Source organism: Pleuronectes platessa, chromosome 19 (assembly GCF_947347685.1).
Source record: "Pleuronectes platessa chromosome 19, fPlePla1.1, whole genome shotgun sequence".
NCBI lineage: Eukaryota > Metazoa > Chordata > Actinopteri > Pleuronectiformes > Pleuronectidae > Pleuronectes > Pleuronectes platessa.
This window is the reverse complement of record NC_070644.1, coordinates 552190-664662: the sequence shown is the minus strand read 5'-3', so window position 1 is coordinate 664662 and position 112473 is coordinate 552190. Positions and strand designations below refer to the sequence as shown.

Here is a 112473-nt window from a genome sequence, read left to right as displayed (position 1 = left end):
AACTGATTTAAGTGATGTCAAAAGCCCAACTCCAGCCTGAATTGCAGTGAGGGGTACTTGTTAATTGTTGCATTATCCTGTCTAACCAACATAGCAAAATTGTTTTGGAAAACACATATCAGTGGCTTTGAGTATGAATTTTCTCTGTATATAAATAAATAAGAATGTAATTGCATATTTACCTGTCTCTGGAGAGCCCCTCACACCAGCGCCATGTTAGCCTGCAGGTCAGCATCTCAAGCTGTGTTGAGCCCCACGTTGGGCGCCACTGTGGCAATTGTCAATGCCACCGGGGTTTTCCCACAACAGCCAGAGACAAACCATTTCCTGTTCAGCATCTTTTATTTCTTCATCGGAGCAAACATAAATCAAACAAACATAAACTTGCCAGCAGTTTCTGCCGACATCTAGGATTGGTAGCTCAGCTCTGTCCAGTCTCTCCCAGTGTTTTCTATCTAATCTAAATCGAATGTTGGACATAATCAGACCGCAGCAAAAGTATTTTACTCGCAGGCCGAGCTCACAGACTTTTTCCAGATCCACAGTCAGCTTCTCCACAGCTGTTTATTCCTGCAGAAGGATGAAGTTATTCGGTCAAAGGAGAACGAGAAGCATTCTCTCCATTTTCTGGCCCCAGCGCGACTCCCGCTGCCACCGCACGAAACCAGCTGATCGCTTGCTCTCGAGGCCATGAACACAATTCACTTGTCCTCCCAGAACACGCCGATCGCGCATGAATGAACCGTGGAACAGCAACAAGTAAGAGGCTTATGTCTGGGCAGAGACTAGTTTAATAATTAGCATGTCATTATTTGTGTATGATTATTATTTTGTGTATGACCACCGTGTCTACCGTGTTGAGTGCCATCGCGCCGTGACGAATCAATCAAATTTTATTTGTATAGCCCATATTCACAAATTACAATTAGTCTCATAGGGCTTTAACAGGGTGTGACATCCTCTGTCCTTAACCCTCAGCAAGAGTAAGGAAAAACTACTAAAAACCCTTTTAACAGGGTAAAAATACGTAGAAACCTCAGAGAGAGCCACATGTGAGGGATCCCTCTCCCAGGACGGACAGAAGTGCAATAGATGCCACGTGCAGGAAAACATCAAGATTAAAGTCTTCAAGATTAAAGTCTCTAGCAGCATTTGATGAGGGTAAGCATCCCGAAGGACAACCCCAACATGACATGCCAAGCAGTCCCGCTGCAATCACAGTCCATGGTCAGCAACCAGCAGAACCACCATCCACCATCCAGACCAGAACGCCACTCCAGTCACCGTCCACCGCCACCCACCACGACCCGCCGCGGTCCTGGTCCAATGCCCGTACCCGATGCCAACGCGACACAGGGTCCGCCATGAATCTACGTTTCCGGCCGCACTGTTATAGTCCGACCAAGTTTACGGAGGTTTTTACCTTTCAAAAGACCTGTACACAGCTGGACGTCATCTGCTTGGGTACCGAGTGGTAAAGCCACCGCAAAATTGTCTCTGGCGTGTTTTGAGATCTCCTCTGATCTTTTATTGCATGTTTCCTTTTCTTCCTCTCCCTCTCTTTTCCTAAACCCGCCTACAGACACATTCCAACCACACATTTCACGATATACAGTTGCAATCAGAAATATTCAACCCCCCAAAGATTTTAAGGATTTATCAATTAAAGTTGACAGAATCTTGCTCTTTGAGCAAGATGCTGCTTCGGATGACTTCTTTATGAGTTGAGTGATACAGAAAATCAACACGGAAAATGCATGATGTAGTATTTGTGTGTAGCAGTATATTTTGTTAAGATAGCCATGTCACAATTATTCAACCCCTATATAATATTGTTGTTTTTAAAGCTGTCTGACAGTTTTTTTGTCTTAAAGTGGAGTTGAAACATAATCAAGCCTTTGGGAACTCTATACTGATCCTTCATTTGCTTCAGCTGTGATGCATATATAAACCCCACCCATGAAGGTATTCAAGGTGAGTTGCAATCATGGGAAAGACAAAGGAGCTTCCACAAAAGCTGAGAGAGGAGATTATTTCATCACTGTCACGGATATGGTGAGGACCCAAAAGCAGCACAGGCAGACGAAATACCAGTCGGTAATGACCTTTATTGTTCACTGCAGTCTTTAACAGTTCAAACAGTGGCAGGGTGAAAAGTCTTTGCTCACAGTGATCATCTGCGAGATCTGAGCAGGAGCGAGCCTGGTGTCGCTGACTGAAGGTAAAGTCAACAGCTGATGGGTTACCTAGCTGGCAGACAGGTCCAGTGGTGAGCTGTGTAGCCACAGAGCCGAGCAGGAGCATAACCAGGAGGGAATAGGCGAAACTCGTGGTCGAAGACAGAAGGCTGAGGTAATATCCAGGGCAGAGACGAGGCAGGCAGGTCGGGGATCGAAGGGTTAGGCAACAGGTGATCAGTCCGGGGAAAACACGCTGGAAGTCAGGCATAACACAAGACAATCTGGCACTGAAGCAGAGACAGGAGCAGGCTTAAATGCAGCTAGGGCTGTCACAGGTGTGGAGAGTTGGCCTGATGAGGAGGTGTGGCTGACTGGCAGAGTGGAGCAGAGACAGGTGAGTGGAAAAATACCAGCAGACAGGAGATGAGCAGACTGTGACAATCACACCTGAAAGGCCTTGAGTAGAAGAAGATTTCCCCAGAAAATTATATTCCAAGAGACACAATTGGGAACATTATAAGGAAGTTTAAAACTGATGGAGCAGCTTCAAACCTGTCTGGTCGTGGAAGAAAGCCCAACATTTCATCAAGGACCCTCAGCAACTTAGTCAGAACAACTCAGATAAACCCCTGTGTGACTGCAAGACACCTACAGGATGACCTGATGAAGGCTGGTACAAGTGCGTTAGTGGCAACTATAAGACATGCACTGAATAAAAAAGGACTTCATGGCCGGCTTCAAGACACACTCAGCTCTTGACCACAAGGAACATCAAAAGTCGACTAGAATATGCCAAGAGGAATTTGGATAAGACTACTGAGTTTTGAGTGACAGTTCTATGGACTGATGAAACCAAACTGGAACTGTTTGGACGTATGGACCAGCGGTATGTCTGGCATGTGAAAGGGCAGGCTTAGGACCAGAAGAATACCATCCCCACAGTCCAGCATGGAGGTTGGTCAAAGATGATGTTGGGCTTTTTTTCTGCGGCAGGAACTAGCAATCTTTATTGTGTACATGGCATCATGGATTCACAGAAATACCATGCCATTTTAAAGAGGAATGTGATGTGTTGACAAATTAAACCTTGGTGATCATTGGACTTTCCAGCAAGACAATGATCCAAAGCAAAACCTCCAAGTCAAGCAAAGCTTGGTTGAGAAAAAGATCCTGGAACATCCTGGAGTGGCATTCACAGTCACCAGATTAAAATTTGATTGAAAATCTTTGGTGGGATTTAAAGAAGGCAGTTGCAGCATGGAAGCCATCAAACATCATTGATCTAGAGGCTTTTGCACTTGAAAAATGGGCAAAGATTCCAATCGAGAGGTGTAAGAAGCTTGTCTGCACTTACCGAAAACCTTTTTTAGAAGTTATAAAAGCTAGAGGATGCGCCACAAAGTACTGAAGCTGGGGGGTAGAATAATACTGCACATGCACATGTGTTGAGACAGTTAAATTTTTCATTTGAACTTCAAAGTTAACTCAACTTCTGTTGTCAAAATAACTAAATTACGCATCAATAAATATCCTTTGTTGTTTGATGAGTTTTTTTTGTCATTTATTGTCATTATCTGTCATCCACATCCCTATAATGACTATTGAGGTGAGGGGGTTGAATATTTCTGATTGCAACTATATATATATATATATATATATATATTCTGAGACCTAAAATAGCGCTGTCGCATCTCGACACCATTCGGCGCTTCAAACCACGATATGGATCAGAACACCCTTTTGCTCTCGATTCCCCTTTGTTAAAACCAAGCAGTTCTACCACCATTTTGATTTCGGCCAGACAACGTCACTAACGTAATTTCGTACACCATTATCACCCCACTCCTGGTAACCACGCGGTTCTACCGCCATCTTGAATTCGGCCATACGACATCACCAACGTGACTTCTGTCATATACGTAAGTTTAATGCGCTTACGCATATACTGTGGGTTATACGGTAGTTCGAGATACGCATTTGAGCGAGACACACGGTTATGCAATAAAGCGTGCTGAGCAATTAAGAAGCCTCTATAGCAGTGGTTCTCAAGTAGGGGGCGCGACCTGTCACTGGTTAGTGAAAGCTCCCTCAGTGGTGAAATGCTAGGGGCTGGACTGACACAAACAAATAAAATACTGTTTCGTTCCTGATCCCCCAATCAAAAGAGGAGTGTTATCATTTGAACGCGAGTTGCACGTACGCTTCCGAGTATAAAAGTAACTGCAGGCATGGTCAGCGCTCACCCTCACTGAGACGACACCCTGCAGAGTTTGTGCGATTGCTCTTGTTTCCTCTATAATTCAGATATTCATTGCTTTATAAACATTCTTTTTAAAGACTCACTCCTTCCTTAATAATACCTTCCTGCACTTGCAGCAGGCCTATTCGTAGCCTAATCTAAAGACCGGCGCATGCTTCTGCAACTGGGTCGGCGGCTTTTCACGCAGCTGTGTCGTAGGACTCTTTGTCATTCATGCGTCCCCAAGCGTTGCGCGTCTTACAAGGCAATTCCCCACCAGAACACTAGGCGGAGTAATTTTTTTTGTCGAAGACGACCGTAGATACGCCTTCTTTCTTCTTCGTCGATTGTTTATTTACATATCCACTGCGGCTCCTCGTAGCCTTTTTCTGGCGAACAAATACGCCAGTCAGTGACGGTATATACAAGTGATCATACTTTCGGATCTCTTCTGACAAACACTCTTCTATTTGGTCCATATTCGTTCTTCTAAATCTTCCGTTGTTTCTGCCGGTATAATGTGGCATTAAACCGGAAATGCGACTCCGGAAAGGATGTAGTTAGCAGACCAATCACATCCCTTGCGGGCTGCATAAGGCTCGTGGAGCTTTGCCGTATAGTTAGAAAAATGGGGCGACACAAGTAAGCACGTAAGAAGAGATACATAAGCACGTAAGGGGCCCGGAAGGGCTCTTGCGCTTGCGGGCCTGTGAAAACACAGAAGCATGCGCCGGCCTTAAGGAGTAATTTGCTCCAAAATCTTTTTTAGAAAGCTCATAGCCCCAAGAGCTAGCCTTCTAGCTAGCTAACTTCTTCCAACTGCAGCTAGCCCTTATCTCCTTAACACCTACCTTTACATCTTCAATCATCCACCGTGTTGCAACAAATACTATTATAGAATACTATTCTGTGCTGTCCCCGTCTACATTGTGTACTGTTCGTTTTGTTAGGAACCATTGCCTAGCACAGCCTTATTCATTATTCGTGTGCAAGTCGCTCACAGCCACACATACAAACACACTCACAAGACCATGACGTTGCAATTAGAACTTTATTAACATCACACATACTGTATCAGCAAACAAACACAACTATGGACAAGTTTCTGATTCGTAAGAGTCAGGCAACCAATGCGCCAGTTGCGAAGAAGCCAAAGCTTTGCATATATGATGAGAGCTATTTGCAGTTTGGTTTCACCGTCACTGGCACGACTGAGCAACGTCCTCAGTGTGTTTTGTGTGCCGAGTTGCTGGGAAATGACAGCATGAAGCCATGCAAATTAAAAAGGCACCTCGATACCAAACACCCCGACTTGAAAGAGAACCCTGTGGACTTCTTTAAAAGGTAAATGTGATGGCCTCCAGCAAAAACAATTCACCATCTCCAAGCATAGCACTGTCTCCAAGCTATCTATATATCTATATATTGTGGTGTAGTTGAGGGCGGTGGTGGCGGGCGGCGCGGGGGGGCTCAACTACCCCTAACCAGGTTTGGGGGGGCCCAGCTTGCAAAAGTTTGAGAACCCTTGCTCTATTGCATTGATTTACAACTTCGTACGCCATTTTTACTCCCCCTCTCACACAAAACACACACACACATTAATTTTGTTATCTTTAAATAAATAAACTCTGCGTTGTGTTGTGATTTGCGGTGAGTAAAACCAGTTATAAAACAACTCTAAAAAACTAAATTATTAACACAAATAAAATTTACATTGAAAAATAACAAAAGGGGTGCTCACGTACAAGGCTTTAAGTACAGCAATATCACATAGCCAGGTCTCCATGCATATCTTTAAAACATCTCTGTATCTTAGCTTTATATAGTTAACTAGCATGTTGCAAAAAGTGCTGTACACGGTATAATAAATACATACACCCACGGAAAATGAACATTGTGTCAACAATGAACAGTTCTATGCCCTTTACAAAGTAATATATGTGCCTCTTTTTACTTTTGTTGGTTTTTACCACATTTTAAAACACTATTGAAAGGAGCAACATTACGATCTTACCTCTTCTCAGCAGTGTGAACCATGGACTCAATCAGTCGATTGATCCTTTTACTGACCCTGCCTATCAGTTTCCTTACCACATGTTCTGTGTCTGCAGATGAGTGCAACTGTGTGTCTGTGTAATGTCCTTAGAGGCACCTGGGAACCCTTGTGAGTATGAACTGGGTCTGATAATTGCAACTGTGCCTATGCGTCACGATCTGTGTCAGCTGGATATGACTGGGTGTTTGGTTGCCCTGAGAGTACATCTGACATCATGAGTGTTGAGTCTGGGTCTGTAACTAAACTGTCCCAATCACTGTCTCTGTTTATGTGTCTCCGGTCACTTTGAGAGCATGGGATCTCGTCATCCACATACTGTTCGTCCGAGACCAACGCAGGAGCAAACCGGCTTGACTGATCCGACTCTGACACTCATCACTCCAGAACCTCCTGACTAGTGTCCACTGATCCATTTATTATCCATGCACTGGTTCTATCCTCTGTATCCTCCACCTCAAGAGAGTCCAAGGAGTCAGTTTCACACAATCCTTCCTCTGATCCAAAATAACACAATTCCTCTCAAGCTGTCACCATAGCTGATGATGTTTTCCTGCACTTGACATCTATTGCACGTCTGTCCGTCCTGGAGAGGGATCCCTCACATGTGGCTCTCTCTGAGGTTTCTATGTATTTTTACCCTGTTAAAAGGTTTTTTAAGTAGTTTTTCCTTACTCTTGCTGAGGGTTAAGGACAGAGGATGTCTCACCATGTTAAAGCCCTATGAGACGAATTGTAATTTGTGAAAATTGGGCTATACAAATCAAATTTGATTGATTGATTGATTGATTGATAGGCAGAAAGCTGTTAGTCGTAGGCTATAGCATGTGATTTGGAGACTCTTCACGTTTGAAAGGGGACATATCTCTGGGTGCATTGTTTTTTCCTTTGTAGTATTTAATGATTAACTGTTTTGCTGGCTATTTTGTATTGGCTAACATTGCCAAGGGATTTGAGTCATTGCACATCACATGGTCTATGGTGGCACAGTGGTTTGTATTGTGGACAGTAGCCATAGTATTTACATTGCATTTTAAACAAATTCGTTAAAGCAACTCTGCCTAATTGTACCCACATTATTGTTTGGCTCACACTCTTGAACTCTGGCAATAAAACAAAGTGAGATAAAGAATTGAGAAAGAGGGATGGTTAAGAAGCTCGACTGAGGACAACAGCAGTTCAATCAGGAAAGATTTGATTCCCAATTTACAATATTTTATTTCGGCAAACACACAGAAGAATGTGACTAATTTACAGTGTTTGGCATTTTAGATCCCTATGAGATGTCTTCAGGATTAGAAGGGGGTGGAACAGAGCATCGAACAGGAATACCCAGTTTTTGGTGTTAATTCAATCAAATATTCTCCTCTTTGTCTATAAAGGTTGTTATGGCTTTTAATATTTTTTCTCAATTGTTCATACATTCAATAGACAATGTAATGCCAGAGATGTAGTGATCCTGTTTCATCATGGTGGTGTGCAGAACAATATCTTAAAGTTAAGTGCTTTTTTTCTCAGCTTAGCACAAATGTGTTTTTACTTCTCTTTGGTCTGAAAAATTGCATTAATGCAGTTTTGTTTTTCATATGACAATTACTGCCATAACTGTGGCAATGTAGAGAAAGTAATGAGGACAACAGCAGTTCAAGTGAGGGGCCCAAATGAGGCTGGCAAGGAGAAGAACCAGGATCGTTAGTGAGGACAGAAGACAATCACTTCCATCTCAAGTGAAGAATCAGAATTCCAACAAAATGATTGAGGTGACACCTTAAACATTTCTGAAGACTAGTGTTTCATTAGCGTTGATCAGATGTTCTACTTGCCAAAGATATAGCATCAGCTACTTTTCTTTCACACACTAGATATCAAATTAACATGAAGGAGAATCTAGACTGACAATGCTATAGAGCAGCAGCAGTTTCAGGTAATGACAGCAGAAACAACACTGACTACCCAAGTGATGCCAACAGCAGCTCTTGGGAGGTTTTTGATTGTGCCTTTTCTTTTACAAAATTACAAAATAGATGAGACGGACGCAGAATCAATGATCAGCCAAATGGGTACAGCAGCAGCTTTAGTGAGGGACAAGAGGATCATCAGTGAGAACTCAAGTAACAACTGCAACTTTCGCAAGAACTCCAGAGAATAAGCAACATGTTTACTGAAGGGACGGTTAATTAGGGCCCGAGCACCGAATGGTGAGAGGCCCTATTGAAATTGAAATGATTATTATTATTAGGGCCCGAGCACCGAATGGTGAGAGGCCCTATTGAAATTGAAAGGATTATTATTATTAGGGCCCGAGCACCGAATGGTGAGAGGCCCTATTGAATCTGTAAGGATTTTTTAGGGCCCGAGCACCGAATGGTGAGAGGCCCTATTGAAATTGAAAGGATTATTATTATTAGGGCCCGAGCACCTCTGGTGAGAGGCCCTATTGAATCTGTAAGGATTTTTATTATTAGGGCCCGAGCACCTCTGGTGAGAGGCCCTATTGAAATTGAAAGGATTATTATTAGGGCCCGAGCACCGAAATCAGTGAGAGGACCTATTGAAATGATTATTATTTGGGCCCGAGCACCGAAATCGGTGAGAGGACCTATTGAAATTGAAATGATTATTATTATTAGGGCCCGAGCACCGAAATCTGTGAGAGGACCTATTGAAATTGAAATGATTATTATTAGGGCCCGAGCACCGAAATCGGTGAGAGGACCTATTGAAATTGAAATGATTCTTATTAGGGCCCGAGCACCGAATGGTGAGAGGCCCTATTGAAATTGAAATGATTCTTATTAGGGCCCGAGCACCGAAATCGGTGAGAGGCGCTATTGAAATTTAAATGATTATTATTATTATTATTATTAGGGCCCGAGCACCGAAATCGGTGGGAGGCCCTATTGAAATTGAAATGATTATTATTATTATTATTATTATTATTATTATGGGTGCCTAGTGGAATAATAGGCACTAGGATAGTAATATGTATACTTCTTATTATTCTTATTTCTTCTTCCTAAAAGTTCGGCGCGCTTCTCCTCCCACAAATTTTGTCGCACATTCACGAGACCCACAAATAAACCTGCGGAATTACGTCGAATGGTGTGCTATTACTTTTATAAGAATTTCGTCCAATAGATCGCACAAAAATCGCGATAACGTGGCCGAAAACGTACAATGGGAGTCAAGCTCGCTCTACCAAAAGAGCGACAGTGCGAAAAATAGGCGATTTCTGGTACCCCGGTTGCACTAAAACTGCTCTCAAATCCCAAAACGGAGGTCCTAAGACATGATTTTTAGATATTTGAGGTTGTGAGATTGTTTCCTTCGCAGACATGTCATTCTCAAATCTTTCGGACCTGTGCTTATATCCGCATCGAAAAATTGAGGAATTATTTCCGGATCCGTCTCCCATTGGAGCCCCATGTTAATTCTGAATATTTTTCTGAAAAGATTAAAACTGAAAAATAAAACGTAAATCGCTCCCACGGCTCTATTTCTCAGCTCTCACGAATAAAAAATATATCTAACTGTTGAATTCTTTAAATAATCAACTGTCAATGATATCTCCAGTCAATGTGATTGGATTAGTGGGTCTGCTGCTGACTCAGTGATCCGCTGGTTGTGAGTTCAAAACCAATAGAGGCCAAAAATTACTTCTGAATAAATATATTAATATATATATGTACTTGTTCGTCCAAGCCTTGTGTTTCTCACGGTGTTTTCATTTCATGGACTGGAATTATAGATTTTGAATTAGAATATTTTGTTCCGGACCTTCTCCTCAGGTCCTCTGTGTCACAGGTGCGTCGTTAGTGAAGATACACACGCTGAGGAGGGGGGCCAGAGGGGGAGATGGGGACAGGAAGATGTTTATAGTAGCCATTTCAAAGATGTTGGTCAACAGCATAGGTAGGCTAGTGGTTGCAGAAGAGGGTTAGTAAGTCAGAGATTGAGGGTTCAAGTCCAACTGATGGCAGAACTTCATGTCATTTTCTGTGTCTTTCAGAAGGGGAACTTTAAACTCTTTAAATGTACAATTGTCATTGATGTTTAAGGTCAATTCAATTGGATCAGTGGGTTGAGCTGCTGACTAAATGATCCACTGGTTGTGAGTTCAAAACCAATAGCAACCAAAAATTGCTTTTGAACAAAAATATTAATGTGTATGCAGTGATAGTGATAGCGCCACCTAGTGGTCGGTGGGAAAATGAAGTTTGAGCAATCGGACCCAAATCGCACACACCTCATCAGATTCCAGACCTGAACAGATATATTAGTGTGTATTCATTGATAGGGATAGCGCCACCTAGTGGTCAGGGTGAAAATTAAGTTTGTAAGAATCGACCCCAAAATTCTGTCACATGATCAGAGTCAACATCTGATCAAGGCAAGTCTATGACTGCATACACACTAATAGTGATAGTGCCACCTAGTGGTCAGTTTGAAAATGAACTATGAGCAATCGACCCCAAAATTCTGTCACATGATCAGAGCCCTGACCTGAAGAGACCTATGAGTGTATGCAGTGTTAGTGATAGCGCCCCCTACTGATCAAGTCGCTCTTTCTTTCTTAAACCAGTCGCTCTCTCTCTCTTTCTCTCTGGGTCTCTCTCTGAAACTGGTACATTTTCTCTCTCTCTCTCTTGGTCTGTCTCTCTCTCTTGGTCTGTCTCTCTCTCTTAAAGCAGCCAGTCTGTCTCTCTTCCCCAAAAAAACAAAAGTCTCTTTTCGACCCGGACGCAGAAGGCACCCATTCGAAATTTCTCGGCAGGAGGAATTTTCTAGTTATTCTTATTTCTTCTTCGTAAAAGTTTGGACCGCTTCTCCTCCAACAAATTTTGTCGCACATTTACGAGACCCACAAATAAACCTGCGGAATTACGTCGAATAGTGTGCTATTATTTTTATAAGAATTTCGTCCAACAGATCGCTCAAAGATCGCGATAACGCGACCAAAAACGACGAATGGGACTCAAGCTCGCTCTACCAAAAGAGCGAGAGGCTGAAAATCAGTGTTTTTAGACCCTTTTTTCGTCACTAAAACTGCTCTGACATGTCATTCTCAAATCTCTCGGACCAGTGCTTATATCCGCATCGAAAAATTGAGGAATTATTTCCGGATCCTTCTCCCATTGGAGCCCCATGTTAATTCTGAAGATTTTTCTGAAAAGATTAAAACTGAAAAATAAAACGTAAATCGCTCCCACTGCCCCATTTCTCAGCTCTCACGAATAAAAAATATATCTGGTTGTAGTGTAAACTCTTGTGATTCTCAAAATGTTATCATTTCCAGATAGGACTTATGGTTTTTGAGTCACAAGTATTTGTTTGATGAAGGTGCTAGAGTGTGAAAATAAATCTGCTCTATTTAAGTCAATGTACTTTTTCGGAGGAGATTTATGAAATGAGAAGTATGTTTCTAAACTGCTCGTACGGCCTCATTTTTTTACTTTAATCAGTAATATAGATATTTACATTTTCGTCCAAGCCCTGTGATTCTCACGGTGTTTTCATTTCACGGACAGGAGTTATAGATTTTCAATTAGAGCATTTTGTTCGGGACCTTCTCCTCAGGTCTGATGTCTGCCTCTCTCACGACACACCTGCTGTAATCAGGGAGTCACACACACAGAGGGAGGGGGGGCGAAAGGGCACTGTCAGATCTATTTTTAGACTTCACAGGTGCTAATCAGCACTGCAGGTGGTTCAGTCTGTAGAGCAGAGGGACAGTAACACAGAGGTGGAGGTTTCAAGTCCCAGTGGCGGTAAGACACAAACATTAAATTTTTTTCTTTGTCTTTCAGGGGGGAGCTGTTGAATTCTTTAAATAATCAACTGTCAATGATATCTAAAGTCAATGTGCTGGTTGTGAGTTCAAAACTAATAGAGGCCAAAAAATTCTTCTGAACAAATATATTAATATATATATATATATACTTGTTCGTCCAAGCCTTGCGATTCTCACGGTGTTTTCATTTCACGGACAGGAGTTATAAATTTTGAATTAGAGCATTTTGTTCGGGACCTTCTCCTGAGGTCTGATGTCTCCCTCTCATTCTCACACACCTGCGGTAATAAGCGAGTTACACACGCTGAGGAGGGGGGCCAAATGGGGAAAGGGGAGAGTGAGATGAAGAGATCTATGAGTGTGTATGCAGTGTTAGTGATAGCGCCACCTACTGATCAAGTCTGTTGCTCTCTCTTTTATACCAGCCAGTTTCTCTCTCTCTCTCTCTCTCTCTCTGGGTCTCTCTCTCTACTCTGGGTCTCTCTCTCTCAAATTGACACAGTCTGTCTCTCTTCCCCCCCCCCCAAAAAATATTTAGTCTGGAACCGGCAAATTCTAGGCACCCATTCGAAATTTCTCGGCAGGAGGAATTTTCTAGTTAGGGCCCGAGCACCAAAATCGGTGAGAGGACCTATTGAAATTGAAGACAGTTGTGTATCATCACCAGATGTACAAAAAAGCCTCTTTGAGCATTATGAAAAACGCAACAGGAAGCCCGCCATTTTCGATTTAGTGGCCATTTTGGTCATATTCCATAATTTTTTACTTTAATGCACTTGTCGTACAGCTTTCATCAGATCAACTTAAAATTTAGACAACTGTCATCACAACAAAATAAAGATCTAAAGTTATCAAAAAAATCAACTTTTCGTCACACCGTCTGACTGTGGCGGGGCGTCAAATCAGCTCGCCATGACACACGAAAACGCTTTAACTTCCGTGTTTATGGGTCCATCTCCCTCAAACTACATGTGTGTATCAACAGCCCCCGCCCCCCCCAAGATATTCAGATGGATTTAAGGAATGGGCGTGGCAAAATAACTGACTAGCGCCCCCTAATGGGCAGCCCCGGCACTACGATTGGTCTACATCTACAACAATACATAGGGACATGTGTCTTTTCATGACAAAGAAATAAGTCTCTTGAACAGATATGCTACACCACACAGGAAGCCCGCCATTTTGAATTTGGAGGCCATTTTGCCCATATTCCACACTTTTACTTTGATGCACTTGTGGTAGGGCTTTCATCACATCAACTTAAATTTGAGATGAGTGTCATCACAACAAGATGGAGATAAAAATGTATTAAAAGATACATTTCTACTCAGACGGTGTGACCATGGCGTGGCCTCAAAGTTTGATTAAACGCCATCAAAAGACGGGCTCCTGTATCTTGGACATATTTTGTCCAATCGAGTCCAAACTATACACATAAGACAAGAGTCGCAACCTGATGACATCTACAAAGACACCATGACTTAAAATCATAGCGCCACCTGCTGGCTACAGGAAGTGAAGCGTTTATCCTTACTGCAGAGCTTAAAACGCACGCAAGGCAGAGACGAGTGCTTGGTCATCTATCACGCTCTCTTCCCCGACCGCAACAGACTTGAAATCGCCTGTGTTCAGGCCTGTTAGTGCTACAACGTAGCCCTAGTTATTATTATTTTTCTTTTCCACAATGAATTGGCTTTTTGAGGGCTTTAACATGCTCAACAAGTTGTAAAAGTTTGCAGTAAATTAGAAAGTGGTTTAAATTTACGTATTCTGGAGTATTTGGAAATGGGCGTGGCAAAATGGCTCAACAGCGCCACCTACGGAAAAGCCCCTAATTTAGCATTCACTGATCCTCATGAAAATGAAGACAGTTGTGTATCATCACCAGATGCACAAAAAAGCCTCTTGGAGCATTATAAAAAACGCAACAAGAAGCCCGCCATTTTCGATTTAGTGGCCATTTTGGTCATATTCCATAATTTTTTACTTTAATGCACTTGTTGTAGAGCTTTCATCAGATTACCTTAAAATTTAGACGACTGTCATCCAACAAAATGAAGATCTAAAGTTATCAAAAAAATGAACTTTTCGTCACACCGTCTGACTGTGGCGGGGCGTCAAATCAGCTCGCCATGACACACGAAAACGCTTTAACTTCCGTGTTTATGGGTCCATCTCCCTCAAACTACATGTGTGTATGAACAGCCCCCGCCCCCCCCCCCCCCAAGATATTCAGATGGATTTAAGGAATGGGCGTGGCAAAATAACTGACTAGCGCCCCCTAAAGGGCAGCCCCGGCACTACGATTGGTCTACATCTACAAAAATACATAGGGACATGTGTCTTTTCATGACAAAGAAATAAGTCTCTTGAACAGATATGCTACACCACACAGGAAGCCCGCCATTTTGAATTTGGAGGCTATTTTGCCCATATTCCACACTTTTACTTTGATGCACTTTTGGTAGGGCTTTCATCACATCAACTTAAATTTGAGATGAGTGTCATCACAACAAGATGGAGATAAAAATGTATTAAAAGATACATTTCTACTCAGACGGTGTGACCGTGGCGTGGCCTCAAAGTTTGATTAAACGCCATCAAAACACAGGCTCCTGTATCTTGGACATATTTTGTCCAATCGAGTCCAAACTATACACATAAGACATGAGTCGCAACCTGATGACATCTACAAAGACACCATGACTTAAAATCATAGCGCCACCTGCTGGCTACAGGAAGTGAAGCGTTTATCCTTGCTGCAGAGCTTAAAACGCACGCAAGGCAGAGACTTGCGCTTGGTCATCGATCACGCTCTCTTCCCCGACCACAACAGACTTGAAATCGCCTGTGCTCGGGCCCGTTAGTGCTACAACGTAGCCCTAGTTATTATTATTTCTCCCGATAGTGAATTGGCTTTTTGAGGGCTTTACCATGCTCAAAAAGTTGTAAAAGTTTGCAGTAAATTAGAAAGTCGTGAAAATGTACGTATTCTGGGGTATTTGGAAATGGGCGTGGCAAAATTGCTCAACAGCACAACCAACGGAGAGCCCATCATTTACGGAGATGCACCTCATTTAGCATTCACTGATCCTCACGAAATTGAAGACAGTTGTGTATCATCACCAGAGATGCACAAAAAAGCCTCTTGGAGCATTATGAAAAACGCAACAGGAAGCCCGCCATTTTCGATTTAGTGGCCATTTTGGTCATATTCCATAATTTTTTACTTTAATGCACTTCTCGTACAGCTTTCATCAGATCAACTTAAAATTTAGACGACTGTCATCACAACAAAATAAAGATCTAAAGTTATCAAAAAAATCAACTTTTCGTCACACCGTCTGACTGTGGCGGGGCGTCAAATCAGCTCGCCATGACACACGAAAACGCTTTAACTTCCGTGTTTATGGGTCCATCTTCCTCAAACTACATGTGTGTATCAACAGCCCCCGCCCCCCCCAAGATATTCAGATGGATTTAAGGAATGGGCGTGGCAAAATAACTGACTAGCGCCCCCTAAAGAGCAGCCCCGGCACTACGATTGGTCTACATCTACAAAAATACATAGGGACATGTGTCTTTTCATGACAAAGAAATAAGTCTCTTGAACAGATATGCTACACCACACACGAAGCCCGCCATTTTGAATTTGGAGGCCATTTTGCCCATATTCCACACTTTTACTTTGATGCACTTGTGGTAGGGCTTTCATCACATCAACTTAAATTTGAGATGAGTGTCATCACAACAAGATGGAGATAAAAATGTATTAAAAGATACATTTCTACTCAGACGGTGTGACCATGGCGTGGCCTCAAAGTTTGATTAAACGCCATCAAAAGACGGGCTCCTGTATCTTGGACATATTTTGTCCAATCGAGTCCAAACTATACACATAAGACAAGAGTCGCACCCTGATGACATCTACAAAGACACCATGACTTAAAATCATAGCGCCACCTGCTGGCTACAGGAAGTGAAGCGTTTATCCTTGCTGCAGAGCTTAAAACGCACGCAAGGCAGAGACGAGCGCTTGGTCATCTATCACGCTCTCTTCCCCGACCGCAACAGACTTGAAATCGCCTGTGTTCAGGCCTGTTAGTGCTACAACGTAGCCCTAGTTATTATTATTTTTCTTTTCCACAATGAATTGGCTTTTTGAGGGCTTTAACATGCTCAAAAAGTTGTAAAAGTTTGCAGTAAATTAGAAAGTGGTTTAAATCTACGTATTCTGGAGTATTTGGAAATGGGCGTGGCAAAATGGCTCAACAGCGCCACCTACGGAAAAGCCCCTAATTTAGCATTCACTGATCCTCATGAAAATGAAGACAGTTGTGTATCATGGCCAGATGCACAAAAAAGCCTCTTGGAGCATTATGAAAAACGCAACAGGAAGCCCGCCATTTTCGATTTAGTGGCCATTTTGGTCATATTCCATAATTTTTAACTTTAATGCACTTGTCGTAGAGCTTTCATCAGATCAATTTAAAATTTAGACGACTGTCATCACAACAAAATGAAGATCTAAAGTTATCAAAAAAATCAACTTTTCGTCACACCGTCTGACTGTGGAGGGGCGTCAAATCAGCTCGCCATGACACACGAAAACGCTTTAACTTCCGTGTTTATGGGTCCAACTACGATTGGTCTACATCTACAAAAATACATAGGGACATGTCAATCAATCAATCAATCAATCAAATTTCATTTGTATAGCCCATATTCACAAATTACAATTCATCTCATAGGGCTTTAACAGGTTGTTACATCCTCTGTCCTTAACCCTCAGCAAGAGTAAGGAAAAACTACTAAAAACCCGTAAAAATATGTAGAAACCTCAGAGAGAGCCACATGTGAGGGATCCCTCTCCCAGGACGGACAGAAGTGCAATAGATGCCACGTGCAGGAAAACATCATCAATAATCAAAGTCTCTAGCAGCATTTGATGAGGGTAGACATCCCGAAGGACAACCCCAACATGACATGCCAAGCAGTCCCGCTGCAAGCACAGTCCATGCTCAGCAACCAGCAGGACCACGATCCACCATCCAGACCAGACGCCACTCCAGTCCTCAGTCACCGTCCACCGCCGCCCACCAGGACCCATCACGAGCCACCACCGCGGTCCTGGTCCACCGCCCGTGCCCAATGCCAACGCGACACAGGGTCCGCCACCAGCACCACGATCAGCCCACATGACTCAGAATCCGCCACACTGGATCCAACACCGCGACCCCCGGTGCGCGATCCACCATCTGCAATCCATGGTGCGGCCACAGAGGCCCTGGATCTGCGGGTGATAAAGCAAAGGGATTCCGGGGAAGGGGGATAGGGATGGAGAAGCGGAAGGAGAAGCTGGAAAGAGAAGCTCCGTGTGTCATGTGTCATAAAATAGAACAAGTAATGTTCTTCCGCACTAATTAGCTCTAACTATAAGCTTTATCAAAAAGGAAGGTTTTGAGCCTACTTTCAAACGAAAAGATGGTGACTGCCTCCCAAACTGAAAGTAGTAGATTATTCCACAGCCGAGGGGCTTGGTGGCTAAAAGCTCTGGCTCCTACTCTACTTTTAGAGAATTTAGGGACGACAAGTAGGCTTGAATTCTGGGAGCGGAGTGCTCTAGCGGGTTTATAAGGTACTAACAGCTCTTTAAGGTAAAAAGGCGCTATATTATTAAGGGCCTTGAAGGTGAGGAGGAGAATTTTAAATTCTATTCTAGATTTAACTGGAAGCCAGTGTAGCGATGCTAATACTGGAGAAATGTGCTCTCTTCTCTTTGTTCTCGTCAGGACACGTGCTGCGGCATTTTGGACAAGCTGTAGAGTCTTTAACGACTTACTGCTGGAGCCTGATAATAATGAATTACAATAGTCCAGTCTCGAGGTAACAAAGGCGTGGACTAGTTTTTCTGCATCTTTTTGGGAAAGGACATGTCTAATTTTTGAAATATTACGCAAGTGGAAAAAAGCGGTCCTAGAAATTTGTTTTAAGTGACTATTAAAGGATAAATCAGGATCGAAGATCACTCCCAAGTTCCTGACTGTTTCATTGGAAGCAAGGGCAATGTCGTCTAGCGCAGCTATATCATTAGATAATGCATCTCTAAGGTGTTTGGGGCCAAGTATTATAACCTCTGTTTTGTCTGAGTTTAGTAAGAGAAAATTGCGGGTCATCCAGGTTTTTATGTCCTTGAGACATGTTCGAAGTTTAGTTAATTGATTACTTTGTTCAGGTTTTATTGACAAATATAACTGGGTGTCATCCGCATAGCAGTGGAAATTTACCGAGTGTGTCCTGATAATGTTTCCTAGTGGAAGCATATATAATGAGAATAAAATTGGGCCGAGCACAGAGCCCTGTGGAACACCATGGTTAACTTTGGTGCGCACAGTTGACTCATCATTAATTTGCACAAATTGGGAGCGATCAGAAAAATACGATTTAAACCAGTTAAGGGCGGTTCCATTAATGTTAATTAACTGTTTGAGTCTTTGTAATAGAATTTGATGGTCAATCGTGTCGAATGCTGCACTGAGATCTAACAGAATGAGGACAGACACAAGTCCCTGATCTGAGGCCATTAAAAGGTCATTAGTGACTTTTGCCAAGGCTGTCTCTGTACTGTGATTGGCTCTAAACCCCGATTGAAAGTCTTCATATATATAATTTTCCCGGAGAAACTCACACAGCTGATTGGCAACAACTTTTTCTAAGATTTTAGAGATGAAGGGGAGATTAGATATTGGTCTGTAATTGGCTAAAACCTCTGGGTCTAGTGTGGGTTTTTTGAGTAGGGGTTTGATGACAGCTATTTTAAAAGACTGTGGTACATAACCTGATGATAATGACAGATTGATAATGTTAAGTAACGAACTATCAATTAGGGGCAGAAATTCTTTAAGTAATTTGGTAGGAATGGGATCTAAAATACAGGTTGTTGGTTTAGAACCTGAGATTAATTTGGTAAACTGATCACGGGTGATCAGAGAGAAGCTGTCTAAGTAGTGGGTAGGATTCTCAGCCGTTTCTGAGATCTCTGTTGTTGGGAGGGTATTAGTGCCAATTGAGGGCAGGAGATGGTTGATTTTATTTCTAATGGTTTGAATTTTATCATTAAAAAAGGTCATAAAGATATTGCTATTTAGGGATCGAGGAATACTGGGTTCGGTGGAGGTGTGACTCTCTGTCAGCCTGGCTACAGTGCTGAAGAGAAACCTGGGGTTGTTTTTATTCTCTTCTATTAGTTTTGAATAGTAGGTGGCTCTTGCTTTGTGGAGAGCCTTTTTATATTCTTTAACACTATTCTTCCAGTCTATTAGATTTTCAACATTGTTGCGGGAGCGCCACTTCCTTTCTAGTTTTCTTGATAATTGTTTTAACTCATTTGTCTGGGAATTATACCACGGAGCTAATTTACTATGTTTGACATTTTTCTTTTTTAGAGGCGCTATTGAGTCTAATGTTAATCGTAATGAGTCTGCAGAGCTATCGACGAGGTGGTCGATCTCAATGGAGCTCAGGGTTTTAAAGAATTTGTTGTTTATATCTACTGCTAATACGGGTTTAAATGTAATTGGGATTATTTCCTTAAATTTAGCTACAGCACTATCAGGTAGACATCTAGAAAATGAATTTTTTATTAGTGGCATATATTCAGTTATTGAAAAATCAAGGTTATTAAATTATGGTCTGATAGAACTGGATTGCGCGGAAGTACTGTTAAATTTTCAATTCCGACACCGTACAATAATACAAGGTCAAGTGTGTGGTTACCACAATGAGTAGGTTGGTGTACACACTGACTGAAAGCAATAGAGTCTAGTATTGAAATAAATGCTACGCTAAGGCAATCTTTATTATTATCAACATGAATATTAAAGTCACCAACAATAATAATTTTATCGGTCTTTAGGACTAAGTTTGATAAAAACTCAGGGAATTCCTTTAAAAATTCAGTATAAGCCCTGGGAGCACGGTAAACTACGGCAAATATGATTGGCTGTTGGTGGTTCCTGGATTGACGTGGAAGACTAAGAACCAGACATTCAAATGATTTGTAGCTGAGTTTAGGTTTAGGATTAATTGATAGACTGGAGTTAAAAATAGCAGCAACTCCACCTCCTCGCCCAATTTCTCTAGGAACCTGTGAATTGATATGACTGGGGGGAGTAGATTCATTTAGACTGACATATTCATCAGGATGCAGCCACGTCTCAGTGAGGGACAATAAATCTATGTTGTAATCTGAGACTATTTCATTAACTAAAAGAGCCTTTTTTTCCAGTGATCTAATGTTTAAAAGACCACATTTAAAAGTCTGGGTTTCCTGTATTGTTTCAGAGGTTGTTTTAATTTGTATTAAATTTTTGTGTGGAGTTCTCGCTCTGTTATTGTTTAATTTCAATAATTTAATCGGACGGTGAACAGACACAATCTCTAATGGGTTTTGTGACTGATCCAGAGGGAGCGCAGAGAAGTGTTTAGCACTGCAGCTCTGCTTCCTGGTCCCAACTATGGGTTGTCATGTTATAGACTTAGTAATATTCCTAGATAAGAGAGCTGCTCCATCCCAAGTGGGATGAACGCCGTCTCTCATAACAAGACCAGGTTTTCTCAAAAAAGTTAGCCAATTATCTACAAAGCCCAAGCCGTTTACAGGACACCACCTCAACAGCCAGCGGTTAAAAGACAACATGCGGCTAAACATGTCATCACCTGTTTTATTAGGGAGCGGGCCAGAGAAAACTACTGTGTCTGACATCTTTTTTGCGAAAGCACACAAAGACTCAACATTCACTTTAGTGACCTCCGACATGCAAAGCCGGGAGTCATTGCTGCCGACGTGAATTACGATTTTATTGTATTTACGTTTAGTTTTAGCCAGCAGCTTTAGATTAGATGCGATGTCGCCGGCTCTGGCCCCTGGGATACAATTAACTATGGTCGCTGGTGTCGCTAACCTGACGTTTCTCAGAACCGAGTCGCCAATAATCAGAGTTTGTTTATCAGCGGGTGCCTCGCTGAGTGTAGAGAATCTATTTGAAACGTGAGCTGGTGGCTCTTTAATCGTGGGCTTTTTAAGACTAGCACTATGCCCCCTCTGGACCGTCACCCAGCTGCCCTGGGCTCCCTGCTGCACGGATCTTTGAAAATAAAAACTATGACTAAATCTATTTTAACTTTCGTTGACGAGAGACGAAACCATGGTGGTTGACTAAGTCACAATAATTGTTTTAAACATAATCGTATCAGGACTTCATGAAGTATCAGGAGCGGGCGAGTGAGTGTTTGTGTCTGTGTGTGTGTGTCTGTCTGTGTGTGCCCCAGATAGCGCACCAGTCCCGAGGCTCCGCCCCCCGCCCTGCTCACTCGCTCAGAGACACTAGATCATAGCTCGTTCACGTGAAGCAGCCGCTCAGTGACTGACTGTTTCTTAACTATGGAAACAGTGAAAACAGAGTTTCTCTGGTCTCAGCTGCTCAGAGATCAGCGCAGCAGCTTCTTGATCAGAGCAGAAGCTGCAGTTGGTTTGTACCGAGCTTCAGTTTCTGTGTCCGCCTCCAGCCTAACCTGCTCTCACTTTTTGTTTTCACATTTAAAACTAAATATATATTTTAAGCTATTAGGCTGCAGCTATATGTTTTTATTTATTTCAAAATAGGGTACTTCTTATTTCATACATTTCCCACAAATATTGGGAGGACTCAAATAGCCCTACAAAGTTCTGTGTTACATTTATTTCAAAGTAGGCCTACACTTGCCTGTGTATTTTCTTCTCTTCAAGTGTTCGGTGTTTTCCTTGTTGTAACAGGTACAAATAGCAAAAAAATTTCAAGAGTTTTCTTTATTGTCGTTCTATAATTTCGTAAATGCAACAAACTATAGTTTAGTATAACTTTATATTAAACTTTATTAGCTTTGTTATCAAACATGTTTTGCGGCTCCAGACAAATTTTATTTGGGGGAAGAGGGGGCAAAATTACTCTTTTGAAAGTAAAGGTTGCCGACCCCTGCTATAGACTTATGCTGGTAGGGATATCTAATGGACAACTTAAGTACTGCAAGCTAGACTATTATGCAGTTTTAGACACAACACAGGGTCCCTGGGCCTGAGAACGGAAGAAAAGTAGTTTAATGTGGCTACTAAATGTGACTAAAGCTACACTAAAGTGTAATTTGTTTTTGTCGACTAAAACTAGACTAAAACTAAGAAGGATAAAAATGACTAAATTTGACTAAAACTAATATGCATTTTCGTCAAAAGACTAAGACTAAGACTAAATCAAAAATAGCTGCCAAAATTAAAAAAATTAACACTGGTGGAAACATAGTGCAGAGTTTTCCAAGAAAAATGGACCACATCCTATTTCTTTACAAAAGTAACTGGAAAACCTGTGTGTTTGTTGTGTTCACAGCAAATTTCTGTGCTCAAAGTATATAATATTCTGCGCCAGTATGAGACTCACCATGGCGAAAAATACGGCCGCTTACAAGGACAACTGAGAAAAGAGAAGATAAATGACCTGCTAGCAAGTTTATAGGAACAATAGTCCGTTTTTACCCAGAGCCGAGAGATAAGTGATGCAGCAGTGAAAGCTAGCCACCTTATTGCTAACGAAATAGCATCAGCCTCAAAGTCATACTGTGAGGGTGAGTTTGAGAAAACATGCATGCTGAAGGCTGCAGAAATCGTGTGCCCCGAGAAGCGACAGGCTTTTGCCAACATAAGCCTAACGAGGAATACTGTGCCGGAAAGGATTGCCGATCTTTCAGGAGATTTGGATAGCCAAAATAATATTTTATATACGACCCAGTAATTGCTTCAAAAACAGCATAAATGTGATGTCTGCTCCGGAGGCAGAAGCGCTCATTGCCACAGGCAGCAGAGCTCGCTGCTTGATGTGTGGTTTGGCGTCAAATGCGTCACAAAGCGAGGGAATCTGCAGAAGAGAGCCCAGGCAGATAAACAGTGGGCTGATGTCTAAAGTTTTGGTCTTTATGTTTCTAGTTTATCCTTAATATAGGGTTTATCATCCAAAAACCTTCCCAAATGATTTAAACAGAAATATTGTCGTTATGTATGCATTATTATGCTATGATTTTACTGGTCTGGCCCACATGAGATCAAAGTGGGCAGTATGTGGCCCCTTAACTAAAATGAGTTTGACATCCCTGTATTAAAGTCTTCCTTTAAAACAATATTATGAGGTCTCGCTCAAACTGACTTATGTAAAACAGCTAAAATGTAAACAGTGAATTAGTAGACACAGCTTGCTCTCCAAAAATCTGTGCTTTGGTAAATGCTGGTGTAACACTTACTACTAGTTGCAGTGAAGTAGGTAAACAGGACCAGAGTCTAGGTTCGTAGGAGCAGAAAAATTGTTAAACAATGGAAATATACATATAGTGAACACACCACAGACCATAGAATTAGTTGAAATGCCGGCTTCTTTTATATAAGAACAGAAAAAGTGAGTTGTTTTGGATAGAATAACAAATAGGTACCATATGACACATGTTACATACAAGTCTTCAAATGAATAAAATTAATTTCAATCTTTTCATTTTAGTTAAGAAAAGATTTACCATTTCCTATTTTTTGGTTTCGTCAATTCTTTTTTGACTTCTGTTTAAATTGGTTTTTAAACTGTAAACTTAATACTAGAAAATTCCTCCTGCCGAGAAATTTCGAATGGGTGCCTAGAATTTGACGGTTCCAGACTAATATTTTTGTTTTTGGGGAAGAGAGACAGTATGTGTCAATTTGAGAGACAGAGAGAGAGACCCAGAGGGAGAGAGAGGGAGAGAGAGGGAGAAAGGGAGAGAGAGAGAGAGACACACAGAGAGAGAGACACAGACTGGCTGCTTTAAGAGAGAGAGACAGACCCAGAGAGAGAGAGAGAGAGCGAGACTGGTTGAAGAGAGAGAGAGACTTGATCAGCAGGTGGCGCTATCGCTTACACTGCATACACACTCATAGATCTCTTCAGGACAGAGCACTGATCATGTGACAGGATTTTGGCGGCGATTGCTAAAACTTAATTTTCACACTGACCGCTAGGTGGCGCTATCACTATCACTGCAAATGCACTAATATATATGTTCAGGTCTGGAAACTGATGAAGTGTGTTCAATTTGGGGCGATGCACAAACTTCATTTTCACACCGACCACTAGGTGGCGCTATCACTATTAGTGTGTATGCAGTAATAGTCTTGACCTGATCAGGTCAGGGGTCTGATCATGTGACAGGATTTTGGGGGTGATTGCTTAAACATAATTTTCACAACGACCACCAGGTGGCGCTATAACTATCACTTCATACACACTAATACAGGAATCTGATGTAGAGCCAATCACATTGTAGTTCAACAGTTCCCCCCTGAAAGACAAAGAAAAAATCTATGTTCAAGTTCCGCCCACACTGGGACTTGAACCAACAATTTCTGGGTCTCTATCCCTCTGCCCTACTGACTGCACCACCTATAGCATTGATTAACACCTGTGCAGAAGTTTATTTATAGATCTCACTCTCCCCTTTCCCCATTTGGCCCCCCTCCTCAGCGTATGTAACTCGCTAATTACCGCAGGTGTGCGAGAATGAGAAGGTGACATCAGACCTCAGGAGAAGGTCCCGAACAAAATGCTCTAATTGAAAATCTATAACTCCTGTCCGTGAAATGAAAACACCGTGAGAATCACAAGGCTTGGACGAAAAAGTACATATCTATATTACTGAATAAAGTAAAAAAATGAGGCCGTACGAGCAGTTTAGAAACGTACTTCTCATTTCATAAATTCTCCTAAGATTTTCATTAGTTTTAATGAGAGAGAAATTTTTTCACACTCTAGCACCGTCATCAAACAAATACTTGTTACTCAAAAACTATCAGACCTATCTGGAAAATTATAACATTTTGAGAATCACAAGAGTTTACACTACAACCAGATATATTTTTTATTCGTGAGAGCTGAGAAATGGAGCCGCGGGAGCGATTTACGTTTTATTTTTCAGTTTTAATCTTTTCAGAAAAATCTTCAGAATTAACATGGGGCTCCAATGGGAGAAGGATCCGGAAATAATTCCTCGATTTTTCGATGCGGATATAAGCACTGGTCCGAGAAATTTGAGAGTGACATGTCTGCGAAGGAAACAATCTCACAACCTCAAATATCTAAAAATCATGTCTGAGGACCACCGTTTGGGGATTTGAGAGCAGTTTTATTGCACCCGGGGAACCTGAAAACGCCTCTTTTTCGCACTGTCGCTCTTTAGGGCGAGAGACCTTGAGTCCCATTCGTCGTTTTTGGTCGCGTTATCGCGATCTTTGAGCGAACTGTTAGACGAATTTCTTATAAAAGTAATAGCACACTATTCGACGTAATTCCGCAGGTTTATTTATAGGTCTCGTGAATGTGCGACAACATTTGTGGGAGGAGAAGAGCGCCGAAATAAAGACGGAAGAAGATATAAGAACTAGAAAATTCCTCCTGCCGAGAAATTTCGAATGGGTGCCTTCTGCGTCCGGGTCGAAAAGAGACTTTTGTTTTTTTGGGGAAGAGAGACAGACTGGCTGCTTTAAGAGAGAGAGACAGACCAAGAGAGAGAGAGAGAAAATGTACCAGTTTCAGAGAGAGACCCAGAGAGAAAGAGAGAGAGAGCGACTGGTTTAAGAAAGAGAGAGCGACTTGATCAGTAGGGGGCGCTATCACTAACACTGCATACACTCATAGGTCTCTTCAGGTCAGGGCTCTGATCATGTGACAGAATTTTGGGGTTGATTGCTCATAGTTCATTTCAAACTGACCACTAGGTTGCACTATCACTATTAGTGTGTATGCAGTCAGAGTCTTGCCTTGATCAGATGTTGACTCTGATCATGTGACAGAATTTTGGGGTCGATTCTTAAAAACTTAATTTTCACCCTGACCACTAGGTGGCGCTATCCCTATCAATGAATACACACTAATATATCTGTTCAGGTCTGGAATCTGATGAGGTGTGTGCGATTTGGGTCCGATTGCTCAAACTTCATTTTCCCACCGACCACTAGGTGGCGCTATCACTATCACTGCATACACATTAATTTATTTGTTCAAAAGCAATTTTTGGTTGCTATTGGTTTTGAACTCACAACCAGTGGATAATTTAGTCAGCAGCTCAACCCACTGATACAATTGAATTAACCTTAAACATCAATGACAATTGTATATTTAAAGAGTTTAAAGTTCCCCTTCTGAAAGACACAGAAAATGACAATCTTAAAGTTCTGCCATCAGTTGGACTTGAACCCTAAATCTCTGACTTAATAACACTCTTCTGTAACCACTAGCCTACCTATGCTGTTGACCAACATCTTTGAAATGGCTATTATAAACATCTTCCTGTCCCCATCTCCCCCTCTGGCCCCCCTCCTCAGCGTGTGTATCTTCACTAACGACGCACCTGTGACACAGAGGACCTGAGGAGAAGGTCCGGAACAAAACGCTCTAATTCAAAATCTATAATTCCAGTCCATGAAATGAAAACACCGTGAGAAACACAAGGCTTGGACGAACAAGTACATATATATATTAATATATTTATTCAGAAGTAATTTTTGGCTTCTGTTGGTTTTGAAGTCACAACCAGTGGATCACTGAGTCAGCGGCAGACCCACTAATCCAATCACATTGACTTTAGATATCATTTGACAGTTGATTATTTAAAGAATTCAACAGTTCCCCCCTGGAAGACAAAGAAAAAATTCGATGTTTGTGTCTTACCCAAACTTGGACTTCAAAACGCCATTTTGGGTTACTGTCCCTCTGCTCTACTAACTGAACTACCTGCAGTGCTGATTACCACCTGTGAAGTCTAAAAATAGATCTGACTGTCCCCTTTGCCCCCCTCCCTCTGCGTGTGGTAGTCACTGATTATGACAGGTGCGCCATGCAAAGCATTGTGCCGCCTAGTGGCAGGCACCACTAGGCGGCACCCATAATTATTGTTTAGTTTCTATGAGTTATCTGTTATATCAGTACAACAAAAAGTTCTATTAAGTTCTCAATTTATCTTGAATTAAGCCAATTTAAACATCTAGTTTTACTTTCCTATGTTACACCTCAGCTAAACCAGTCGGTTGCTGGATAGCATTAGCACAGCACAACCATATGCTTCACCAACATACACAGGGGAAATAATATGCATGCAATGCGATCAATATCAAGTATAACATTAAAATGTCAAAATAACACATTCTAAACAAACTGTGAATGTAATGGTGTTAATCCAGTTCAGTGTAGGGTAACTGACTTGTTAACAAGTTCAGACGGATTATTTCTTACGACCACGTTGTGCAGTCCGTAAATTCCACTTGAGGTAGAAACAGTCTGTAGATCTGAGATGTTCACTCTTACCACGAAATCCTAAATTCACGCAAACTTCTAGTCAAAGTAATGAAGGTTCCTGTCAGTCCTACCATGCGCTGGCATGGATTGATGCTCGTGACAAAAAACAGGTGCTTTCTTCCATGGAACAGAATTCCGTTCAGTGTGGTTACTCGCTGGAAAGGGTGTGGTTACTCGCTGGTAGGCTCGCCATCTATTCCTCTGCAAGCATGGAGCTAGAATGTTAGCATGGCTGCAGCCGCATGGCTCCACGCGATCTCTCAGTAACTCTCAATCACTTTTAAAATGTCCAAAAAAAACACAGTCTACCGTCGTAGACAGAACACAACTCAAAACACTTTCAGAAAATAAAATAAAAGTTTACAACAACACAAATCCAGTATTTTCAGTTACTTTAGATACCTGGTTACAAACTAGAGTCTCTTTTCTTCTGTCTCCATGTCTTCAACCTGGCGTTCTACCGAACTACCTTATTTCTGATTGGCTCTTGCAACTGTGCTCTCTTAAAGCAACAGTGCACTTTAAATAACTTTCAAAACTTATAATATGCATCACTATTGTATTACTTTGATATTCATTTTAATCTTTGTTAAATATTTATCAAATTAAATCATGGATTTTATAACTAATATAAACTTAACTCAGGTAAATTTTAATACTATTTATTCAACTATTTATTCACTTATTCATGTTCTAAATCATGTTTCTTTAAGCTGGGTTACACTGGGCAGAGGCAAAGGAAAGTGTCCTAGGTCCAGGAATTCCTCGGCCAATATTCATCCCACAGCCTTCCACTTTTCCTCCTGCCATTTCGGTGACAGGGATGGCACCCTAATTTCCAACCCCTATGCCGCAGAATCTAAGAGTTCTGACCAAAAAGCAGCACAGGCATCCCTGGACATACCCGCTGCATCAGTAAAGACGGGCAGACAACACAAAAACATAATGGCTCCCTGGTTGTCAACAGCACGGAGGCAATGAAATGTGATATTATCTGTATCAGCCATAAGAAACAGGTAATATCTGTATAATTTTATGTCAAACTTGAAGTATGAAATTTAAATATCAAATGTCCACACAATGCCTAATCATGCTTTAAGGAGTGTTCATATGTGAACAAATACAAGCAAATTCGAATGGAACCTTTTCTGACCAAAGGATCCAACTAATGCTAAATAATTCATTGTATGGTGTTATGTAATTGGAAATATAATTGTAATTATATGGCAATGTTTTTAAGCACAGAAGACATCAACACAGCAAATGTTTTAAAGAGAGGGTAGACATTATCTTTTTTATTTTCTGTTAACACTTGCTATTATAACTGAAGTACATTTTTACTTTAGTATTTGGAGTTATTATCCATTAGATTATGCATATTTGTACCACACCCTTTTCTCTTTTCATTGATTCAACAACATGGAACATACAATAATATGTAGCAACATATGAATATGATCTTTTGAGCTTTAACATACAAACTTGACAACATGCAATATTCAACAATTTAAATTAATTTATTTCTTTGCTCATACTTGTCTCCCAATAGAACCCCAAATATGTCAAAATGTTAAAAGGTATTCCTTTGATATGAAATACCATGACTGGCATTGATGTCCACAAAGCCCCCATTGTTTTAGAGCACAATTGGCCATGTAAATGAACATAATATTGCTGCCTTCGCAATACTTTTTGGATATTAGACAAAATATTTCATTTCATTTCAGGCAAGAGCTGTTTAAGAAGATGACAAGCTTCTACAAGAAAATCTTTGATATCACTGACTGACAGAACTTTTATTCTTTGTATAAGCTCACCAGTGTGAAGGGCTAGCATGAAGATCAATATCATGGAAAGAATTAAATCTCTTTTCCATAGAGCACAACAAACAAGATCATAACAATATTAAACTTCATAAAGTGCAAGCCTACAATTTCTTAATGGTCATAACTATCAACATAGTAGAACTTGGAAGTACATATTACAATAGAATTGAAGGAAAAAGTAGAAATGTCTTACTTTCCCGGACAAATGGAAAAATTATATTTTGTGAAAAAAAAATTGCCAGGGAAAAATCTGGCCCCATCAGCATTTTGCTCCACCTTCATTTTAACACCATGAATCACTACACATTTAATAGAAATACTAAATTCTGAACAAACAAAAGAGTGGCAAAAAATTCTTTACACAATATTTTGATTACTCAACAATGTCACTAAATATAATAAATACTAAAGAATTTTGGTTTTCTCATCATGCATTTCAATTCAAACTCAACTTTAAAAGCTGATTATTTGAAAATGTTGGTGAAGGGCAGTTCATTGTGAGCTGCTTTCACTACCAGCATCACTAAAATGGTGGGTCTCAACCACCGCCACCCCTACTGGTGCCACAAATAAACTCCCTAGCAACATAATAAAATATAGAGCATAAATAAAATCATAGGAAATATTTCCTTTCTTGTGAATTGCTTTCTATAACCTAGTGAAAGTTTAGATTTCATCTATTCTAAAATGTGGGTCTAAATTGTGAAAATGTAATTTCTTTCAAGAATGAAGCAGGTGACACTGTTTTTTTTTTTTAATCCATACATTTCAATAAAGGACCTAACCAACAATATCTTTCTAGCAAATCTTGAGTATGTCCAACTCCATTCAGCTCAATTGATCCATCCACACTGATGAACTGGGTGACATGTTCCTTCGTCACCATGAACAAACAGTAGTTTTTTGATTCAATCCTAAACTGTAGTTTCCTTTAATTTAACCCCACACCATTTTTTTTAGATTCCTTGTCTTGAGCTAATTGTGAATGCAGGTATCTAAATCTTGAGGAATCAGCAATTTCCTGGCAATTTTGGCCCGTAGTTGTTGAAATGTCTGTGTAGGGGTCAAAGTTGGTTTTACACTTGCATTCTTGAAGGTATATAGTTTAAAAGTACAGTATTGTAGTTGACTTTTTTATATTATACTTCTTTTTATTTAAATAAAATCTTTGCTCTAATAATACTGCTGACCTCGCCTTTCCTTCTCATCTAACATTTTCATGTACTGCTGACCCTCCTTTAACATATGACCAACAAAGCTTGAAACTTGAACTTTAAAAATTGGAAATATTTGATGGATATTTGGTGATTGACACTGTTGTCTTTAAGCCCCTCAGCCTGTGAGTCAAAAAAGGTAGGGACAATGTGCCTATTGATGATAACTAGTCAGAAACCTGCATTCCCTTTAAACCAATGCAAAAGCACATAATTGCCAGATCTAAGCATTCTGGGTGATTTAACATTTTCTTTAGAATATATACAATTTAAAATACAATAGTAATATTGTAGTATTGTATTAATGTTAGTTGCATACAACTGATTCAGACATTGTTCCCATGACTACTTAACAAGTAAACTTGTTCATCAATAACCATTTGTTTTCTGATTTAGCCAAGAGTTTGAAAATAAATTATGAAATTGTGAAATTGCACGAGGAAATACAATTTTGGCCACCAGTGAGACAAAAGACTAATTCAATCTACCGAGATGCTATTTTCTACCTCAGGGTCATTAAAAAAGTACAGAGACTTCCAGATCTAGTGCTCTGTAAGTTCTAGCTGGGATAGTGCCATTTTTAAAAGTTACACTCAAATGTTTTTTAAAAAGCACTGACAACGAAACAGAGGAATGAAAATGATATGCTGTAGATTTTGGGTCATTTTAAAACCCAGGGTATTATGAGAAGACCCTTTCACCACTGACTGAATGCCATGACTCAACATATCTATGCTTTAGTCAAAAGCAAAATACCAAATATGGCCAATATTAAAAAATATTGCCATGATCTTTTTAGACAGTATTTGGCCAGCAAGACAATTGTATCTAACAATGACAGCAATTCTTTTTTTTTAAGCAATAAAGGAAAAATAACAAAATAGTAGACTAACATATCCTTCAGAGTGTAAGCTTGTCATGTCACAGTCAGGGTGAATGAAACACACTGTTACATGACATTACATGTTACATGACAAGCATCATTGTTACTGTCAAAAAACAAGATGCAAAAGTTGCACTCTTCTAGAGAAATGAAAAAGTATTATTTTTTGTTTGTTTTGCGGAACTGTTGCAGTGTTGATTCAAAAAACACTGTAGGACAACAGGTGACATCTCTCTCTGGTCTCTGATGCAGTGGTACATTTAGATATGGGCAAGATGGGAAGCTGCCCAGGGCGGCCCGGGTGCAAATAAAGGGTTTCATTTATGTAAAGGTTTTTTTGTTCTGCATGTGTCCAATCAATGATGTCACCATATGGCTCACCGTGTTAAACTGGATACCCTAGTTCTAGTTTTTTGAGCCAGGCAGACTTTTGCCTGCTGAGCAGATCTCACATTCAGAAGTAGGAAAGGGTGAGAGGTTCGGGGATAGGTTGACCTCAGGTCTCTCCACTGAAAGTCCAAGGTAGGGGGAGCGGGGGAATCTAGCGCACCTAAGGAAGGCAAGAAATTTGAAGATTTAGATTGCAGTTGTGAAAATTTGTTTGTGTTCAGCATGTAGAGCAGTGTAATAATAAGGTTCTCCTTACACTAAGTGTATTTTTCTATCTGTGTTACATAGCATCATAAATATATATATATATATATTTATTTATTAACAAAAATCTGCTCTGGAATCTGAATATGCTGGGGAGTTTACAAAACTCTTACAGGTATTTGGTGAGGGGTTAGGGTTTGGGCTAACTCTAACCCGCTGTACATATTTGTGAAGCCATTTTACATGGAACCAGCTAATGTGGTTGACAACCTCCAACACAATATCATTGCTCTATAAAGCAACAGTGAGCTTGTCGTTACAATAACCTCCATCTTAAGAGTTATCTCATCTTGGGATATCCTACTATAGTAATCATTTATTTTTACATCACTACAATCTGACGTCAGACACCTTGCCAAAAGCGAAGCAGTTCCAGCCATTGCATTAAGAGGTGAGTGTGATATATGTGCTTAGTAAATTGGTGCGACCATCAAAGATTCTAAAACTTCAAAGAGTCATTGGCTCCCCAACCCTGGTTTAGAAAATGTTTTCTTTCCTTTGATCCCTTCAGTTTTTGCAACCAGGAACCACTAGTACCTGTGATGAAGTACTGCAGAAGTGTTTTATGCTTCAAGTTATTTAAAACTATATCATGGCTTATAGGGCTGTACATTTTTAACTGAAAATAGACTTCAAATGCACTATTTTACATTACATTACATGTCATTTAGCTGACGCTTTTGTCCAAAGCGACTTACATTTTTACTACACTCAACATTTATGAGGGGCCACTTAGGGGTTCAGTATCTTGCCAAGGACACTTCGGCATGCAGATGGGGAAGAGTGGGGTTTGAATCGGCAACCTTCATGTTGGAGAACCCCCGCTCTACCCCCTTGGCAAAAGTATTTGGGACACATTCAAAAATACAAACAAAAAAAATAATTAAAAAGTGCAAATGACCACATAGAGATTCACACATCACCTACCTGCAGTGCTGCTGTGTACAACGTCATAAAGAAACAATAGGCCTACAAAGTGTCTTTACCAAGTCTCCCCCCCATTATATAATGAACAGAATTCAGTGGTTGCTGGTTATTCCTTCCTCAGCTTCCACTAGCCTTTGTCCTTTTTCGACACATTTGTTTATTGTCAGCAAAAAAATGTTGGCCGCATTTATGAGCTTAAGGCGGTCATTTCTGTGATAAATTAAATGGTACATGTATTCAGTGAATAAAAGTTGTTTGGCATACCACATTACTTTTGGACTAATTCTCCTCCTGTTGTCTCTATGTAGACTGTCTTTATTTTTTGACTCAACTATAAATGTTCAGGCCCATGCAACACACATGCATTTGCTCCACTTACCACCACCTTCATGCCATTTTAAACAGCCTGCAGGCTGATTTATATTCTTAAAAGTTAGAGACAATACTGTATCTTTATCTTTTTGCATGAAAATAAAACACAGTGCTCTAACAAATTAAAAAAGAACAGTTTTCCAAATGAAGTAAGCTGAGACTATGTATGATGGATTGATGGTAAATGACAAATTTGTTTTACAACTAATGTTTCCTACAACAATCAACCAAACACAACCACATGCACCCTGTAAAAAATACAGCTAGCACTGTAAATATAAAACTCCAAACTAATCACATTTTACATTTTTGGTGAGATATTTTACCTAGTGTGTGAATAATATCTCAACATCACACTTGTTATTAAAAATATCTGATGCACAAGTTTTTTATCTGTTCTTTTTATTTAATCATCAATGCGTTCTCTTTTCTCAACAGACTGTTATGGCATCATGCAGACTGATGAAATCACACTGAAAGCTTTTGCATGCTATGTCCTTCAGGTTTACATAACCTTCATTCAGGTAACCAATGATAAACGTTTCTTCAAAAACAAAAACACAACTAACCCTTAAACTTCTTTAAAATCTTCAGATGAGGAGTGAGTTTTAAACCTTGCATTTTGGGGGATTGTTGATTTCTTAAACATTGTTTACTCTCTTATTCATCTTTCAAGTATTTTTTTTTTAATTTATGAGGCAAGCCAATGAGACTCAAATTTTGGGAATTTACACTAGCAAACCCGTTGAATTTCTCTTTCAAGCATTTTAATGCTGCACTACATTTCTTTCATTGTTAACACTTGAATGCAGAACATTAACCTGTATGTGTTGAATCAATTATTTCATTACCTTTAAAAAAGAGGACAACTTTGAGGCCTCTGGCAGTTGAGTCTGTATGTACATATTTGCCATTTTGCCATTTGTGAAAATGTTAGTATGTCTCCAGTGGATCTTCCCAAAACAGACCCTGCACATCAAGCATGGTTGCCAGCTCCAAAACATGCTTTTGTAAGAGGCTGCTCTCCACTGTGTCCTGTTTGGGCAGCTCAGGATATGACTCAGGGAAGCTGCGAGACTCCTGTAAACACAAAATCAAACATCTCTGATCCCATCAAACATCCCAAGAAATAGGCTTTGAAGCAATATCATTAATTGATTGGAAGTTTTTTATCATAACTAGCTGCCATGACTTGTTGTGTGTTTACTGCAGACAGAGGTGTCTACTAAAACACCTTTGGATACATGTAAAAAAAAAAAAAATTCTATATATTTCAGCACTTCATTTAAACTGATAATTAAGCTAATGTCAAGATTACATTTGTATCTCTTTTATCTATTATCTCTAAGTAAATGATGTCTGATGATCCTTTATTGTTTCTTTTATTTTATCATCTTAATATTTGGTTTTGATGCTAGTTTTTAACTCGTTGGACAGATTATGTTCAAAGGGGGAAAAGCCCCCAACAGGAACACTGCTTATATAAAAAAAGCAATACTTTTTCACCTGTTTACCTTTAGTATGTTTTTAAAGAAAAGGAAGTTTACTTATTATTTAAGTATCTATACAAAATACAGATTGTATGTTTTAAGAAGTAATTTTTTCAATTAAATAAACTTTTATCCATATAGCCCCAAACTTATAATGTACATTATCTCAAGGAACTTTAAATAAGGTTGAGACCTTGAAAATTACAGAGAAACCTAACAGTTCCCTTAATGAGCAAACACTTTAGCGACTGAGAGAAAACTCTAGCAGAACCAGACATAGCCAGTTAACAAAGACATATTAATCTGATTTTAATATGGAACTTTCGATTAGAGCAAAAACGTCCCTAACAAGTCTAGTTGGTAAACGGTAAATGGTCTAGAGTTCAGTTTGCCATTCAAACACACATTCATCATATGCATTTATCTATCTATCGCACCAAACCTCCTTATTAGCATACATTAATGTGATTTAGGTGTGCAACACAAGACAGGTACATACCCTGGTCTTCACTATATTATGTGCATTTGGCATTCAAATAAACCAGATAACTTCTTTCAGATAACTCAAGCACCAGCGACTTACCCGAAACAGTTTATGCAGTCTTAGTGCAGCTGAGCAGAAGACAAAGCGGACCAGAAGCAGTCGAAGGAACTCATCACCAAAGAATTGCAGAAAGGCTTGATCTGTGGAGACAATATTAAAAACAATAGTGGTGAGCCAAGTAGTTAAATCATAGATTAAACTGATCATCAAAAATTACTGTAAAACAATTTTATTTATTCATTCAATCATTAATCAAAAGTCATTAATATATGAAGTCAAAATGCATAAACCTTGCAGTTTTCAGCCTCTTAAATGTGTCTCTTTTTATATAATGGTATATAATATCTTTGGTGTGGCATTGTTTGTCTGCCAAGAGAAGAAATTTGAAGACATCACCATGGGGTCTAGGAATCTGTGATAAGCTTTATGCACTTCATCATGATTAAAGACAAAATACTAACTTATTAACTGAACAGAAAAAAACTATTATTAATGTACAGATTCATTCAGATATTTTGGCAGGCTATTAGGGCACCCCACTGTAACTCTCTGTTATTTCAGTGAATTAAGTAACTAAATTAAATTACTATTTGCTGTTTGATAATGGATAAAGCTAAAAAATATTTTCACAGTCCACTACAATCTTGATAACATACTAGCAGACATGAAAGAATATCTGGCAGATGTGCTACCTATGGTCCGTGATCTACTTATCATCTGCCCAATGTCACGGTAGACTTTGCAAAGAAACTCTTGAGCTCTGTCCCAGAGGCTTCGTCGCACACTCTTTAAGCCACACATGGAGGAGAAAGCCAGGAGTGGACTGTAGAGGAACAGAGTGAAGAGACTCCCACGCTGAGACTGATCTGAAGAGGCAAGCAGAGACATGGTACGAGTTCAAAGTACAAATAAATATTTAGAAAAATTGAAATAAGAACAACTTCTTTTAAGTGATATTGTAAAAAAAACAACATTCAAGTTGTAATGTAAAAAGTGGTGGACTGTACTTATACAGAGCTTTCCCGTCTTATCGACCCCTCAAAGCTCTTAACAGTACAAGCCAAATTTACCCATTCAAAGACACATTCATTTCTACACCGTTCACACACTGCCGACACAGCTGTCCGGGACAATTTGGGGGATTTTCCAAAGCTTGTGTGATGGGGTAGCACGCCTCTAATGCTGTGCGCATTACAATGTGTAAGTGATGTCATCTGCTTTGTCTAGTGGCCACTGAAATTCTCTCATTCCTCAAAGGACGTTACCTCTGCCTGGCTTTCCTTAGTGAAAATTATAATTATAGCCCATCAGATTAAGGCCAAATTCGACACTGACTGGTCATTTCATCACTAAGAACAGTGAAGCTAGGTTGAATCTGACTCCTCACCAATCAAAATACTGTCGTCGTCATTCATCATCATTCAAAAACGTGGTATGGTGCATATAGCAAATTGAAAGAAGATGGACTTCTGCTTCCCATTACCACCAAATTAAAAAAAAATGATGTCATATAGGTTTTGCTACAGTTAATGTTAGTGTTCATAGTTTTCATTTATGTTAAGTTTTGCTGTGTTTTAAGGTGAGCTGTAATAATTATCCTATAATGGTTTAAATTTAAATTTATCCTCAGTTCAAGATCACAATAATTGACACCACCTTTTTTTGTGTGTCTGTGAACAAGGGCTGTAATGGGTGTATGTGTATTAGCATTACAGTGGCTAAATACAATTGTTGATAGTTTGTTAGAACACCCCGAATGTATTTTAAGTATTTTTCGGAGGAAAGGAATCAAATGGCTAAATCCAAACTAAATCACAAATCACAGATGTATACACAAATACTCCTCAGGTTGGAAATATTTTATGCTTAAATCAAGTTAAATTTCATTAAATTCATTATAAAGGTCTAAGTCTTTTAAATGGTCTTGAAAGACAGATGAACACATTGTTAGTCTTTTCGTTGAATTGTTTTCTAAGACAAATAGAAAAATAGGATATTATCAGATTTATTCTTTAATGAACTGTTAGTCTAGAGTAACACACCTTGTACACTTTTGGGATATACCGTAGGTGATAGCAGACACACCAGAGGCTGGCCAAACAGGTTTGTGAAATTCTATTGCGCAAGGGACAGAAAAGTTCATCTTAATTACAAAGTGTAAATTCATGTTGTGATCACATCATGCAAAACATTTTGCTCTAACTCAGCACATTCGACTTGAAAAAAATATTGGAGAAAACATTGAGTTAGTAAATGTTGTATAACTATAAAACTTTGTTAAGAGAAATTAGGCCATGGCAGGCAGTCAGAGTCTATGCATTAAGTGGAAATGTTGCATTGATCCCTATGAAAAAAAAATCCCTATGAAGTCAAAAGGATATGAGACATGATGAGCAGTTAAATTAGATTAACCAATCATTCATCATCATGTGGTATACATTATATTATACAGATTTGATCATTTAATATCATTATTGCACTATAAAAAAGTTGGCACTGGGAGAAATATCCACTGGCATTGTATGCATCACTCCTCCAATGCTTTTCATTTGATCGTTCGATTTTTGGGGTTATCAGCAGGACTATGCAAAAACGATTGAACAGATTTCTACAAATTTGCCATGCATGGATATTGATGTAAATATTCTGGGCTGATATCTGTAAGAAAACTGCTGGCACTTAGTTATGGCCTCTACTGTGTGCCAATCTAATTTCAAATTGGATGTGCTGTAGCTCAGAGAGTGAGAAACAAATGTAGGGATATCCAACTGTCTAAATATTTATAATCTAAACTGTAGGTGTTCTCCAAATTACTCCACCTATTTACGTACCTTGTAGGCTGTGCTATTTGAAGAATCCACAATGACAAAAAGTGGTTTCCGGGTAAAAGGGAATAAATCCCCTGGATGAAGGCTGCAACAATATAAACATTTTACGATGAGGAACATAGCTTTTTAACCAAACAAGTTAATGGTGAGCTTCTACAATGCAGAATTTCGATGAAAGAGTTTTAATCAGTTGTTTTCTACGTTGCTTATTGAGTACAGTTGGTTCAAGTTGCAAAGCTTTTAAAGAGTGGACAGCACTCAGAACATAAAATTAGAGTCAGATCGATAATATTTGGCATTAGTCAAAATATGCAACAGTAAAACATTGGTTGCGCATTGTGGGCGTTTTAGGATTTGTTGGGTGCACTTTCAAGCTTCAATAACCTCAGACAGCTTCCATTGCATTATATGAAACATTGCAAAATCTCAATCATTTGTTTTCCTACAAACCACCACAGATTTCATGACATGATAAAAGATTATCAGGCTGACAGACAATTGATCAACATTGTACAGGTATTATCTCACCAGTGCATTTCTTTCTGGAGCAGATTCCTCTTCTGCATGGTCTCTCCATTCACCACATCTCGGTTTGTATTTGTGAGAACTCCTCCAAAATCATATGGTCCTACAGGAAATGTTAGTTATTACCTTGAATATACATGATAGACTGTGTTATACTACTTGGTTAAAAAGTAAAGATACCTGTTGACTGGGCTGGAATGGGACAACAAATCGGCTCTGGTATTTTGGCCCAGACCGGACCCATCCATTCACCCCCCAAACACACCCTACACCTCTGGTCCTATAGATGGCTCTCACTCCACCTGTTTGTATGATTTCTTTTATGTCTTTGGTTATCCTACATTGGGTTAATAAATATACTTTAGTGGTGGTGTGACTACTGTTTGGTCATGGCCTTAAGAGCTGGGTTGTGACAAAACGATCAGAATTTTTTTAATGAAAAGCTGTATTTTTAATATAACCAAGCCTCCTGTAACATATATAAATATCTGACATTTGTAACAAACCAAACTGCAAGAAAATCTATTTAGTTATGACCATTTAATTGTGGACAAACCTCGTGCCTTACATGAGCTTCAGAAGAAACAGCAGCACATACCAAGGTGCAGAGGGTTAGATTCAAGTTTCAAAAAAGCAAACAAGATGCAGTCTGATTAAATGTAAATGTATTTTATTCTATCGAGTGATAGAATTAACACTCTAAATTCACTGTGGGATTTTCCACCGGCCGACACAAATTTAAATCACTTTATGTTGCATTTGTAATTAGGACAAGTGTTTTCAATGCATATTATTTCACCTTGGAAAACTGCATAGTTATCTTTACGATAATAATGAAGGGGATAACTGCCAGGATGGGGGTGTGACTTTTCTATTGCAATTTCTCCATGCCTCCCTTCCGATTCACCGGCACAGTGCCCAAAGGGGGAGGTGTTTAAAGATGACTGGGCAGGCCCAGTTTTAAATAGACAACTGCATCAGCCCAAAATGCACATCTGCAAACTCGGAAAGTGGTATGCCAAATGGCCAGTCAGCTTTGCCTGTTGAGATAACCTGTTGTGTTGCAAAAAACTTACTTTTATAAGGCTAACTCATATATTGTTTAATCTTGAGTATATTTGCAAAAGAGAAAAGTTCATTACTAACTCAATTTAAACTCTGGTAGGGCAGACATGAATAGAATTATGACTGAAAGCTTGACTTGAAATAAAAACATTATTTATAACTGAGCCTGCACCTGAAAATGAAGTGACCCATTTTAAGCATTTTTTGTACTGAATAAAAGGAAAATTACAGTCAAATGATTTATGTATGAAGAAATAAAATTGTTAAATCTATAAAGAATTAGCATCACAATGAATATAATTAAACATTTTACACCCTGCAATGTCAACATACAGTTGCAATCAGAAATAATCAACCCCCTCACCTCAAAAGACATTCTAGTGATATGGATGACAGATAATCTCAATAAATGACAAAAAACCTCATTAAACAAAAAAGATATGTATTGATACATATCTTTTGTTACAGAAGTTGTTACAGAAGTTGACTTAACTTTGAAGTTCAAATGAAAAATGTAACTCTTTTAACACATGTACATGTTCAGTATTATTCAACCCCCAGCTTCAGTACTTTGTGGCGCATCCTCTAGCTTTTATAAATTCTAACAAACGTTTTCGGTAAATGCGGACAAGCTTCTTACACCTCTCGGTCAGATCTTTGCCCATTTTTCACGTGCAAAAGCCTCAAAGCTCAGTGATGTTTTATGGCTTCCGTGCTACAATTGCCTTCTTTAAATCCAACCAAAGATTTTCAATCAGGTTTAAATCTGGTGAATGAGAAAGCCACTCCAGGATGTTCCAGGATCTTTTTCTCAACAAGGAGGAATGTGAAGGCATCACATTCCTCCTTAAAATGGCCTGGTATTTAAATCAAGATTGCCAGTTCCTGCCGCAGAAAAACAGCCCAACATCATCAATGACCCACCATCAGGCTTGACCTTGGGGATGGTATTCTTATGGTCATAAGCCTGGCCTTTCACATGCCAGCCATACCGCTGGTCCATATGTCCAAATAGTTTTTTCAGTACATAGAACTGTCACCCAAAACTCAGTCGTCTTATCCAAATTCCTCCTGGCATATTCTAGTTGGCTTTTGATGTTCCTTGTGGTCAAGAGCTGAGTGCGACTTGGAGTCCGGCCATGAACTCCTTTTTTATTCAGTGCACGTCTTATAGTTGCCACTGAAGCACTTGTACCAGTCTTCATCAAGTCATCCTGTAGGTGTCTTGCAGTCATACAGGGGTTTCTCTTAGTTGTTCTGACTAAGTTGCTGAGGGCCCTTGATGAAATGTTGAGCTTTCTTCCAAGGCCAGGCAGGTTTGAAGCTGCTCCATACGTTTTAAACTTCCTTATAATGCTCCCAATGGTGTCTCTTGGAATATACATTTTTGGGAAATCTTCTTATACCCAAGGCCCTTCAGGTTTGATGAAATAATCTCCTCTCTCAGCTTTTGTGGGAGCTCGTTTGTCTTTCCCATGGTTGCAACTCACCTTGAATACCCTTAATTGGTGGGGTTTATATATGCATCACAGCTGAAGCAATTGAAGGATCATTATAGAGTTCCCAAAGGCTTACTTATGTTTCAACTCCACTTTAGGCCATACAAATTGTCAGACAGCTTTAAAAACAACACTATTGTATAGGGGTTGAATAATGTGACATGGCTATCTTAACAAAATATACTGTTACACCAAAATACTACATCATGCATTTTCTGTGTTGATTTTATGTATCACTCAACTCATAAAGAAGTCATCCGAAGCAGAATCTTGCTCTTTGTAAAAACTGCAATTGATAAATCCTTAAAATCTTTGGGGGGGGGGGGGGGGGGGTTGAATATTTCTGATTGCAAATGTGCACACATGAATTCAGGTGTAAGTAGCATTTGCATTTTGTAGCTTGGACTTCTTCTGGCAGACTTGTTTTTTTCGAAACAAGGTGTCACCAAAACTCTACGTGTGACACATACGTACTTATTTAAAAACATTTTAATTTTCTTACCTTAAATATGCCTCACATTTTTTTGGACAGTGAATTTGTACATGAAGTCATATTTAGTGAATGCTTCTCATTTCTGAAGTGTGTGTACATGGGTATCGCCTTGCTTGTGGCATCCAGGGCTGTAGCCCCAGATAACCGACTAAACATTCGTTAAGTAGATGATGTCTAATAAACCAACGTCAACTCTCGGGTTTAAATGAAATAAAATCGAATCAGCAAAAATCAGTTTAGTTGCACTTATATTGCTTTTTTTAAGCAAATTGTACTTACTTGATTCTTGCTGTTCTGGGTTTACCCTCATAGTTTAATCTACTTATTGTAAGTCGCTTTGGATAAAAGTGTCAGCTAAATGAAATGTAATATAATGTAATATGTCTTAATGTGCACATTCAATCTCAAACAGCTTTTGCCCCATTTTATTATGGTATCTGGGCTAACATTTTATATTTATCTACACCTGATACCCTAAGACTTAGACGAGTAAAATCTAGTTAAAGCTTAAAGTAAAAGTACTTGTTTGACCAATTATTCTCTTTGATTTGTGGTAAAATACCCGGGTCATGATGAAGGTACTCTACAGCAGGGTGTATTTAGTTTTATCCAACTTAATTTGAACGGTGTACTGTTTCACCGTTCAACCATTTGATGTAGAAAGGAAGCCTTGATCCATTCCAGGTTAACAAAATGAGTCTGCATGCAAGAAAGATAAGATGTTTGTTTTAAATGACACCAAACACGGCAATAATGGACTGTGCATTGATAGTGATATCCTATGCTTCACTTAAGAAATCTAAACACTGCTTGTGGCAACAGGCCTACAACATGTGAAACAGAGTTGTTGGAGCTGCCCCACACCTCTCTCAAGCGGGTTAAATTTTAAGAAATATATTTACCAGCTTAGCTTTTGAAAAGTGGGCAAAAGGGCTGCCGAGGTCTAATTGCCTAAGGGTTCTAAATTAATCCAAAGTTTGAAATGTTCAAATAGTTTTTTAAATACAAAGTAGTGTAGCCTTTTCTCAAAAAGTCACTGATCAGTATACAAAGAAATAAGTTACAGGCCCTTAAAATAATTTTTTATCATGATTGATTAAACGAGGGAAACACTCCTAGGTATAAATCCTTGATGAAACAGATTCCATTTGAATGCAATGCTCGAAGGTCAGGTTAAGTTTGGAGTGAAAAGGTGCTTGATAGAATGGCTGCCATCGGAGATTGACCATGCGGGCCAAATTATTCTGAAACTATGACCTTTTTTTAATCTGAGTGATTATTGGTTTAACTTAAAGTGTTAGAGGATATGGGGCCAGTCCATCCTCACCCTCTAAACCCACTTTATCACCCTCTGAATATTACTGGACCAATAGTAGTGAAGTACATTGGGTAGGGCAGGTCTCCAATGGTGTTTAAGCCTAATGCTTTACGACTACATTATTTTACCATTATAAATTCAGTTAGAAAGACTATTTTTAGTTATGTCAATACACTCAATGAGATGAGAATTGGACTTTCACATAATTTTTATCAAGTTAAATATGACCAGTTCAAGATTTAGTTGGCATTTCTCAATTTAAGTGGTTAAGCTTAAGAAGGTGATGAAGAGAGTGTGAGAAAGTAAAGTATATTAAATAGGAACTGACCTAGAAGGGGAAAGATTTGGCCAGAATATTAAGAGTTGGGGGAAAAGTTTATTTTAATTGTAGACTGATCATTTTCCAAATCTTTCAAATATAGCTAGTAGAGGGTTAGATAGTTATAGTACAAGGCCATCCGCATAAAGCAAAACTTTATGGGTAATTCCCCCTCTCCTTATGTTGGGACATACTAAGAAAGTCATTCTTAATAAAAATAAATAGCTTGTTTTATAGTTTTGGGGATTTATAAATCTACTGAAGTGAGATTAATGTTTCATATAAAGCAAAGCCTCTGATACCACTAAGACAGTGAAACACAAGCTGCTTCATGGATAAATATTTGTCATATGGAGGGGTGGGTACAGTTTTTTATTTTCTTTTTATCGATTCTGATTCCGATTTTGCTTTTTGTTTACGGTTCTTATTGATTCCCTATTTCGATTCAAAATTGGTAATAAAGTAAAATGGTTATATAACAAAAATATCTTTATTGGACTGCACCGATGCACAGCAGCTGTGCTTCATGTTACACAGGGGCAGCAGTAGTAACGCCTTGTGGTAGAGAGGCAACATTACATAACAAAAACCCACACATCTCATCTCAGAGACTTATCAGACATACTCAATGTCTTTATCCCAGCTGTGTAAATTAGTAGTAACTGAGATAAAGGCAATGTTGCATTTTTTGCCTTGAAAATACTGGTTTAAATTAACCAAACAACATAGTCATAATTGTGGAGAATTAGCATAAGAAAATGTTCTCATTGTCACTGTAAACTAATGATACCTCAGTAATCGTCAACTTCAAGAACTGTCATGAATATTAATCTCATATATTACATAACAGTTGAAATGAGTGGCAGTTGAACCATTTGTGGATAATAAAATTTTGAGCTGCTAGTTGTACGTCTTATTTGACATATATCATACAATTCATGTTCTTCAAAATAGAAGTGCACAACTCCTATCTGTCTGCAACCCAAAAAACTAAGTCAATTTTTTCATAAATAATGCAGATTCGACAACGAGAACTGATGTAGCCCTTTCACTTCAAATGCTGTAAGCGCTCTGTGACACTTCTCAGATGTCCCTTTGATCAGTTTTCCCTTGATTGCCAGAGAGAACGGTATGTTGCTGCTGTGTGGCTAAATCTCCCTAGCTCTACTGGAGGTGTTAGTGAAGGGCTACTAGCTAGCTGAAGATGACACACCCGGGCTCAGAGACCGCAGGACATTAAACGCTTTACAGTCTATCAGATCAACGCTATGCCGCCTTGTGTTTCATGTTTGTTGAGATTGGATTGTTATTCCATCTTTCACAGTGCTGTGATGTTTGCCATGCATGCTAGGTCGACTCAAACGGACAGGCTGTTGGGTGGTGCGTGACATAGTCACGAATCCAGGTCCTGGAAAATAGCTACGTTGTCCTTGGAGACATGTAGCCTTTGTTTGCAATAATAAATGGTTATCGAGTTTAGGACCCGATAAGCAGATCCAAATTCAATTTTTTATATGGGTACTGGGTACTTGGCATTATGGATATGTTTCTAATTTGGAACCGAATTTGGGTCTCTCGGTTCACATCTCAGTCTCTGTATATATACACAAAATAAATACAAAAAATCTGGTTAATTCCTTTTTTATTATTGCTCTTTTCATTCCAGTGTAAACTCAACTGAACAAACATTTATGATGGGCATCAGGAATATATTCATTAGAAAATAAATAATTGCAAAGCAAATGTTTAAAAATAGTAATAAAAAAAACAATTAAAGTCAAACGGAAACAGAAACAAAATAATAACCGTAATTATATCCTTGATGATGTTGTAATGGAAAATAATATATTATCATACTATACTATGTTTTATCTCTACTCATGCATGCTTACGTAACCACACTATTATCTGTGTGGTACTGTATTATGGTTCCAGAGGAACAAGTTCCCTGCTTCTACTTATAGGTTGATAAGTAAAGGGCGGCTGTGGCTGAGGGGTAGGGTGGGTAGACCGGAAGGTCGATAGCTTGATCCCCAGTCTTTTTGGGCAAGATACTGAACCCTCATTTGACCCTCATAGAAACAAAAAGCTGCTAATAGATCTACTGTATGAACGCATGTGAATGGGTGAATAGCAAACTGTACTGTAAAGCATTTTGAGCATTATCAAGACTAGAAAAGCGCTATATAAATACAAAGATAAAGATAAGATACCGGCCCCTGTAAAATTTCAAGAAAGCAGTCCCTGTGGTACATTTCATAGACATGTACAAAAATCATAAGGTAATACAAATACGGTTCTGCCGGTCTAAAGAGCCATGTTGCCAGAAAATGTAATGCTGATATGCTGCACAATGGTACTCCCTGTTGTCATCCGCAGGCTCTCTTCTAAAAAAAATGTCAACCCAGTAATGGGAGAAGAGTGGTGGTAGATCCTCTCACGGTCTGAAAGGTGTATCCCTACAGTTACCACAAGTACATCATGTCACTCCAGCCAAAGGCGGTCACCATGCCTGTGCTGTCAGCTCCCTGTGCTCCTCCAGGCTCATCTCTTGAATAAGTGTCTGAAGACATAAACAAAGGAGAACCAGAGATAAGGCTTTATTATTAGCACTACACTATTTTAACTATATGACAATGTCAGTGATTAGGGGTTGTAGGCTGTAACCTTAGTTTTATCCCATCCGACAAGTGTTTTAAGATATTCTTGTAACATACTGTCCCTATATAGTCTTGGTTTAATTATGTTCATTGGTGTCTCTAATGTATTACAGTCAATGATTGACGTACAATGCACAGCTAACGTTACAGTAACATTACTCAGTGAGATATAAACAACTGCAGTATAAACACCAATGTGCATTGCATTAGTCTTGTTGATATCATGCAGATCACTGAAGAATAGTGTAAAAATAGTTTTATAAATACAAACCAGTGTACCTTAAGTTCGGTCCTTTTGCAGGGGTTCAATCTCTCCTCCTCACTGCTGCTGCTGCTACTCCAGGAGCTATCCCTCGTCTGTCCCTCACAGATGGTCTGCCCCTGCCTCTTCCTCATCTTTTCTCTTCACCTCAGTACAGCTCTCAGCTGTTTCAGTCTGTAAACGAAGAAAACATATGTCTCCTACTAACGCCGTCTCGCTGTTTTCACACTATACTAATTTGTTTGTAAATGTTAGCTTGCACTAGCATTCAGCTAATTTAGCTACCTAACATCAGTAATAAAGCACTGCCAGAGCGGTCACATATTTTCTACATGTAAACTATCTACTACAGTTTACACACGAAATACACATACAATTTGTAAATATATTGATCTAAAGACACCTCATCACCGTAGGGGACTAAGCAAAATATGGTCGTCGGCATTTTCACGCAGGAAAGCCACCGTAGCTCTCCTCCTGCTCAGGAAGGCAGTGGGTGAAGTAAGGAGTATTACTTTTGCTGCAATGTAAGCTTCACCACTAGAGGCTGCACACTCAACCTTTAAGTGGTCCTTTTTGGTGATTCACACACATCATACTTTAATGATCACCTCCTTGAGGATAAATCAGACTTCAAATTTGTTCAGGGCAATCTAAACATCTTTATGAAGGATAAGCTGTGCTCTAGTGAGTTTTTGTCAGAGGGTGTGTCCATGGTGTTGCATGAAATGTCAATGTTTTGCTGTGAAACAGGAAGTTGTAACATCTGCACCAAATTATGCTCTTCATGGGGTTTTGTTATATGGCATGTCCTTGGCATGGCATCAAAGTTTGACGTTTTGCGTTGAACAAAGGAACCTCTTCCAACTTATGATGAATATATATTGTCCAATCTGCACACAATTTTACAAGACCAGAACCAGCTGAAATTTAGTCCAAAGACACTTAAGATTGTGATGAACGTTTTGTTAATTACTGTTTGATTCATGAAACTTGGCAAACACATTGGAAATGCTAAACATTTTGTTCCAATATGGGTTTTGCATATGGTTGTGAAAAAATGGCTCGATAACGCCCCCTGTAAAATTCAACAAAGCAGTCCCGTTGTTACTTTTCATAGACATGAACAAAAATCAGTAGGTTCATGTATCAAAACAAAGAAGCCCAGGAAGCAATTTCACCTACTTATTCAAATCGGTAGGTATATTTATCATGGCCAGACTTACAAAAAGTGTCTTGGATGCATATCCTGTAAACCTCAAACTTCAAAAGAAACAACCTCAATAAAAAAAAGTGCAGGTGCTAATAGTAAGCAGTCTTTCAACAGCTTTTAGCTTTTATCTTCCAGCCGCTGGAACAGTCTGCCAGAGGACCTGAGAGCAATTGTTGCGATGTTAAAAATTTTAAAACCTAAATCTTCAGTCTTGCTTTTTACTTAATATAGAATGGTCTTGTAGACATTTTAAGATTTAATTATTTTCAGTTTAATATCTCTTATCATTATAACTACTTATTCTTACCATAAGCATTTTAATTTTATTTAACTCATTTAGATTATTTTGTACCAGCTCTTCCTATTTTCTTTTATATTTATATTTGATTGAATTCAGTTTTTATTCAACACTTTCATTGAATTTTTTCGATATACTCCTCATCATTTTACTTCATACATTAGTTTTGAATTGTTTTATATTGTTTAAATTGCTTCTTTTCTTTGCTCTTCATTTTTTTTATATCCGTCTTTGTTATCATATTGTCAATCATTTGTGAACCACTTCAAGCTGCACTAACCTGAATGAAATGTGCTATATAAACAAAGTTTGATTGATTGATTGATAAACCTTTTACATCTCTTCCTTAACAATGTAGATTATCTATTTGTACAATGTGCAGGAAGGTATCTTTTGTTCTTTTGACACAAATAGAATCAATTGAAACTGTTTGGTGGAAAAACATATCCCAAATTTTTTTGGATTATTAGAAGTGTGAGGTCTATCAAATGGCATTTTACCTTCATAATCTGAATGTCCCGCAGGAAATATTCCAGTTGCTGATAGGTAAACAAGCAGAACACTGTTGGCAGGCAATTCCTAGAAGTTCGAGCAACGGAAAAAAAGATTATATGAATGTAACAAGATCCAAAACAAAAACATTTCTGATGCGCTAGAATGTTAATATAATTAAGTCTAGAACCGGAGTTGGGCCATACGGAGGAAATCCCAGTTGGGTTGGGACGCTTAAGTTAATCTCCTTGGCCGTTCGTTTTGATTACCGCCTGTGAGAGGCGCAGGGAGAGAGCAGTCAAGCAGAGTCTCCCTCCTCCCTTTTCTGAGCCCAAGTACCCTCGTCTCCCTGGACCATCCACTCCTTCTCTCCCACCTCCATGGCCTTAGTCCTCGAGCGTCTCTCCGCAGGTACCCATGCAGCTGGGGAGGATGAGGCTGACCCCTTCAGAACGTCAATGTGTTTCCTCCAGAAGCTCTGCATCTATTGTTGACAGGACAGACATATTCTAGCCCAATGTCCGGTTCTGCCAAAAGAGCAGGCTCATCAGTCACAGGGGGGGCACTGGTGAGCCATTCATCTATAGTTTCATCCCCTCCACATCGTATTCAACTTATAGGTACTGTGTCCTGGTCCGAGTTTACTTTCCTCTTCAAGTCCTAGTAGACTCTGATGCAGATGACAATTTTATTGACTCTGACTTAATTTCGAAGTCTCAAGTACCCTATGAGTGCCTTCCTGAACCCAAGGACGTGTTTGCCCTAAACGGGAGGTTTCTTGCCTGTGTATTGTAATGTAAACTGGTAATCATCACGAGACTATTTCACTTTTCATCATTCAATCACCTACTTCACCGCTAGTGCTAGGTCTCCCTTGGTTTAAGCTCCACAACCCAGACATAGACTGGTCTACCTCTTCCATTAACTATCACTCCAGTTCCACCCAAACCCAAAATTTTCAACAAAGATTGTGCTTGTTCCCTTACACCTCACAATAGGTGATCGAAGGGTCTCTATGATTGTGCCCAGCAGAGAGCGATTATGATGTTGGGAACTGAGAGTTGCTGGCGGTGTGGTATGGACTGACCACAAAAACCTGTTTTACATCCGTTCCGCTCGCGGGCTCAACTCATGCCAGGTTTGGTGGGCTCTGTTCCTGGGCCGGTTCAACTTCACACTAACCTAACGGCCAGGCTCCAGGATCATCAAGCCTTACGCCCTTTCAGGTCAGTTGGCCCCTCCTGTTTAGTATTCGTTAGAGGAAACTATCTTGCCATCTTCCTGTGTGGTGGAAGCAGCCATGTGGGAGATTGAAAGAGTGGTCCAGGATGCCCATATGATTAAGGTTGTCCACCGGACCGGGTATTTGTGCCTGTGTCTGCCAGATCTCTGGTTCTCCAGTAGGGACAGGCTTCCAAGGCTGCATGCCATTCAGGTGTCCATTGGACTTTGGCTCTTCTACACCAACGCTTCTGGTGGCACTCCATGTCTGCTGACAATAAGCAGTATGTTTCTGCCTGTTCTGTCTGCACCTGCAGTAAGGCGTCCCAATGTTTACCTGCTGGCCTTCTTCGTCCCCTCCCATTCCTCGCTGTTGTTTCAGACAGGGGTCCTCAGTTCTCGTCCCAGGTATGGAAAGCTTTTTGCCAGGCTTTTGGGGCCTCGGCCAACCTGTCATAAGGTTACCACCCACAAACCAATGGCCAGACATAACAGGCTAATCAGGACCTGGGGACAGCCCTTCACAGTGTTACCTCTTGTCACCTGGCTTCCTGGTCCACCAACCTCCCCAGAGTGGAATATGCCCACAACAGACGCAGTCCCCTCTGTAAAGGGGCATCTCCGGCATGCCCGCCGAGACTGGCATGAAGCTGGCACTCCAGCCCAAGATTACCAGCCCAGCCAAAGGGTCTTGCTATCCTACCTTGAACTCCCACTTCAAACTGAATCCCAGAAACTGACACCCAGGTACATCGGCCCATATGATATTGAACGCATTATTAATCCCTTTGTGCTTAAGCTAAAGCTGCCCTCCTCTTTGAATGTCTACCCTGCTTGTCATGTTTTACTTCTTAAGCCAGTCTCCACCAGTCCTTTAAGATTTCCGGCTGAACCCCCTCCACCCCCCTGGCTCATAGACAATAACCTGCATTCACCGTCAGGCAGTTATTGGATTTATGGAGGTGAGGCCGGGGTCTCTGGTACTTGGTGGATGGGAGGGGAATGGTCCCGCTCCCTCACCTTGGACCCTAATTTCCTCAGAGACTGCTACCCCCAGTACACGACCAAGCCTGGTAGGCCGCCAGGAGGCGTCCCTTGAGGGGAGTTATTGTGATGATTCTGTGTTTGTTTTGGTTTTGTTTTTTGTGTTCTCTCTCCCTCTAACCTTTCTGTTCTGCTTCCTGCAGGGCATGTTTGTGGCAGGGGGCGGGGCTGGCTTCTCTTTCTCTGTAGCAGACTAGCCACACCTGCTACCACTCAACTTATCAACCTCACAGTAAAAGCCTGGTCTTGACTCCACTACTCTGCCAGATAATTCCATCTACTTCGGTAGTTGCTCTGCGTGTTTGTTCCTTGTGAATTCTTCGGTGTTGATCTTTTGTAGAACCTCACCATTGTTTTTTCTCCCTTTAACTCAGGTTATCCTGTGCCGTGTGGTTGCCTTCACTGTTTCTGCAGTGACTTGGTTTAACAATGCGAGACAGACCTTGTTTTCACCCATTTCCCTGAGAATATATGGATCTTGATGAAAAATCTGCCATGGTTTGGAGACTGGTATCTATCGGTGTATCCAATTTGGTATGGCTTGATTGAATAAAGCATACTGTTGGCCCTTGGCAAATACAGTATTTATACTGGTACTCTCCATTCAAAAGGAATATCTTTTGGGACTGAATCAATCAATATGCCATTGTGTAAACCTAAGATTGAGGAGAATTTTTTTTTCTTACATTCAAGCCAATAACGCTCTCCAGAGAGTTACAGAACTCTGAGCCTGTTCTCTATTCATTCAGTTTACATGCTTTGCAAAAATAATAAGACAGCCCAAGCCGAATTTAAGTCTTATTTGATGGTAACTGTCATAGCAATTAACCCATTTTATCCCTGAATGTTGCTTATATGCTGAAATAAAATAATTATTGCAGAAGTCCTGACAACGTCAAAGCGAAAGGAAAAGTGTATTGTTATTTTGTCATCGTCCATCACAATTTTGATTCTCGGTAGTGAAATCAAAGCTTGATCCCTCCTGCAGCTCTTCAAATAATGCTCTGATTCATTAATTTTAAGTAAAAACAAGCTGCATGTATGTATTAACTTATGTATTCATTTAAAACTATAGACGTAGGGGCGGCATTTCAGACAGCCTATTGCGAGTGTCTTATTGATAAATGGCTATTATGAGATTTAAGGTATTTATTATGATTATACTTTTAGAATAACCTTGATATGTCAGTGTCCTTTCTTATGTGTTTCTATAGATAAAGTCTCCAGTTAAAAAATGTTGCTCATCTAGGGATTTTTTTAACCTGTCAAAAAAACCTAAACAAAATTATCATAATTTCTACTTTGCATGAAGGAGTAATATAAAACCACTCTCGAGATCTACTTTCAGCTTGATTCTTAAGATACTTATATATACAGGGCCCAACAACAGTTATAAGGACTATAATCTTATCATAAATATTCTCTCAGTAAGACATACCTACTAAATACATACATATTATATATGTATATATGTATAGACATACATATTATCTTTGTCTGAAAATATATAATGTAATATAATCTAAATAGTATAATAGCAGTAGAAATATACGTATCAGAGTACTGACAATGTCACAAACCAACTTTTACATATATTGAGTAATTCACCTCTTAACAACCTTACATGTCTAACAATAAACAATTTAATTTAAGTGATATTATCAAAAAAAGGCTATGCTAAAAAGGAATACTGACCTTAAAAGAGGCAGACAAAAAGGTAAAAAGCTGGCTGAATGTTGGCTTGTACAGCAAATACTTGTGAGGGTTTTCTCGTTTAGCTGGCTTCTCATTGGGTTCCTGTGGAGAAATATGTTATATTATTACTGTTCATATTTCAGTTCAAGTATATGCATATTTAAGGGAAACTGAAATTGTAAACAACGTTCTATTATAGGCTACTGTAGCAGGCCTAACATGGGGACATACAGGTAGTTGCTACCCAATGTCCCTGTGAGACACTATCATTTATGAGACACATTTTTACTGTTACTTTGCTGGGAACGTCCTTCTCAGATTCATGGCATGAGATAGTTCATACTCAGAGTTCCTACAGGTTTTAACAATTTAAATTTAAGACTTTTTAAGACCTTTTTAAGACCACTTTGAATAGAGTTTAAGACCTATTTCACTGCCATACTGGCAGTATGAAGGAAAATTATTATGAAAGAAGACATAAGTCCCATAATTACTTGCAAAGTAAATGTATTCCCGTTCAACATAACAATGACTGAACATACCAGTACACAGAACTGTGTGTGTGAGTGTTTCTGTAGACCTGGTTGAAAAGGACTACAGGTGACAGCTAGCTGGCCCTGTACTGAGGCAAAGACTGTATCTCTGAACTTACAGCAGTTGGAAGTCCTAACAGGTCCAAAATAGTAACAAATATAACTGAGCCTTCTAGTCAATAAGGATGCTTTTGTTTGTCAAACAGTTACCAAGTATGAGTTCAATAAACGATTCTTTCAGCATAGAGAAAAAAGAATGTTTAAAAAAAAATGGCCAGAGAAGAAAATTAAACATCCCAACCCAACACTACATAAACCTCTATCTTCTCAGCCCTGCTGCCTAGGCCACAATCTCCTTTTCAATTGTCTCAAGCTCAGCCAACTTCTCTTTGCAGCCCCTACTCAGAATATTTAACTTGGAGATGACCTTGGCCATCTTGCTGCCAACCTTGCCCTCAGCCTCTCGAACACCGACGAGATGGCAGTAGTTTGTTGTTGGCTTTTCACTTCAATTGTATGCATGCGATTCTAAAGCCTTTACCCCCGATTTTCCTAGTTTTACTGTTTTCTTGCTAAAGGTGCAGTGTCCTTCAAAAACATTCCCCTCCACTGGTTTTAACCATGCACTAAACCTGTTTTTATTCAACCAAGCTTTGTTGAACTTGCACTTCCCCATTAAGTTACAAAAGATGTCGACACACTAGTAGAATTACTCATTTAGCTTGATTGCTGTTGTCTCCGCGCGTTTTCAATTGCTAGACACTATGTATAAAGGCTGTCTATCCGCAGCGCCGAGGTAAGCGCAGAGCACAGAAAGCGGAGCGCGCGCTGCAATCCTGCAGCGGGAGCGCGCATTAAGCGGGGGTATGTCAGAGTAGCGCAAGTGGAGTGTGGCGCAGTAGTAATCAAGTGTGTATCGTGAGACAGAGAGGAAGAAGACAGCTGTCCGTCGGACAGAGACTGCTGTCTGTTTTTGTATGTGCATCCGCAAGCAACGTGAGTGGGCACTGTATGTTATTAGTAGATTCAGAATTCTTTATTAGTTAACTTGCACTGCTGGGGCTGCACGGTCAGCGCAAGTGCAGCGTTATCGGTGGGTTCCTCGCTAATATGTTTATACGGGTAGATAAGGATGTGTATTGTTAATAGGGAGGTGTGGTGTCTGCACGCACCAATCTTTCCTTTTATAGAACCACACGAACCCACCCATATCTTGCCCTGCCGTTCATAGGAATATGTTGTACTGTGCTGTTAACAAATTAAAGAACATTAACAGAGAGAAGTTGTCTGAGCCGTGTTTTAGCCTGGAGACACCTGGAGCAGAGCTGGAAATCAGAACCGGCTAAAAAGAACAAGTTCCTAATATACAGTTCTTACATCAATCCTCACTAACACACTGGGTGTTCTCCGATAAGTTCTCTACGGGGGCTGCAAAGTTAGTTATGGTTCCATACTGATTTATTTCCATACGAATTGTTGGGGTGGAATTGATTGCCGTACTGCTTACTTTCCAGCGCGGACATTTCCTCAAGCACATTTACTGGAGAGCAAGTTATCGCGAAGTCGCTTCCTAATCCAATTCATTTTTAAGACCTAGCTAAATCAAATTTAAGACTTTTTAAGACTTTTTAAGGCCTGAAATTCTGATTATTCAATTTAAGACTTTTTAAGACCCCGCAGGAACCCTGCATACTATTGGTGAGCCTCCAAACCTACTCTGGGTCTTCCCCATGGTGTGCTTCCCGTTCACGGTGCATTGAAAACCTCCATAGGAAGCTACGCAGGGGTCATCCTGGTGAGATGCCCGAACTGTCCAACTGTTCTCTTTCGACTTGAAGAAATAGAAGTTTACTCCAAGCTCTCTCTGGATGTCCAAACTCATTACTCACTGGTCCATCTGGTGCTCCAGCTTCCCCTCACTCTTGAACAAGACTCTGAGACACTTTAACTCCCTCACTTGTGGCAGCAATCCATCATCAAACGTTTTCTTTTATGACTTTCTCAAACAACAACCTGAATTTGTCTATTCTTACATACTGGAGGATTAAGAAGCATAGATCAACCAAGCACAGCCTGTGCGCACCGATCCCATTTCACCCCTTGGCCGTACCCCTACTATAACAACATTTTTTTAACACAAATGTTGTCTTCATTAATGTTGCATAAAAGTGTGAATTTTGCCAACCTCTACATTGTCAAGAACTCCATATCCTTCAACTTGGCTAACTACTTATGTGGTAATTTTGGTTATAGTTATTAATTTAATTATAAATCAGAGTTCCAAATTTGTATTAATTGAATACCCAAAGGCACGCCATTTAATGATGTCACACTTAAGATATAACAATCACAACAGACTTAATGTGTGTGGCTATCTGCCTCAACCAGTTAGGGTGAACAGAGAAAACTTGGAAGGAGAGGAGAGGTGGGTGGAAAAGGGAAGAGAGAGGGGATAGGTAGGGGAGAGGGGAGAGAGAGGAGAGAGACACCAGGAACAACGTTGTTACTGTCATATTATGGCTGTGTCAGACTGGTTGTTACATTTAAAATAATAAAAGTGATGTAAGTAGAAGTGAAAATGTGATTCATTACACTGTCTGCTATTCCAGAGATAGGTTCCTGATTTCCATGCAGCATTGAAGAGGTGTGTCAGCCACGACAGCTGAAAACATCCAGAGTCATCTGCATCTCAGGGCAAATCTCATTCAGACATGGCACCTTGCCACTGGGGAGCTTCTTAACAACCTCAGCAACCTCTGCCAGAGATATTTGTGATGCTTCCCCCGAGTCTTCAGACTCTGCCTCATGCAAAGAAGATGTCTCCAGTCTAGGTCAGCAGTCCCCCAACTGTGCACACTCTGGGGCTGGCCCTGCTTTTCTTTTGTGAGCTGCTGAATTGCTTGCCGGAACTTCTTTGAGGCTAACCCCTAAAAACATTTTCCATGACCTCCCTGAACTCCTACTAAACTACAGTTTTTACTTCTGTGACCACAGAGGCTGCAACTCTTTTAGCCTCAATACATGTTGGCTACTCCAGAAAGGCCAGGTACTTTAAGCTGTTGTTTCTTGCATAAGTACTCACAACAGCCAGAGTCTTCCCCTTGGCAATCTGGATCCCCAAAGAGTCAACCCATTCACTGTCCGGGAAAACTCCAACATAGTTGTGCTTGACCAGTATCTTGTGAGTATCCCCTTTCCTGCCCGATCACCCTGGGCTTCTCCAGAGAAGGAGAGTTCAGCTCCTCTACTAGAGTTTGGTTCTGCAACCCACTCTGGTCATTGAGGTTGGTCTACCTTCGCATAAGCTCAGTTTCCCTCTATCCTGTGGTTTAGGTGTTAGAGTGGTTGATCTCAGTCTTCCCCATTCTCCTTTGGCAGGATACTGAACCCCAAATTACCCCAATCTCATTGAGATACATGCTTCACAAACAAAATTCATCGAGGACTGATTCCATCCCACATGAATAAACCATCCAACAGTATCCACCTCCAGCTATTCTGCAGAGTGCTTTTTAACGCGTGTCTGTGTTCTTTTGTGCATGGGATCTACAATCCATGGACTTTGCTGCTGTTATGAATGAAGCACAGTGTAAGTTCAGTCAGGAAGACTTAACCTGCTTATTGATCAGCTGATTGTGGGTGTTCCTAAATGGCAAATCAGATCTGCCACAGTCTCTTTCAGCTAATCATTCAGTAGCTGTCAAACTTTAAAACCCCTCTCCGCTCTTCCGCAGGCGGCTGTCATTCAGTGACGCGAATAACCCTCCTCCACCCTAATCTCCTCCAGGTCAGACGAATCATCATCACCTCATAAGGATGCCTGACCTCAACTGATCGTGATTGCATGTATAATCCTGTATCGTGTTGGCAGCCGATCATGAATCACGATGATGAATCCCGACAGTGTCAGTGGATCATGATGATGGATTGTGGATTATGGCGGCATCTGATCGTGGTGGCAGCTGATCCAGCACTAAATTAAACAAGACTGCCTGACACAATATACCTATAACACATGGCATCCCTCACATGTGACTCTTCCTGGGGTTTCTATGTTTTTTTTTAAATAGTTTTTCCTACTCTTGTTGCGTGTTGATAGCCTGGATGCCAGACGAACTTAGCCCCGCCCACAACATTTTCGGTCGGGAAGTTCGGTCTGGAGTTGCTCCATTGGGGAGAAATTATGATCCGAACAGAAGCTATTCGGACCAATCACATTGTCAGGGCGGGCTTTATACGATGATGGACAGATGATCAACCATAGATATGTGATCAGCAGTTACGTAATCAACTACGTCATCAAAGAGCGCTTGGGTTGACTTTGTTTTCCTCAAACATGCCTGCCGCTTGAGTAGATGCTGCCATTGAGTCTGTTTTAGAAGACATCGACACCGCATTCATTTTGAAAGAGGAACAGAGAACGCGGAGGCGATGTCAAAGCGCCGCGCTAATCCCTATCGCGCCGGCGCTTGGCTGTTCACACCGGACGCTGAACCGACACTGAACCGCCGGGCAGCGCTAATAATATCCGCCGTTGATCCAGTAGTATTCAAGCATATACTTACTTGTTGCTCCAACATTAAGCAACAGCATGTTCCGAGGATCATTCAACTCACTGTACATCTCCACTTCAATTATTAATTTAATGTCATCCATGTTGAAGAACTTCTCTGCTGTTTGCTCTGTTAAATGTCGGGTGTCGAGGGTAAATTACGTATTCTCCACTCAAGCCTATGTGGAGAATACGTAGCCCCCCCTCTCTCTCTTTTTATCTTTATCACTGCTTGTGTGGCTGTAGTGGATGGGCAGAGGGGGACATTTAATAATGTCATTGGTAAAATTAAAACTCCAGGACAACAGAAGGTGAATACAAAGTCATGTCATCAATATCGTTTAAAATAATTTTTCAGTGTGTTTCCTAGTGCGATACGCTCGCGTCAAGCGCAATAAATAGACCAAGGCAGCCTTGGTGCAGCGCGGCGCTTCAGCCTCCGGTGTGACCCGCACATAGGTTTAACATGGGAGTGGATGGGAGCCAGCTGTTATTTAAGGCTTGGCGCTGCGCTTAAGCGTCACTTTAAGCGTAGCCAAAAATTATATCATACATGTTGGTGAACTTCCAACATATAAAACCATGTGATCGATGCTAGCTGAAGATTAGCCTGAATTGCTAAGAGATGTTGTTTTTCTAAAATTGTGGCTTCGGGGTAAAGTGGGACAAATGCTGTGGGGTAAAGTGGGACAGTGTCTCACTTTACCCCACCATGAAGCACAAGTTAAGTTTAGTCTTAAACATATTTTAGTGTTATATTACATTATATATGTTTTATTTTTAATGTCTTAAACATTGTAGAAAAGCCATCATGCCAACAAACTACACCAGGAAGACAACCTGGGGCCAAACACCCCTCGCAGAGATGGAGAGTGCAGCCGCTGAGGTCATGCAAGGAAAGAAGTCCTTAAGAAAAGCTGGAAGGATAGAAATATTGATAATACAACCCTCAAAAGATTCATAAAGAAAAAAGAGAAAGGGAAAGTAAAGTCAGTAGCCTGGGGTGCAGTAGCTGAGGCAAAAAGAATATTCACAGATGAGATGGAGGAGGAGCTTGCCAAACACTTGAAACAACTAGCTGACCAGTTCCATGGCCTTGCTCCAGTTAAGTGTCGTGAACTGGCATTTGAATACGCAGAGAAAAACAATATCCCTGTCCCTGCCAATTGGACAGAGAAACAATGTGGAGGTAAGCTAGGGTGTGCAAGAGATCACATGAATCATAATAATCATAAATGTGCTTAATTGACCAATCCCCATGATTCTGTTACTAGTCCGATATTAGTGGTTGTCAATCTAGCTGTCAGGATTTGAACTATTACAACATGTGTTGTTATGGTAGTTTTAAAGTGGAAAAAGTAAGTGACCACTTTACCCCTTAGCTGGGGTAAAGTGGGACACAAGACCACTTTTTAAAAAACAATCATATTTTCACTGCCCTTCGTCCTGAAGACATTCTGATCATTTCCATTTCTAGAAAACATCCTGAATTAATGGGAAATGTGTAAATTTTACTGATAAATCATTTTAGCTTGCCAAGAGGGGAGCAAATGTAAAAAATTTCCCACATTACCCCGCTCTCCCCTACACCACACTCCCGGTCAAATTTAATTTAGCTGACGCTTTTATCCAAAGCGACTTACAATAAGTGCATTCAACCCTGAGGGTACAAACCCAGAACAACAAGAAGCAAGAAAGTACAATTTATTCAAAAATAAAACTACAAAGTGCTATAAGTAAGTGCCATTTAAGTGCTAATAAATTGTTAGTTTAAAATTTTTTTAAATATTTTTTAACTTTTATATTTGGACAAGTTCGGCGGGCCGGATTAAAAAGCCAAACAGGCCGTATACGGCCCGCGGGCTGTACATTGCCCATGTCTGGTCCAGACCCCAAGGGGGGGATTCCTGCTCTACGCTCAGCTTCACCCCCTTCTAATCCTGATGACGTAAAATGCCAAAGACTATAACATTCACATTACTTCTGTGACCATGTACAATAAGCATTGTTTAATCGTGAATCAAGTCTCTCATGATTGAAATATGTCTATGCCCCTCAGAATGGAGCTGTTGAATACTTGCTGTGAATAAATCTGACATTTTTCTTCTTAAAATAAATGGAGGATTGGAGGGTTGGATTCACCCTGACCCCCAAGGAACTGTTTTCAGAGTCAATCTGTGAGAAGTTTTTTTTACTTTTAAAATGCTAATAATTAGACTTCCATCATAAGCTAGGACAGAAATTATTTGGGGAATTTAATATTCATGCAGATTACTTTTCTTGAGAGCTCATAGCTGAAATATTTTTGGTTCTTTACTCAAAAGCAGTGCGGTCTTATTTTGCACACATTGATTGTATGGTTAAATCCTTTAACTCCCAGTATTTATCAGTTTTGCATAAGGTGACTTCAATAAAATGAAATTTAGCCACCATCTACTTATAGGTAATTTCATAGGTATTTTTTCATAGGATTTAGAAAGACATGACACTCACCAGTGTTCCTTGTTTGGAGGTCTGTGTAGCTAGGTTAATAGGTTCCCTCTCCAAAGCTTGTAGCATACGAAACATGTCAATGGTTAACTCACTGAACTTCACCTAAAAGAGGAGGAAAACAAAACTGACGTCAACTGACTGTTGAAAGATTTGTGGAGTATCAACATTTAAGGCATTGCTTTTTTAAATGATCAACATGCAATGAAGAAAAAGGATGTTCATTGCACAAAAAGTTTGAAGGAACACTCAAATGACATCAGATCAGAACGGATTTTTCAAGTTGAAAAACTTATATTATTATTATATACATTGGATAATTTGGTGAGAACAAATTGACCAAACAGCGATCAATGGGAACCAAAATCATCAATCCCTTGAAGGCTGGATTGAAAACTACACCTTAAATCTAAGTAAACAATCTAAATTACAATTTGATGCAACTTTCATGAATTTCCTCAAGACAACTCATAATGTGACTCAGTGTGTGTATGGTCTCTGTGTGCCTGTATGCAATCCCTAAAATGTCTGCGCATGCTACTGATGAGTCGGTGGATGGTTTCCTTTTTTCTTTTCATGACCTCAGACAGGCCTCTCTCTACTCATCATCCTGGATCTTGGTGTTGCATTATGACACCATTGATAGCAGGAATCTATTACAGAGATTGGATGTTATTGTGATAAAAGGAACAGCATTGGCTCATGTTAACAATGACTCTTCCATGCACCCAAAAGTTAGCCATGTAGATGTACAAGAATCTGTGCTAGGAATAATACTTCTGTCTTTGTATATGGTTGGTTGGTTTTGTATTTATATAGGGCTTTTCTAGTCTTTATGACCACTCAAAGCGCTTTACAGTACAGTTTTACATTCACCCATTCACACAAACATTCATACAGTGCATCTATTCGCAGCACTTTGTTATTCTATGGGGGGCCATTCGGGGTTCAGCATCTTGCCCAAGGACACTTCGGCATGCAGATGGGTCAGACTGGGGATCGAACCACCGGCCTTCAGGTTGGAGGACGACCACTCTACCCCCTCAGCCACAGCCGCCCATTTCTGCTAATGCTTCCTTTAGGGAATATTAGCAGAAAGCCCGATATGAATTTAAATCTTACGCAGACCCAACTATATTTAACGTTAACATGATGTAAATGATGCCGTTCGAGTCGAATTTGAATGTTGGGTATAACAGACACTTGAATGACACAACAGGAACAGTTAAAGGCATATTTTGCTTTCGATCTGTTTTGTGGACTCAACACTTCACCAACTCCTCTATCGAATAGTGGTGAGTCGATCATTTTTCGGCGAGGTATCTTCCATCTAGGTCTGGATGACCTTTTTTTCTTAAATTTTATTTTTTATTTCATTGCACTTAGCCCTCATACCCTCTGTGAAACATTATCTGACTAAATTGTTATTTTTGGAATTACGTTTACTTGGCCCTCAGCTCCATTTTACAGAGCTCATTGCATGTCATTTGAGTCTCTAAAACAGCATACTCGGTATTATGAAATCAAAGGGGTTCCTTAAAAGGATGCTGAGAAATTACTCCATGCATTTGTTACCTCTAGACTGGACGACTGTAATTCTTTATTATTTGAATGTCCCAAGAAGTTTCTTGAAAAGCCTTTGGTTTGATCCAAAATACTGCATCAAAAGTACTATCAGGAGCAAATTACTTTGTAAAGTTGTTTTCAGACATGACCTGCAGAACTCTGGAGAATTGGATATAGACTTTTCCCCGAATTGGCTTTTCACCCATGTACAACACAGCATGAGGTTCTCTACACAGATGCATTCTCAACAGCAACAAGTACTTCACACTATTCAGGCTAGAGCTGCAGCAGACAAAGGCAGTAGGTGTTATGTCCAGTCCCGATTATTAAGTTGAGTTGGCTTGATATTTATAACTTATTCTTCTGTTCTGTGTTGTTATTGTTTACTCACATCTCCTCTCGTTTCAGACTCCTCACTCCCTCCCTCGTGTGTGTGTTCCACCTTGGTGATTGTCAGCTCCTCCCCGATTGGTTGCACCTGGTCCTCATCACCTGGTGTATTTAGTCTGTATGTTCCTGTGTTCCTGTGTTGCGTTGCCAGTTCGTCTTTGTTCCCCCATGTTATCTAGATCTCAAGGAGGTCTTCAACAAGACACGGGCTACATCTTTACCACCTCATCGACCTTATGACTGCGCCATTGACCTGCTACCAGGTACTTCACCCCCTAGGGGGCGTCTTTATTCCTTGTCTTCCCCGGAGGTAAAAACTATGACAGAATATATTGACTCCTCCTTGGCGGCAGGACTTATTCGGCCGTCCTCCTCTCCTGCTGGAGCTGGGTTCTTCTTTGTGGCCAAGAAAGATAAGAAGCTCCGTCCATGTATTGATTATCGGGGATTAAATGAGATTACCATCAAGAATCGATATCCTCTTCCCCTCATCTCCTCTGCGTTTGAGCTATTAAGGAACACTAAGATCTTCACCAAGCTGGATCTGAGGAACGCCCATCATTTGGTGAGGATAAGAGAAGGGGATGAGTGGAAGACAGCCTTTAATACCCCAAGTGGTCACTATGAGTATCTAGTGATGCCATTTGGTTTATCTAATGCGCCAGCGGTATTCCAGGCGTTGGTTAACGACGTACTTCGTGATATGTCGAACCATTATGTCTTTGTTTATTTAGACGATATCCTCATCTTCTCCCCAGATGAGGACACTCATGTCCAGCATGTTCACCAGGTTCTCCAGCGTCTTCTCACCCACCAACTCTTTGTGAAGGCAGAGAAATGCGAATTTCATGTGTCCTCTGTCGCTTTCCTAGGGTTCATCGTCTCTCAACCAACATCCAGATGCATCCGGCGAAGGTTAGCGCGGTGACTGAGTGGGCTACTCCCACTTCTCGCAAACATCTCCAACGCTTTCTGGGTTTTGCAAATTTTTACACACGTTTCATTAGGAACTTTAGCACTATTTCATCTCCATTGCATAAACTGACCTCCTCGAACATGAAGTTTCAGTGGTCACTACCGGCTGAGAGAGCCTTTCAAAGATTAAAGGAGACATTTACTACTGCCCCGGTCCTCACGCTCCCGGACCCCAATCTTCAGTTCGTGGTTGAGGTTGAGGCCTCAGACGTAGGAGTAGGGGCCATACTCTCGCAAAGATCAGAAGTGGACAAGAAGCTCCATCCCTGCTTTTTTCTCTCTCGGAAACTCTCGCCCGCTGAGCGAAATTATGATGTGGGGAATAGGGAGTTGCTAGCTATTAAAGTGGCTCTGGAAGAATGGTGTCATTGGTTGGAGGGAGCAGAACAGACGTTCTTGGTTTTCACTGATCATAAAAATCTCGAATACATCCGATCCGCCAAACGACTCAATTCCAGACAGGCCAGGTGGGTTTTGTTTTTTAATCGATTTAATTTCTCCCCATCATATCGTCCTGGTTCAAAGAATACGAAAGCAGATGCACTGTCTCGTTTGTTTGACCCTGGTTCTGCCCCGAGATCTCCCTCTTATATCTTGCCTCCATCCTGTGTGGTAGGGGCCGTTACCTGGGATATTGAACAAAGGGTCAGACAGGCAAATGTTAATTGTCAGGTGCCGGACGGATGTCCCCCGAACCGGTTGTTTGTGTCGATTCCACTTCGTTCTCAGGTCATCCATTGGGCTCATACCTCTGGGGTTTCTTGTCACCCTGGGATACGGCGGACTCTCTTTGTGGTAAGACAACGCTTCTGGTGACCATCCATGGAGAGAGAGGTCAGGGAATATGTGACTGCCTGTCAGGTTTGTGCTCGGAACAAGAGTTTGCGACGTCCACCCTCTGGTCTTCTGCAGCCACTTCCTGTGCCTCATTGCCCCTGGTCTGACATCTCTCTGGATTTTGTTACCGGGTTGCCTCCTTCGAAAGGTAACACCACTATTTAAACAGTTCTTGATAGATTCTCGAAGATGGTTCATTTTATTCCCTTGCCCAAGCTGCCTTCGGCCAAAGAAACTGCAGAGGCTGTTCTGTTGCATGTTTTTTGCATTCATGGGTTTTCCGAAGGATGTGGTGTCAGACCGGGGTCCACAGTTTATTTCACAGTTCTGGAAGGCGTACTGTTCCCTCCTCGGTGCCACAGTCAGTCTCTCCTCTGGATACCATCCTCAGTCAAACGGTCAGGCGGAGCGGATGAACCAGGAGTTGGAGACCGGACTACGATGCCTGGTCTCCCAAAACCCGGCCACCTGGAGCAATCATCTCATCTGGGTAGAGTATGCACACAATACATTACCCAGTGCATCTACCGGCCTTTCTCCATTTCAGTGTGCCTATGGCCTATCCTTTTTTTTTCTTCACATGTCCTGACGTCATTACGGTAAGCGTGCTGCGTCATTTCCTGTTTTCTTGCTACTGGTGGTGGTCGCTCTGCGAATTAGCTCCGCTACTAAAACACAACTGTTTCTTTGTAGCACTACGGCTAAAATCACTGGTCTGTAGTTAAACACTCGCACATACCAACCCTTACTCTATCGTGCTTAGTGATTCTGTGTTCTATCTGAGCTCACCCTCGCAGCTCTATAGCAGCGATGTCTTCTCTCTCTCCCTATTGCTCCACTGCTATCTCTTGCTCCGAGTGTCTTATGTTTACTTACTCCTCTGCCTCCCTTAACAGTAGTGGTACATGTAATAAATGTAGTGTGTTGGAGGCGAGGCTTAGCGACTTAGAAGCTCGGCTCAGCAGCTTAGAAACTCCGTTAGCTGTAGTTAGCCGGCTCCCGCTAGCCGCGGAGCCATCTAGCTTATCACGTGGCTTAGCCTTAACTAGCAGTCCCCAGACTAGTCCCGTGCAGCCGGGAGCCCAGGGCAGCTGGGTGACAACCCGGAGGGGGCATAGTGCTAGACTTAAAAAGCCCACGATTAAAGAGCCACCAGCTCACGTTTCAAATAGATTCGCTCCACTCAGCGAGGCACCCGCTGATAAACAAACTCTGATTATTGGCGACTCGGTTCTGAGAAACGTCAGGTTAGCGACACCAGCGACTATAGTTAATTGTATCCCAGGGGCCAGAGCCGGCGACATCGAATCTAAACTTAAGTTAATGGCTAAAACTAAAAAAGGTAAATACAATAAAATCGTAATTCACGTCGGCAGCAACGACTCCCGGCTTCGTATGTCGGAGGTCACTAAATTGAATGTTGAGTCCGTGTGTGCTTTTGCTAAAACGATGTCGGACAAAGTAGTTTTCTCTGGCCCGCTCCCTAATACAACAGGTGACGACATGTTTAGCCGCATGTTATCTTTTAACTGCTGGCTGTCGAGGTGGTGTTCTGTAAACGGCGTGGGCTTTATAGATAATTGGCTAACTTTTTTTAGAAAACCTGGTCTTGTTAGGAGAGACGGCGTTCATCCCACTTGGGATGGAGCAGCTCTCTTATCTAGGAATATTACTCAGTCTATTACATGACAACCCATAGTTGGGACCAGGAAGCAGAGCTGCAGTGCTAAACACTTCTCTGCGCTCCCTCTGGATCAGTCACACAACCCCATAGAGATTGTGTCTGTTCACCGTCAGATGAAATTATTGAAATTAAACAATAACAGAGCGAGAACTCCACACAAAAATTTAATACAAATTAAAACAACCTCTGAAATAATACAGGAAACCCAGACTATTAAATGTGGTCTTTTAAACATTAGATCACTGGAAAAAAAGGCTCTTTTAGTTAATGAAATAGTCTCCGATTACAACATAGATTTATTGTCCCTCACTTAGACGTGGCTGCATCCTGATGAATATGTCAGTCTAAATGAATCTACTCCCCCCAGTCATATCAATTCACAGGTTCCTAGAGAAATTGGGCGAGGAGGTGGAGTTGCTGCTATTTTTAACTCCAGTCTATCAATTAATCCTAAACCTAAACTCAGCTACAAATCATTTGAATGTCTGGTTCTTAGTCTTCCACGCCAATCCAGGAACCACCAACAGCCAATCATATTTGCCGTAGTTTACCGTGCTCCCAGGGCTTATACTGAATTTTTAAAGGAATTCCCTGAGTTTTTATCAAACTTAGTCCTAAAGACCGATAAAATTATTATTGTTGGTGACTTTAATATTCATGTTGATAATAATAAAGATTACCTTAGCGTAGCATTTATTTCAATACTAGACTCTATTGGTTTCAGTCAGTGTGTGCACAAACCTACTCATTGTGGTAACGAAACACTTGACCTTGTATTATCGTACGGTGTCGGAATTGAAAATTTAACAGTACTTCCGCGCAATCCAGTTCTATCAGACCATAATTTAATAACCTTTGATTTTTCAATAACTGAATATATGCCACTAATACAAAATTAATTTTCTAGATGTCTACCTGATAGTGCTGTAGCTAAATTTAAGGAAATAATCCCAATTACATTTAAACCCGTATTAGCAGTAGATATAAACAACAAATTCTTTAAAACCCTGAGCTCCATTGAGATCGACCACCTCGTCGATAGCTCTGCAGACTCATTACGATTAACATTAGACTCAATAGCCCCTCTAAAAAAGAAAAATGTCAAACATAGTAAACTAGCTCCGTGGTATAATTCCCAGACAAATGAGTTAAAACAATTATCAAGAAAACTAGAAAGGAAGTGGCGCTCCAGCAACAATGTTGAAAATCTAATAGACTGGAAGAATAGTGTTAAAGAATAGAAAAAGGCTCTCCACAAAGCCCCTACTATTCAAAACTAATAGAAGAGAATAAAAACAACCCCAGGTTTCTCTTCAGCACTGTAGCCAGGCTGACAGAGAGTCACACCTCCACTGAACCCAGTATTCCTCGATCCCTAAATAGCAATATCTTTATGACCTTTTTTAATGATAAAATTCAAACTATTAGAAATAAAATCAACCATCTCCTGCCCTCAATTGGCACTAATACCCTCCCAACAACAGAGATCTCAGAAATGGCTGAGAATCCTACCCATTACTTAGACAGCTTCTCTCTGATCACCCGTGATCAGTTTACCAAATTAATCTCAGGTTCTAAACCAACAACCTGTAGCTTAGATCCCATTCCTACCAAATTACTTAAAGAAATTCTGCCCCTAATTGATAGTTCGTTACTTAACATTATCAATCTGTCATTATCATCAGGTTATGTACCACAGTCTTTTAAAATAGCTGTCATCAAACCCCTACTCAAAAAACCCACCCTAGACCCAGAGGTTTTAGCCAATTACAGACCAATATCTAATCTCCCCTTCATCTCTAAAATCTTAGAAAAAGTTGTTGCCAATCAGCTGTGTGAGTTTCTCCGGGAAAATAATATATATGAAGACTTTCAATCGGGGTTTAGAGCCAATCACAGTACAGAGACAGCCTTGGCAAAAGTCACTAATGACCTTTTAATAGCCTCAGATCAGGGACTTGTGTCTGTCCTCGTTCTGTTAGATCTCAGTGCAGCATTCAACACAATTGACCATCAAATTTTATTACAAAGACTCAAACAGTTAATTAACATTAATGGAACCGCCCTTAACTGGTTTAAATCGTATTTTTCTGATCGCTCCCAATTTGTGCAAATTAATGATGAGTCATCTGTGCGCACCAAAGTTAACCATAGTGTTCCACAGGGCTCTGTGCTCGGCCCAATTTTATTCTCATTATATATGCTTCCACTAGGAAACATTATCAGGACACACTCGGTAAATTTCCACTGCTATGCGGATGACACCCAGTTATATTTGTCAATAAAACCTGAACAAAGTAATCAATTAACTAAACTTCGAACATGTCTCAAGGACATAAAAACCTGGATGACCCGCAATTTTCTCTTATTAAACTCAGACAAAACAGAGGTTATAATACTTGGCCCCAAACACCTTAGAGATGCATTATCTAATGATATAGCTGCGCTAGGCGACATTGCCCTTGCTTCCAATGAAACAGTCAGGAACTTGGGAGTGATCTTCGATCCTGATTTATCCTTTAATAGTCACTTAAAACAAATTTCTAGGACCGCTTTTTTCCACTTGCGTAATATTAAAAAAATTAGACATGTACTTTCCCAAAAAGATGCAGAAAAACTAGTCCACGCCTTTGTTACATCGAGACTGGACTATTGTAATTCATTATTATCTGGCTCCAGCAGTAAGTCGTTAAAGACTCTACAGCTTGTCCAAAATGCCGCAGCACGTGTCCTGACGAGAACAAAGAGAAGAGAGCACATTTCTCCAGTATTAGCGTCGCTACACTGGCTTCCAGTTAAATCTAGAATAGAATTTTAAATTCTCCTCCTCACCTTCAAGGCCCTTAATAATATAGCGTCTTTTTACCTTAAAGAGCCGTTAGTACCTTATAAACCCGCTAGAGCACTCCGCTCCCAGAATTCAAGCCTACTTGTCGTCCCTAAATTCTCTAAAAGTAGAGTAGGAGCCAGAGCTTTTAGCCATCAAGCCCCTCGGCTGTGGAATAATCTACCACTTTCAGTTCGGGAGGCAGTCACCATCTTTTCGTTTAAAAGTAGGCTCAAAACCTTCCTTTTTGATAAAGCTTATAGTTAGAGCTAATTAGTGCGCCAGTACGTTACTTGTTCTAATTTATGACACATGACACACCGAGCTTCTCTTTCCAGCTTCTCCTTCCTCTTCTCCATCCCTATCCCCCTTCCCTGGAATCCCTTTGCTTTATCACCCGCAGATCCAGGGCCTCTGTGGCCGCACCATGGATTGCGGTTTGTGGATCGTGCACCGGGGGTCGCGGTGGTGGATCCATTGTGGCGGATTCTGAGTCATGTGTGCTGATCGTGGTGCTGGTGGCGGACCCTGTGTCGCGTTGGCATTGGGCACGGGCGGTGGACCAGGACCGCGGTGGTGGCTTGTGATGGGTCCTGGTGGTCGGCGGTGGACGGTGACTGAGGACTGGAGTGGCGTCTGGTCGGGATGGTGGATCGTGGTCTAGATGGTTGCTGAGCATGGACTGTGCTTGCAGCGGGACTGCTTGGCATGTCATGTTGGGGTTGTCCTTCGGGATGTCTACCCTCATCAAATGCTGCTAGAGACTTTGATTATTGATGATGTTCTCCTGCACGTGGCATCTATTGCACTTCTGTCCGTCCTGGGAGAGGGATCCCTCACATGTGGCTCTCTCTGAGGTTTCTACATATTTTTACCCTGTTAAAAGGGTTTTTAGTAGTTTTTCCTTACTCTTGCTGAGGGTTAAGGACAGAGGATGTCACACCCTGTTAAAGCCCTATGAGATAAATTGTAATTTGTGAATATGGGCTATACAAATAAAATTTGATTGATTGATGGCTACCAACCGCCACTGTTCCCCGACTTAGAGGAGGAGGTCAATGTCCCCTCTGCTCAGAGGTTCGTCCATCGGTGCCGTCGGGTCTGGAGTGGGGTCCGGGAGGTCCTTCTAAGAGGCTCTGTCCGTACAAAAGGGCGGCGGACAGACGACGGACCCTTGCACCCACGTATCAACCAGGCAATAGAGTCTGGCTATCTACTCGTGACATTCCCCTACGTGTGGAGTCCCGCAAGTTGGCTCCCTGGTTTATTGGTCCGTTCCCCATCTCCAAGATTATCAACCCCGCTGCAGTGCGACTCCAGCTGCCCAGTTCTATGAGGGTACATCCCACCTTTCACGTGTCCCGGATCAAGCCTGCATTGGAGAGCCCGTTAGTTCCTCCCACCAAGCCCCCTCCTCCTCCGAGGATCGTCGATGGAGGGCCGGTGTACACGGTCAAACGCCTCTTGGCAGTTCGCCGCCGCGGTCGGCAATACTTGGTAGACTGGAAGGGGTATGGTCCTGAAGAGAGGAAATGGGTGTCTACAAAGAACATCGTTGACCCGGACCTCATTCGGGACTTCAACCATCTACATCCTGACCAGCCTGGGACGTCCAGTGCCGTCCCTAATGGGGGGTACTGTTATGTCCAGTCCCGATTATTAAGTTGAGTTGGCTTGATATTTATAACTTATTCTTCTGTTCTGTGTTGTTATTGTTTACTCACCTCTCCTCTCGTTTCAGACTCCTCACTCCCTCCCTCGTGTGTGTATTCCACCTTGGTGATTGTCAGCTCCTCCCCGATTGATTGCACCTGGTCCTCATCACCTGGTGTATTTAGTCTGTGTGTTCCTGTGTTGCGTTGCCAGTTCGTCTTTGTTTCTCCATGTTCTTAGCGTTCCAGCATTTACTTCTGATAGCTCTCCTGTTACCGATCACTGCCTGCTTAACGAGTTACGTCTCTGCCTTTTCCCTGCCGGATACTCTGCACTGTGATCGACTGCCTGCCCGTGTACCGACCTTGGACCGAAACTATTACAAACTCTGCCGCTGTCTGCTCCCTGCTGGATTAACGGATTACAAACTCTGCCGCTGCCTGCCTCCTGTTGGATTCACGTACCCGTGTTTGGACTGCCTTAACGTGTACCGTCATTTAACAGTAAAGTTGGTTAACTGCACCTTCTTGTGTCTCCGAGTCGTGCTATTGGATCCGCACACCGGTCTGCATTCCTTACAGTAGGTGACATAGTAATTCCACTGCAGAAATCAAATGATTTACATGACTTACTCAAAGACACGCGTGTCGGCTCTCATCGCCACCAACTCTCTAGGCATCTTAGTCTGTGTCTTCTACTTGTACTTATATCATCAGGATATCTTTTTTTCTTTTTTTTTTTCATTTTTGGATTATGTTAGAAATGCCATCATACCCCCCACTGTCAAAGGGGGATCCCCTGCTGTGTTCTCACTTCTCCTGACTTTTTTATGGACTTTAAACTCTGCGGAAAGGCGGAGAACATCTGCAGATACTCCAGAGCCTATCACACAGAAAATAAGGAGGATCTGCAGAGTTCAGTGGATTTCTGAAAGCAGTTTTATTTTCTCAGTATTGGCACCCTGAAAAATTAAAAACTCAATTCAATATCCCACAACTCACATTAAAAGCCCTTAATGATTAAGGCCCATTGTATATTAAAAAGCTTATAGTATAATATTATCCCAATATATAATTTTGCTCTTAAATAATTAAATAGCTAACTTGTGGTTCCCAGAGTCTCGAATTATAAAAAAGAAGGCAGAGCCTGCAGCTATCATGCTCCTGTACTGTACTGTGTATTTTGCGGTGTGTCTTTGAGATGGCTGCGATTTAAGGCCGAATTATAGTCGGGTTGCACTCACGCATGCATGGACGCAAGACACGCAACACGCCCCTTTCGTGCCCTCTGCGGGCTTTCGTGCGTCGGCCAATTTTTCTAACTATACGACAAAACGACGCGAGCCTCACGCAGCCCCCAAGGCTTGTGATTGGTCTGCTTACTACATCCCGTCCGGAGTCTAGTTTCCGGTTTCATGCCCCACAATACGCGGAAATCACGGAAGATTTAGAAGAACGAATATGGACCAAATAGAAGAGCACTTGGCAGAAGAGATCCGAAAGTATGACCACTTGTATAACCCGTCACTGACTGGCCGATTTGTCCGCCAGAAATAGGCTATGAGGAGCCGGAGTGGCGATGTTAATAAACAGTCGATGAAGAAGAAGACGTCTCTTCTTTGTGTGTTTTGTCTTTGAAAAAAAACGTTACTCCGCCTAGGGTTCTGGCGGTGAATTGCGTTGCAACACGCGCAGCACGTTAGAGAAGTATAAACCAAAACGAGTCCGTCGATGCAGCTGCATGGCCTTCCGCGGTTGCAGTCGCAGGACTATAATTCAGCCTTTAGATGTGTTCGTATCCAACCCAACGTTATGTGAATTTGAAAGATGTAAAAAAGAGTGATTTTGTATGCAGCGTTTTCGCAGTCTTAGAAAAGTACCCAGCCAGACTTATTTTGACTTTGCCATAGAGAAAGGGATCCTTTTGACCGGTGGTGTGCAGCATGCAAGGCTGACGATCTTTCCTCAATGCGTGAATTAATGTTGTTAGGAGTTTAAAAACTGTTTGCCTGAGCTTACCACTGTTTATCTGAATGAAAACAACGTTTCCACCCAACAGCAGCATGCCAATCTTGCTGACGAGTTTACGCTATTACATAATACTGTTTTTAATAAACGGGATTCCTTTAACCGCGAGTCTTCATGCAGTCACTTATTCTCTCCGCTGCTCTGCCCTTAAGTGTTCATTCTGATATAAGCGCAGTGGTAAGGGGTATTGACATGCCTTTTGTGTCCGCACCTCTGCATCAGATTCATGTGAAGTCAGGAATAGTGACTGGGCTTTTCACGGTGGGTGCCCGTTCATGCCTACCTATTAATGGCATTGACTTAATCATGGGAAATGATATAGCAGGAGGTAGAGTTTACCCAGTTCCCGATGTTAATATTCCCATCCCTAATACTGAGGATTTAGCCGGAAATCACCCTGTAACAAGAGCTCAGGCCCATAAACCGGCCCAAGTTATTGACTTGACTCTCTATTTGCTTCTGTTCTGTCTGAGGAAGAAGTGCCCTCTGGTGGTGGTACAGAAAGCTGCTGTACCATTGTTGCTAACTCGCGAGGCTATCATTAAAGCTCAGAGAAGTGAAGTCCTCCAACCTGAAGGTCAACAGTTCGATCCCCAGTCTGACCCATCTGCATGCCGAAGTGACCTTAGGCAAGATACTGAATCCCCTTAATGGCCCCCCATAGAATAACAAAGTGCTGCGAATAGATGCACTGTATGAATGTGTATGTGAATGGGTGAATGTAAAACTGTACTGTAAAGCGCTTTGAGTGGTCATCAAGACAAGAAAAGAGCTATATAAATACAAAACCATTTAACTGTCGGCAGCAGGTGTTATCGTTGGCTCATAAACACATGTGGTCAGGTCACCTAGGCATTACCAAAAGCTACAACCGTGTTGTTAAACAGTTCTTCTGGCCAGGACTGAAATCAGATGTAGTGCATTTTTGTAAGACTTGCAGTCCCTGCCAGATTGTTGGTAAGCCAAATCAGCCTGTGCCCCGTGCTCCTCTGCAACCTGTACCTGCTGTTGGTGAACCTTTTAAGCATGTCCTTGTCTAAGCTGTAGGACCATTGCCTAAAACCAAATCTGGGAATCCATTTTTACTCAAAATGTGTGTTTCCACCCGTTTTCCTGAAGCAATCCCCCTACTAACGATAACAGCTGCAGCCGTCACTAAAGCTCTAATCAAGTTTTTCACCACTTATGGCTTGCCAAAGACCGTGCAGACTGATCGGGTAGACATTTTCTTTCGAGTCTTTAAGCAAACTCTGAAGGCATTAGGCATTTCACACTCATTGTCCAGCGCCTATCATCCAGAGTCACAGTGAGCCCTTGAACTCTGGCAGCCAACGTTAAAACCAAATTTGAAGAAATTCCCTTAGGCATTCTTTAGATATCGAGTTTTTACTTCATTATTGCGACATCTCAAGTTGCGCACGTTTAACCAACGCTGACATTTTGTCCCGACCCTGACATCTGAGTTGAGCTAATTTATAGTGTGTCAATATAAAACTTTTACAGCATATTTTAACAATGCAACAATAATATTAATAACAGTTAACATTTTGGTCACTGTAATGGTGAAATAAAATGTTCAAACCGTTTCATCTCCACTAATGATTGTGGTTAGAAAACGTGTGTTAGAACAGGAGCAGTCCATTGTATGAATCTATAAGGACATCAATTTCAATAATAAAAAAGAAACAAGTGATATTCTTCATACTGTAGTGCACTTGTAAAACTAGGGGCAATATAAAATGAAATCCTGACAGAATTTCATATTCTTTGTTTGTAAGCAATCTTAAAAACTAGTTTCGCCCAATAAGCACACCTAGCTTCTATACAACAACACAACTGTGTTGATGTACATTAAGCAGAAGGAACTGTTATTAAACTTTTAATTAATCGGTTAAAACCTGGTTGTTACAGTTGCCGATGATCAATGCATCTGCAAGGATGAGCTGGCCAACCACCATGCCTTGTTCCAATGGAGGTGCACTTCCTTCCAGCATCCGATTGCTGAAGACGACGACAGAATTGTTATCATTCAGTACTACCACTGGATCGGCCTGTTTTGCACAAACACATGAAGAGAAGCACAGGTGAGACCAATTCTATCCAGAAAATTACTATTTGTATCATGCAAGTTGGATAATGAATAAGCCAAAAGATTAAGTACTGTGTTGATCAACATTTGGAGAGTTGATTACCTCCACAAAAGCTGCCACTTCCTGTAGAACTAGATTCCACTCCAACTGATCTTCTGTGTTGAATCGCTGTGTGTAATCTTCAATTTCCTCAGATAACTCCTGCAGGTAGCAAACAGAGGAGACTCCAGCTGCAATTAGGTTTATTAACAAATAAGTTAATAAGTTAATAATCATTAGTTATTTCATGTAGGAAATCAACTTGTCTCAGTATTCTGAGTGGAAGTGGAAGCAATAATCATAGTTTTGATTTAGTTTATTAAAGCCAATGCATTAATTCCAATGTTGCACAAAGGGTTATCCTTATCTCTTTGTTTTTTTATTCTTCAGTAGCTGTGGGTAATTGCTGTATGAACTGGGTAATCAATATTCAAAATGCAGAGGTAGATGATGACCAGAAAATTTGCTATTTTTTTGTCTGCTTGGATGGAGTGATGTACAGTTGCAATCAGAAATATTCAACCCCCCAAATACAGAGTTGACAGAATCTTGCTTTTTGAGCAAGATTCTGCTTTGGATGACTTCTTTATGAGTTGAGTGATACAGAAAATCAACACGGAAAATGCATGATGTAGTAATTGTGTGTAGCAGTATATTTAGTTAAGATAGCCATGTCACAACTATTCAACCCCTATATAATATTGTTGTTTTTAAAGCTGTCTGACAGTTCCTTTGTCCTAAAGTTGAGTTGAAACATTATTAAGCCTTTGGGAACTCTATACCGATCCTTCATTTGCTTCAGCTGTGATGCATATATAAACCCCACCCATGAAGGTATTCAAGGTGAGTTGCAATCATGGGAAAGACAAAGGAGCTTCCACAAAAGCTGAGAGAGGAGATTATTTCATCACACCTGAAAGGCCTTGGGTAGAAGAAGATTTCCCCAAAAAATTATATTCCAAGAGACACAATTGGGAACATTATAAGGAAGTTTAAAACTGATGGAGCAGCTTCAAAACTGCCTAGCCGTGGAAGAAAGCCCAACATTTCATCAAGGACCCTCAGCAACTTAGTCAGAACAACTCAGATAAACCCCTGTGTGACTGCAAGACACCTACAGGATGACCTGATAGTTGCCACTGACACACTTGTAGCGTCAGTGGCAACTATAAGACGTGCACTGAATAAAAAAGGACTTCATGGCCGGCTTCAAGACAAACTCCGCTCTTGACCACAAGGAACATCAAAAGTCGACTAGAATATGCCAGGAGGAATTTGGATAAGACTACGGAGTTTTGGGTGTCAGTTCTATGGACTGATGAAACCAAACTGGAACTGTTTGGACGTATGGACCAGCAGTATGTCTGGCGTGTGAAAGGCCAGGCTTAGGACCAGAAGAATACCATCCCCACAGTCCAGCATGGAGGTTGGTCAAAGATGATGTTGGGCTGTTTTTCTGCGGCAGGAAATAGCAATCTTTATTGTGTACATGGCATCATGGATTCACAGAAATACCAGGCCATTTTAAAGAGGAATGTGATGCCTTCTGTTGACAAATTAAACATTGGTGATCATTGGACTTTCCAGCAAGACAATGATCTAAAGCAAAACCTCCAAGTCCACCAAAGCTTGGTTGAGAAAAAGATCCTGGAACGTCCTGGAGTGGCATTCACAGTCACCAGATTCAAATTTGATTGAAAATCTTAGGTGGGATTTAAAGAAGGCAGTTGCAGCATGGAAGCCATCAAACTTCACTGATCTAGAGGCTTTTGCACTTGAAAAATGGGCAAAGATTCCAATCGAGAGGTGTAAGAAGCTTTTCCGCACTTACCGATTTTTTTTTAAAAGTTATAAAAGCTAGAGGATGCGCCACAAAGTACTGAAGCTGGGGGGTTGAATAATACTGCACATGCACTGAAAGAGTAACATTTTTCATTTGAACTTCAAAGTTGAGTCAACTTCTGTTGTCAAAATAACTAAAATAGGCATCAACAAATATCTTTTGTTGTTTGATGAGTTTTTTTTGTCATTTATTGTCATTATCTGTCATCCACATCACAATAATGTCTATTGAGGTGAGGGGGTTGAATATTTCTGATTGCAACTGTATTTCAGTGAAGGACTGTGAATAGAGTTTGGTGCAGCTGTGTCAAATATGACCATACTTACTTAACATTGTCTTCTATTCTAATCGCCTTATGTATCGTGAAAAAGGATAATGGTGATAAGAGATGAAATGGTTACCGGTTTCACAACTAACCATGGTAAAATTCCAGATGTTTAGTATTACCATATATACTTAAATTATCATTGATTACCATTGTTTAAAGTTCATGGTAAAAACCACAGGGAGCAATGGTGTCCCTTGCACAGGTGTGCTGGCACACATGCAGTTTACCTGCCACAAACAAAATGAGATGAGACGTGACGCACACAGCCAGGACGTCAGAGTTAAATGACCAGAACAATCTTGATTCATGAACTGACATCATCAATTATAACAAAATAAATCGAATCGTCAGTTTGTGTGAAGAGAGACATAGACGAGCACACACAAACACACACAAACTCCTGTAGACAGGAGAGACGTTCTTCCCCTCAATTATGACACAACACTATTTCAACTTCACTGATACAGATGAAGTAAAGCCCGGTCTATCCATGAAAACATAAATATAAATTCAGTAAGTTATTAGTAAGATCTGTTCTACATGTGGGTGACTAGAAAAGAGCGGCGGACCAGAGTCTCTTGTTGACTGGCACAAAGTAATGTGCCAGTCTTTGTTTAAAAACGAGTGGAAATAGGGAAAGTCATCACAAACTTAACCTGCTTCGGAGCAGGTCAGTGGTTTAGCACTATGGTTAGCACAGGTTACCATAGGTTACCATGGTGATTTACCCCATGAACCAGCTTTGTAGGAATGAGTGCAACTTGAAGTTACCTCGATATCCCCAAATCCTGAATCATATAACAAGCTTCATCGCAAGCAAAGTTTCCCTGTGGTATAGTACCTGACGAGTATTCCTCAATTGCAATGCATTCCACAGAAGCAAAACACCTCGCCCCTTCTTTATGCCTGCTAACATTACAGGTGGACAAGACGCTCTCTTTAAAAGTAGTTCAAGTGTTGAAGCGGCTAAATCAAGTCAACATGAATTTAATCTCTCACAAGAGTGAGTGCACTTCTCTCCGTCCTGGGAGAGGGATCCCTCACATGTGGCTCTCTCTGAGGTACGTATTTTTACCTTGTTAAAAGGGTTTTTAGTAGTAGTTCCTTATAGGGCTTGGTATTGCCTACAACCTCACGATACGATACGTATCGCGATACAGAGGCCACGATACGATACTATCACGATACACGTTGCTTTTGAATAATGACCATGTCCTGCACAGAATTGACTACAACAGTTGTTCTTTATTATTCCATATAACAGCAAAGGCGAAGTCTTAGGGATCGCACCACTCAAAATACTTAAAATTCGGGCCATTAAAAGATCTTAAAAGTAAAATAAAATAATTATCATTCCAAACCCTAATATAAAAAAAAGGCAATGCCATGGATCTGTCGCTCACGCATCTCCTCCCAAGATCCCCGGATACGGTGTTTTTAATTTCCCTCGTAAGTGCCGAGTCTGTTGCTTGAACATGAGCGCAGTTGCACATCTGGGCATGCAGCGTGGCTATAATGTTCTTCAGACATTACGAGTGCTGCAGCTTTTTAGCGGCTTCAGGGCTTTAGTCTCATCTTCAGCACAGGCCAGGTCCGCTTCAGTTAAGGTCCACAGCTCCTTGGCATTCTTCCACACCTCAGTGGAGAATAAGTAAGAAACAGTGGGCGTCTCGAGCGCATGTTGAGCGGCCAAATTCAGACTGCGAGCAAAGCATTTCACGTGCAATAACTCCGCCAGTTTTTCCGGTGTTTCTTCCTTGCTTGTTTTGAGTTGAGACGTGTGCTGTTTTTGCCTATGCTGCCCCCTTTGGCATTATTGTGCACTACACCATAGGTGAAGTTTCGTTTTCAAGACGGCCGTCAAAGCATTTAATGCCGTATCGATACAGTAGCATCTGCATCGATGCGTGCATCGGCATGACGACGTCACGATATATCGCCATATCGATTTTTTTTAGCACAGCCCTAGTTCCTTACTCTTGCTGAGGGTTAAGGACAGAGGATGTCACACCCTGTTAAAGTCCTATGGGACGATTTGTAATTTGTGAATATGGGCTATACAAATAAAATTTGATTGATTGATTGAAGAGGGAAGCAGCTCCACTGTGGCTGTTCATGACCTCTCTCACCATGCAATGACTTTCTTTCTTCAATCATATGACCCTGCTGACTTGGTCTATCAAATCTTTTAAGTACTATGGTTGTCACAGAGAGAAAGCCTCCACCACTAGGTATCTGTATGAGTAAGTTATGAGTGTTTGAAGACTGGTAAGCTTAATGGCATCCTGATGCATGATACTTCCTACTGGAATCCTACACTCTTCCTTTTACATTAAGTTAGAGATGGCCTGTCGAGCGTCGCTTAACTGCTGTAAATGTGTATCAATATTCCTCATTGAAACACTGAAATTAAGCTAGGAATGACAAGATGAACTTATGGAAGGGTTCTCAAATTCTACGATTACCAAAAGGAGTCAAAGTAAAATGTTTGGTCACATGGCATGCTCTACTGAAAATGATGTTGCTTCCATACCTGAACCAAAACTTTGACGAGGTCCATCTTGTTCAGCAGTAAACAGACAACTATGTAGCGAGCATAATATCGAAGCTTCTTCACTACTAATTCTGGCCTGATAAAAGACAAGAGAGAAAAAAGATTTGTCAAGTCAAACAAATCCACACTTTATGGTTCACTTTTTAATCTCAGGATAGAAACATCTAAACATTTTTATTTGATGTACTTGCTACTGTTAAATGTTACTTTGATTTGATATTTTTCGGACTATCACCAAATCCCATGTTGAGACCCAAACCAACAATGAATATAACCTACTAAAAAGCATTGTGTCTGCATTTCCCAAAACACTTACAGTAACTTACCTGTCCTCTTTATTGACCTGAAAATAGTAGGATCGCTGACGGATGGCTGAGTAGAATGAAAACGCCTCATTCAGGTAACTTGTTTCCGAGGTACGAAGGCTGCCAATCATAATTAAGATAAGATTAGAAAATGGGTAACATCTGGAGTGGAACAAATTACAACTAACATTTAATTAAATTTGACCAACTCCTTAATTTTTATTCTACAAATTGAGTGTATACAAGACAAAATTGGGGTTTAAAGAGAAACTAAAAATCTCACTTTATTAGTAGAAAAAGTAATTCAAGTTACAACCTCAAGGTTTAAAAGTCAATTTGCAGTTTATGTTCATGAAGGATGTGAAGCATGTAGTTAATACTTTGAAGGAATTTAATAAAAAAGAGATGACATGTAATTTGTAATAGATATTCAAAATCTAATCAGTGTTTCCTTTGAATTTGAAGTCAAGGGGAATTGCTCTGGAGCCTACATATGATTTATTTCATAGTGGATGTATAAACATCTAAGAACACAATACAATATGTCATAAATATATACATGACTAATTAAAGTACAAAAAAATTTTAGAATCATATTAGGAGACACAAACACCAATCAATAAAACATATTTCACCAACATAATATTTAAAAGGAAGGTTAAAATCAGGTTAAGAGGCCTTGACAACTAACAATACACCATATGTGAACAAATACTGTACATGTAAGTGAATACACGTAAAACCAAAGTTAAATGTGATTAGTGAGGGATAGATAGATGTTCGTTAAGCAATGATTTTAAGAGTGTTATAGTCCAGTTGATGGATGTTAGATGGCAGAGAGTTCCAAAGTCATGGTGCAGAGCAGCAGAAGGTATTTTGAGGGGATTTAAAAGTAAGCAGTTGGATTGTAGTGTATCCTTTGTTGGACTGGAAGCCAGTCAAGCTGAATGAGGAGTGGTTTAATGTAGTCCATGGATTTGGTGCAGGTGAAGATCCTAGCTGCAGAGTTTTGGGTGGTTTGGAGACGTTGTGGTACATCTAAAGATTGTCATAATTTGCAGATCTCCCGGCTCATGTTTTTTATGAAAATTTGATTTGATTATGTTTTCTATTAAGCATTGATTTTAATTATGTTCTATGTGAAACACATAGATTCTCATCTGAGTGAACCCGCTGTCTTTTACAACTTCGCACAATAGTAAATTCGTAATTTCCTCTGTGTCAAACTGTGTTTCTTGCTATTTTCTCACCAGACACTTTATGTATTTAATCTGCAATGCAGAACATGTGATCACTATCAGATTAATATCATCATGATAAATAATACTGTATTAGTACAGTTTACATATGGTGTACAATAACTAAACGACTTGATGCATAAGTTAGCTTAACATTATACGTTTTCTGAAGATAGAGGCTTTTCATGAATTTGCAGATATATTTTGATGTGTAATGGCAGGTCTATATACAGAACATATTCTTCAATATGATTGATGTGTTAAAGCCCCATGAGAACATGAGGGGGGATTATATGATCATCACTTTCATTAATCATTTCACAGCATCATTGTTCAGGTATTTGATCATATTATATATTAGCACAATTACTTTATTTTGTCCTATTTTATTCTATTCTTCATTTCTAATTATTACAGATATGACGAGATGTTTGGTTTGATAATTTTTTTTATAGTTTCTTCCTGAACTGTACAGACATCTGAATGATATAAAAAAACACATACAATTATTTTAAACTACAAAATACAGCTATCAGTCAGACTTACTAGGATACCAATGTTAGCGATAGACATATCGCAAAAAACGGCCAAAACTGCGACAAATGACATTTACGCTCTGCATGTCAAATCTCAATCCGCCTCAATTAAATTCTACCGTGTAAACTTCTAGTGTTCACATTTGTCCCGGGTCACATTCATCAATATGAATGGTTGATTGTATAAAAGAATTATGAAGCATATTTATGATCCCGGAACGCTGTTTTAGAAGCAATTACTGGATCAATTAAAAAAAATATTTGGCTATCCAAATCTGCTGAAAGATCGGCAATCCTATCCATCACAGTATTCCTTGTTAGACTTATGTTGGAAAAAGCTGTCGCTTCTCGGGGCACACGTTTTCTGCAGCCTTCAGCATGCATGTTTTCACAAACTCACCCTCACAGTATGGCTTTGAGGCTGATGCTATTTCGTTAGAAATAAGGTAGCTAGCTTTCACTGCTGCATCACTTATCTCTCGGTTCCGGGTAAAACTGACTGTTGTTTCTTTAGACTTGCTAGCACAGGGGTGTCAAACTCATTTTAGTTACGGGGCCGCATACTGCCCACTTTGATCTCAAGTGGGCCAGGCCACGCACAGACCTAGGAGTCTGACGCAAGCATTGAAAGAGAAAGGTGAGGGCCCGCGCGCGCCGGCTGAGGTGGGATTCCAGCCCCCCGGGGCTCCGTGCAAACCACTGCGTACCCCCTGAACCACTTCACGTAAACCCATACTCCAGTTTGGGAACCGATGGTCTGGCAGGGGTCACAAACCTTTTGGAAGCTGAGAGCTACTTCAAAGATACTGAGTAGTACAAAGGGCTACTTGTTTGATACAAACTTCCTGAATAACAAAGTTGCAAAGATCACCTTTTAATAATAATAATAATATATGTGAAGAGATCACGTCAATGTTAATTATTACTCACAATAATTATTAACAATGATTTCCACAACAATGATGGTAGGAAACAGATATATTAAAATATGCAACATTTATTTCTATTAATCTTTTTCAACTTTGCTTAAATTCAACTTAATTTAAGTACTTTTGGTGACATTTATGACTACTATTCCTCCATCAGTCTGTACTTTTTCAAAAATAGAGAAAAAAATTCATTAAATTATAATCACTTTGTTACAACGATGATAAAGCTCAACCAAAAAGAAAACATGCATGTGAATGGGGTGTAATGTTTCTAAGTGTCTTATTAATTGTTGGGTCTCATACTGTCAGCTGCCAGAGTTTTCAGGCGTAAAATACAAACTGGTCTCTCCTCATGTCCCCCTTCATTCACTGTGAACCCAAGAGCAAGAAAGGCTTCATCGTATTTTCTTTTCAACTTCATTTTTGAACACTGTGTCTTGTTTGTCCCTGACCGGCTGCTTCACGGGAACGAGCTCTGATCTCATGCGTGTGTCTCTGAGCGAGTGAGTGGGGGCGGAGCCCCGGGGCCTGTGTGTGTGTGTGCTGTCTGGAGACACACTCACACACAGTTTCCGCTCCTGGTATTTCATGCTGGCCTGATACGATGATGATTTAACAAATAAACAGTTTTTTTCATTTCAATTATTTATTTTTTTTTTCCATTTTTTTATTTAGAGCATGCCTTGCATCCGGCGGGCCGAGCTGGACCCCCTGGCGGGCCGTATGTTTGACACCCCTGTGCTAGCAGGTCATTTATCTTCTCTTTTCTCAGTTGTCCTTGCAGCTAGCGTTAGCTCGCTGCTGCTAACCGTAGCGGGACACACACAAGGGACACACAGGCTGGAGATTTGTGAGCCAGCCTCGCAGTGAGCCGCCCGGGTACAGCCGGTGTCCAACCCGCCACCGAGCCGCCGTCTGCCCGCTGCCGCTGCTGCCGACGCCGGACGGCAAGCCGAGCACTGATTACCATGAGGCTAACGCCACCTAGCTTACATGTCACCGTCAATTACCGAAACAAAACAACAGCTTTTCTAGTTGAGACACTCACTGCGACACGAGACACGCACTGTCAACACTCCCCTGTCCGTGGGGAGATCAGTCAGGCGGCTGCTGCTAACCGTAAACAAACACCGACAGGTCCACCAGAAGCGAGCCGCTGACATGGAGCCAGCAGCCCGCGGACATCACCCAGCGAGCCCGAGCTGAGGAGGGGGCTTTGGCTTGTGATTTTCCCCGACCGCAGGCTCTACTTCTCGGCCAGATTTCCGCTGCTTCCCGGGTGGGCTGGCACATGCAATACTGCTGTAAAAACGTGCCATTCAAGAAAGTGCTGTAACTTTAAACACAAACTAACAGCAAGCTAGCGTTACCTTCCTGCTGCTAACCATAAACAAACACCGACACGTCCCCCAGAAGTGAGCCGCTGACATGGAGCCAGCATCCTGACGACATCATCCAGCGAGCCCGAGCTGAGGAGGGGGCTTTGGCTCTAACTTACCCCGGCTGCAGGCTCTGTGGGGGGGGGGGGCAATGCCATGTAGACCAACTGTGACGTCAATTCTGGTTGTATTCCCATTCAACGCACTCTATCGTATAGTTTCTTACATAGAGGAACCACAACAAATCGCGGGAGTTGTTTTTTTCCAGACTTTTTGGGACGGTAGACATGCCACATTAACATGTAGAAGCACTACAAAAGTGGATTTTTCATAATATGTCCCCTTTAATAGGCACCAACACTCTAGACATCCTGTACGAGCAGTACTCAGAGGCTGCACCTCATTACCCCAAATATTTGTCATATGGATACAAAGTTGTCCTCAACACCCTTGAAATGAGACCAAGACAGAAAGTTGACCCCAGAGTAGGAGTTGTAGAACTGTTCAGCCATGATCCTAAGACCATCAGTCCTGGTGAAACCAGAGTTGTGGAAGGATTGATCAGTTGCAGAGCACCAGATGCTGGAAAGTGGGTCATGGTGGTGTCAAAGCCTGGCTCACGCTTGTGACAAGGAGCACTGCATTAAAAGAAGAATTTGTGGCAGTTAATGTCGTAGGAAATTCTTGGAGAAATTTCTGTTACCAGTGTCTTGCCGTTTTACAAGCCTGAAAATGTTGGGAGGTGACCCCCCTTCTCCTAAGCCTAGGGGAGGCTTTCACATGCAAATGCCAATGCTCTGCGCTTTACAAACGCAAATCAGGATAGTTTCCCTCGGAGCAGATAACACCTTTTTCTAAACTATCTGGAGTAAGTACACCAGGCTTAAAATAAATATAAAACCTGAAATTGTGCATTGATCTTAAGTAAGTAAGTGTGCTATAATTAATTACATTGTATACCACGAGCAAAATCAATGCTATGAAAAAAAATTTAAACAATGCACATTATTTCAGCATTTTATTATTATCCAAAACACAATCCTAAATCTCAACCACTGTACAGAGTGGCATGATTACAGTCACTTTTTCAATTGTGCTGGTTAAATGCACAGTGGATGTGCATTCAACTATGAGGGTAGAAACACAGAACAGCACGAATCAGGTAAGTACAATAACTTAAAACCAGATAGAATAAACGGGTCCTCAGTCACATACTCATCCCATATCAAATTTAAATTTAAAAACTGTTTTAACCGCTGCTTTAAGATGAAAAGGACAGTTGTGAAGCTTTACTCTGAAGAAGTGAGGTCAGTCGTTTGCGTCATCACCTGATGGGATTGTCCAATCACAGCCTCGTGAATGCAGAGTCTGTCTGCCGCAGACATGAGAGGATCATGTAAAGTGTGTTCCGTACGAGTGACTCTGTTTTCGGGATAAATAACTTGCTGAAGTCGACACGACACTGTTTCCCTGGAGGAGAAGATGAGTGCGTGGGAAAGCAAAGCTGCAGGCCCGGTGTGGAGGAGTCGAGGCGGAGAAGACAGGCGCACAGTCCCTGAATTAAGGTGAGAACCAGCTAGAGAGCGAAGCCATTGCTAACTGCTAAGCTAACTCTCAGATTTGAAACACGTGTGAACCACTGTGGGATTAGCGCGACAGTTGCTAAAAGTAGAATAAAGCATCGAGTGCTTTAGCGGAGCTAGTGCATGTTTAAATAGGTATGAACTAATTAAATCGAACAGTTTGTTCTCGGTAAGTTTTTCAAAAACGTGACTTTTCTCGTTTTTTTATTTTTGTAGGAAGTTTCCGTCTCTTCACAGCTCTGATGAAAATGGCCGGCGGAGCGAGGGTATGAATAATTATGTGCTGTGATGTTTAAAAATACATCCTCCAGCTTTACTTTATCTGATCTTTTTCATCGTTGTGTTTTCACAGCCGGATTCCTGTGCACAATGAAAAAAAATATTTGAGGATGTAATCATAAATTTCACGAACCCCAAAGTGCCCCAACTGATCGTGTGAGGTCCTCAGTACCTTCTCGCGGAATTTCGATGGAACCACCACCTGAAAAACCGGATTATCGACACAGTTAAGTCCATGAGGAACCCATTTCCTCACCAACAACTGATCTTGACACATTTAACCAATAGCAGCGCTCTTTACATCAGAGTCCGATAGCACTTTGTCAAAAAGCTCTCTAAGTGAAGGATCAGCTCGCTGCTCAGTGACCAGTACGGTGTGAGAAACTGATAACAAAGAGTCAGGCACGGACACAGAGTAGGTTCCAGTTCTCTCGGTCATGCTATGTTCAACTTCAGGTTCTGCCTTCTCATGGCACATAGCTCTGCACAGGCAGTGAACACATCAGGGAAACGATGTGCATATCACCCGACTCTGTATTGACAGAAGGAGAGACACAAAAGCAGAAAAATCTGATTTTTCTCGTGCAAGCTCTACTGAAGGCTTTACTTGTTCACATGGAGCATCAACCAATGGTAGAAATCTGGGACTTAGTGTTCTGACAGGAGCAGTCAATGCAACGGGCCTCACTTGTCCGCATTCAGAACCACCTTTAGGCCCTGCTTTAATAGGACATTCGGCTTTCCAATGTCCTCTTCCTTTACAATAATTACACACTTTATTCGGATCAAACTGCAGCTGAGTGCCGTGGACCTCTCTGGTTTATAAGGACGCGGGTTGCTTCCCTCTTGCCAGCGTTTACCCGCCGTGCGAAAGTTATGCTCGTCCCCTCGAGAACCAGCACCATCAGGAGCCCTGTACTCAACGTACCCGCGGTGCGTCAGTACGTACTCATCAGCCAGAGCAGCGGCCTCCGTCACGGTTTTTACTTTACGCTCATTTAAGTACATCGCTATCTGAGAGGTACTGTATTTTTAAATTGCTCTAGAACGATTAAATTACACAATTCGCCATAACTATCCACGTTCAGTGATTTACAGCAACGATTGAAATTAATGTTTAGCTCCCTGGCGAACTCCATTTGAGTCTGTTTACCTGATTTCTCACATTATCTGAATCTCTGGCGATATGCTTCAGGCACCAGCTCGTATGCGTTTAACACCATAGCTTTAACAATTTCGTAGATCTTACTATCAGCAATACTCAGCGCGGAGTACCAGACCAGACTCTGGAGAAACAGTGGCCTTGAATTTTGTGTCAATTACTCCAATTTCCACCAGATTATTACAGAGGATACTCCTGACATTCTCCTTTAAAAGTTTATCACCGACTTTCATCTTGAAATGATCAGCAATTTTAATTAATTGATCACGCGAACAGCGGTCTAATAACTCCTCTGACGGAGCACTCAAAAACTCATCCACAGTAGCCATGACTGAAAAACACAGCTAACCTGCCTGTTAACGATTTAACTCTGTGCACCGGCGGTCACACTCGTAAAGCCATACACAGCAACACGTCACTGCAGTGCTGTCCCGCTGACTGCCTAACCAGAAACTGACTAAAGCTCCCCCTAGTCTTCAGGTGCTAGTTGCGGAGGGTATTTATGCACTAAATCCCCCAAAACCCGTTGAAGCAACCAAACTGGCGGCTCCACCTGCAGCCTCGGACGTGCTCCCGAGACAACTGCTCTAACCACTTTCACACCACACTACCCAACCCCAACGAACTCCAAAGGGAGTCCGCCCTTTAGCCTAACCGGGACGGAACAGCAGCAACTTACCTGAACATCTCCCACACAAACAAACTACGCCGCTCACTCACAAAAACACGAGGCGCACAGCTTACTTGGTGTGTGACGTCACACTACGCTCACACATCACCTGATCACAGGTCTCATTCACAAAAATCACCTTCTCCGCCTATCAAGTCATTCACAAATGCGGAAGAAAAGCGTGCAACGGACGAGCCCCCATTTGTCACAACCCGGCTCACGACTGTGACAAGGAGGGAGACGACACGGGTGAACTGTTACTATTTCAGGATATTTATTTAACAGAATAAATTAGAAGCAACAACCAAAGTCTCCAAAAACAAAACAGAGAAGGGTGCTGGCGTCCGGGAGAGCCCACATCGTCCCAAAGGTAGCGCGAAAAAGTGAGAGAGCAAGACGAATCTGGCCAGCCTTTTAAAGGGCAGAGCACACTTGGCCGAGATGTGCTCTGATTGTTGCTGACGTCCACTCCCCTGTGGAAGGGGTCGTCACAGTGGAGACTTCAAAAGCTTCTTTTCTACCAGGTGGCATAATGGTTACAAATGGCCACGCAAGTCTCTCATTCAAATCATCCCGCCACATACCAGTTATCCTCAAAAATGAATCGGATCATGACTGAATCTAATCTAATCTAAAAAAAAAAAACATAACCATCCTTCCAAAGACTGTGATAGCGGAAGTGAATGCTATAGAAAGAGTTCAGCTCATCACAACCAACAACTCAGACTCTCTTACTAAACCTGACCAAATGCCTAAGATAAACTTCAACTTTGGAGACTCTCCAATACCTAATGAGTGGAGGAACGACTAACAGAAAAGCTGAAGTCAATGCCAGATGTGTTCGCACAGCGGGATCTCGACTTTGGATGCACTGACAAGATGAAAAATCACATAAAGCTCAGTGACGAAACAACATTCAAACACAGGGCGAAACCCATACATCCACAAGACTTTGAGGCTGAGCGTAGACATCTCCAAGAACTCCTCGATGCAGAAATCATCCGTGAATCAGAGTAACCGTTCTCCTCACCGATCGTAGTCTTCAAGAAAAAAAACGGTGACATCAGGCTCTGCATAGACTACAGGAAGCTCAACCTCCAGACGGTAAAGGACCCATATGCCCTACCCAATGTGGAAGAGTCATTCTCATCCTTGAATGGATCAAAATGGTTTTCTGTTCTAGATCTGAAGTCTGGCTTTTACCAGATTGAAATGGAGGAGTCAGATAAACACAGGACTGCATTTGTCTGCCCACTTGGATTCTTTGAATTTAAGAGGATGCCACAGGGAATAACCAATGCCCCTAGCACATTCCAAAGAATCATGGAGCGTTGCATGGGAGAGGTAAACCTGAAGCAAGTCCTTGTTTTTATCGACGACCTCATAATTTTCTCTTCGACTTTGGAGGAACATGAGGAAAGGCTACTAAATGTCCTCAACAGACTGGAGAGAGTGACAGACTTGAACCTGAGGACAGCATCTTACCTAATAAACAGAATCCTCAAGACTTCCCCAAAGAGGACCTGAACAGTCCCTCATCCCCTAATCAAGCCACTGAAGAAGGGAAGGACATTGAAACTACTAAAGACCTACCTGACACTGAGACAGAACCCCTGAGAAGATCCACCAGAAACACGATGACTATTGAACCACTGACTTACCCTGAATTAGGAAATACACTAGTTACAATAGTCCAGTCTCTGTTTCATAGTTTAAGTGACATATTCACAGACTCAAAACCATATAGAATTATCATAGTATAGTACAGATTCAGTATTTTTCCGGTGATGTGCAAAAGGTAAAGTGGGGAGGATGTAACCCTTATTAATATCTCCCATATTATAAAAGTAATAATATAAATAAACTTGATATGCATGATACGGCCAGTCAATGTGGGCCACCATTTAGACGAGCCTGAATACCACCACACTTACTGTGCTTCCCTGCGCTTTCATACGCCTTCTGCCGCTGCCTCACTCTGGCTGTTAAAATACAGACGTGGTTGAGGTCTCTGCCTTCTTTGGCATTGCATCCCAAGTCGCTGAATCTCTTCTACTGAGACAAGCGTTGTGTCCTTATTGAGCAATTTAAAATATGTAGCAGGAGCTGCTGACTTTTTACATTTACATTTATCAGAGCTGTTCAGACACAAAAATAAGCTCTGACAAATACAATACTCAATTTCTTAGTTAAATATGTATCTGACACACACAAACAAAAGCTGTAGCCTGCAAGTGTCGGACAACCGTGGAGAAATGCGCGTCCGGTGTGAACCCGGCGTTAGAAGACCGCCCTCAGCTGCTGTGGAGGTGGCTCATCAGAGCAGCTCCAGCTGTACCAGAGGGGTGATTGGCAAATCACTCACCTGTTTAAATGTGGCAGAGAGCTGCAATACACCGGGAGAGACACAAACAGAGAGGTGAGCCGAGCGGGCGATTTATGTTACTTTAAAAATGATGAAATTGGTAAGCAGCCGTTGTCTGACTGATGTTGGGAGACTCATAGTGGCAGGGGACTTTGCCACAGTGGCGCTGAACATGGGGCCCTACACAGCCAGTTATTTGACAGATTCAAAGCAGCTCGAATCATTGACTGCGCTGATTCAAATGGTGGAAATGTTTTAAGTGACACAAAGGGTGCCTCTCCTAAGTAAGCAGTGATGCTGACGCATGCACCTTGCCTAAAGTCAGCAGTGAGGACGACGTCTGCACCTTGTCTATAGACAGCGATGAGGCTAACAGCTCTGTCTCTTCCAGATCCCCTGTCAGCGGTGCAGCCGGTCCCTTTTCCTTTCCCTGGTCCCCAGTAGGCGGTGCAGCTGCTGACTCTTCCCGTCACTGGCTACCGGTCTGGCGCCCCCCTGCTGGGCTTCGGGAGAGAACCGGCACAAGGCAACGCCCACCTGCTGTGCGTCTGGAGAGGCCCAACGTGCGTTGGCACCCGCCTAATTGGCCTCCAGAGAGACCTGTCATGTGGTGGAGCCCACCTGGTCAGCCCTCAATATTGTGTGATGATATTTTTCCAAATAAAAATAGTGATACCAGCTTATGTACATCATCTGGCTTATGTTTGGAAACCTATAGTCACAGGCTTTGCCACAATCCATAAAATTATGTTTTGACCAAATGTTATAGCGTGACTCATGGTATAGCCAGGGCTATATGAGGTATTAATTTCCACTTTAATCTATTATCAATCATCTATTATCTCACAGTTTCACTTACTAATAATGGTAGTAAAGCTGTCCAATTTTGGATGCAACTTCCCCAATTTGCCATCTCTTCAAGCCATACCGACTGTCCAGAATCTGCCTGAAAACAAACAAACAGTTTGAGCACATTTAGATTATTTGGATCATATGTAATGCATAATATATAAAGAGAAATGGAAACTGGAAAAAACCTGTGCTGCTGTTGAAATTTCCATAGCTTAGTGTAGACATCAAAAGTCCGTCCAAAGTAGGATTGCCACTGCTTGTGTCCATACTGAGGAAGGTCGCTACAGAAAAGAGCACAAAAGACCATGTACTGCTGTGATCCAGGATTAAGAGTCATATAATCACAAAGAATCTGCCAAACTTTACAACTGTAAAGATAATGAATAGTTAAAATCTGGAAAGTTCCATTAGGGGCACAACGGTAAAGACGTTTTAATCCAGAGAAAGCCAATGTACCCCTGACACACAATGATTTAAGCTTACAAATAAATCCACTGGAATCAAGCTTCCAATCTAATGTCTATGCTCATTACAATGCTTAAGTAATTCAAACTAACTTTTTTATTCACAAACTGTATTTACATGACACAGCAATATATTCCAGTGAGCATATTGTGACATAACATTACTGTCTAAAGTAATAATAAGGCCAGGTGAAAAGAAACTGACAATTATTTGTTACATTGTCTGAGATGTGCACTGATAAATGTCAACATAAAAATATCCCTAACGGCTAGAAAGGGATTGAATGCAAATGTTAGCTGCTGTCTAATGGTAGCTCATGATCAAGCTTTATATAGAAATCTTAAGTGTTACATCTGTCCCACTGTACAATAGCAAATAAACCCTCATTGATTGAGGAAAGCCATTTGAGAATGTATTCCATATCCTTGATATTACTAGTCAGTCCCCTCCACTAATCTTTGTCAGCACTAGTTGGACAATTGGTCGCACTAGTTCGGCATTTTATCGTACTAGTTAATTATAAACTCTAACTAGTCACTCTTTTTCAGCAACAAGTGGCACTTTCAACTAGTGCAGGCTAAAATACCCACTAGCTGACCTATGTTTATATAATGCAGTTTGTAGTGCTGCAATGCCAGTAATACATATCAGGATTGAGACGGTATCACTCCCCCCAAAAAGAGGTAGCTTGGATGTTTTCCTTTCCAGGGAAAGGAGGGCAGACAATTGGATTCATGGACTGAAAACTCTATCACCTCACAAATGAATATAGATTTTGATTATTTTTCTGTAAAGTACCACGATTTATTGGATATCTAGATTAAGATGTTAATAATGTTCATCTAGAGCTGAGGTTTGACTTGTTCTATCTCTTTGAAATCTATTCAAAGTAAGAACATTTTTAATTTAATTATTTGGAACCCACTAGTTAACTTATAAACGTTTTGAGCCTTACTAGTTGAACTAGTAAGGTCAAAATAGGCTTTAACTAATAGACTAGTGGGACTTTTAGTAGTTTTTCCTTACTCTTGCTGAGGGTTAAGGACAGAGGATGTCACACCCTGTTAAAGCCCTATGAGATGAATTGTAATTTGTGAATACGGGCTATACAAATAAAATTTGATTGATTGATTGATTGACTTTTCACGTGCACACATTTATTGAAGTCTAGACCGCTAAACTTGAATTTACCCCAAACTTTGGTTTTTGTTAATTTTCTCGCTTAGCTTAATGTAGATTCACTTTATTTTGTCAGATTTGTTTGCATTTAAAGATGATAAAATAAATATAAATGACACAAGTTTTTCTAATTGTATTATTGATAAATGGTTAAATTAATCAAATAATAAAAAAATGATTTGTGCATAATGTGCACTGCATGTATAGTATTACCCCTTACGTAGTCCCTGGAAGCCAATGCTTGATCACAAATTACAGCCCATCTACTGCGAAAAAACTGAAAAAGTTAAAACTAACCGTAGCCCATTGAAGAGTTGTTTGGACTTGTCCAGGAGGTAGCAGAAATCTGTGACAGTCTTCCTTTCACCTAATGGAATATCATCCTCTGTCTCAGTTCCAGTCATGACACTGACTTTTCACACCTAATTACACACAAAAAACTATGTAAAGACAGTGCAGAAGTAACCATATTGATACAGATGGATTATTACTGATTTAAAATACTTTACCAGGTACCATTTGACATGGAGTGATCTTTCAATTTGTTACTCTTAAATGATGAACATACATTACAGAACTAGTGATATATATCATGTTGCTGGTTGCAGATGTCTGAGTGTCATACAAATGCCTCACTTGAATGTGTAATATAATAAGGAGCCTTTCAAGATATCCAAAGATGCTTTACATGTGTCAGTGGGGAGTTAAAATAGAAAAGAAAGTAATTAGCAGGAAACAGGAGAGAAATAAATAGCACTAATGTCAGGGTGGAGAATTAACTGAGGCCAAAGGCTAGGGTTTGGTATTTTTTGAATTTTACCGATTCCAATTTCGATTTAGATTCTGCTTATCGATTCCGATTCTTATCGGATGATTCCCCATTTTGATCCCTAAATAGTAAAAAAAAAAAAAAGTTTAGATAACACAAATATATTTATTGGACTGGACCAAAGAACAGTTGCTGTGATTCATGTTACACCGGGCAGCAGTCGTAACGCCTTGTGGTAGACAACTCATCTCGGAGCGTTATCTGACTCAATGTCCTTAACCCAACTGTGTTAATTAGTAGTAATTGTGATAGGGGCAATGTTGAAACTTTTTTCCCTTGAAAATACTGGTGTTTAAATGAACCAAAAAACACATAGCTGCATCAGTTGCAGAATGCAAAATGTCAGGACATGAGATGCTTAAGGACTTGCAACTAAATGAACGATTATTATAGGTTGATAAATTAATGTAGAAATACATCAATAGATAAATAAATGTGTGTTGAAATGAATGGACAGATAGATAGATATATAAATATTTAGATACATAAATAAATGAAAATTAAAATCGTTTTGGCTATTTATGTCATAAATTTATTTAAAATCTATTTCAAGATTTACATATTAATGTCATTGAGTCTTTTAGTCGTTTCTTAATTAAATTGTAAGACGTGATGATTCATGAAAAATAATTTTAAGTTAACAAGCCCCAGGACAAAATACATGGAGACATTACAGCATGAGGTAAGCAAAATTATATGCAACGGCAAATAAGCATAAAGCCACGAGGACTCGGTCATAATTGAAATTTTCTCTGAGAAACCATTTTCATATTCAATATTAACTCAGCGACTCGTCTATAATGTAACGTTATGTTACCAGAAATGAATTCGGCTGATCTTGCTGACTAGCAACGGACCGACCTTAGTTGGGCCGTAAAATAGCTATGACTCTTTATAAACATCATATCAGCTTTCGATGATCCCCAATATGGGCAAAGAGAAAGTCAGGACACCCCTTTATCAACATCACAACGAACGTAACATCTGGAGACACATGCCTGGATAACAAAGATAACCAATGGTAGCTATCCTGTGTAAAGTAACGAAGACAATGCTGAAGTGGCTTTAACCCACATTCCTTCTCACCTAGCGTCGATGAACAGGAGCACCACAGCGATGCTACTCACAAATCAGTGCAAAAGCCTTGACGAGCTCTATTGGTGAAGCGCGACGTTCTTAACATATCCTGGCAGTTAACCGCTGCTTAAAGAGCCGCACCACTCTGCAGCATGGACAGAATTGTTGTCTCTTCAAGTCTAAATGCTACTCCGTATAAAGGATTCCTGTTCCGTGACAGACGACTTGTGAATGGGTGGGACGCTTCTATCCAATACGATAGGCTAGCTACTTCCAGGTCATCATTTTCAAAATAAAATAATTCAACATTTTAGTAGAATGCTTTACCTCCCATTCAACTCGTAGAGATGATATACAGTCTATGGTAGATGCTCAGACAAGTTAGTCTGCATTTTGAGAGCAAAGCGGCCCATTAATATAATGAGGTACATTGGCCGTATATTACTTATGTTATGGAATTTTCAGGTAGAAAATGAAGATAATATGATATATTTTTCTAGTTCCTGTCATTTCTCTCTGGGCTTTTCACACACCTATTGTGACCAGAGAGACAGACAGACAGAGAGACACACAATGCTATAATAATAATAATAGTTACAATTCCAATTGTAATAATATTAATTATAATAGTTTACAGGCTGCATACTAATAATGTGCAGTGATAGCATATTATTGATAATAATAATAACAAAAACAATTAAAATAATTAAATAATAATTGAACAGCATAATTTAATAATTGTTGTAATAGCAGTTATACGGTAGCAGTAATGTAGTGATGAAATATGTATTTTTGACCTATATACATACATAAACACAGACATAATATATGGATATTATATATTATATATTATCAGTATGGTGTATCCTAGCAGAAAAATGTACACTATCATATCAAATATTATATTTTAGATTTGTTGTTACCAACCTTTGCGATCCAAGGATCACTTCTTAATTCCAACCGTAAGCCGATATCTACCACCCTGACATCTTCCAAAAAAAACATTGAGGTGGCTCATATTTATTATTTTAGCAATTTCTGTTAAAGGCTCAATATACAAGCATAAATATACACAAAGAAAGGCAGTAATGCAACTTTATCTGTTCAATGCACAATATTCACACTGATAAACACATATTTTCAGCATCAGAATCAGAATCAGAAAGTATTTATTGCCAAGTAGGTTTACACCTACAAGGAATTTGCTCTGGTTATTGGTGCATACAATGAACATAGAAACATAAAAACATAAAACACAATAAATACAACACACATAAGAAAAGCAAAACAAATAAACAATATATATTTACTCACTATTTACTTCTTATTTACTCCCTTTTTCTAATATTTATACAAAGTAACATTTATTTAGACATAAACGTATCTAAATAAAATATATATAATAGACAAAAGATATAAAAAGTGAATTAAAAAGTGAAATGCAAGATGAAAGACAGTGAACAGTGTCAGATTGCAATATGCAATGTAATGCAGTATAATATAATATAATATAATGTGATAATTTAACACATTTGTGAGGTTTGGGGGCGGAATAAAAGTCAAAGTCAGGTGGGGGTCCCGGGCCTTGTTGATAAGGCCAACTGCAGCTGGAAAGAAGCTGGTCTTGTGGCGGGCGGTTTTGGTCCTGATGGCCCGCAGCCTCCTGCCCAAGGGAGGAACCTCAAAGAGTTTGTTACCCGGAAGAGAGGGATCAGCCACAATCTTACCTGCACGCCTCAGGGTCCTAGAGGCAAACAGGTCCTGTAGAGATGGCAGATTGCAGCCGATCACCTTCTTAGCAGAACGGATGATACGCTGCAGCCTCCTTTTGTCTTTTGCGGTGGCAGCAGCGAACCAGATGATGATGGAGGAGGTGTTTTCAGAGCATTGAGCTCCAGGTTGTTCTGATTACACCAGGTCACCAGATGGTCAATCTCCCACCTGTAGGCAGACTCATCCCCACCAGAGATGAGCCCAATGAGGGTGGTGTCATCCGCGAACTTAAGGAGTTTGACGGACTGGTGACTGGAGGTGCAGCTGTTGGTATACAGGGAGACGAGAAGAGGTGAAAAAACACAGCCTTGAGGTAAAACGGTGCTAATGGATTTGAATTCAGAGACATACTTACCCACCCTCACGCGTTGCCTCCTGTCAGACAGGAAGTCTGTGATCCACCTGCAGGTGGAGTCGGGCACACTCAGCTGGGAGAGCTTCTCCTGTAGCAGATTCGGGATGATTGTGTTGAAGGCAGAGCTGAAGTCCACAAACAGGATCCTGGCGTAGGTTCCTGAGGAGTCCAGGTGCTGGAGGATGAAGTGAAGGGCCATGTTGACTGCATCGTCTACAGACCTGTTGGCTCTGTAGGCAAACTGCATGGGGTCCAGGAGAGGGTCAGTGATGGCTTTGAGGTTGAACAGCACGAGGCGCTCGAATGTCTTCATCACCACATCTGTAGTCATTGAGTCCAGCGATCATTTGTTTTTGGGGACAGGGATGATGGTTGAGGTCTTGAAGCAGGCTGGTATGTGACATGTCTCCAGTGAGGTGTTAAAAATGTCAGTAAACACCGGAGACAGCTGATCAGCAAAGTGCTTCAGGATTGATGGAGAGACAGAGTCTGGCCCGGCTACATTGCGGGGGTTCTGTCTCCTGAAGAGTCTGTTGACGTCCCTCTCCAGGATGGAGAGAGTCGTCCCTGTGGTAGGGGAGGAGGGGGGGGGGGGGGGGGGGGGATTCTGAGATGGGAAGTTGTGGAAAGATGCAGGCCCTTGCTGCGGTGGGGGAGGTGCAACTGTAGGGCTGGAGTGTGGTTTCATTGATAGGACTAGTTGTCATTCATGCTTATCCAAGCGTTGCGCGTTACAAAGCAATTCCCCGCCAGAACACTAGGCGGAGTAACGTGTTTTGTCGAAGACAACCTTAGAGACGGCTTCTTTCTTCTTCGTCTGTTTATTTACATCGCCACAGCGGCTTCTCATAGCCTTTTTCTGGCGGATAAATCCGTCAGTGACGGGTTATCCAAGTGGTCATACTTTCGGATCTCTTCTGCCAACCGCTCTTCTATTTGGTCCATATTCGTTCTTCTAAATATTCTGTTGTTTCTGCCGGTATTATGGGGAATGAAACCGGAAACAGACTCCGGAAAGGATGTAGTTAGCAGACCAATCACAACCTTGCGGGCTTCTGGAGGCTTGCGGAGCTTTGTCTCTAGTGAGAAAAACTGGGCGACGCACGTAAGCACGTAAGAAGGGATACATAAGCACGTAAGGGGCCTGGAAGGGCTCTTGCACTTGCAGGCCCGTGAAAATGCAGAAGCATGCGCCGGCCTTTCGCCCTCTCCAGACAGAGGGAGAGTCATTAGCTGAGAACTGTTGTTGGAGTTTCTCAGAGTACAGTCGTTTAGCTTCTCTCATCTCCTTGCTAAACCTGTATTTTGACTCTATAAACCTGACTCTGACTCCACTCCTGAACGCCTCTTCCTTCTCCTACCTTAACTTTTTGAGTTTGGCTGTGAACCAGGGTTTGTCATTATTGTAAATCACCCTGGTGCATGGTGGAACACAGCTGTTCTCAAAGAAGCTGATATAAGAAGTCAAGTCTGTGTACTCATCCAGACTATTAGTAGCAGTCCTGAACACATCCCAATCTGTACAGTCAAAGCACGCCTGAAGATCTGTTCAATACAGAATATTTAGCTTATCAGTTCAACAATACGTTCTGCAGAGCAACCAGATTCAAAGTAAAAGCACTCCTGAGTTTCACCTTCTAAAAGGTTATGGTAAATGGTTTTGTATCTATATAGCGCTTTTCTAGTCTTGATGACCACTCAAAGCGCTTTACAGTACAGTTTTACATTCACCCATTCACACACACACATTCATACAGTGCAGCTATTCGCAGCACTTTATTATTCTATGGGGGGCCATTCGGGGTTCAGCATCTTGCCCAAGAACCGCCGACCTTCAGGTTGGAGGACGACCACTCTACCCCTCAGCCACAGCCGCCAAATTCCATTAATCCATTCATTTGTTCTAACGGGACTTTGATCATTATCAACGGACTGGAAGATGTGCGTCTTCATACCGTAGAGTCTTGACATTTAGTTTAGTATATAATCAAACTTGTTTTGATCGGACACACAGCTGATCTTCGGTGCAATCGCAGCCTGTGAGTCCAGAGAGTGTTGCTGTTCTAGATATATTCAAGTATTCTTGAGTGTTTAGTGCAGAGGATGTAGAAATTGCAGACGAGCAGACTGTCTAGTTCAGGTTATAAAGTGGTTGAATGATTCTGTTCAGTCCAGTTCAGTGACCACAGATCTAGCAAAGGCAGATGAATTATATACCCTAATAGCCGCAGGCAGGACAATTTTCCTGTAATGTTCCTTTTAACAGTTTGGTTGAATGAATATGTTGCAGAAATTGGTCTTAAGTTTGTCCACTGTTTTGTGAAGAAAGTCAGCAGCATTCTCCATGATTGGCAGCAGCTTTGCCTGGATTCTGCTCTGGGCCACCTCCTCCAGGGTGACAAGCTTAAGGCCAGCACATGCTTCTGCGTTTTCACGGGCCCACAAGTGCAAGAGCCCTTCCGGGCCCCTTACGTGCTTATGTATCTCTTCTTACGTGCTTACGTGCGTCGCCCAATTTTTCTAACTATACGGCAAAGCTCCGCGAGCCTTACGCAGCCCGCAAGGGATGTGATTGGTCTGCTAACTACATCCTTTCCGGAGTCGCATTTCCGGTTTCATGCCACATAATACCGGCAGAAACAACGGAAGATTTAGAAGAACGAATATGGACCAAATAGAAGAGCGTTTGGCAGAAGAGATCCGAAAGTATGACCACTTGTATAACCCGTCACTGACTGGCGGATTTGTCCGCCAGAAAAAAGCTACGAGAAGCCGCAGTGGCTCTGTAAATAAACAATCGACGAAGAAGAAAGAAGGCGTGTCTAAGGTCGTCTTCAACAAAAAACATTACTCCGCCTAGTGTTCTGGCGGGGAATTGCTTTGTAAGAGGCGCAACGCTTGGGGAAGCTTGGGGAAGCATGAATGACAAAGAGTCCTGCGACACAGCTGCGTGAAAAGCCGCCGACGCAGTTGCAGAAGCATGCGCGGGCATTTAGAGTCAACAACAGACTCTGCCTTTCTGGTGCGTTTATTGAGCTGTAGGGGTCCTTTTGAATGATGTCTGCACCACAGCACACAGCAGCATAGAAGCTTGTGCTTGCATAAAACAGACTCGTAAAACATCTGAAGCATCTTATTGCAGACATAGAAGGACCTGAGCCTCCTCAGGAAGTAGAGCCACCTCATGTTCTTCCTGTAAGCGGCCTCGGTGTTGGGGAAACACGCCCTGCTTTTTATCCAGTTGTACACAAGTTACTTGTATGATTGGAGTTGCAAATAGTTGCATATATCTTAAAGGTCATTGCAACTCCCATTGGATATTTGGTCTAGCAAAGCATTTGAAACAGATTTGAAGACTGTTGTTGAAAAGATAGTTGGAAAATGCACTAATATACAAAAAGCTTATTGTCTAGTAATTTGTGGCAAACAAAAGCTTTGTTCACTAGAGAGTCAAATTTACAGCGCAATGTAATTTCTCTCCACACACAATAGAGAACCTATGACGAAGTGTGTAACATTTATTTTCATTTGGCTTTTTACTTGCAGCCAGATATTTTCGATAATTTCATTGTATTTGTGTCACCATTTTATGTCGTGGGGGCTGACTTCCATCATGGCATTAACTTTCATAGAATCCCTTCTTCTTTAGCAAATTGTCTTTAAAAAAAGGCATAACTTTCATTTTGCTACTGTAAAGCTTTATATGTTATGACTTGCACAGGATTTGTACCCAAAAGCATGATTCAGACAACGACTGACCTTATATAAAAGTTAAACTGTAGTGTTTGGCATTGCGTTGCGTGTTGTTTGGTGTAGCAGTGCTCAGAGTAGGCAGTAGTAGAAGACTGATGGCTTCCACAGAGCATCAGCATGGAAACAGCAGGATTCAGGCCAAAAAGACAGGCAAGCAAAATAACTGGCTGACTAATATAGTTACCTGCAAAATCATAAGGTATAAGTAGGCTAATAAAGCACAAAGACCGAATAAAAAATTGAGCCAAAACTCTTTGATACTACCACATAGTCAGACTGTATGATCATTCGGTGAGTGGAGTGAGGACCAGAGTATACAGAGGGAGGATTTGTGGAGATCAGCTGCAGGTGTGCCAACTTAACCCCAGAAACCACGCCTCTGTTCAGACCTGCCGAACCATTCAAAAACACACTCAGTACTAGAAACCGTATTTGCGCTTATCGGAGTAACTTCAGGTTGTATTCAGGGTTTCCGGTAACTTATGCTGAACAGCTAACCTGCTCCGGAGCGGGAGTCATTTTGTCACTCTGTTATTTTTAAAGTTTCTGGGGACTTGTATTTCTACTGGATAAATTACAGGTGAATTTATTCTGGAAATGTTGAACTATCGAAAACTCAATAAACAACGTAAAAAAGAAAAGGATGGTAAGTTATCATGTTTTTTCAAGTTTACAGTCACTGGCAGTGCATCCATATAAGTGTACTAGGCGATTGTCTAGAGTGGCACTTTGGCAAGGACGGCGTAATGTGAAATGCTGAGGAACGTCATAATACTAAGTCATAATAATGAGATACTAAGTCATAATAATGAGATACCATCTCATAATAATGAGATACTACATTTAATTATGAGTTAGTATCTTTTAATTATGAGATAGTATCTCATAATTATGAGATACTAACTCATAATTAATAGTTTTTCAGCAATGCTGACTCAGAGAAGTTTAGGAGTATTAGTGACCAAGAGATTAAGAACATTTATATAAATGTTAATGTTGATCATTTAAATAATTCTCTTTGTCAAGCTTTTCTAGAGGCAGCAAAGCAGTCCATGCAGAAGAACGGAGGTAGGCACCAAAAAATGTTTGTACCTTTGTGGACAAAGAAATGTGATGAAGCTATTTAGTCTAGAAATAAAGCTTTCAAAGTACAAAAAAATGAATCACAGTTTTCAAACTCGTATTCAATATAAAAAGCTGCAAGCCAATATAAGGAGGATTAAAAAAAATACAAAGAAGGAATTTTTGAGGAAATGTTGTTATTCAGTTGGTAAGGAATGAATGGGATAAATTAGAATATGGTCATCCTATTTAAAATAGTGGTGAAACAATAACAGTGAAAGATGATAGAGCAGAGATGTTGGCAAAAACTTTAATGAAAATTCATAGTTAACATTAGTGAAGAGGTGAAAAGAGGAAGAGAAACTACTTTGAAAATTAATGTAATGTAATGGAAAATTGAGGGTCAAATGTATAGCTTGATAAAGGATTTTATACTCAATAGAGAACATCAAAAACTGGAGAGAGTGAGGTGTTGAATATATTGAGGTGTAATAATTAGTATAATTGAGAAAATATACGTTTTTTTGTGTACCCAATAAAATAGATCATAAAATCCTGAGCCACACTCCATACCAGCTGGGGCGGTATTGCACCGAATCATTGTTTGCCAGCTTCTAAAAAAAACGAAGAAGAAGAAGAAGAAGAAGAAGAAGAAGAAGAAGAAGAAGAAGAAGAAGAAGATCGCGCGGCCGAGTAAGCTCCACGAATGAAACTTATTGTTTAATATTTTGTTTACGGCCTAGAAAATGTAACTCTGTATTTGCTGTTTTATCTCATAAAGATATACGTCTACGATGAAATTATAGCGATAGCTGATGTAAGCTGTTGACTGTCAAAATCGAGCTAACATCACCTTTTATTGACGATATCGATTCAAGATGTAAACAGAAGGAATACTGACCTCAGGAAAGTTAATCTTTTTACAGTCTGTGTTGGATGTAATTATACAGGTTCCTTTAAATGGCTTTGTATTTATATAGCGCTTTTCTAGTCTTCATGACCACTCAAAGCGCTTTACAGTACAGTTCTACATTCACCCACACATTCATACAGTGCATCTATTCGCAGCACTTAGTTATTCTATGGGGGGCCATTCGGGGTTCAGCATCTTGCCCAAGGACTTCGGCATGCAGATGGGTCAGACTGGCGATCGAACTGCCGACCTTCAGGTTGTAGGACGACCACTCTACCCCTCAGCCACAGCCTGTCACCTTATATTGTTATTTCTATATTTAGTAACAGTAAACCTACTCTGCTAGCGTAATTTACAGTAGCAGTTTACAATTAGCAAAGCACTGTTGTAAATGCAATGACTCTCCCCCTTTACAGGAAAATGAGTGAGCTGGAGGATATCAGTCTTCACATTCATGACAGGATATCATCCTTACAACGCATGCTGGATCTATCAGTTGCTGGTATGAAACTGTGATTTATATAAGACAAGACATATAACTGTTGTTTTTTTGTGTATAGTGTCATTGATAAAGAAATCTGGTCCCCTCTCTCTCTCTCTCTCTCTCTCTCTCTCTCTCTCTCTTTCTCTTTCTCTTTCTCTCTCTCTCGCTCTCTCTCTCTCTCACATGAAGAATTTCCTCAAAATAAGAATAGGAAACTTGGACTAGAGCTGTTTGCCCTGGAGAGCCTTTTGGAAGAGTTTGAAAAACGTGTCAGCCGACAGAAGGAGAAACTAAAGCATTTGAAGGTAAACAGAGGATACACACTATCTAGCTAAGTAACAGTAATATAAGCATTAGTGCAGCTGCTTAATCTTAAAAGTAGTCCAGCTATGCACGAGGTACAAGCCGCCACATGCCCTGTTAGGTTTGTTTGAATTGCTCTCAAAATTTGTACCTGGAATGGAATGATAGTTTGTTAGGTAATTTTTTTACCTTATTAGGTTAATATTGATTCGTTTACCATTTACTTGTAACATGCATTTAAGTGTCTTTTGAATGTAGTTAATGAAGAATTGTAACTTAAAGGCATAGTTCACCTAAAAATTTAAATCACCCATTATCTACTCACCAGGGGTCTCATTTATAACCGTTGCGTACGCAGAAGAACGGGGCCTGAAACGTGCGTACGCCACTTCTCACGCAAACGTTGGGATTTATAAAAGCAAACTTGACGGGGAAATTTGCGCATTTCTACGCAATTTCTGACCCATGCATACGAAACGTTTTTGGAAACAGGAAAGTGGCGACGCAGACGTGAGGTGGTGAACTCAAGCCAGATTATTGATCCACTTCATAATTTACATTAAAACCAACAGCTTAAGTTTTGCTCGCGCAACATAACTGTTCCACCCAAACCTTTTAATTGCAAATTATATAAAGCAACTTACAGCAATTTACATTTAGATTCGATTTAACCGCGGAGTTACGGAGCCGTGTCATTAATAGTTTTAAATAATAACTCCTAACACTGTGTGCGTGTATCATCAAATCACTGCAGTGAACGTGACTGTGCCATCACCAACCTTGCGCACAGAGCGCACAGGACTTACAAGAAATTAAGAAACTTTCCAAATAATATCCCAGAGTGGAGGTGAGGATCCACTGATGTGAGGGAATCGGTCCGATGCTCTAAATAAATAAATACTGCCGTGACAGTGGTGCGGGGATCTGCGTGATGTTTGCATGCGAATAGAAGGATGAGGAAGAATAGAAGGTTCAGCCATGTCTGATCAGCTGATATAGATTCTATTGATCAGTGACTTGGTGGCGCTGCGGCCGGGCTGTGTGCCTTAGCCCTGCTGTGGAGCTGTCCATCGTCTCTGCGTCCGTAGCCAGGGAATGTTTGTTTATTTATCACAAGTCATATCGTCATTGCGATATTAAACAACGTAATCGCATGTTATCCTAAAATCGTGCAGCCCAATGACAAAGCTCAAATAATTTGTTTGTGTCTCAGGATCTTGAGAAGGTATTGAAGAAGGAGGTGGAAGATGTTCATCACATGAAGGACAACATACCTGCACACATGCCCATGACGAAAGGCCCAACAAAGTGAGAAAAGCATGTGCTTTATTATGTTATGTATCATTATGTTCTCGGGTTGTCCGTCTGTTCTTCTGTCCGTCACAAATGCCTTAATAGATATTCACTTAGAGGATGATCTGAACAGAGGTTGTTGGTCAAAGGTCAATGGGCTTCATTCACTAACATTTGCGCAGAGTAACAAGACTTACTCTGCGCACAAACTAAGTGCGTGCAGAAAAATGCAGCCGGATCATGACTCTATTCTATTTGATCGTGTTTGTAACAACAGATCATTTTTAAAATGGTAAATGAAAATGAAATAAAAAATGCCATTGTGTGCAAACCACAGAGGCAGAAGTCCAGGCTGTGGCTGTGAAAACCTTGCTGAACAATAACACTTGCATCACAGGAGGGGTGGGGATCATGGGCTACCTTTTGTGGCACTGGTTCGAAGTTCAGTTCATACATATGAAAATGTACGAGTTCATGTCAATTTTTTCTGTTTTTTAATTGGGATGGTTATGATTTAGATGACACATTTAGGATCATGTATTTAGTTATTAATCAATGGCGTAGGATCATAAATATGTGTCACCCCGTCACTTTAACACTCCTAATGTTGTACTGGTTGCAGAAAATATTGACGACTCATTTTCATGATGTTTAAATGCAGCCACATAAACTCTGGAACAAATCAAGCAAACACTTCGTAAACTTCATTTACTGATCTGGTCCTGATACCTGGTGTTGAGTGTGTATTAGTTAAAGTGAGAGCAGGTCAGCAGTAGAGTGGAGGACACAAACCTCAGCACAATACCAACCACCTTTGGCTTCTGATCTGATAATGAAGCAGCGGTGCTGATTCTTGAGCAGCTGTGGATCATAGAGGATACTCATTGGATACTACTTATTGGCTTCACGTTAATGCTCCTCTTATCTCACTGTGTCGATGTGAGTGAGTAGGGGCCTGTATGTACACACACACACACACACACACACACACACACACACACACTTTGACAAAAAAATATGAACAACACTGTCAATAAGCATCTCGGAACATTCGTGAACTTGTTCTTTTGCTCTCTCTATGTTCTTTTCGCTGCTCTCCTGATACAAAAATACGCATGCGCGCAGGAACGTTTTCTGGATGGGGGAGGGAGTGTGCTGTTTGCTGTGTGAGGGGCATTAGAAGAGAGCAAAGAAGTGAAACTCCAAAGAGAATTTCAGGCTGACAGCGTAAAACATTCACATGACATTTAATCTCACGACCAACATCTTGGAAATATATATAAATAAAGCAAACCCCTGCAACCGTGTGTAGGTTTTTGAATCTGAATTTCACAACAGCAGAAATTCATTTTATAACACATAATTGTGTCATAGGTGGAAGCCACAAAAGGCACACTTTTAGTTGCGTGTCCTCTGGAGTGACTATGTTTTAAAAATCAAGCCTTGGATGCAATACTGAGGCGGTAAATGGTGGCAAAAGTAAAAAATGCAGACAAAAATAAATAAGGAAACATAAATAAATGTTATATTTCTGTTTGTGGACAGCTTCCCTGTCGAACATACATACTGATTGATTCAATTTAAAAACCCTAAATATTAGGTCAGGAGACCCTCTCTCCCTCCATGTCTCCTGCACTAAAATGCAACGCGACGCAGACACTAAATTAATTATAACCACTGCTGATTCCAGACAGACGCACATTAAAGGGCCCATATTGTGTAAAATACTTTTTCTGGGCTTTTACTATCCGTAATTACTTGAAAGGGGTCAGTAGGTACCCCCAAAGTATGTAAACAGTAACTCCGACTTCTTCACTTAGTCCATTCGAAGAAATATGTTATTGAAATTATGCGTTTCTTACTTCCTCCCTGCGTGATGTCATCATGGAATCGCACTTCTATCAGCCCCACCCAGCCAGTACAAGTCCAAATCCACCACCATCACAACCATCCCTCCTCCCCTCCCTACCGAACGCGACACCAAGCAGACATGTTGCTGAGCTAGCACCTTGTTAGGTATCATAGGCTGACCACAACAACCAACTCTGAAGAAACACTGCAGCGTGGAGGGTTGCACGGAAGAGAATGTGTCTGTGCACATTCCTCCTAAAAACGTTTCTATTCGAGACCAGCAGTTATGCTTTATTTCTTCTGACGTGCCGTGTTGGTGTGCTCAGATTTGATTTATATCGCGATATATCGATATTGACTGATATGAAAAAAGTTATTGTGATGAAGATTTTTTTTTCATTTTGCCCAGCCCTAATTTGGTGCTTTACAAATAATATTGAATTGAAGTTTGATAGTCAACATCACATTCAGTGAGCTCACCCCTGCATCTCCATGTAAAGTATGTGAAAAAAGTAGAAGCTATTGCTTATCTGTATCTGTCATCTCTTAAAAACATGAAGGACTATGTAGGTATAATTATATGATTATGTGGTATTGGAAAACAACCTCCAGCACTGAATGTCTAATGTTGGTTTTGTCTCTCAGTGGAAATGAACCTGTTTTGAACAAGAATGAAGCAGCAGATGTTCAACTTGTCCAACCAGAAAATGTCAAAAAGACCAACAAAAGCTACATCAAAGAGATGGAGTTTATCACTGTACAAGAGTTTGAGAACATCCCACAGTAAGTATCTCTTAATGATATCCAGCACATGCTACGACATTTTGGAAACATTTCAGACATGCATTGAACTCCAGAGTTGGTGCCTGTGTAAACGCAAATGTCTGGGTGAGAGCATCCAGAGTTTCTGCAGACCTTCTCTGTATGGCCCTCCAGTTTAAAGTCAGCAGAAGAGAGTTTTTGGTAATTAGAGTTGACACCCGTGTCGCTGTGCTGTAACCAAAAACGTGATCCCGGCAGCGCAAATTAATACATTACGTCCTGTCTCTAACTACTACACCACGCCTCCGCCTCTGAGCAGAAATCCTTTTTAAAATGGGTATATCTTCATCCGTCACACATCACAGTGGGGTTATTTATCTGATTCTCATCACTTTAAGCTGTGTTTTCTTTTGATTTTAAGACAAACTTCTCTCTGCTTTTCTCTCACTTGCTCTCTTCCAGAGTCAAAATGCTTCAGACTTTATAAATTTTCAAATAAGATTGCCTACGACACTCGAACTGTGAACCGGGATTAGAATTTTATTACGTGTAATTGAGCAGCCTTTGTGTTAAATTAAGTACTAACATGGCCATATCCAGATTGCTGGATTGCTGGATCCTGCTTGAAGTCTGCTACATGCAAATATTAAATCATGGAACCCTTTACTGGTATTTTACTGATTCTTGAGACATGGGACAAAACACGTCCAGCAGTTGAAACTTCTATTTATGTTTAAAATTTAAATATTTTCCAATGTAAATGTAATGAGGGATTAATACTGGAATGTATTCAACACAATTATCTCCTTCAATTTAATTAAATAGTTTTATCAAATCTATTAAAGTAACTGTTTTCCAACTACATCTAAAACAGCAGGTCCACACAGAATTAATCCTGAGCAAACAAATATATTTTTTTATGATTTTAAAAAGACCTAATTTAAAATAAAATAATATATATATATTTCATAAGGTTTCAAAAATATGTCCACACTTTTGGTCCACACCGTCAGATATTCATTTAATAAAATAAAGCAATATAAGAGATAGCAGTCACCCTAAAGGACTCATTTTCACATTCCAACTATGCAGAGTGCATCCATAGCAGACAGGATAAAATATGTTTTATAGTTTTAGAGTATTTTAATCTTAATTTTAATATTTCCTGTCACAGCCATGATATATCAACACCGTCTTCCATTTTCTGAGCAAATTGTTTATAATGTTTAGATCCTTTTATGCTCCTGAAGTAGGTTTTGTTAGCATCTCGTATCGAGCTGAAAAAAAAATTGCTGCTACATGTACTCTTATTATTTTTTGAACAAATTATGTAAATTATGTCAACACCATTATGTCAACACCGTCAGATGTCAACTCCGTCAAATTTTCTGTCTGACAGTGGTGTCAGGCCTATTACGGAGTTCACATTCAATGGGATGTTTTTTTGAGTAATTTTGGTCCAATATATAAATAGATATTTATGTGTTCAATAAGGGTCATGAGTCATGGCAGCACATATAACTATCCAAATAATCCAATTTCAGCCCCTCAAACTAAATAATCCCAATGCAAATCTTTCCTCTACACCACTTTCTCATTTGCACCAGTTCACGGTTCCAAAAATTAACTAGTTCAAGTTTATTTGTTCCATCTTTTATTGGAATGGTTATGATTTAAATTACAAACTTGTATTTACCTTTTAATTAATGGTGTCAGGTCTTGAATCTGGATCTTCTGGTCATTTTAACACTGAGTCCTGTCTGTGAGCATTATGTCTCGTGGTGTACTGAGTTGAGGACTCATTTTTCATGATGTTTAAATGCAGCCTTATAATCTCTGGAGCGAATCAAACAAAACCTAAGTAAACTTCATGAGTGTAGTTGTTTATTTGTCAAAGTGAGAGCAGGTCAGTCTGTAGTATTTAGTGACATCTAGTAGTGTAGTTGCATGTTGCAGCTGAATACCCCGCACTTCACCCTCCCCTTCCAAACAGGAAAGAGAACCTGTGGAAACATTCAGTATTCATAAAAACTCAAAAGGTGTTTAGTTTATCCAGTTGGGGCTACTGTAAAAAAAAACATGGCTGCCTCTTTAGAGGGGACCATCCTCCCAGATGTATATATAAAGTATTTAAATATAAAAAGGTCCCATTCTAGGGTAAAGAAAACAACAATTTGTACAATTTAGATGAAACACACTAGTGAAAACAATTACTGGTATTGTTTAAAATTCAATTTCTGCAAATAGATCCTTTCACCTAGATCTTGCACATTAAACCTTTAAGCCTCAACAAAAGTAAGGAAAAACTACCAAACCAACCTTCTGATCAGCAGCTCCGTGCGTGCGTGCGTGCGTGCGTGCGTGCGTGCGTGCGTGCGTGCGTGCGTGCGTGCTTGCTTGCTTGTTTGTGTGACACTTGCGGCTGCTCCTGGTATTTCACATGATGGCCTATATGATGATGACTTAATGAACGCTCAAGTTTTTATTTAGTGGAATCATGGAAACTCAAAGTTCCAAAATAATATGAAGGTGTTCATGCACAACACTGCCCAGGATCAATATATTTTAACAACAAACCCCTCTTTTTTTTGGAATGCTTGCTCCTTAGATAGTCATCTCTTTTTATATTCTCAATTAAAGCTAAATAAAGTTATATTGAATCAACCAATGGCTCCTGAGAGCTGGGGCATGAGGGGGTGAAAGTAATTTTCAATAATGCATCAAGCTAGAGGTTTCCCTGCACAATTTATGGCTTTAGTTCTCTGAGAATTTCTTTCATATCCAAGCAAAATTGGTATTGTACTTGGTATTTAATTGGTTTGGTACTGACATATCCCTAACTGAATCGATATTGAATCAAACCTTTTGAATCTGAATCAAATCGATTTGGCATTTCAGTGGCGATACCCAGCCAAGGTAAAGTTAATATTCAATTATACAGTCCAAAAAAAAAGTACGGACGAAAATCTTTATAATATAAAGATATAAATGGTCGCCGTAGGTGAAAGTTGTTTTTGTTTTAGTTTTTTTGGGGCTAGCACGACGTAAGTGAAGATTAATCTGTGTTTTTGGTGTCTGATGGTGTTGACACAAAATAAGTGATGGCAAGGCAAAAAGCACATTTTGTTTAAAAAAAGAGAAAAGGAGGATGTATCAAAGCATATGTCAGTAGCTTAGTATATGGTATCTATATACATGTAGTTTAGGGTTAGATTATTCAGAATTTAAGGTTTTATTTTTTCAATATTTGTGAGTTGTACCATGATTCCTACGTCCTTTGATGTACTACTTCCTAATTTCCTTTTCAGAGGGGTGACAATGTTGAGTATCATACATAGGGATGCTGCTACACAATCAACATTATTGACTTGTGTGTGTGAAAACAATTTGTGACAGCTATTATATTGTATTGACAATTAAAACTAATGTTGTATACACATGTCATCCATTACAAATATCTATCTATTATTACAGCATTATTGTATAGACAATACATTTTGTTCTAAATTATGTGTAGGCCATTATCACAAATAATAAACAGTGTGCTGGGGGGTTTGATGGGTGACTGATCTAATAGAAGAGAAATGTGTAAGACTCAACTCTGCATTTTGTTTTTAATTCTTTGTTGTCTTATTGTCATGAGCTGTCTAATGAACACAGACAGATTTCTAGATTGCGCTGTAGTTATTTTTTGAAGCAGCATACATTAGTTTTGACTTTTTCCAGATCTACATGTTGATGTTAAATGCAATTTGTGTGTGTCCGTCCCTCTCAGGTACATGAAAGGACGTGTTTCATATGATCAAATTAATGCTGTGGTGCAGAGCATTAACAAAGCTGTAACAGCCAAGTACAAGATCCTCCATCAGTCAGTGAAAACTCTGAGTAATCATGCACGCAAACTTCACCAACGCTTCAAGGACCAGGACACGAAAGATACAAAAGGTATTTTCTGTGAATGATGGATTTTGGCAATTAATTTTGACATCTGTTTGCAATATTGAGTTCAGACCTGACTGAATTCCCATGTGAAATTGTTATCCTATTGCAATATAGTTATGACCTTAATTGTTTATATTGGGAATAAATATAATTGTGAATGAAATGCATTCATCCACCATCTTCAGTAGCAGACAAAATTCCACACTGCAGCATAAGAATACTGAGCTGGAACACAAAATATTTTTTTAAGGCACACTAAAATAAAGCAAACAATTTGTAATTATTGAAGGTTTATACTTCTTTAGCCAAGTCCCTGAGTAATATATAATGTCTGAATATTAAATCTTATACTTGGCTATTTTCCCTAATACATCAACTTATATTCATGGTCTTTTTTAAATGGAATATTTGCATTGTCAAACTGATCATCCGAGTGGCTTGGCTTAATAAAACCCTGAAAACATTTAAATCTGAAACATTGACTTAAATTATGCTGAAGTTGTTAAGGAAGGACCTGATACACAAATTACAATTCTTTGTATATGACACAACACTGTTCTCACAGTTGTGTTGGAATATCTTGCAGGTCAGTATTTTGTGGTGGAGGATGACATTCGCGAATTTACACCAACGAGGGTGGACAAACGTTTTCAGGGGATTTTGAACATGCTTCGACACTGCCAGCGTCTGCGGGAGCAGCGAGGGAGAGGCCTCACCCGCTATATTTTGTTATGATTGAAGACTCAGTCACATTATGCTTTCAGTTGTGATTTTCTTTTCAAACCAACAATTATTGTTAATGTGTGTATTACAGAAAATGTTTCTTCTAAATTGCTGAAATAAAAGTGTAATAATATTTGAAATGTCTGCTACAGTAGGTGTATTTACTTTTTTGAACTTGATATTTTAGAATAGCCTTACTTTTATAATATGAGACAGTTGCAAGATTGCGCTAGGGTTCTTTTGAGATTAGCTCAGTATGTTTAAGAAATTTGCATGTTTAATAGGACACACTTAAACCATGAATGCAGCAAAATACAGAAATGTCTGTTCCAGAAGAAATTCTGATGCAGTGAGCAGGAAAGCTGCTGGCGAGATTAGATCTCCTCAAAGATATTAGGCTCATGCATAAAGCTAAAACTACAAAGTGATAGTCAATTCAAGACATTTTGAGCATTTTGAGTATAAAGGTCCCAAATTTGCTGGTGTTCATCAGAACTTTATATTTTTTTTGAAAGGCCAAGTAAAGCACTAATTGCACTGTTTGATGGTGATCAAATGAAATATAGAAGATGTCAAGTAAACCTCATACAAACCAAATCCTGCAAGGTTCGTCATGTTGGTTCATGTTTCAGAGCATTTTGTCATCACAAAGGTATGGAAGTCCTAATTTTAAGACACAATTTCTGAATATGAGATTTAATGCTTTTGAGACTTTCACAGTATACAAAGGAAACTTGGAGCAGCTTTACAATTACAATAGACATTGAAATCTAAAAAGAGTATTTTCAATGTGGTTGTCATTTAAGTTTTATTGCAAAGCTTTTTGCAGAAAGGATCACACAGTCAGGTCGGATGCTGCTATTGAGACAAAGAAGTAAAGTCTCTGCTTTTTTTAAGCGTGTGTATGTTAAGCCAATGTGTCAACACCTTGACTGCTGTTCGAAGGGGGGCTGGGCCCAGTGTCAGAAAGCTTGGTCTCAGTCGCAGGTCATGGGTCCTCCAACAGGATAGTGTCCCAAAACACACAGCTAAAAACACCAAAGAATGGCTAAGAGCAAAACATTCGACTACTCTGAAGTAGCCTTCTACGAGCCCTGATCTAAATCCTATTGAACATCTGTGGAAGGAGCTGAAACATGCAGTCTGGAGAAGACTCTCTTCAAACTTGAGACAGCTGGAGCAGTTTGCTCACGAGGAGTGGGCCAAAATACCTGTTGACAGGTGCAGAAGTCTCATTGAGAGTTTCAGAAATTGCTTGATTGCAGTGATTTCCTCAAAAGGTTGTGCAACAAAATATTAAGTGAAGGGTACCTTCATTTTTGTCTAGGCCATTTTCATTAGTTTTTTTAAAGGATTCTTTTGAACCACAATTCAAAAGTAACGTCTGATTTTCATTAGTTAACTTTGTGTAAAAAAAAAAGTAGAATTACTTTCAGCAGTTTCAAGTTATTTCAGTGATCATTGTGGGTTTTTCTTTCTTTAACAGAAGGGTACCAACAATTTCGTCCCTGTGTGTATGGGTTGTT

At 40.5% G+C, this 112473-nt stretch overlaps 2 protein-coding genes across 7 annotated transcripts; one reads left to right on the top strand and one right to left on the bottom strand.

Annotated features, from left to right (window-relative positions):
• Window positions 1–31990: 31990 nt before the first annotated feature.
• scai (suppressor of cancer cell invasion) lies at window positions 31991–93995 on the bottom strand. 5 transcript variants are annotated; one of them, XR_008342360.1, is made up of 18 exons: window positions 93743–93995; window positions 92125–92249; window positions 90369–90464; window positions 90191–90277; window positions 79212–79310; window positions 78865–78961; window positions 74224–74322; window positions 73930–74082; window positions 60076–60177; window positions 52498–52599; window positions 48546–48624; window positions 38922–39021; window positions 38397–38478; window positions 37608–37680; window positions 36258–36431; window positions 35605–35705; window positions 34383–34611; window positions 31991–32128 (listed from the first exon to the last, which is right to left on the bottom strand). XR_008342360.1 is itself a non-coding variant. In XM_053447665.1 (18 exons), exons 3-18 carry the CDS (start codon window positions 92229–92231, stop codon window positions 34465–34467), a joined length of 1698 nt encoding a protein of 565 aa, XP_053303640.1. In that variant the 5' UTR covers window positions 92232–92249; window positions 92648–92717; window positions 93743–93995; the 3' UTR covers window positions 32194–34464. The 5 variants fall into 5 exon arrangements, 4 of the variants coding, with proteins under 4 accessions (XP_053303642.1, XP_053303641.1, XP_053303640.1 ...); XM_053447665.1 differs by lacking the exon at window positions 31991–32128 and adding an exon at window positions 92648–92717 and having other exon boundaries at window positions 32194–34611; XM_053447664.1 differs by lacking the exon at window positions 31991–32128 and having other exon boundaries at window positions 32196–34611.
• A 7300-nt stretch (window positions 93996–101295) lies between these two features.
• Window positions 101296–111087, top strand: ska1 (spindle and kinetochore associated complex subunit 1). 2 transcript variants are annotated; one of them, XM_053411673.1, is made up of 8 exons: window positions 101314–101369; window positions 101745–101845; window positions 102006–102091; window positions 102263–102378; window positions 103590–103684; window positions 106166–106303; window positions 110058–110227; window positions 110811–111087. In XM_053411673.1, the coding sequence occupies exons 3-8, from the start codon at window positions 102010–102012 to the stop codon at window positions 110957–110959; spliced, it is 750 nt and encodes a 249-aa protein (XP_053267648.1). In that variant the 5' UTR covers window positions 101314–101369; window positions 101745–101845; window positions 102006–102009; the 3' UTR covers window positions 110960–111087. The 2 variants fall into 2 exon arrangements, with proteins under 2 accessions (XP_053267647.1, XP_053267648.1); XM_053411672.1 differs by lacking the exon at window positions 101745–101845 and having other exon boundaries at window positions 101296–101369.
• Window positions 111088–112473: the final 1386 nt, after the last annotated feature.

Bases quoted from the DNA above. Each gene is read 5' to 3' on its own strand.
- ska1 (XM_053411672.1), top strand. From the start codon at position 102,010: ATGAGTGAGCTGGAGGATATCAGTCTTCACATTCATGACAGGATATCA. The intron at 103,685-106,165 runs GTGAGAAAAGCA...TTTGTCTCTCAG, and splicing joins ATGACGAAAGGCCCAACAAA to TGGAAATGAACCTGTTTTGA. The intron at 110,228-110,810 runs GTATTTTCTGTG...AATATCTTGCAG, and splicing joins GGACACGAAAGATACAAAAG to GTCAGTATTTTGTGGTGGAG.
- scai (XM_053447665.1), bottom strand. From the start codon at position 92,231: ATGACTGGAACTGAGACAGAGGATGATATTCCATTAGGTGAAAGGAAG. The intron at 38,479-38,921 runs GTGAGATAATAC...ATATTGTTGCAG, and splicing joins CTCCAGAAAGAAATGCACTG to CCTTCATCCAGGGGATTTAT. The intron at 36,432-37,607 runs GTGTGTTACTCT...TTGCCTCTTCAG, and splicing joins ATATCCCAAAAGTGTACAAG to ATCAGTCTCAGCGTGGGAGT.